The sequence below is a fragment of the Martes martes genome, assembly GCF_963455335.1.
Source record: "Martes martes genome assembly, chromosome: 10".
NCBI lineage: Eukaryota > Metazoa > Chordata > Mammalia > Carnivora > Mustelidae > Martes > Martes martes.
Window position 1 is genome coordinate 52,203,351 of NC_137898.1, and position 144,179 is coordinate 52,347,529.

Consider the following 144,179-nt stretch of genomic DNA (forward strand, 5'->3'; position numbering starts at 1 on the left):
CTTTTCCTTGTGAGACCATCTCATGTGACTCTGTGCTCTTGCTTTTACGACGCAAACTCTGATCCTGCCACTAACCTTCTAGGCTTCCAGGTTGTTCTGGGTGTTTCCAGTGCATCGGCTTTGATTTTTCCTAAAATAGGGTCTGATGTAGCTTGCCCCTGCCCTGCCTTGGATGGGAGCTCCCACATGGTACCCAGACCCCCATGTCAGCCATGTGATTGTGTTTCCTCTAGGCTAAACCTAAACAGACAATCAGGGTGGACATGTCTTTGAAGTGACTCACTAGGAGGGGAAAGAAAAGCTGGCGTTTGGGGTGCCTGAGTGGCTCAGTGGATTGGGCCTCTGCCTTCGGCTCAGGTCGTGGTCTCGGGGTCCTGGGATCGAGTCCCACATCAGGCTCTCTGCTCGGCGGGGAGTTTGCTTCCCTGCTCTCTCTGCCTGCCTGTGATCTCTCTCTCTCTCTCCCTCTCTGTCAAATAAACAAATAAATAAATAAATAAAAGCTGGCATTTGAGAACCAGCTTGAGCCAATTGACAGAGGTTGCGATTTGTAATTCATAGAAAAGGTCATCAAAGGAGTTTCCCTATCAAGTTGGAGTTTCCCTATCAAGTTTCTTATCCTTAGGGTTTTCTGATATGAGTGAAGTGAAGGAAGATTTGAGGACAGGGAATCAATTCTGAAATAGTTTCTGTGGAAAGCAGGAGACAGAGATACTAGGGACTGACAGAGGGAGGGATAGACAGTGCTGAGGGCTCAGCAGAAGGGAGCCCATAGTTCCTAAGGTTCTGGTCCTTGTGTTTGGATAACTGTCTCCAGTAGCAGTCAGCTCTCTGCATGCAGAGAAGATTAGGATAAGGAGTTGATTAACAAGGGCGGTGGGAAACCAGAGGTCTGTGGAGTTTAGTGTGTTGACAAGCCCCTGCTCTCTAGCCTAGTAAAATCCTCCACTGGGGATTCCAGAAGCCGTTGCTTTCGTTCCCATACGCGTACTGCCATCTGCTGGGAGGATGGGGGAGCAATCCAGAGGCCGCCTGGCACTAGGGCCCAAGCCAAAAATCCCTTGCTAGTCCCAGCCAGTCCGTCTTCAGCTTCCCTCCCTTCCTCCTTGCCTGCTTCCTCTGGCCTCCCAAGCCCTCTCTCACACCCCATCAGAGTACTGATCCCTCTCTGGCTTGGGGTCCTCTCCCCCAACTCTCCTCCCAAGCGTGGAGGCACAGGCACAGAGCACGGACATTGGGGCACATGGCCTCTCAGGCAAGACAAGTTTCCCTGTCCCCTCCATCATTCTGGACCAGGCCAGGCAGGAAAGAGGTGGCCATGGGGCCTGCCTTGTCACAGGTCAGGACGGGAGGCTACATGGATGTGCTCTTTCCAGTCTGCCTGAGTGTTGTCAGCCCAGAGAACCAGGCCTGTTTCAAAGCTAGCTGCACTAGAGAATGGCCCTCTTGTGATCCCTGAGAGCAAAACAGGGAAGTCAGAGCCACCTAGAGACCACCAGAAAGGGAAGACCCTCTGAGTCCTCCCATCAGAATTCCCATTTCATGGATGAGAAAATTGAGGCCCAGAAATAGTGTATCACACTGCCCCGCCTGATGGGAGGGACTATTAAAGCATATTCCTAAAGGACTCAGAGGACATCTAGTCGAATCCTCTCTCTTACAGGTGGGGGACACCAAGGTCTGGAGGGTAGCAGGAGGGGGGGTGTGGACCTGCTCCAGGCTGCGATGCTAGTTAGTATCTGCCCTGTGTTCTTTCCATGCACCAGACTGCTCCAGTTTGAAGAGGTCAGCTCCTGAAGGAGGATCTGCCTGAACACGGGAGGGCTATGAAGGGCGGTGGGGGGGGGCAGGGCAGGGAAGCCACCCAGCCTTCTGGAAGAACGCTGAGACAGCTGCCACTGGCTGCCCAGTCCTGCTGCTGTGTTCCCACCCTCTCTTTTGCTGCTCAGAGCAAGGCCAAGGTAGGAGGCTTATTTATTCCTGTGCTTTTATTTATGCATCTTTTATTCATTCACATCTTGTCAGTGTATATTGTTTACATTATAAATCATATGTATTCCCACACTCCTTCTTAAGGAAAAGGCCCAAGAATACAGATTGTTGCAAAGCTGTGAAAACGGTGGTGGGGGCGGCACCATGCCTCCACCCGCCTCAGGCTTCCTGGGGGGGGGGTTGCTGTGGAAAGCCCTCCTTCTGGCAGGCTGAGGGCTGAGACCACCCAGGGCCTCCCCCGGCCCCCACTCTGTGTGGCATGCACATCTCCCTCTCAACAGGGGCACAGGAGAAGGAGGAGGGATGAGAGAAGGTGGGGGGTTCTAGAGGGAAACCTAAGGATGGCATTTTCCCCCACACCCTTTCCTGAGCTGGCCCAGCAGAAATGGGCTGGGACACAAGCTGCCTGAAGCCATCTGAAGGGAGTAAGCCAAATCCAAGCTAGTCTGTAGGGAAAGCCTTAAGCCACCCAAGAGATGGTTGCAAGTGCCAAGACTGAAGGAAGAGAAGCAGATTTGTGAAGGAGAGTTGGAGCCAAGAACTGGTAACCGGGGAGGCATGGCATTCAAGCAGAAGCGGGTCAGGAGCAAATGCAGTAGGCTCTGGAAGGGCCTGGCAGCTAATCACGGTTTGCATCTGCAGGCTCCCCTAGGTGAGTGTGAGGGCCTGGAGATCTAGCCAGACTAGAGTTGGAAGAACTGGACTGAGCAGATGGGTCGTGCACCTGTCAGACTGAACCAATGAGCACTAGTACATAGATCTCTGTATTGTGTACCAAAACCTTGGGATGTGTCTAAAGCTATACTCAGAGGAGGAGTCATAGACTCAGATGCATTATTAGACAAGATGAGTAACCAAGAGCTAGCACAACAGGCAAAGCCCAAAAGTGTAGTGGCTTAACACAATAAAGGTTATTTCTTGTTTGTGCTACATGCCTGTTCCAATTCCTTAGGGAGACAGGCTGAGAATCTTCCATCCTGTAGCTAGACCATCTGGAACACATAGCCTACAAGACTATGGTAAAGTAGAAGGAGGAGAAGGGAGAAAATATACTGGCTCATAACTATTCCAATCCAGACAAAATATATACTATTTCTGTTCACAACCCATTGGCTAGAACTAGTTACATGACTGATCCCAAATTTTAAGAGACGCTGTGGTATGTAGGGGAGGAGCACATGTATATCTAGTGAGCACTGTCTCAGTCACACATGAAACAAGAAACAATTAAAATAAATGACTTAAGCATCCAACTCAAGAAACTAGAAAAAATAAAATCACCCTAAGAACAGTAGTAAGAAGAAATTAATAATAAAATAGAAATTCATCCATTAAGAATAACTTATTAACTTCCCAGCTGATGAAAAGACCAAAAAAGATGAATTACTACTTAATCAGATCAAAAAGGAAGCAAAGAAGCCCAAGTAGACAAAGTAGGGAAATAACCACAATATGTAGAAAATTAATTATAATTTTAAAATTTTACAACTCTATGTTAATGTACTTTAGAAATTGTGTGAAATTGTTTCTAGGAAAATGATAGTACTAGAACTGGCTGAAGATTATTAATAATCATGGAAGATATTGAGAAAAAATATTTTAATGATTTTCTCATATGTATATATGCACACACACACACACACACACATAGCTTCACAAGTGAATTCATTCAAATCTCTGAGGAACAAATAATTCTGGAGTTAAACTGTTCAGTGCATAAAAAGGAAAGGAAATCTCCAAGTTATTTGTTACAGAGCTAATAAAATATTGATAGCACAACTGGACAAGGCAAAGCAACTACCACAGATTAATCTCATTTTGATAACAAAACAAAAATCTTAAATAAAATATTAGCAAATAAAATTTAGCAGCATGTTTTTAGATAAATACATAATTACCAAGTCAAATTCAAAGCAGACACAATTATCACTGTCTACTACCTAAACTCCTAGCCAGAGGTGAAGTGGTATAGAGGCAGAGCTTAAATGGGGGTCATGAGATCATAGTAAGGAGAACCTGTGACTTTAGGATCCCTGCTGTGAGCCTTCAGGATCTCTTGAAAGCTGAAAACCTATGGAAAACAGGCACCTAGGGCAGGAGAAATAATGCTGAGAGGCTGTTTGCCATGACTTGCTTGAATCGGAGCTGTTAACTGTCTCAGCTCTCCCCTCTCCCACACTATTCTTCAACAACCCACTCAACTGTAGGATGAGATACAACCAGCTGGAAGTCATATGGAACCTTAGCAAAGGGTAGGGGGTAGGGAACATAAAAAAAAAGAACATAAACAAAAAAGCAGATGAAGAACATGCATTTCAAGAAGAACTAAGCAAAGGAAGGATTCAGACAAATAACTTTCTATAGCCTTCATTAAATTATAGATCACATGATCTCTAAAGAAAAGTACAGAGAAAAGACACAAAGGTATAGAGAAGGGTTTATAGGATAGCAAATAATAAATAATAAGGTGGCAAAAGTCAAGAGAATAAATGGAAGCAAAAGAAAATAGAGACAGTGAGGGAATATTATAGAGAGCAACCTCACATTAGAAACAACAAATAACAGTGAAAATACAGCCAGAGTCACACAAGATAAAGTGGAACAAAAATAAAAATAAAAACATGATTATGAAGAGGTTGATAGATAAGAAGGACTAAAGAAATCCAATATATATAACTGGTGTTTCTTAAGATGAAAATGTCCCCAAAGAAAATTAAAAATACTTTCTTTCCTATCTTTCACAATTTTTCTTCTCCCCTGCACTGGTCTATCTGTATTTATGCTCAGAGATTTCTGAAATAATGTTCATCAAGAGTTATAGAAGGTTCTTTCCAGGTGGTAGAGATAGGAGTGAATATTAACTTTTTTCTTTGTGTCCTCTATTATTTCTTATAGTAAACATGTGTTAGTTGCATAAAAACAAAATCATTATATTTAAAAAAGAAATCCAAACAATAAAAACAACCTACGGTTTTGAAATGTCAAGAATTAAAAGCAACCATACGTAAAAATTAACTACAAATGGGTAATGGTTCTAAATATAGAACTCACATAGAAGAGAAACATAGGAGAAATTTTTCTTGACCTTGGGTTAAGCAAAGAGTTCCTATGGATGACACCAAAAGCACAATCCAGAAAAGAAAATATTGGTAAATTGGACTTCATCAAAATTGAAACTTGTGCTCTGTAAAGCATACTGTTAAAAGAATGAAAAGATCAGCCCCAGGTTGGGAGAAAATATTTGCAAATCATATACCAGACAAATGACTTGCAACCAAAAAATTTAAAGAACTCTCAAAATTGAACAATAAGAAAGCAACTCAGTTGTTTAAATGGCAAAGGTTTGACTAGAAACTTCGACCAAGAAGACATGTTTATGACAAATAAGCACATGAAAAGATGCTCGACATCACTCATCATTAGGTAAATGTAAATGAAAACCACAATAACATACTAGTATATACAATTCAGATGACTAAAGTTAACAAATGAAAACTGACCATATCAAGTGCTGATGGGATGGGGAGCAACTGGAACTCTCTTCCATTCCTGGCATAGCCCTCTGGAAAAAGAAGTGTAGCAGTTTCTTTAAAAAGTGAAACTTGGGGCACGTGGCTGGCTCAGTCAGTGGAGCATGAAACTCTTGATCTCAGGGTTGTGAGTTTGAGCCCCATGTTGGGTGTAGAGTTTACTTTGAAAAAAATTTAAGAAATATAAATAAATAAATACAGAGTGAAACATACATTTGCCTATGTCCTGTGAATGCCATTATTTTTTTATCCTAAAGAAATGAAAACCTATGCTCACACAAAAACCTGTGCATGAAAGATTATAGGAGTATTTTGTAATCACCAAAAACCCTGAAACAAAACCCAAATGTTCTTCAATAGGTGAGTAAACTGTGCTCTATCCACACAATAGAATACCACTCAGCAATAAACTACTAATACACACAACCTCTTCAATGAATCTCAAATGCACTCTTCTAAGTGAAAGAACTCAGTCTCAAAAGATTACATACTGTATGATTCCATTATTTTGGAAAGGGCAAAAATATAGAAACAGAGACTACATCTGCAGTTGTCTGCGGTTGATACAGGGAGAGGATCTGAAGATGAAGGTGCAACACATGGGAATTCTCTGGGATGTTGGAATTGTTCTGTATCCTGTGCGAGGTGGTGGTTAAAAGGATCTGGGTATGTATAAAACTCAGGGGAAAAAGTGAATTTTACATTTGTCAATTTAAAAACTTAAAGAAGAATCCCCAGTGAACATTCCATGTTCTACATTCAAAACCTTGAGGTGTATGAACAACTGTATCGACCCATACAGAGGGGAGAGAGTATAGAATAATGCTTGGAACTACTGGTTCCCAAGACTTTATGGGATGTGAGACTGGGCTCTTGTGGTGACATGAGCTGATTCATTAACATAGCTGCATCCGTTTCATAAGAAAAACAAAATGAAACAAAAAAGTAAAAGAAGACCACCCAAAGTACTACAAATACAAAATAATGACCATTTCAAAAAAAAATACTGAAAGCAAGGGCTACTGAGGGGGAATTTCTGCTACTTATCAGTTTTGGCGCCCAGACAGTGATTTCCTTTTGTTTTGGTCACACACTATTGAGAAGATTCTGACACCTAGAAAAATGTAGTGAAAATGGCAACATATTTCGAGTTCAGCTTGCAGCCTCAAGATAATCTTCAATTAACCTCAGAAACTTGAAAGAGAAAAGAAAACTGGTGTGGTTTGTTTGTTTCTAACAGAGAATCAACAAAGGTATGTGACTGCTTGCACTCCTTATTAAACAAAGCGTTACAAATGGAGAAGCCTAAGCTTCATCATGTTTTATGGACATATTTTTTAAAAATCCAAATAAATTTATAGAAATGAAAGAAGAATCATTATTCATAGGCTCTACTTGTTAAAAAATCAGTTAACATGACAGTACAAGTTAACATATCAGGAGTTGTCAATATATTCAAATTTAATATATACTTCATTTGAGTATGTGTTACTCTAATTATAGTTAAAAACATATTTGAAAAAAAAATTAAGAACAGGGGTGCCTGGGTGGTTCAGTGGGTTAAAGTCTCTGCCTTCCCCTCAGGTCATGATCCCAGGGTTCTGGGATCGAGCCCCCACATCGGACTCTCTGCTCGGTGGGGAGCCTGCTTCCCTTCCTCTCTCTCTGCCCGCCTCTCTGCCTACTTGTGATCTCTGTCTGTCAAATAAATAAATAAAATCTTAAAAAAAAACAAACAAACATTGAAGAGAGATCTGCGGCACCTGAGTTTCTACAGAACACAATTTAAAAAGCACTCAGTGGCAGTATGATAAACACCATCTAAGCCAAACATGGGAATGTGGATGATCAGTCATTCAATGGAAACCTGTTCCTACTTCATGTACCTGATTGTGGCTTTCAGCTGCTATATAATATGCACATAACTTATTTCCAGCCAGTTTAGAAGCTTTCTCAAAGCACTTTATCTGTAGACTCAATACACTGTCATCTTCATTCATCCAATCAAAGAATATTTATTGACACTTACCATGTGCCAGACACTATTCTAGGCACTGGGGAAGCAGAAGCAAGCAAAACGGACCAAATTCCCTGCTCTGATGCCGCGTATACTCTAGAGGGGAGAGACAGAAGAGAAACCAAAGTAATAAGCTGTAGAAGATGATAAGTGTTGCTATAGACTGTATGTTTGTGTCCCTCTGAAATTCATATGTTGAAACCTAATCCCCAGGAATGGTATTTGGAGGTACAGCCTTTGGGAGGTGATTGAGTCGTGAAGGTGATGAGCCTCATGAGTGGGATTAGCACCCTTATGAAAGAGACCCCAGAGAGCTCCCTTGCTTCTTCCTCCACGAACAGGGGAAGAAGAGGGCTATCCGCGAACCAGGAAAGCAGGCTCTCATCAGACACAGAATCTGCTGGTGTCCTGCTCTCAGATCACAGCCTGAAGGGCTAAGAGAGCTAAAGTTCTGTTGTTGATAAGCCACACCGTCTATGGGACTTTGTTATAGCAGCCTGAGCTGGCTAGGACAAGTGCTGTGGGGGGAAATAAAGTAAGGCAGGTGGATAAAGAGTGCTATACCTTACAGCAGTTGGCCAGGGAAGGTCTCACTGAGAATGGTGAGAGTTGAGCAAAGACTTAAAGGAGGTGAGAGGTTGAGCCATGCAGATATCTGGGGCAGGGGCAGCCCTGGCAGAGAGCACAAGTGCAGGGACTCAGCGTGGCGCTGCCCAGGCCTGTGTGAGTGTGAGTAAGGCCAGTGTGGCTACAGATGGAAGCAGAGACATCACAGAACATGTGTTCAGAGAGGGGAGGACACTGTATTTACAGACTCTGGTTGTTTTGGAACCCTTAGACACAAAATAGTAGGAGGCGATCCTTCTCTCTGCCCCTTTCCCTTCCAGGATCACTGTCTTCCATTGCATTTGGGAGAACAGACTTTGTCCCAAGTGCTTTCTTACCAAACCTGCGGCGTCCTGACTCTCTGTTTTCACCTGGTCACCATGACCCACACCCCCAAAGCCCTCCACGCACATTTGTTTCTTGTCACCTTGGTTATTGGGATTAGCATTCTCTGCTGATTCAATGCTGCTGCCTCAGCCTTTGGAGATGAGGGAGGATCTTAGGAGACGAGAATGTCCTCGGGTCTTAAGAGGTGAGAATGCCTTGCTCCAAGCAGGGACCGATCCCCTCCCAGATTCCCGAGCACCAATGGCACATCCTGTGGTGTGTCACAGACTTTTCTAAAGGCTTGAGGAAACCATAAGAGGAATGCAGTTCAGGAGGAAAGCCTGGATATCACCTTTCTGAAACCGTAGCCCACCAAGCACCTCTCATCACAGGGAGCTCTTTCTGGCTGACTCTCTAGGAGACCTTCTGCTCCACAAACCACAGTGCTTCAAACCCTGCTGTCTCTTCCCTGCTACCTTTCTGTCAGATTCCTGTCTCTGCGACTCCAGGAGAAGTCCCAAATGTTACAACATATAACAGCCTCTCCTTGAAGGAAAACGTCACTTTAATTTATTCTGAAGAGCCCCTTGTCTTCATTGTCTTAAAGCCCAACTCTGTCTAGATGACCTTCGGGGCCTTGCCTTGCTGAGCCAGAAGATTCCCAGAGGCACTTCCCCTGTGCCAAGGTAAGGCTTCCACCATTCCCTAGAATAGAGAAACATCTGCCTGGCAACTTTTCTAAAAATGACAACATTTGGGGCGCCGGTGGCTCAGTGGGTTAAAGCCTCTGCCTTTGGCTCAGGTCATGATCCCAGGGTCCTGGGATCAAGCCCTGCATCCGGCTGTCTGCTCGGCAGGGAGCCTGCTTCCCTTCCTCTCTCTCTGCTTGTCTCTCTGCCTACTTGTGATCTCTTTCTGTCAAATAAATAAAATCTTTTTTAAAAATGACAGCATTTTACTTCTATGCACTTGATACAATTAAAAACAATTGGTGTGTCATAGAAAACACAGAGCAGGAGCCATCTTACTAAGGTGTTTTAATTTCTCTTAAAGCCAGAAGGAAGAGTGAATTTTTAGGTAGAAAATTGTCTTGATATATAATAGTAACATATTTGTCTTTATACCAATGTAGTCATGATATATAATTTTAAATATGTGTTATGGAGGAGGGGACCCATCAGAGGTAAAGCAGCAGGAGCCCATGACAGTCCTAAAGTGACCTTGCAGCCAGTCAAAGCCTGCCATGACTTGAACCTGACGGGCATTCACACTCAGCAGTTTGTCTATGCCATTCAGACTTGCTAACAAAATTATAGCAAAATGAACGTGATCCTTAGGTGAAATAGAATAATATTTATTTCAAGTTATGAAAAGAAGACAAAAGAGAGGAAATTAGATAGAATCAAACTGACTTCTTTTGTGACTCTTTTTTTTTTTTTAAGATTTTATTTGTTTATTTGAGAGTGAGGGGGAGAGAGAGAGAGCATGAGTTTGGGAGGGGCAGAGGAAGGAGACTCCCCGCTGAGCAGGCAGTCTGATTCAGGGCTCCATCACAGGACCCTGGGGTCATGACTTGAGCTGAAGGCAGATGCTTAACCGACTGAGCCACACAGGCACCCCTTGTGAGTCTTTTCTAGGCTCTAGGTCCTTGATCCATATTCCTTTCTAGAAGCAGTTCAGACATTGGATAATAATGATGTGCCCTTGATAATAGCAGTAGTAATGATGGTAGTAACACTGCATCTGAGGCAAGCTCTATTTCAAATGTTTTGTATGCAAACGCACTTATTCTTTGAGAAAGTCATGATACTTCCAGTTGCAAGAAATAGAAATCCAACTCTAGGCAGCTCTTTCTGCCCATGGGTCCTGTCCCCATGCTTTAATAAAACCCCCTTTAAAAAAAGAAAGAAAGAAAGAAAGAAAAGAAATCCAACTCTAGCAAGCAAGCTTAACACATATGAAAAAAAAGGGAGAAACGTTTTGACTCATATGGCTGGGGAGGGTTCAGAATCAAACGAGGAAGAGCAAGGAGCAAAGAGAGATTTGGGGGTGGAGCCTGGATTCAACACCAGGCTTGCCCTCCATCCACCAATTTCTCTTTCCCTCCCTCATAGTCTGAGAGTTGCTCTAGGGCTGATAGCTCTCCAGCAGGCCCAGCTTGCTCCCCAGGTTAGAGACCAGGCAGGACCCCAACTTGTATGTAGAAACTATCTGCAGGTGACCTCAAGGGTGAGCCAACAGGATCTGAATGGAGCCCGTGGAGCATTTACTCTAACACCTTACCGCACCATGGTCCTCAAAATAGGGGAGCTGCTTCTCCTCCAGCTCCAGCTCCAGCAAGCCCTGCAAGGAACCCTAATCTAGCAGGCTGGGATCAAGTTCCCACTGTGGACCAATCACAGGTCCAGGGGAACAGCAGGCTGCTCCCTAGGGAGGGCAGAAGGTTCGTCTATTGGAATAGAAAAAGTTCCACTAGTCCTTTCCTCCACTCTCTTCAGTAACTAAAACCCATATTCATTATGTAAGTGCTGAGTCCTAAGGCAAAGACTGGCTAGGCTTTGCCCAGCAACTAGGGCGCTGACGGACACAAAACTCCTGGTTCTCCAATTTTCACCGACTTGATCCCCCCACAGGAAGAAAACAGTCGTTATCAAAAAGGCAATTGTCATTCTCCCTCTTTAGAAAAATTCCCATTAAAGATAAAGCAAATTTTAATTAGATTAAGTATCCAATTACTGTAATTACATTTTTTAAAAATTCACATCATGAAGATGACCCTTTTTAAAAGGGTTACAGGAATAATTAGTGTATTCATATTAACCAAAATGTATTGGATAATATTTATACCCAGAAGACAAAGTACATTACACACATTTCACCTTTGGGGAAAGCTTGCAAATGTTTTGGCAGTGGCATGAATATTTATAGGCCAGAGTGTGCTTTAGCAAGATTATGTGAGGAAGCATTTAAATGCTCACCAATTTTTACCCAGGGGTAAAGCATACAGAAAATGCAGCGCAGAGATTATGGATATGCAAAATGTGACTTGGGCAGGGAATTTCTATCAGTTTGCTTAATTAATTGGAGCCAAAGACTATTTCTTCTCATTCGAGGCAGAAAGACACAAGGTATCCAACTGTGACTTCTCTCTGCTCGGCATCCACCGGGGGCAGGGCCCAGTGAGAAGAGGTGCTGGGAGAGTGGTAAAGACACTCTTATCCTGACCGCACACCACCCAGAAGCCTGGGTCCTCATGCCCCCAGCCTCTGCCCTCCCAGTCCCAGTCGGGGAAAGCTTTAGGGTGAGGAGTAGGGGCCTCACAGGGGCTTCCTCCCGATGGGCTTGCTCCTGAAACCGTCTCCCCTTTCTCATTCTCGTTTTCTTCCTTTTACCTGCTTTGAGCTGTAGCTATGGCTGTTGTTCTGTGGTACACCCAATTGCCTTCCAAGCTCCATCGCATTTGCTAGCTCAGGGAGGGAGGCAACACAAAATCCATTTCACAGGTGACAAAACAGGGGCTCCAGACCTTGAAGCAACTCCCAGAGCCATGCCAGAGAGCTGGCCTCTGAGGGATCTCTGCTGCCACTGCCCTGTGGCCTGTGTTGTCTCAGCTCTGCCTCTCAGGAAGCTGGGGGCTGCCACCAACTGCGGGCACATCCCATCTCTGCTGCCACCTAAGACCGCCAAAAAAGGCAGCCCCGCCATTGCTGTTTCCTCTCATAGGTTACATCCAAATGGAGGTCTGCTGCCACCTAAGACCATCAAAAAAGGTCAGGCATGGATAAGTCTGGCTGGGGAAGCTTCTAGACCTGCGCCTAGTGGAAAGGGGAAGGAGAGTTGGGTGGATTTTACATGGGCAATGTGAGTCTCTTGATGGGGATAACATCAAAGAGAGGGGATTCCAAAGATTTTGGACATCCATAGTTAACAGATATTTATTACCTTTCCTTCATCCCAGATGGAAATTCTACCCTTCTCTCAAGGCCTGGGTTCAATACACCCTCTGTGTGCATCCTACCCTATCTCCTGCTTCCTTCTTTGGCTTCTTCATTCTGGGCTTTAGAGATACAGGCCTTGCTCCCTTCTGCTCAGTGTTCTGGATATTTGGGTCACAGTTCCCTGTGGACCACCCCAATTTCCTGTCCATATTAAGGGTCCATGACTTTACTGTAGTTCCTCTGGGCCCTGCTTCAAAACTGTTTTCAGAGACCAAGGTGCATCTTTGGAATCTCCTCTGGAATGGAAAAGCCTCCCATCACAGGGAGAATTACATTTTTGGAAATAGTCAAAGTCTATTTGAGTTCTCCAGAGAAAGAAGCAATTGGATGTGTGTGTGTGATCAGGATGGGGGATGGGGATGATGGGAGAGTAAGAAAGAGAGAGAGAGCGAAAGGGAGAGATTTATCTTCAGGAATTGGCTGATGTGATTATTGAAGTTGAGCAAGTCCAAAATCTTCAGGATGGGCTGACAGACTGGAGATCCAGGAAGAGCCAATTATGCAGTTTAAGTCTGAAGACCTCCTGCTGCAGAATTGTCTCTTACTCAGGAGAGATCAGACTTTTGTTCTGTTAGAATTTCAACTGATTGGGTGAGGCTCACCCACATTGTGGTGGGCAATCAGCTTTACTCAAATTCCACAGATTTAAATTAATCTCATTAAAAAAAAAGCACTCTCACAGAAGAAAAGCACCCTCATCCAGAATAATGTATGACCACATATCTGGGCACTGGCCCAGCCAATATGACACATAAAATTAACCATCATGGTCACTAGGGGACAAATTTAGTGGATGAGGTAGAGTGAACTATGGTGGGCAAAATCAGTGACTTTTGAAATGGGACTCTTTGGGATGACCCTTTTCTTTAACCAAGTCTTTTTTTTTTTTAAGATTTTATTTATTTATTTGACAGAGAGAGACACCGCGAGAGAGGGAACACAAGCAGGGGGAGTGGGAGAGGGAGAAGCAGGCTTCCTGCTGAGCAGGGAGCCCAATGTGAGGCTCAATCCCAGGACCCTGGGATTATGACCCACGCAAAAGCCAGCCGCTTAATGACTGAGCCACCCAGGCGCCCCAACCAAGTCTTTTTTAATTGAAATATAAGTACATTGGATATTGAAATCGACATAGAACATATTAGCTTTAAAGAAGAATGTATTAGTTTCAAATGTACAACATGATTTTTTAAAAAAATATATTTTATTTGTTTATTTGACAGAGAGAGAGATCACAAGTAGGCAGAGAGGAAGGTGGAGGGAGCGGGGGGAAGCAGGCTCCTTGCTGAGCAGAGAACCCGATGAGGAACTCAATCCCAGGACCCTGAGATCATGACCTGAGCCAAAGGCAGAGGCTTAACCCACTGAGCCACCCAGGCGCCCTGTACAACATGATTTAATATTTGCATATACTGTGAAATGCTGACCAAAATAAGTCTAGCTAACATCTATCACTACACATAGTTACAGTTTTTTTTCTTATAATGAGAACTTTTAAGATCTCTCTTTGCAACTTTCAAGTATACAATACATTATTACTAACTATAGTCACCACGCTGTACATGACATTCCCAGGACTTACTTATTTTATAACTGATAGTTTATATATCTTTTGAGGTGACTCTTCAAGGAAACTCTTACTGTTGATTCCTAGAAGGATGGATAGTTGCTTGGAGCTGTGACAAAATCAGTGTGTGTGTGTGTGTGTGTGTGTGTGAAACAAGCAGCCTCATACTTCAGTAAGAACCTACTGTGAGCCAGTTCTGTGCTTGATCATGTCATGGAAAGAAGACATAACCCTATCCTCCTGGGGTTCCTGCCCAGGTGAAAAGACACAACAAACCCATGATAAACAGTGTCCACGCCAATTTAATAAAAGAAGAGTTAACATGAGCTGGAGCATCCAGGAGAGCTTTGTGGAAGGGATTCAGATTTATCTGGGCCTTCTATATTAGGCAAGGTCAACTGTGAAAGGGGTGGAGGGAAGGAAATCATTGGCAGCAGCCGCAAAAGTGGCTCCAGCTGTAGGCCTTCACGAGCCTCAAATCAGGGAGCCCTGCTGGTCATTAAAAGACAGAGTAGAAATAGATTCTAAGGAGAAGGAGACGGAGGTCTTCCCCTTCTTTGGGGGTTTAAGGCTAGAAGAGCCCTTCTCTGCTTCCTACTGCACACCAGAGAGAAAGGTAGGTTTTCTCGCCTGGGTCTTGTGATCCAGGAGCAGTTTGTTTCTGGGCTGAAATTGGATGTCAAGATAAGTGGAATAAAGGTAAATCAGAAATGTCGGGAAGGCAACTAGCATAGGGATAAGAACGCCAGGAATGAGGGAGAAAGTTTCTAGGGAGCAATTTACAAGTTCCATGGTAGTGGGAGGGCAGGCAAGAGGAAAAAAGGTTTGTTTGAGTGTAGAATGATAAAAAATACAATGAGATTAAGCACGTAATGATTAGGGTCAGGCATTTATTCAGAGTTTTGTATCATCAGTGCACATCTGTACGTAAAGGACTTAGAAGCTACAATCATTCTCAAAACCAACAAACACGAGAACCACCACTGCTTACAAGAATGTGTCTTCTGGGGGTGCCTGGCTGGCTCAGTGGGTTAAGCCTTTGCCTTTGGCTGAGGTCACGATCTTGGGGTCCTGGTACCGAGCCCCGCATCAGGCTCTCTGCTCAGCGGGGAGTCTGCTTTTCCGCCCCCCTCCACCTACCTCTGTGCCTACTTGTGGTCTGTCAAATAAGTAAATAGAATCTTTTTTAAAAAGTATGTCTTCTGGCCGATCATTATACCTTCTGTTTTTGTCACCTTCTAACTGCCCAGTTACTCCTTTTTCGAGATTTTAACACCTGGATCACTGTCTTTTTCACCCCATTTCTGTCCTCACACTTGGGAAGTTTATCATAATGGTGTAATCTAGGTTTCCTACTGTGGCCTCTCATCACTCTACATGAGCACTCTTGCTGATGTTATCTTCTCCCAGACTTCACTTACTATTGAAGCGCCATTTGCTTCCATATTTGTTCCTAGCCCAAACATTCCTTGTGAGTTTGAGACCCATGTATCCAACTGGAGAGCAGTACCTGGATATCCCATGGAACTCAAATACAACTAGTCAAAATCTGAATTCCTTATCTCACAAACATGCTTCTTCTGTTCTCAAAATGCTGTTATATGAAATCAATGCCTATCTAGTCACCCAAGCTAGAATGTTGGGGGCAGGTCATCACCATTTTCTCTGCACCTCCTAGAAGCCATATCCCATAAGGTACCACCTCCCAAGATTGCACCTGTTGTCCATGAGTACAGAGCTCCCCTGGTTCCAGAGAGTAAAACTGTTGGTTGAGGTTAAGTCCTGGAGTAAGCATGCCTGGGTTCGAATAATAGCTTTCAGGTGGTACTGTGTAGTTGTTGGGGAGCTACATAAGCTTTCTGTTTCTTGTTTTTTTTTCTCTGTAAAATGGGTATATTATATTGCTTACTTCATAAAATTGTTAGAATCAATTGTTATGTAAAATATAAGGAATACAGTAAGTACTCAATAACTTTTAGTGATGTTGATGGGATCAACAGTGATGATGCCTGAATAAAGCTGGTAGGGGCAAATCCAGCGCCAATAATTGAGGAACGAGATTCGGAGGATCTCACCTGCTTCTTAACCAGACTTTCAACTAATCCCTTATCCAGCCCAAGCCACATCTCTGCCTTTAAAGAAACTCAGTGCCTCCAATTCTTAAGCCCTCCTAGGTTCTGAGGGGCAAAATAGTTTGCCTTCTAGGAGTTTTCCCTCAGTAGGTACTTCAGTTTTTATGTTTTACACCTGCACTGCCCAATATGGTAGCCACTAGTCACATGGCTATTAAGCCATTGAAATGTGAGTTAGGAGTGCTATACACGTTGAAAGAATATTTGGGGTATATTGGGTTAAATAAAATGCATTAAATGAATTTCACCCTTTTGCTTTTTTTTTTTTAAGATTTATATTTATTTACTTGACAGAGATCACAAGTAGGCAGAGAGGCAGGCAGAGAGAGAGAGAGGGAAGCAGGCTCCCTGCTGAGCAGAGAGCCGGATGCGGGGCTCAATACTAGGACCCTGGGATCACGACCTGAGCTGAAGGCAGAGGCTTTAACCCACTGAGCCACCCAGGCGCCCCTCGCTTTTTAATTTTTTAAAAAGATTTTATGTATTTGACAGAAAGAGACACAGTGAGAGAGGGAACACAAGTAGGGGAATTGGAAGAGAGAGAAACCAGCTTCCCACCAAGCAGGGAGCTCCATGTGGGGCTCAATCCCAGGACCATGAGATCATGACCTAGAGGGGAAGGCAAACGCTTAGCAACTGGCCACCCAGGGACCTCCTCCCCCACCCCCACCGCCGGCACATTTGCTTTTTTAATGAGGCTGCTAGAAAATTTTAACTTACATATGTGACTATCATTGTATTTCTATTGGATAATGTTGCATCTTACAAAATGTTGGTGTTTTTTTTTTTTTTTTTTTGGTTTTGGGTGTTTTTTTTTGTTGTTGTTTCTTTTTTTTTTTTTTTTTTTTGCCTGTTGTCATATTTTCACTCATTTTCCTTAGTCTTGTAGTGGATACCCTTTACCTCTTTATTTTCATTTTTGTGAGGTGTCTGGAGGAGGAAAGATAAATGGGTGTGTTCCATCCGCCATGTTGAACTGGAAGTTTTATCCAGGCTTCTCACAATCTTGCTCCTGCTTATATTTGTAGCCTTATTACTTTATGTCCTGTCACCAGCCCTATGGCCCAGCCAAAATGAATCACTAGGAATCTTTGGAAGGCACACAGGCTTTCATGAACTTGCTTTCTTCGTATCCTTTGTACTCTAACTCCTCCCACCTGTCTGTCTGGTGACTTATTCTCCAAAAACTCAAATTTCACCTACTTTCAGGAGCTTTTCTTGTCCCTGTCCTTCCAGTTGAGCTGACTGTTCCGGAGCTGAGACTATTTCCTGCATTTCTTGGTTAGGTACCTATCTCCCCCGTAAGGAATCCCATCTTATTCATCAGACCCTATAGTGCCATTTCTGGATTTGGTACATTGTAGGAACTAAATGTTTATTATTTAATGTTTATAAAACAAATGAATAAAGACACGAAGGAAGGACTGGGAATACAGAGGAAGGAGAGGGCTGACTGGAGAAGTCTCACGAGGGTAGTATTTTTCATTTGTTCTTCAGAGAAGTTTCTCACCAGCGGGGATGGTGTTAGGAATTTTTCAGGCAGAGGCAACAGGACAACAAGCCAAGCTTCCCTGAAAGCAAGGAATATGCTGGGGAAAGAGCAAATGAGGTCGTTTGGATGCAGCACTGTTCAGACCAGATCATTCAGGGTCTGGCGGTCCCAGAAAGAAATCTGAGGGTTGTGCGGGGGATCAAGAGGTGTTTGTGAAAGGAGCTACACGGTGGAGCGAGATCATTAGGCGTGCGCTTTAGCATTTTCCCGTTTGACTGCGGACGGAGGCTGGCTGCGAGCGGAGGGCGCTGTTTGCGGTAAGGGGCTCGGCGGCGTGGTCGGGGCTGGCTGCGAGCAGGGCGGCCAGCGGGATATGGAGAAGGAAGGGCACGACCGCCAGCCCCCGGGCAGGGGGAGATGGGACCGCGGGGTGCGGAGAAAGATGGGTTTCCAGCTGACCCAGACCCGAGGGTGCAGGTGTGAGTACGGAGATGGGGGAGGGCCGTGCGGGGGATTGGCGCACTTGTCCCTCGCGCGTCGCCGTCCGCGCAGCTCGCGGTTCGGTCGGAGGAGGCCGCCGACGCTGCGGTTCCGGTTCCGGTTCCGGCTGGCGTCTGCACCTCTGGCGAGGGCGGCGGCCATGGCGTACTCCACCGTGCAGAGGGTGGCCCTGGCTTCGGGGCTCGTCCTGGCCGTGTCGCTGCTGCTGCCCAAGGCCTTCCTATCCCGCGGAAAGCGGCAGGAGCCGCCGCCGGTGCCGGAAGGTAAGTGGAGGCTAGCTCCCTCTGAGTGTACGGAGAACGCTGCTCCAGGGAGGGGGAGCTCGAGGTCTCCTCCGAACGGGCTAGAGAGGGCGGACCGGGCGGTGTTTGGGAGGTGCCAAGCCCTGCGGTCCCCTTAGTGTCAGCGGACAGCGGCGGGCTCCATGGGGCGCCTGGTCCCTCCCGACCTTCTGCAGCAGGAAGGGCTGGGGATGCAGGCGTGGGTGCCTGGCACCCTCCAGGTGGCCTCTCGCTCCCCGGTTGTTCGCAGTCCTTCCCCCTTCCCCTCCCTCAGTGGCTTCACTCAGCTGTCTCATCTGTCCAAGTGCTCTGAGTTCGGAGGGCTCCCGCTTGGACTCCCGTCTCGGGTTTCCGTGTGCTTTGTGTCTTGTGTCGTGCTTTTGTAAGAAGTAAAGTCAACTGACATTGCTGTTGTTAATCCGAAGTCATTGTGTACTTCCAGCGCGCCGCTTCAGGCTGTCTTTGTGCCTTTTTAAATACAATTTGAAGATTTTAATTCGAACTTCAGTTACTGAGACGAAAGAATTCCTACATTCCCCTCAAGTGTTTGCTCATTTTTTGTTATTGGTATGGTGTAGGTGGTGTTTACAAATACACCTTTTTGGTCGCGTTCAGGGGCTTTTACATAACAGGTGTAAAGGGATGGATGTCCAGGCTGAGAGAAGGAACTACAACAATTTTCTGTAGCCCCTGAAGTTCTACTGGGAACTTTCTCCTGTAGGTTATCTCTGTAATACCCTTGAGGATGGTTTTAGTCTCTAAACACTTCCACTAATGTTCAGCCTTTCGATGACTGGACAGCTCCTTTTGAACTGAAGTCCACTTCCCTGTAATCTGTGCACACTGACCGTCGTTCCACTCTTTTGCACATCATAGAAATACTGCAGATGCAAAGCACTATGCTCTAGGGGTAGAGGACAGATTGAACCGAGAATTCTTTTGAGAGAATGTGCTTGATAAACTTTATACTTGTAAAAACTATCTACCTGGAAGAGACTTCTAAAAAATCACGTTTTTTTTCTTTCTGCCTTATTACAAAATCTCAGAGGTTTTACTAATTTTGTCTAATGATACTGCCATGTCTGCCTTGAAGATTAATTCATGATGATCTTGAGCAATAAAGATTTTTCTAAAACAGTATCTTACTGAATTGAATTCCATTATGCTGAATTATGTTGAATAATTTCTATTGAGTGTGAGTGGGAGATACTCTTCTGAATGTTGTACAGAGATTAAACGGTTCTTTCCTTTGAGAACTCAAGAGCTGATTTTTGATGTTCTCATCTTAGGATCTTTGCACTTTCTGTTCTCCTTATTCCTGGAGTGTTCTTCCCTCAGCTGCCTTCTCATAACTCAAGTTTCTGCTCAAATGTAACCTCCTCAGAGACTTTCCTTGCCAACCCTAGCTAAGATAACTGGACCCCCATTCTTCCTTGTTCCTTCATGTTGTTCTACTTTCCTTCTTGAAGGAACTATTAAATAATATGAAATGTTCTTATTTAGTCTTTTTCTGTGTCTACCTTCTAGAATGTAAGTTTCATGAGGGCAGTGGCTTGGTCTCCTTTACCACTGTTTCTTTAGCACTTGCCTAAAATGGCAGTTGATAAATATTTTTAAGTGAATAATTCAAGTTTATGAAGCTAAAATAGTGTGAATTCTTTTTGCCTTAGTTACCAAAGAATATAATCTAGGGAAAAACCTATCCTGAGACAAACCATAAGAGACTCTTAATGCCACAAAACAAACTGAGGGGGGCTGAGGGGAGGGGGCTAGGGAGAGGGTGGTGGGGTTATGGACATTGGAGAGGGTATGTGCTATGGTGAGTGCTGTGAAGTGTGTAAACCTGGCGATTCACAGACCTGTACTCCTGGGGCTAATAATATATGCTTATAAAAAAATTTAAAAATTTAAAAAAAAACAAAAATACTTCTCCTGAATGATATATTTCAGTAACTGAAATTTTGCTAACTAAATTCTCTGCCCTTGGATGGACCTAGAGGGTATTATGCTGAGTGAAATAAGTCAGAAAAAGACAAATACTATGATTTCACTTATATATGGAATCTAAAAAATAAATGAACAAACAAAACCAGAAATAGACCCATAAATATAGAGAACCGATGGTTGCCAAATGGGAGGGGTGGTGGGGGAATGGAAAAATGGGTGAAGAGGAGTGGGAGATACAGGCTTCCAGTTATGAAATGAGTAAGTCACGTGGATGAAAGTACAACATAGGGAGTATAGTCAGTGGTGTTGTCATAGTATCATATTGTGATAGTTGGTAGCTATACTCATGGTGAGCACAATAATGTATAGCGCTATAGAAGGACTGTGTCGTACATTTGAAACTAAGATAACATAGTATGTCAACTATACTTCAATAAAAAATAAATTACTTAAAATCCCTGTCCCAGTGTGCTGACATTTTAAAAACAGTGATTCCTAACCATTTTGGGTTTATAAGTCCCTTTGAGAATCTGATGAAAGTTAGAGTTTCTCCCTTAAAAAAAATTCACATACTACTTACACATATATTCAGAATTTGAGTATCAAGTCTGAGAATTCAGAACCCTGAAACCCTTGTTTTAGGGAAAGAAACAACCCCAATTATTTGAAAACTCTTGAAACTTTTCTTCCTATTGGAATATGTAAAACAAGTACAGTCCCTTTTCCACATGACAGCCCTTAAGACAGTCTTTTAGTAAATACTTATGATGTACTCTTGCACATAGTGTATACACAGTATACAGATAACCATGGATTCTAAGAAAAATGAGCCAAATCTCTTCTTGAGGATTACAGTTTAGTAGAGGAAAAAAGACAAAAAATAAGTGCGTAAGTGTCAGTTGCATGTACTCAAAGTCCTTGCATGGAACAGTGAGGAGTCATGGTTAGAATGGTCAGTTTTACTGGTGTCCTAGAGCAGGAGAGTCCTTCCCCCCCCCAACAGCTTTCTTAAGATATAATTCACATACAGTTCACCCATTTAAAGTGTACAGTTCAGTGGGGTTTGTTGTATTCAGAGTTGTGCAACCATCACCACAATCAGTGTTTGAACATTTTTCTACCCCACCCCACCCCCCGCTAAAATCCCCCCATTCTTTAGCCATCACCCTCCAACACACCCCACCCCCCCTTCAGCCCTAGTTAACTACTAATCTACTTTCTATCAGTATAAATTTTCCTGTTCTTGAAATTTCATATAAATGGAATTCTACAATATGTGATCTTTTGTGACTAGCTTCTTTTGCTCAGCATGTTTTTAAGGTTCATCCATGTTATAGCATGTATACATACTGCATTATTTTTTTAAGGTTTATTTTAGAGAGAGTGAGGGGGAGGGGCAGAGGGAGAAGGAGAGAGAAACCCAAGCAGACTTCACTTTGCGTGCGGAGCCCGACGCAGGGCCTTGATCTCACGACCTAAGCCGAGGCCACCTAACAGACTGTGCCAGCCAGGCATCCCAGTACTTCATCACTTTTAAATGGCTAAATAATATTCCATTGTGTGGCTATACCACATTTTATTTATCCATTACTTTGCTGATGGGCATTTGGGTTGTGTGTGTGTGTGTGTGTGTGTATATATATATATATATATATATATATATATATATATAAAGATTTTTATTTATTTATTTGACAGAAAGAGGGGGAGAGAGCAAGCACAAGCAGGGGGAATGGCAGGTAGGGGATAAGCAGGCTCCCCGCTCAGCAAGGAGCCCGATGTGGGCTTTGATCCTGGGACCCTGAGATCATGACCTGAGCTGAAGGCAGCAGCTTAACCAACTGAGCCACCCAGGCACCCCATGTTGTTTATATTTTTCATTATAGATAATGCTGCTATTAACATTTGAATACAAACTTAGACATGTTTTTATTTTTCTTAGGGATATACATTTGGGAAATATGAGGATTTTACTGTGGCTGGAATGAAGAGTGACATTTCTGGGTCATATGATTACTCTGCTTTTAATCTTTTGAGGAACTGCTAGATTGTTTGCCGTAGTGGCTGCACCATTTAACATTTCTGCCAGCAAGGGGGAAGTATTCTAGTTTCTCCACATCTTGCCAACACTTATTGTCTGTCTTTTTTGATCATAGGCATTCTAGTCGGTGTGAAATGATATATCATTGTGCTTTTATTTGCATTTTCCTGATGACCTTTGACATTGAGCATCTTTTTGTGTGTATATTGGCTATTTGTATATCATCTTTGGAGAAATGCCTTATTCAGATCCTGTGCCCATTTTTAAATTGGGTTATTTTTATTGTTGAGTTTTAAGAGCTTTTTAGATAAAAATCTATTAGATCTATAATTTACAAATATTTTCTCCCATTCAGTGGGTTGTTTTCGCTTTCTTGCTGGTGTCCTTTGGAGAAGAAAAGTTTTTCATTTTGATGAGAGATGAGACCAGAGATGTCAGCAGGGACCAAACTGTGAGGACTTTTTTTTTTCTGTCGTACTTAAGGGGTTTGGATTTATTTCAAAGGTGGAAGAGGCCATTTTAAGTTTGTAAGTAGAAGAGAAACCTCCAGTCTGGTTTTAGAAAGGACATCCTGGCAGCGCTCTAGGAGCTGCATTGTGAGGATTTCTTTAAGGAGAAGATGGTCGCAGTACTCCAGTTGAGATCGCATGAGTATCATTAAGTCAGTGCTGTTGAGCTCATGAGTTAGGATCCTCATGACAAATGACAGAAAATTCAACTTTAACTGTCTTAAGACAAAAAGGGGCTTTATTGCTTGTGTCAGTGAAAAACGCATGTGTTAGAACTGGCCTTTAGTGTTGTTTGATCTAGAGATTCACAGTCTCATCAGGGCTCCAGCTCTAATCTTCTATGTGCATTTCACTTCTAAGTTCCTTCTCAAGTTGGCTCTGTCCTCTGCCTGCTCTCTCAGGATAGCAACAGTGGTTGCAGCAGCACCATACATCACCTCTCACCTTCCATTGTCCAGACAAGCAGCATGTCTTTTCTTTTAAACTCTTCCTTCACTCCCACCTTACTCTTATCTAAGTAGTTTTTGCTAACCTATCCATACATTTTAGTGACTTAAGTTACTTGCGGTGCTTGGGGTAGAAAGAATATGCTGATTAACTACTGATTAACCACTCTGAAGTTGAGAGAGATTCCCAAAGGGATATAAGGTACTGGAGGAATGAGGAAGTAGAGCAGGGGAGGCTGTCACCATTGGGTAAGAGGGAGAACAATTTTAAGAGCTCTTTTTATTTTTATTTTTTATGTCTCTCTTTTTGTTTTTTTTAAGATTTTATTTATTTATTTGACAGGCAGAGATCACAAGTAGGCAGAGAGGCAGGCCGAGAGAGAGAGAGAGAGAGAGAGAGAGAAGCATAGAGCCCGACGCGGGGCTCGATCCCGGGACTCTGGTATCATGACCCGAGCTGAAGGCAGAGGCTTAACCCACTGAGCCACCCAGGCACCCCCTCTCTGGTTTTTATTTTTATGTTTTATGAGTTAAAATTTATTTAATGTCAGAAATTTCAGTTCCTTTTAAGAGCCATTTTTAAAGATTTATTTGGGAGAGAGTGCATGTGCATGTGTGCGCATGAGTGGGGGGGCAGGGGCAGGAAGAGAGAGACAGTCTCAAGCAGACCCCATGCTAAGTGCAAGGCCTAACTTGGGGCTCGATCTCACGACTCTGAGATCATGACCTGAGCCATAATCAAGATTGTGACGTTTAACCGAATGAGCCACCCAGGTGCCCCTCAAGAGCCATTTTTAAGTAGAATTGAAGATGAGAGGGAGGGAGCCATTTTGGATTAATCTCAGGTTATTGGCTTAGGTGAATAGACAGATGGTGATGCCCTTCACCAAAGTAGGAATGGAAGAAAATAAATAAAAGGGAAAGATGGTGAGTTCAGGAATTTGAAGACTAGCATCATGTCTTCTTCTTCAGTCTTTTTTCCTATGTTGACATGTGTAGGAGTTCATCCATTCTTCATGTGATGTATTTCCAAGTATCTCAACAGAGCCCTCTAGGCAAATAATAGCAAGTGGAAACCTATTAACTTATGGAGGAGCAAACCTGTTGCCTTTCCCCACTCTGCTTTTAAAAACTCTGTACTTCTTTTAATGCAACCTGAGGATTGCTTTAGGTTTTTGGCATTTTACTTGCTGACCTTCTGGTATATTAGAATCCTAAGCTGCTTCCCCCCCCCCCTTTTTTCTTTTTGATTACTGCTCATCTTGGTTCTGTCCATTTTGTGCTGTTCACTTTGTTTTGGAACATAGGTGAGCGGGGTTCACAGTCAGTCTCTATTTCTGCGCTTGGTCTCTTTGTCACAGTTGCAGACACGCCAGAAGGCAGGGGCTTCTCCTTTTGTGTCAGTGAAAAGGCTTGGCTTGCTGGAATTGCAGGGGCACCGGTGTGTGGGGTTAGCTTTCACTCTCCCCAGCGCAGAATTCACTGTGGAGTGGCACTGGTCCTTGCTGGGGTTGTTTGCAGGTATGGTGGGGCTGGAACCGCTCTGGAGAGATGCCTGCCAAGGCCGTGCAAGGGAAGGTGGGGCTGCACACATGTTGCTAGCAGAATAGGTGGAAAGTGTTAGTGCTAGTTTTTGCAGGTGTCTGGCTATCTGAGCTTGGGGAGGGAAGAGAAATGGCGCCTGCCAGCACTTCTGTTGTGGGAGTCTCCTGAAGATACCTGCGCCTCCAGCACATTTTCTCAGAATAGTAAATACATCTCCTTCACTTATACCTCAGGCACTTTTCAAACTGTTGTTTCTATGCTGTGTTTAAAGTCAAGTTATTTATTATGCTTTAGGGCAAGGACTCAGTTTCCTATCTCCCTTCGGTTTCCATGTAGGTAAGCCAGCTAATTTTTAAAGTACCCAGAGTTAAACCCTGCTGATTTTAAAAGTGAAGTTAAGTTCCACTGATTTTTTTTTTTCCCCCAAAGCCAAAGTTAATGGGGATTCATCTTCCTAGTGTGGGTCTCCAAAGCCTAGTGTGGGGTCTGATCCTCTCACTTTTCCATGCTTTCCATTTGTGGTTAGTCTTACCTGGGTTTGTTTCCCAATCTCAGCTCTGCTCCTCTGCCCTTTTTTGATGTGGCCTTTGTCTTCAGTTCCCTCTAGGATTAAATGTGGAAGCACTGTTCCGCCAGTCTTTGGGTCATTTTCAGAGTTAGTAACACAGATCAGAGCGTTATCTCCCCGTGCATCCACTGGTTCAGTTCAGGATCCTCCTACTCTGCCATCTTCCTCACAATCTCCTGAAGAATCCTTTTTAGATTGTAGTCCAAGAGCTGCAGTGTGCTCACTTCTCTGTAGGTGAAAAGTGCACCATAGACCTTTTGCAAACTGAAACAGTAGTCACCTACTCCATTCTTTAAAATTACCTCTTTCTATCAACATAATTGCTTAAAATTTTCTTTTAGTTTAATGACCTTTCTTGCAGGTTTTCTAGTCTTGGTAGAAATTACTTGGTGGAAGTAATTGTAAGATGTAAGAGTAAGATGGCCTCCTCACCCATCTGGAACTTTTTGTCTTTAGGATTGCTGATTCTCTTCCATTTAATCCAAAATGTATCTCCTTTAATAGAGAATATAGAAGCAAAATAGAAGTTCAGAAGTTCTGTTTCCTTGGCATTATGTTTTATCATTAGGTAAATTGCCTTTTTTTGCTCTAAAATGTCCCTTTTGTTTTGGCTAGCCTTTTTGTAAATCTTAATTTATTTTGAACCTTGGCCTCATGTGGTTCTTCCAAGTCTTGTCACTCATTCACGTATGTGTCTTTTTGTTCATTGTTCCTCTGTTCTTTTAGAAGAACTACCTATACATCTGCTTTTTCCCCCTCTGCCTTTCTTATCTGCTTGACAATTTTTGAACTGCCCAAGCAACATTTTAAGAGCTTTCCTCTTATCTGCTTGACAATTTTTGAACTGCCCAAGCAGCATTTTAAGAGCTTTCCTCTTAGGGTCTCATGTCATAGGGTTTCAGAATTTAATTCTGCCTTCCTAGTGCCACACAACCCCTACTTTGTTGCCACAAATACTGAGTTGGCATGGTCCCTTTCTCCTACAGTTCTCTTTTCATTCACCAACCAATTTCTTCTTTGGCCAAAGTAGTTCCCCTCCTCTCAACTTCTGTACCTGTGTCACATGAAAACATCAGCCTGCGAGGTCAGGAACTTGTCAGTGGTTCCCACATTAGCATACTGAGACTTCGGACAGGTGTCAGAGTAGTTGAAGCCCTCCAAGATGACTGTATGCTGCTTCTTTGCTCAAGTCGGCTTCAGGAGAGCCCTGCTCACCACCTCCATAGTTGGATCCTGGCATACTCCCACAATAATGTCCAACCTGGCATCTCTCCTCCTGATCCTGCCTGCCCATGTTTTCCAGTGAATGACTCACTTTGAGTATTATAAGTAGGGTTCCTTACCAGTACCTCTCCGATGGCTCTATTTCTCTGAAATAGCTCAGGCTCTTAAGTCACCATGTTTTCCTCAGGTGAGTTCTGCCCACTGAGTGTTGAACTAAGATGTGGAAATATATACACATATATGTATAGTTATGTGTCCATGTATGTATATATACATGCATATATACTACATACACATATATAATTTCTTGTTATCTTAAATTAGCTCTTTGTTTTGGTATATAAGTGCTTGAGGACAAATGTATTATCGTTGTCCCTTACCTTTTCTTTTCTCCTAATGAAACCTCAAGTATCTGCTCTGAAAGAGTGTAAGAGAAGGGAGGAGACAATTTGAGAGCCTGTGAATACACGTAAATTAGTCACTTTTTCAAGTTCAGGAACTTCTAGAGGAGTAAGTGTGGAGCATAGTGGTGGGTGTGGAGCACCTTTACCAGGCACCCTGACTGCCATTTTCTATTCTCAAATCTAAAAGCCACTCAGCGTAATGAAGTAAAAAATTATTTTTAGTCCTGGGAGTAACTTTGCTGGGTCTTGAGATTCCAGTAAATGCCAGCAGGCCCAGTATAAGTCATCAAGATCAATTCAGCAAGTATATAGCATGCAAGACCCAGAGCATACCCTGTAGGGGGCCCAAGTGCAGAGAAAACACTAGACTTTTGTTCAAGAAGTTCATAGTTTGTCCTTCAGCCACAGAACACAAAGAATGCCTATAATTAAAGAAGTTGGATTTATTACTCATAGCAAGGGAGAATGCACACCATAGGGAGGCATGCAACATTGCAGTAAGATTGTTTGAAAAGCTTTATTATAGGATGTGGGCATGTGTTGAGTGATTTTGAAGAAGGTTTAAGGATGTGGGGCGTTGCTCTGGGTCCCATCAGGAAGTGAGGCAAATTCTGTGGCTGGGTATCTTAATAGAGTTATCTAAAGGGAGAACAGAATAGAGAAAGGCTGAAGCTGTAATTCATGATGAAGCAGCAGCCACTCATTATCTGGGAATGGGGGCTATTTGACATTTTTTAGCATGTTTTGTCTCTGTTCAGGCAGATTATGGATTTTTTCGTCTTGATCCATGGTGGTCACAGAATGGCTTTGTTTAATGTTGATCTGAAATTGCTCACATTTAACAGGAGAACACCAAGACCTAACTGAGTGCCAAGCCAGCTCATACCAACACCAAGGCCTAGCTGATAGTACCAGGCCAGCTCCACTTCTGGATGTCAGACGCATCTTTTCTGGGGCTCTAATAGGATTTATAGGTTTTAGTCAGTACTGAATACAATTGGGTGGAAATAGTACTTAGTGGAAGATTTTATCTATTTCTGTTTCTCAGTCCATTCAAATAAAGGCTGTAAGGCATATAAATACAACTTTTTAATAAGACCAGTTCTAATAAGTGCAATTAAAGAGGTTCAAGGGGTATATTCCAAGTACATGGGAGTGACATGAGAAAAAGCGTAGGGGGTGTGGAAAATATTTGACCTGGGCCCTGAAAGATGAGCTAGATTTAGACGTGTGGAGTTGGAGAGAAAAGCACAACCACTGGAGTTAGCAAAAAGCAAAGGCTTAGAGGTAAAAAATGACAAGGCAGGCTCAGAGCATGGCGAGAAGTCTAGTTAGGCTGAATCAGGAGTATGTAATGTAAAAGAAATATGAAGAGGTACTTTTGGACCAGATTATAGAATTTAGTTGTTTAGAAATTTAGTTTATCAGGAAGGCAAAACCAGAATTTGTTAAATACCCACTGTGCATGCAGGGTGCATTGTATATGATATATAATCTGTAATCCTTTTTGGTAAAGGTTTTATTTACTTGACAGAGAAAGAGAGAGGGGCAGTGCACTTGCACACACGCACAAACACTAGCAGGCAGAGTGGCAGGCAGAGGGAGAAGTAGGCTCCTCGCTGAGCAGAGACCCTGACATGCAGCTCAGTTCAGGACCCTGGGATCGGGACCTCAGCCAAAGGCAGACATTTAACAGACTCAGCCATCCAGGGTCCCCTAGTCTGTAATCCTTCTGATAACCCTTGACAATCCTTGTTAACAACCCCAGTTACATCCATTTTACAGATGATGCAGATGAGCTCTAGAAAGGCTCATGTAGGGGCATCTGGGTGGATCTGTCCATTAAGTATCTGTCTTCAGCTCAGATCATGATCCCAGAGTCCTGGGATCGAGCCTGCACTGGGCTCCCTGCTCAGGGGAGAGTCTGCTTCTCCCTCTGCCCCTCCTCCTGCTCATTCTCTCTCTCTCTCTCTCTCTCTTAAATAAATAAAATTAAAAAAAAAAAAAAGGTTCATTTAACCTCCACTTAGATAGTTGGAGTCCCAGCCAGTATCCTAACTAATAACTCTGAGAAGATAGCACTGATTTTACTCACTTCACTGCCTCCTATGTAACAGTCTCTTGTTCTCAGTGGGAACCATTGAAAGCTTTTGATCAGAGAAATGGCAAGACCCACTAGAATTATGCTTTAGGAAGGTGACTCCTAACAAAACAGTAATAATTAACCTGCGTAAGGTATATGGACTAAGCCCTGTGCTAAACAACTTAGACACACAAGTATCTAACAGTATGTAGCTTGATTTGGGAGTAGGGAGGTTGGTAAAAGAGGAAGAAAAGTTCTGGTTAAGCTAGCAGAAAATATCAAAGCTGTGGTGGGCAGAGCACAGCTTGAGGTAGAAGGAGAATGTAACAAGATGAGGGGCCCCTGGAGGAGACTGATGCAGTCAGCTGTGGTCCCAGGCTCCACTTTAAGTAATGCTGAATTAAATTTGGTCTCTAGAATTTCCTCAGTATTGGGGCACCTGGGTGGCTCAGTGGGTTAAGCCTTTGCCTTTGGCTCAGGTCATGATCTCAGGGTCCTGAGATGGAGCCCTGTGTCGGGCTGTCAGCTCTGCGGGGAGCTTGCTTCCCCCCTCTCTCTCTGCCTTCCTCTGCCTACTTGTGATCTCTCTGTTAAATAAATAAATAAAATTAAAAAAAAAAAAGAATTTCCACAGTATTTAGGGAGAAGCTTACATATCTTAAGGAATTGGCCCATAAGGATCTTTCTTAAACTGTGATAATCAAACATAAACACATCCAGGTCTTTATTGATTTGTCTTAAGAATGAAATGTTGCAGATGGCTTAATGCTGCTTTCAGATAGCTCTTTTGTTAACAGTTTTAGAGTTTTTGTTTTTAGCAATAAGGATGGTTGTTAACAAGGGAAAGTAGAGCTTCACTCTTTAAAATCCATTAAGTTTGTAGTCAAGCTTAAATGATATGCTAGGTGAAATTTTAATAATTAAATAAACCTAAATATGGGGAAAACGTTCAATAAATAATTAGGGTTTAGTCAAGTCCCATTTTAGAGAATACTTAAGTGCATATGCAGATAGTGAACGCAGCTGTTTTCTATTTTGAAAAGTGCAGTTTTAATGTTCTAATATCTTTTAATATTCTGATCTCTTGAGCTGGTTGGTTTTGTTTTTGTCTTTTTTTTTTTTTTAAATGTATTTGAGAGAGAGAGAGGGAGGGGTAGGGTGGGGGAGAAGCAGAGGGAGAGGTAGAAGCAGATTTCCCTGCTGAGCAGAGAGCCTGACATAGGGCTTGACCCCAGGATTCCAGGATCATGACTTGAGTGGAAGGCAGATGCTTCATTGACTGAGCCTCCCAGGTGCCCCTCTTGAGCTGTTTTTTTAAACAATTTTTTTAAAAGCCACAAATCTTCTTTGTAATGTAGATATAAAGTAGAACATTTATAATAGTGAAAAATAGAAAACAACCTAAATATTCATCAGCTTGGGATGAGGTGAATAAACTGTAATAATGAACATACTAGGAGATGCTATATGACAGTTTGAGTGAATGAACTGTGGAGCTGCACAAATCAACATGCTGCATTTCTGGGCCACGTACTAATCCCCACCCAGAAAAATGGCAGAAAAGGAAGTTGCAGAAGAATGAGTATAGTATGATATAATATAAAGGTCTTTTTAAAAAATTGTGATATGTAAAATATACATAATATAAATTTATAATTTTAACCATTAGGTTTATAGTTCAGCGACATTCAGTATGTTCATAATGCTATACAACTGTCACTACTGTCCATTCATAATATAAAGTTTTAAAACTCAGGACATGTAGTGTGAATACATACTTAACATAGTAAAGTATAAAGTTGATGTTCTGAGAGTACACGTCTTGCAGTTACATCTCTGTGGTAGGCAGGTGTACAAGTGCTCATCCATTATCATTTGTACTTTTTTGTACACTTGGAATATTTCACTTGAGTTGTCAAGTTAAAAATTTCTTTTTAAAAAAATTATTTCCAAATGTTTTATAGCCATTGAATTTCTAAACTTTCTGGGTTCACTTCTAAGAAATGTGGTACTAAGATCCAAGAGGTGAAATTATTCCCTGCTGAGGGCAGTTAACTTTACAGGAAAAAAAAAATCTCTTCCAAATTGAGCATTCTGACCCTAGCCTACCATCCCAAGAATTTCCTTGGTCACAGGTGGCAGAGGATAGGTCTTAAGCCTAAAGGTCTGAGAGAATGACTCTATTAAAAAAAAAAAAATAGCCAACCAACCAACCAACCAACCAACCAAAAACACCACACAAAACCACAGGAGGAAAGCAGATTTAGAAGATGAAATGAGTTTCATTTTTAGGTTTGACATGTTAGTCCAACAAAAGGATGTATATATGAATGGAATTTAGAGATAAGAGACAGAAACTTGAGGGGAAAAAGAGCTAGAGCTGTACGTTTTGGAACTTAAAATGGATCCATGAGAATGAATGAATTCGTCAAAGGAAAAAGGATGAAGAAAAAACATGTTGAGACAGGGGCGCCTGGGTGGCTCAGTGGGTTAAAGCCTCTGCCTTCGGCTCAGGTCATGATCCCAGGGCTCTCTGCTCAGCGGGGAGCCTACTTCCCCCTCTTTCTCTGCCTGCCTCTGCCTACTTGTAATCTCTGTCAAATAAATAAATGAAATCTTTGAAAACATGTTGAGACAAAGATCTCAGGGAGAAGATTAAAGAAGAACCTGTGCATGAGACTGAAAGAATAGGTTGGAAGACCAGTCAGTTAGAAAAGAAGAGCCCAGGAGTGTGGTGTGCCATTGAGATTAAGGCAGGAGACTTTGACAAGGATTTATTCAGATTAATCCCATTTTTATTGAATGAGTAGTATGTGATAATCACTTTCTTGTATTACAGTTAAGTCTTAAGAATGAGACCTGAGGGGAAGAACTATTGGATTTGATGGTTAAGGCGCAGTTGCCTCGTTGCTGGAACTATATTGCTCATCTGTAAACCCTTTAATTTAAAGATAGGGGCTCTGTTTTATCATTTTTAAAAAAGATTTGTTTATTTTAGGGAAGGGGGAGAGAGCGTGTGCCCACAACTGGGAGAGGCAGAGGGAGAAGGAAAGAGAATCTCAAGCAGACTTCGAGCTGGGCACAGAGCAGGATGTGGGTGGGGCTCGATCCCACGACCCTGAGATCATGACTGAGCCAAAACCAAGAGTTGGACCCTTAAATGACTGCACCACCCAGGTGCCTCTGTTTTATTTATCACTTTAATCTCTGTGACTGGCACACTAATTGTTCAGTAGTGAATTCTGTGAAATATTACACGAAATACAAAATGCTGAGATTTCTCCTGTGATATAAAACCTATTTTTACCACCTAGCCTATCTGTTCCATTGCTCTTCAGTTCCTTCTCTAATCTTTGAAAATAGTATTCCTCCACTTTTCGGCTCCTCTTTGATTCCAGTCTACAAGCTCTTTCATTAGTCGTTTCCCTACTTCTTGCCACATCACATTCAGTGTTGCTGTTGGAAACCCTACATTTTATTTCCTTTCTTCTTCCCATTACTCACTCATTAACTCAATATAAAGAATACTATTCAAACAGAGCTGTTCAGAGGTGGCGTGAGCTTCCTGGGGGCACTACTGAATTTCCTGTTTGATGGTATTCAGAAAAGTCAGGACGTCCACTTACGGAAGGTGAGGGTATTGAACTCAGGTGGTTAGACTAGGTAATTTTTTTTTAAAAACTTTGAGATATAATTCACATACCAGGCAGTTTATCTATTTAAAGTGTACAGTCAGTGGTTTTTAATATAATCTGAGTTCTGCAGCTGTCACCACAATCAATTTTAGGACATTTTTATCACCCATCCTACATACACACAAAGAACTCCATACCCATTAGCGGTCACTCTTCCCGCCCCCCCCACCTCAGCCCAAGCAACCACTTTCTGTCTCCATAGATTTACCTGTACCGGACATTTCATATTCATGGACTCATGTAACATATGGTCTTGCATGACTGGCTCTTTCTTTTTTTTCTTACTTAGCATATTGTTCGCAAAGTTCATCCATATTGTAGCATTTATGGTACTTCATTCTTTTTATAGCCAAGTAATATTCCATTGCATGGATATACCACCTTGTACTTACCCATTTATTGTCAGTTGATGGACTTTTTGATAAGTATGAATAACGCTGCTATAAACATTTTTGTACAAGTTTTTGTGTGAGCATATTCTTCTCGGGTATATACCTAAGAGTAGAATTGTTGGGTCATATGGAAACTTTGTTTACCCTCTTGAAGAACTGCCAGGCTGTTTTTCAAAGTGAATACACTATTGTACATTCCCACCAGCAGAGTATGAGAGTTCCATTTTCTTGACATCCTTGCCAATACTTTATTATCTTTTCTTAATTGCATGCTAGTGGGTGTAATACAGTGTATCTCATTGTGGGGTTAACTTGCATTTCGTTGATGACTGTTGTGTTGTACATCTTTTCATGTGTTTATTGGCCATTTGTATATCATCTTTGGAGAAATGTCTATTAAGAACCTTTGATTTTTTTTATTTTTGTTTTGTTTTGTTTTTAATTTCTTTTGAGTGTAACAGAATTCATTGTTTTTGCACCACACCCAGTGCTCCATGCAATACATGCCCTCCTTAATACCCACCACCTGGCTCCCCCAACCTCCCACCCCCCCACCCCTTCAAAACCCTCAGATTGTTTTTCAGAGTCCATAATCTCTCATGGTTCACCTCCCCTTCCAATTTCCCTCAACTCCCTTCTCCTCTCCATCTCCCTATGTCCTCCATGTTATTTGTTATGCTCCACAAATAAGTGAAATCATATGATACTTGACTCTCTCTGCTTGACTTATTTCACTCAGCATAATCTCTTCCAGTCCTGTCCATGTTGCTACAAAAGTTGGGTATTCATCCTTTCTGATGGAGGCATAATACTCCATAGTGTATATGGACCACATCTTCCTTATCCATTCGTCCGTTGAAGGGCATCTTGGTTCTTTCCACAGTTTGGCGACCGTGGCCATTGCTGCTATAAACATTGGGGTAGAGATGGCCCTTCTTTTCACTACATCTGTATCTTTGGGGTAAATACGAAGTAGTGCAATTGCAGGGTCATAGGGAAGCTCTATTTTTAATTTCTTGAGGAATCTCCACACTGTTCTCCAAAGTGGCCACACCAACTTGCATTCCCACCAACAGTGTAAGAGGTTCCCCTTTCTCCACATCCTCTCCAACACACGTTGTTTCCTGTCTTGCTAATTTTGGCCTTTCTAACTGGTGTAAGGTGGTATCTCAACGTGGTTTTAATTTGAATCTCCCTGATGGCTAGTGATGATGAACATTTTTTCATGTGTCTGATAGCCATTTGTATGTCTTCATTGGAGAAGTGTCTGTTCATATCTTCTGCCCATTTTTGATATGATTCTCTGTTTTGTGTGTTTTGAGTTTGAGGAGTTCTTTATAGATCCTGGATATCAACCTTTTGTCTGTACTGTCATTTGCAAATATCTTCTCCCATTCCGTGGGTTGCCTCTTTGTTTTGTTGACTGTTTCCTTGGTTGTGCAGAAGCTTTTGATCTTGATGAAGTCCCAAAAGTTCATTTTCGCTTTTGTTTCCTTTGCCTTTGGAGACATATCTTGAAAGAAGTTGCTGTGGCTGATATCGAAGAGGTTACTGCCTATGTTCTCCTCTAGGATTCTGATGGATTTCTGTCTCATGTTGAGGTCTTTTATCCATTTTGAGTTTATCTTTGTGTATGGTGTAAGAGAATGGTCGAGTTTCATTCGTCTACATTTAGCTGTCCAATTTTCCCAGCACTACTTATTGAAGAGACTGTCTTTTTTCCTGCTTTGTCGAAGATTATTTGACCATAGAGTTGAGGGTCCATATCTGGGCTCTCTACTCTGTTCCACTCGTCTATGTGTCTGTTTTTATGCCAGTACCATGCTGTCTTGGTGATCACAGCTTTGTAGTAAAGCTTGAAATCAGGTAACATGATGCCGCCAGTTTTATTTTTGTTTTTCAACATTTCTTTAGCGATTCGGGGTCTCTTCTGATTCCATACAAATTTTAGGATTATTTGCTCCAGCTCTTTGAAAAATACTGGTGGAATTTTGATCGGAATGGCATTAAAAGTACAGATTGTTCTAGGCAGTATAAACATTTTAACAATGTTTATTCTTCTGATCCAAGAGCATGGAATGGTCTTCCATCTTTTTGTGTCTTCTTCAATTTCTTTCATGAGTGTTCTGTAGTTCCTTGAGTACAGATCCTTTACCTCTTTGGTTAGGTTTATTCCCAGGTATCTTATGGTTCTTGGTACTATAGTAAATGGAATCGATTCTCTAATTTCCCTTTCTGTATTTTCATTGTTAGTGTATAAGAAAGCCACTGATTTCTGTACATTGACTTTGTATCCTGCCACGTTACTGAATTGCTGTATGAGTTCTAGTAGTTTGGGGGTGGAGTCTTTTGGGTTTTCCATATAAAGTATCATGTCATCTGTGAAGAGAGAGAGTTTGACTTCTTCATTGCCAATTTGGATACCTTTTATTTCTCTTTGTTGTCTGATTGCTAGGACTTCTAATACTAGGACTTCTAATACTATGCTATATTGAACAAGAGTGGTGAGAGTGGGCATCCTTGTGTTCCTGATCTCAACGGGAAGGCTGTGAGCTTTTTCCCATTGAGGATGATATTTGCTGTGGATCCTTCATAGATAGATTTTATGAAGTTCAGGAATGTTTCCTCTATCCCTATACTTTGAAGCGTTTTAATCAGGAACGGATGCTGGATTTTGTCAAATGCTTTTTCTGCATCAATTGAGAGGACCATGTGGTTCTTCTCTCTTCTCTTATTGATTTGTTCTATCACCTTGATTGATTTGCGAATGTTGAACCATCCTTGTAACCCAGGGATGAATCCCACCTGTTCGTAGTGGATAATCCTTTTAATGTGCTGTTGGATCCTGTTTGCTAGGATCTTGTTGAGAATCTTAGCATCCATATTCATCAGTGATATTGGTCTGAAATTCTTTTGGTGTGGTCTTTGCCTGGTTTGGGGATCAGGGTAATGCTGGCTTCATAAAAAGAGTCTGGAAGTTTTCCTTCTGCTTCAATTTTTTTGAAACAGCTTCAGGAGAATAGGTGTTATTTCTTCTTTGAAAGTTTGGTAGAATTCCCCAGGAAATCCGTCAGGTCCTGGGCTCTTGTTTTTTGGGAAGTTTTTGATCACTGCTTCAATCTCGTTACTAGATATTGGTCTATTCAGGTTGTCAATTTCTTCCTGGTTCAATTTTGGGAGTTTATAGTTTTCCAGGAATGCATCCATTTCATCTAGGTTGCTTAACTTACTGGCATGTAACTGTTGATAATAACTTCTGATGATTGTTTCTACTTCCTTGGTGATCTTTTTTTATTTTTTTTTATTTTTATTTTTTATTTATTTATTTGACAGACAAAGATCACAAGTAGGCAGAGAGGCAGGCAGAGAGAGAGGAAGGGAAGCAGGCTCCCTGCTGAGCAGAGAGCCCAATTCGGGGCTCAATCCCAGGACCCTGGGATCGTGACCTGAGTTGAAGGCAGAGGCTTTAACCCACTGAGCCACCCAGGCATCCCCACCAACACTTTTAATATGGGAATAGTTCACTCATTTTATTTTTTTAATTAACTTTTCACTTAGGTTTTCTTCTCAAGCCTAACTGTAGCCTAATAAAAAGTTCTTCTGAATGCGCCACCAACACTTGGAACTTAGCATGTGAAAAATGTGTATTCAGTCTTCCCCTTGTCATAAGCCCACCCAGTTTTTCCATTATCTTCTCTTAGTATATTAAACTCCTAACCTTGGGGTTTTCTGACCCTTTCCCTCATTAGCTCTGTATTCTATTCAATATTCAATGCTGCTGATCATTCCATGCTCAGAGACCTTGGACCTGTTGCTTCCTCTTTATAGCCATAGCCAGCACCTCAGGCCCTTAACATCTCAGAGCTTAATTACTGCCTTGTTGCTTTCTCAAACCCCTTTCTCTCTGCATTAGGCCTTGTACTCAAATGCTAGCTTTAATCCCTTTCTACCAGTACCCTAAGATCATTTCCCTGATCTTAGACCCTAGTATCAAATTTATCCACCACACATTAGCATTTAAACCCTCCACCTCCACTTCCCTCTCCTTATCTCTTCCCCAGATGGAACCAAACTAATTTGGTAGTTAGCCTTCTTTATTCTTTGTTCTTATTTCTTTGTTCTCATCCCTTTCCTGTTGCAGAGTTCTTTCCTCCTGGCATGCTTTTGCTTCTTTATTCTGTGTCTCATTCCCTTTAGTGACTGATTCCATTTGACTTCTCTTTCTTTTCTCTTTGCATTCTTCGAATGCTTAGACATTTGGTTTATCTAGTAATAAGGTCCATGATACCCTGTCTGTTTTTGTTCATGTTTGTTTTGAATATACTATTTTTTAAAAAGCATGGTTCAGTGTGGGAACTATTGTTTCTATTTTATTTGTGACTCACTCCAACCTATGCATAGAGACCTAAATATAATAGCTGTCCTGTAGGGGCGCCTGGGTGGCTCAGTCAGTTGAGCCGCTGCCTTCGGCTCGGGTCGTGATCCCAGTGTCCTGGGATCGAGTCCTGTGTCAGGCTCTTTGCTTGGTGGGAAGCCTGCTTCTCTCTCTGCCTCTGCCTGCCTCTCTGCCTGCTGTGCTCTCTGTCTCTCTCTCTCTCTGACAAATAAATAAATAAATAAAATCTTTAAAAAAAAAATAGGTGTCCTGTAAATCTTCCTGGCTGACAGTCTATAAAAGTTTTGAGGAGAGATGGGTAGTGTTTAGAATTGTCATCATTTTTTTTCATTTTTTAATTTTAGAAATGCAAAAAAATACTTTTTGTGCCATTACCAAACTTTTATTTCTAATTTTTTTGTTTTATACCAAGTTTTGGAGACTCTGTTCTCAGTACAATATAATGAAGTTCAATAACATATAATGAAGTTATATGAAGTTCAATGACAATTTAATAGCTACATAGTCACCAGCACCCAGAATGAGGAGTGTTGACCTGGTTTCCTTCTACGTCTGAAGCTCTGCTTTTGTTGCTGTCCTCTTAAAAAGCACTTCTTCCTGTAATTTTCATGTCCTCCAAAGTCAGTATTGGGAGGGAAAGGAGGATTATTGGAGTGGAGTTGGCTGAGAGAGAGAAACAAGGTGGAAGGCAGCTTCTAAACCTAGTAGTGGCTAGCTGTCTTACCTCCCTACCTGCCCACCCACTTTCTTTCTTACTTCAGAAACAGAGTTGACTTAAAGGTAGTCATCAATTTCTAGCCCCTTGTTAACATCACGAGTGCAAGTTTTCTTTCTTGTTCTTTTCTTTTTAACCCTTTACCTTCAATCCACATGCCCATTCTCTTTCCCATTCATATGTACCTACTCTGTGTTTATGTCCCCATAACCTACATATTTGCTTGAACAGTATATTGTATAATTATGATGTCTTCAGCTTACATAATGGTATTTGCTTTTTACTCATGTCACGCTTTTTAAGATGTATTCATGTTGCTGTAGGTACATCTAAAGTGTGATTTCTAAAAGCTATATAGAATTCCATATTTTCCATTATTCCAGTTATTGAAATCAAAGTTACTTCAAGTTCCCTGCTATATTACTGTCACAGCAAACATTCTTACATGGGTCTATAAAGTCTGTAATTTGCACATAGACCATCCTATTTGAGAATTTCTCTGAAATTGGTCCACCAGAGTGGAATCACTGGATCACCTAGGACACAGACGTACTTGATGTCAGTAAGATATCCTAGCAGAATGGCTGTATCTGTTTACCGTCTTCCCAACATCTTTGCCAGCCTTTGCTATTGTCCACCCTTCTAATTTTTGCCCTTCAGATCGGTATGAGCAATGCTATCTGATTAGTTCAATTTATATTTTACTCATTGCTTTTATTTTTAATTTGATCGTCTCTTCATTTACTTGCTAATCATTTCAGCTTCTTTTTCTGTAGGTTCCCTACCCATAACTTCTGACCATTTTTCTGTTGGTTTCTTGTGACTTTTATATCAAATTTTAGAAATTCCTAGTCTATTCTTGTCAATTGTCGATTCACGTCAATCCTTATCTCTTGTCAATTTTGGATGTTGCAGGAGCTTCTCCTTGTCTGTCATCTATTTTAGCTCTGTTTGTGGTATTCTTCTTTTTTTTATTAACATATAATGTATTATTTGTTTCAGGGATACAAGTCTGTGATTCATAAGTCTTACACAATTCACAGTACTCAGCATAGCACATACCCTCCCCAGTGTCCGTTACCCAGCTACTTTTCCCATCCCCCTCCCCTCAAACAACCTTCAGTTTGTTTCCTGAGATTAAGAGTCTCTTATGGGGTGGGAGGTTGGGTGAGCCTGGTGGTGGGTATTATGGAGGGCACGTATTACATGGAGCACTGGGTGTAGTGCATAAACAATGAATTCTGGAACACTGAAAAGAAATTAAAAAAATAAAATTTTTTTAACAAAAGAGTCTCTTATAGGGGCGCCTGGGTGGCTCAGTGGGTTAAAGCCTCTGCCTTTGGCCTCGGGTCATGATCCCAGAGTCCTGGGATCAAGCCCCGCATTGGGCTCTCTGCTCAGCAGGGAGCCTGCTTCCTCCTCTCTCTCTCTGCCTGCCTCTCTGCCTACTTGTAATCTCTGCCTGTCAAATAAATAAATACAATCTTTAAAAAAAAAAAAGTCTCTAATTGTTTGTCTCCCTCTCTGGTTTCATCTTCTTTCATTTTTCCCACCTTTCCCCCATGATCCTTTGTCTTGTTTCTCCAATTCCTCATATCAGTGAGATGATATGATAATTGTCTTTCTCTGGTTGGCTTATTTCACTTAGCATAATACCCTCTAGTTCCATCCACGTCATTGCAAATGGCAAGGTTTTGGGTTTCTTGATGGCTGCATAGTATTCCATTGTATATATAGCACATCTTCTATATCCATTCATCTGTTGATGGACATCTAGGTTCTTTCCATAGTTTGCCTGTTGTGGACATCGATGCTATAAACATTCGGGTGTATGTGCCCCTTTGGATCACTACATTTGTATCTTTGGGGTAAATACCCAGCAGTGCAATTGCTGGGTCATAGGGTAGCTCTATTTTCAACTTTTCGAAGTACCTCCATACTGTTTTCCAGAGTGGCTGCATGAGCTTGCATTCACACAAACAATGTAGAAGGGTTCCCCTTTCTCCACATTCTCACCAACACCTGTCATTTTCTGACTTGTTAATTTTAGCCATTCTGTCAGGTGCGAGGTGGTATCACACTGTGGTTTTGATTTGTATTTCCCTGATGCCGAGTGATGTTGAGCACTTTTTCATGTGTCTGTTGGCCATTTGGATGTCTTCTTTGCAGAAATGTCTGTTCATGTCCTCTGCCCATTCTTGATTGGATTATTTGTTCTTTGGGTGTTGAGTTTGCTAAGTTCTTTATAGTTTTTGGATACTAGCCCTTTATCTGATATATCACTTGCAAATATCTTCTCCCATTCTGTCAGTTGTCTTTTGGTTTTGTTGACTGTTTTCTTTGCTGTGCAAATGCTTTTGATCATGATGAACTCCTAATAGTGCATTTTCGCCCTTGCTTCCCTTGCCTTTGGCGATGTGTCTAGGAAGAAGTTGCTGTGACTGAAATCGAAGAGGTTGCTGCTTGTGTTCTCCTCGGGAACTTTGATGGATTCGGCTCTCACATTGAGGTTTCTCATCCATTTTGAGTCTGTTTTTGTGTGTGGTGTAAGGAAATGGTCCAGTTTCATTCTTCTGCATGTGGCTGTCCAATTTTCCCAATACCATTTGTTGAAGAGACTTTTTTCCACTGCACATTCTTTACTGCTTTGTCAAAGATTAGTTGACCATAGAGTTGAGGGTCCATTTCTGGGCTCTCTATTCTGTTCCATTGATCTGTGTGTCAATTTTTGTGCCAGTACCATATTGTCTTGATGATGACAGCTTTGTAATAGAGCTTAAAGTCTGGAATTGTGATGCCACCAGCTTTGGTTTTCTTTTTCAACATTCCTCTGGCTATTTGGGGCCTTTTATGGTTCCATATAGATTTTAGGATTATTTGTCCCATTTCTTTGAAAAAAGTTGATGGTATTTTGATCAGGATTGCATTAAATGTGTAGACTGCTCTTCGTAGCATAGACATTTTCACAATATTTGTTCTTCCAATCCATGAACATGGAATGTTTTTCCATTTCTTTATGTCTTCCTCAGTTTCTTTCATGAGTACGTTAGAGTTTCTGAGTACAGATTCTTGCCTCTTTGGTTAGATTTATTCCTAGGTATTACAGTTTTGGGTGTAATTGTAAGTGGGATTGACTCCTTAATTTCTCTTTTTTCTGTCTTGCTGTTGGTGTATAGAAATGCAACTGATTTTTGTGTACTGATTTTATATCCTGACACTTTACTGAATTCCTGTATGAGTTCTAGCATTTTGGAGTGGAGTCCTGAGGGTTTTCCACATAAAGTATCATATCTGCAAAGAGTGAAAGTTTGACTTCTTCTTTGCCAATTCGGATGCCTCTTATTTCTTTTTGTTGTCTGATTGCCGAGACTAGGACTTTTAGTACTATGTTGAATAGCAGTGGTGATGGTGGACATCCCTGCTGTGTTCCTGACCTTAGGAGAAAAGCTCTCAGTTTTTCCCCATTGAGAATGATAGTTGCCGTGGGTTTTTCATAGATGGCTTTTGTGATACCGAGGTATGTACCCTCTATCCCTACACTGTGAAGAGTTTTGATCAAGAAAGGATGCTGTACTTTGTCAAATGCTTTTTCTTCGTCTATTGAGAGTATCATATGGATCTTTTTCTTTCACTAATGTATTGCATCACATTGATTGATTTGCTGATGTTGAACCAAACTTGCAGCCCAGGAATAAATCCCACTTGGTCATAGTGAATAGTCCTTTTAATGCACAGTTGGATCCTATTGGCTAGTATTTTGGTGGGAATTTTTGATTCCACGCTCATCAGGGATATTGGTCTGTAATTCTCCTTTTTTTTTTTCTTTACCTCATATCACAAAGAGAATAAATTTTATTCACTTTTTTTATTTTTTTATTTTAATAAACATATAATGTATTTTTATCCCCAGGGGTACAGGTCTGTGAATTGCCAGGTTTACACATTTCACAGCACTCATCATAGCACATACCCTCCCCAATGTCCATTTCCCCACCACCCTCTCCCGTCCCCCCTCCCCCCAGCAATACTCAGTCTGTTTTTGGAGATTGAGTCTTTTATGGTTTGTCTCCCTCCCAATCCCATCTTTTCATTTTTTCTTTTCCTACCTCCCCCAAACCCCCCCGCCTTGCATCTCCACTTCCTCATATCAAAGAGATCATATGATAGTTGTCTTTCTCCGATTGACTTATTTCGCTAAGCATGATACCCTCTAGTTCCATCCACTTGTTGCAAATGGCAAGATTTCATGTCTTTTGATGGCTGCATAGTATTCCATTGTGTATATATACCACATCTTCTTTATCCATTCATCTGTTGATGGACATCTAGGTTCTTTCCACAGTTTGGCTATTGTGGACGTTGCTGCTATCAACATTCGGGTGCACGTGCCCCTTCGGAGCACCACGTTTGTATCTTTAGGATATATACCCAGTAGTGCAGTTGCTGGGTCATAGGGTAGCTCTATTTTCAGTTTTTTGAGGAACCTCCACACTGTTTTCCAGAGTGGTTGCACCAGCTTGCATTCCCACCAGCAGTGTAGGAGGGTTCCCCTCTCTCCGCATCCTCGCCAGCATCTGTCATTTCTTGACTTGTTAATTTTAGCCATTCTGACTGGTGTGAGGTGGTATCTCATTGTGGTTTTGATTTGTATTTCCCTGATGCCGAGCGATGTGGAGCATTTTTTCATGTGTCTGTTGGCCATCTGGATGTCTTCTTTGCAGAAATGTCTGTTCATGTCCTCTGCCCATTTCTTGACTGGATTATTTGTTCTTTGGGTATTGAGTTTGATAAACTCTTTATAGATTTTGGATTTTAGCCCTTTATCTGATATGTCGTTTGCAAATATCTTCTCCCATTCTGTCAGTTGTCTTTTGGTTTTGTTAACTGTTTCCTTTGCTGTGCAAAAGCTTTTGATCTTGATGAAATCCCAATAGTTCATTTTTGCCCTTGCTTCTGTTGCCTTTGGTGATGTTCCTAGGAAGAAGTTGTTGCGGTTGAGATCAAAGAGGTTGCTGCCTGCGTTCTCCTCAAGGATTTTGATAGATTCCTTTCTCACATTGAGGTCCTTCATCCATTTTGAGTCTATTTTCGTGTGTGGTGTAAGGAAATAGTCCAATTTCATTTTTCTGCATGTGGCTGTCCAATTTTCCCAGCACCATTTGTTGAAGAGGCTGTCTTTTTTCCATTGGATATTCTTTCCTGCTTTGTCGAAGATTAGTTGACCATAGAGTTGAGGGTCTATTTCTGGGCTCTCTATTCTGTTCCATTGGTCTATATGTCTGTTTTTGTGCCAGTACCATACTGTCTTGATGATGACAGCTTTGTAATAGAGCTTGAAGTCTGGAATTGTGATGCCACCGACTTTGGCTTTCTTTTTCAATATTCCTTTGGCTATTCGAGGTCTTTTCTGGTTCCATATAAATTTTAGGATTATTTGTCCTATTTCTTTAAAAAAAAATGGATGGGATTTTGATAGGGATTGCATTAAATGTGTAGATTGCTTTAGGTAGAATAGACATTTTCACAATATTTGTTCTTCCAATCCATGAGCATGGAATATTTTTCCATTTCTTTGTGTCTTCCTCAATTTCTTTCATGAGTACTTTATAGTTTTCTGAGTATAGATTCTTTGCCTCTTTGGTTAGATTTATTCCTAGGTATCTTATGGTTTTGGGTGCGATTGTAAATGGGACCGACTCCTCAATTTCTCTTTCTTCTGTCTTGTTGTTAGTGTAAAGAAATGCGACTGATTTCTGTGCATTGACTTTATATCCTGACACTTTACTGAATTCCTGTATAAGTTCTAGCAGTTTTGGAGTAGAGCCTTTTGGATTTTCCACATGTAGTATCATATCATCTGCAAAGAGTGATAGTTTGACTTCTTCTTTGCCAATTTGGATGCCTTTAATTTCTTCTTGTTGTCTGATTGCTGAGGCTAGGACTTCTAGTACTATGTTGAACAGCAGTGGTGATAACGGACATCCCTGCCATGTTCCTGACCTTAGTGGAAAAGCTTTCAGTTTTTCTCCATTGAGAATGATATTTGCGGTGGGTTTTTCATAGATGGCTTTGATAATGTTGAGGTATGTGCCTTCTATCCCTACACTTTGAAGAGTTTTTTTTTTTTTTTTTTTTACTTTGAAGAGTTTTAATCAGGAAGGGATGCTGCACTTTGTCAAATGCTTTTTCAGCATCTATTGAGAGTATCATATGGTTCTTACTCTTTCTTTTATTAATGTATTGTATCACATTGATGGATTTGCGGATGTTGAACCAACCTTGTAGCCCTGGAATAAATCCCACTTGGTCGTGGTGAATAATCCTTTTAATGTACTGTTAGATCCTATTGGCCAGTATTTTGGTGAGAATTTTCGCATCTGTGTTCATCAAAGATATTGGTCTGTAATTCTCTTTTTTGGTGGGATCCTTCTCTGGTTTTGGGATCAAGGTGATGCTGGCCTCATAGAATGAGTTTGGAAGTTTTCCTTCCATTTCTATTTTTTGGGACAGTTTCAGGAGAATAGGAATTAATTCTTCTTTAAATGTTTGGTAGAATTCCCCTGGGAAGCTGTCTGGTCCTGGACTTTTGTTTGGAGATTTTTGATGACTGTTTCAATCTCCTTACTGGTTATGCGTCTGTTCAGGTTATCTATTTCTTCCTGGTTCAGTTGTGGTAGTTTATATGTCTCTAGAAATGTATCCATTTCTTCCAGATTGTCAAATTTGTTGGCGTAGAGTTGCTCGTAGTATGTTCTTATAATTTTTTGTATTTCTTTGGTGTTGGTTGTGATCTCTCCTCTTTCATTCATGATTTTATTTATTTGCATCCTTTCTCTTTTCTTTTTGATAAGTCTGGCCAGGGGTTTGTCAATCTTATTAATTCTTTCAAAGAACCAGCTCCTAGTTTTGTTGATTTGTTCTCTTGTTTTTTTAGTTTCTATTTCATTGATTTCTATTCTGATCCTTATGATTTCTCTTCTCCTGCTGGGTTTAGGCTTGCTTTGTTGTTCTCTCTCCAGCTCCTTTAGGTGTAGGGTTAGGTTGTGTATTTGAGACCTTTCTTGTTTTTTGAGAAAGGCTTGCACCGCTATATATTTTCCTCTCAGGACTTCCTTTGTTGTGTCCCACAGATTTTGAACCGTTGTGTTTTCATTATCATTTGTTTCCATGAATTTTTTCAATTCTTCTTTAATTTCCTGGTTGACCCATTCATTTTTAAGAAGGATGCTGTTTAGTCTCCATGTATTTGCGTTCTTTCCAAATTTCCTCTTGTGATTGAGTTGTAGCTTCAGAGCATTGTGGTCTGAAAATATTCAGGGAATGATCTCAATCTTTTGGTACTGATTGAGACCTGATTTATGACCCAGGATGTGGTCTATTCTGGAGAATGTTCCATGTGCACTAGAGAAGAATGTATATTCTGTTGCTTTGGGATGGAATGTTCTGAATATATCTGTGATGTCCATCTGGTCCATTGTGTCATTTAAGGCCTTTATTTCCTTGTTGATCTTTTGCTTAGATGATCTGTCCATTTCAGTGAGGGGGGTGTTAAAGTCCCCTGCTATTATTGTATTACTGTCGATGTATTTCTTTGATTTTGTTATTAATTGGTTTATATAGTTGGCTGCTCCCATGTTAGGGGCATAGATATTTAAGATTGTTAGGTCTTCTTGTTGGACAGACCCTTTGAGTATGATATAGTGTCCTTCCTCATGTCTTATTATAGTCTTTGGCTTAAAATCTAATTGATCTGATATAAGGATTGCCACCCCAGCTTTCTTCTGATGTCCATTAGCATGGTACATTGTTTTCCACCCCCTCACTTTAAATCTGGGGGGTCTTCGGGTCTAAAATGAGTTTCTTGTAGGCAGCATATTGATGGGTTTTGTTTTTTTATCCATTCTGATCCCCTGTGTCTTTTGATTGGGGCATTTAGCCCATTAACATTCAGGGTAGCTATTGAGAGATATGAATTTATTGCCATTTATTGCCTGTAAGGTGACTGTTACTGTATATTGTCTCTGTTTCTTTCTGATCTACTACTTTTAAGCTCTCTCTTTGCTTAGAGGACCCCTTTCAATATTTCCTGTAGAACTGGTTTGGTGTTTGCAAATTCTTTCAGCTTTTGTTTGTCCTGGAAGCTCTTTATCTCTCCTTCTATTTTCAATGACAGCCTAGCCAGATATAGTATTCTTGGCTGCATGTTTTTCTCGTTTAGTGCTCTGAATATATCATGCCAGTTCTTTCTGGCCTGCCAGGTCTCTGTGGATAGGCCCGCTGCCAATCTAATGTTTTTACCCTTGTATGTTACAGACTTCTTTTCCCAGGCTGCTTTCAGGATTTTCTCTTTGTCACTAAGACTTGTAAATTTTACTCTCAGGTGACGAGGTGTGGACCTATTTTTATTGATTTTGAGGGGCGTTCTTAGCATCTCCTGGATTTTGATGTTTGTTCCCTTTGCCGTATTAGGGAAATTCTCTCCAATAATTGTCTCCAATATACCTTCTGCTCCCCTCTCTCTTTCTTCTTCTTCTGGAATCCCAATTATTCTAATGTTGTGTCGTCTTATGGTGTCGCTTATCTCTCGAATTCTCTCCTCATGGTCCAGTATTTGTTTGTCTCTCTTTTGCTCAGCTTCTTTATTCTCTGTCATTTGGTCTTCTATGTCACTAATTCTTTCTTCTGCCGCATTTATCCTAGCAGTGAGAGCTTCCATTTTTGATTGCACCTCATTAATAGCTTTTTTTATTTCAACTTGGTTAGATTTTAGTTCTTTTATTTCTCCAGAAAGGGCTTTTATCTCTCCGGAGAGGGTTTCTCTAATATCTTCTATGCCTTTTTCAAGCCCGGCTAGAACCTTGAGAATTGTCATTCTGAACTCTAGATCTGTCATGTTACCAATGTCCGTATTGATTAGGTCTCCAGCCTTCGGTATGGCCTCTTGTTCTTTTTTTTGAGGTGAGTTTTTCTGCCTTGTCATTTTGTCCAGATAAATTTGCTTTCTCTTGCTGTGGAATTCAGCTGTTCTTGGTGAGTGAAGTTGGTTTTGAATGGGTTTCTTGTTGATCTTCTGGGGGAGGGGCCTGTTGTAGTGATTCTCAAGTGTCTTTGCCACAGGCGGAATTGCACCGCCCTTGCCAGGGGCTGGGCTAAGTAATCCGCTCGGGTTTGCTTTCAGGATCTTTTGTTCCCTGAACGTTTTCCGTAGAGTTCCAGAGGACAGGAATGAAGATGGCGGCCTCCCGATCTCTCGGCCGGGAGGAGCCGAGAGCTTGGGGTTCCGCTCCTCAGTGCGCCCTCAGAGAGAAGCACCCAACCGCCCCGCCTCCCTGGCCTGCTTGAGGAAAGCAGTCAATTGCTGGAACCTGGAGTAAAGCACCCAGTCGCTTCCGTCTCCGTGGCCTCCGGCCGCGCTCCGAACCCACCCAGCCTGCGACCGGCACAAGGTAACCCTGGGCTGAGAGCTCAGTCCTTGGCTCTGTCGCTGTAGCCGGCTTCCCCGCTCTAATACCTGCGAGCTCCGCGGCCCTCAGACACCCCCGGTCCTTCCGTGACCCCGCGGGATCTGGTGTTATGCTGACCCCGCCTGGGTTTCCCCCCGGTTTAGCCCCTGGAACGATGTCTTCCAGTGGAGCAGACTTTTAAAAGTCCCGATTTTGTGCTCCGTTGCTCCGCCACTTGCCGGGAGCCGGCCCCTCCCCCCGGGGTCTATCTTCCCGTCGCTTTAGATTCACTTCTCCACAGGTCCTACCTTTCAGAAAGTGATCGATTTTCTGTTTCTAGAATTGTTGCTCTTCTTCTCTTAGATTTCCCGTTGGATTTGTAGGTGTTCACAATGGTTAGATAAGCTATCTAGCTAATCTCCTGCTACCCGATGTCGTCTCAGCCTGCTACTTCTCCGCCATCTTGGCTCCTCCCCCTGTAATTCTCCTTTTTGATGGAGTCTTTGGTTTTAGGATCAAGGTGATGCTGGCCTCATAAAATGAGTTTGGAAGTTTTCTTTCCATTTCTATTTTTTTGGAACAGTTTCAGGAGAATAGGTATTAATTTTTCTTTAAATGTTTGGTAGAATTCCCCTGGGAAGCTGTCTGGCCCAGGGCTCTTGTTGGGAGATTTTTGATGACTGCTTCAATCTCCTTACTGGTTATGAGTCTGTTCAGGTTTTCTATTTCTTCCTGGTTCGGTTTTGGTAGTTTATATGTCTCTAAGAATGCACCTGTTTCTTCCAGACTGTCAGATTTGCTGGTGTATAGTTGCTCATAATATGTTCTTATAATTGTTTGTATTTCTTTGATGTTGGTTGTGAGCTCTCCTCTTTCATTCATGATTTTATTAATTTAGGTCCTTTCTCTTTTCTTTTTGATAAGTCTGGCTAGGGGTTTATCAATCTTATTAATTCTCTCAAATAACCAGCTCCTAGTTTCATTGATCTGTTCTATGGTTCTTTTGGTTTCTCTTTCATTGATTTCTACTCAGATCTTTATTATCTCTCTTCTCCTGCTGGGTTTAGGCTTTCTTTGCTGTTCTTTCTCCAGTTCCTTTAGGTGTAGGGTTAGATTGTGTATTTGAGACCTTTCTTGTTTCTTGAGAAAGGCTTTTATTGCTATATACTTAATTCTCAGGACCGCCTTTGCTATATCCCAAAAATTTTGAACAGTTGTGTTTTCATTTTCATTTGTTTCCATGAATTTTTTCAATTCTTCTTTAATTTTCTGGTTGAACCATTCATTCTTTAGTAGGATATTCTTTAGCCTCCATGTATTGGAGTTCTTTCCAACTTTCCTCTTATGGTTGGGTTCTAGTTTCAAATCATTGTGACCTGAAAATATGCAGGGAATGATCCCAGTCTTTTGGTACCAGTTGAGACCTGATTTGTGACCCAGGATGTGATCTGTTCTGGAGAATGTTCCATGTGGATTGGAGAAGAATGTATATTCTGTTGCTTTGGGATGGAATGTTTTGAACATATCTGTGATGTCCGTCTGATCCAATGTGTCATTTAAGACCTTTATTTCCTTGTTGATCTTTTGCTTAGATGATCTGTCCATTTCAGTTAAAGTCCCCTACTATTATTGTATTATTGTTGGTGTGTTTCTTTGATTTTATTAATTGGTTTATATAATTGGCTGCTCTCATGTTAGGAGCATAGATATTTAAAATTGTTAGATCTTTTTGTCGGACAGACCGTTTAAGTATAATATAGTGTCCTTCCTCGTCTCTTATTATAATCTTTGGCTTAAAATCTGATTTATCTGATATAAGGATTGCCACCCCAGCTTTCTGTTGATGTCCCTTAGCATGTAAATTGTTTTCCACCCCCTCACTTTAAATCTGGAGGTGTCTTTGGGTCTAAAATGAGTCTCTTGTAGACAGCATATCAGTGGGTCTTGTTTCTGTTTTTGTTTTTGTTTTATCCATTCTGATATCCTGTGTCTTTTGATTGGGGCATTTAGCCCATTTACATTCAGGGTGACTATTGAAACATATGAATTTAGTGCCATTGTATTGCCTGTAAGGTGACTGTATATTGTCTCTGTTCTTTTCTGATCTATGTTACTTTTAGGCTCTCTCTTTACTTAGAGGACCCCTTTCAATATTTCCTGTAGGGCTGGTTTTGGTGTTTGAAAATTCTTTTAGTTTTTGTTTGTCCTGGTAGCTTTTTATTTCTCCTTCTATTTTCAATGAAAGTCTAGCTGGATATAGTATTTCTTGGCTGTGTATTTTTCTCATTTAGTGCTTTGAATATATCAGAATAGTCCTTTCTGGCCTGCTAGGTTTGCTGCCAATCTAATATTTCTACTGTTATAGGTTACAGACCTCTCGTCCCAAGCTGCTTTCAGGATTTTTCTCTTTGTCTTTGAAGCTTTTAAGTTTTACTATTAGATGATGGAGTTTTGACCTATTTTTGTTGATTTTTGAGGGGAGTTCTCTCTGCCTCCTAGATTTTGATGCCTGTTTCCTTCCCCAAATTAAGGAAGTTCTCCACTATAATTTGCTCCAGTATACCTTCTGCCCCCCTCTCTTTCTTCTTCTTCTGGGGTCCCAATTATTCTAATATTGTTTCATCTTATGGTATCACTTACCTCATGAATTCTCCCCTTGTGATCCAGTGGCTTATCTCTCTTTTTCTCAGCTTCTTTATTCTCCATCATTTGGTCTTCTATATCACGAATACTCTCTTATGCCTCATTTATCCTAGCAGTAGGAGCCTCCATTTTTTATTGCACCTCATTAATAGCTTTTTTTTATTTCAACTTGATTAGATTTTAGTTGTTTTATTTCTCCAGAAAGGGATTCTCTAGTATCTTCTGTGCTTTTTTACAAGCCCAGCGAGGATTTTTATAACTGTCATTCTGAACTCTAGTTCCAGTATCTTTCTGATGTCCATATTGATTAGGTCCCTAGCAGTCAGTACTGCTTCTTATTCTTCTGAGGTGAGTTTTTCTGCGTTGTCATTTTGTCCAGAGAAGAATAGATGAATGAGAGAACAAAATGCTAAAAGGGTTACAACGACCTCAGAAAAATATACACTAAACAAATCAGAAGAGACCCGACCCGCAACTGGGGGTAAAAGAAAAGGAAAAAATATGTATATATCATCAGGCTGGTGAACAGAATAGAGCCACACACTTGATTTTGGGTGTATTTTGGCTGTTAGAAGAAACTCCCTCCCAAAATTTTAAAGAAAGAAAAACATATTCAAAAATAAGGGTAAGTACAATAGAAGGATGGAATATGACTATAAAGGTGAAAATTTTAAAAGATTTTTAAAAAGGAATTGATTAGATAAGTTGGTTGAAAAAAAACTTAAAAACAGGAGGGAGACTAGAACAAAGCCATACACTAGATTTAGGATATATTTTGGTCTCTTAGAAGAAACTGTATCCCAAAATTTTAAAGACAGAAAAACATACATGTATACAAAAAATAAGGTTAAATACAAAGAAGGGATAGAATATGACTATAAAAATGAAAAAAGTTTTTTAAAAAGGTATTGATAAGATGTTGGTTAAAATAGGAAAGAGGAAAAATTAAAAAACACAAAAGAAAAAAATAAAATTAAAAAAATTAAACTTTGAAAGATTAAAGAATCATTGGGAAAAAGCCATGAATTCTGTGTGTGTATTCCCCTAGCTCTGGAGTTTTGCAGTTCTCATTGATTTGTAAAGTTGATCTTGGCTGGTAGCTGGTGATCTTCTGGGTGAGGGGCCTGTTGCAGTGATTCTTAAATGTCTTTGCCTGAGGTGGGATTGCACCACCCTTGCCAGGGGCCAGGCTAAGCAATCTGCTTGGATTTGCTCTCGGTAGCTTTTGCTCCCCGAAAGCTTTCCATATAGCTTTGGAGGACGAGAATAAAAATGGTGCCTTCCCAATCTCCGGTCCCAGAGGAGCCGAGAGCTCGGGGTCACCCTCTTCAGGGAGTCCTCAGAGAAAGGCAGTCAATCCCTTCTGTCTCCCTGGTCTCCAGCCACATTCCAAGCTCACTCGGCCTGTGCCTGAGTGTTTCTGCCTCTGGCACACAGCCCCGTTTGGAGTCTCCAAACCCAGCAGATTCCTGCAGCGTGCTCCCGCACTGCTCCTCCCCATGGAGGAATGAGGGGATCTCCCTGGATCTGCCACTTGTGGGGTCCCTGCTCGAAAAGCAGTGGCCCAGCTGTAACTCAGATCATGGTTTATGGCACCCCAAGCTGAGAACCCACACCTTGACTTTGTCTTTGCAGCTGGCTTCCCCACTCCAATACCTGGGAGCTCTGCAACACTCAGACACCCCCAGTCTTTCTGTGACCCCGAGGGTCCTGAGACCACACTATCCCAGCAAGGATTCCACCCCATGCTTAGCCACTGGAGCAATGTCCCTCAGCAGAGCAGACTTCTAAAATCTCTGATTTTGTGCTCAGTTGCTCTTTTACTTGCCGGGAACCGAGGCATGGAGCCCCCCCAGTCTTCTCGTATGTCATCTCGGATTCACTTACCCACACATCCTACCTTCCAGAAAGTGGTCGCTTTTCTGTTCATAGAATTGCTGCTCATTTCTTCGCTCTCCTTTTGAGTTAGTAGTTGTTCAGAATGGTTTGATAACTACCTAGCTGAATTCCTGGGACCAGAAGAAATTTAGGTCTCCTACTCCTCTGCCATCTCGCTCTTTCCCCATTTGTGGCACAACAAACAAGGTTTGTTTGTTGTAGTAGTGTGTGGTAGTATAGTTGTTATGGTAGATTGAAGAGAGATCTAATTTTGTTGAAGTCAAATCTAACAGTGTTTCTCTATATAGTTTGTATTTTTGGAGTCTGATTTATGAAATCTGTCTTCTCTCTCCTGTTTTCTGCTCTATAGTGTTAGCTCCCAGTGATTCCCCCCCGCCCCCCACAAACCTGTTTACATGGCCTTTTGAAGAGAGTCTTTCCTTTCTCACCTATGGCTCTCAGGAGGCTTGGTAGTTGGTGTTAATGTTCGACTGCCCCAATGGAGGAAAAATGAAAGAAAATTGATGCACACTTCTTTCTCTAAGCCCTGTGCTTCCACTTAAAGAACCCTGTGACCCTGTTTGTGTTACATGACTCCTCTCTCCCCAGTAATAGCTGACTGGAAAGGAATGCATACCTCCCCAGGCAGAGTAATCAAAATCTTCCTCCAAGGAACTTGGAGTCTTGAAGGACATGTAAACTGAAGGGTTTTGAGGTGCCCATCTTCCTCCATGTTCACAAAGAAGCTGGAGAAATTGTCTGCCAGAAGGAAGAATAAAGAAGATCTGCACAGGAAAAAGCCTATGGCCCCATGGAGAGGGAGATGGCAGTAGATTGTGAGAGTAGCTGTCCTAGATCCTGATGGCTTCCCAATTTTGGTTCTTTTCTCTTTTGAGACCAGATTGCACTTCCTTTTCTGTAGTAGTTAGGGGTGGCTAACTGCTATAACAGACTCCAAAGTGTATAATGGCCCTAACACAATAAAGGTTTATTTATCACTCACATGACCAGATCCAGATGGTTCTAAGTTGGGTGGCAGCATTGGAGGGCTCTTGCCACACAGTTATTCAGTAACCTAGATTGATGGAGGCCCTGCCATTTCATCACATGACTTCAGAGGTCTCCCTAGATCAGCATGAAGCCTGCAGATGGCAAATGAATGTGGAGTTTAATACATGGGAAGTTTTATAGGCCAGGCCTTGCATCAGCACATATCACTCCCATTCCTCTGGCTGGCACTCCGTTGCGTGACTACATTTAACTGCATAGGAAGCTGAAAAATGTTATCAATCTATGGACCTAAAAGGAAGAGAAAATGGGTTTGGCAAACAGCTAGAGATTGCCACATCATATTTGTTATCTGTGTGATACCTCTGTATCCTTAGAATCAAGTTCCTGTTTTTTCTTAACTTGTTTGAGTTGGCTTCTGTTGTTTATGCCTCAGTGCATGAAGTGTTTTCATAAGAGCTATATTTGAAATAGTAGAGGGGCGCCTGGGTGGCTCAGTGGGTTAAAGCCTCTGCCTTTGGCTTGGGTCATGATCCCAGAGTCCTGGGATGAAGCCCCGCATCGGGCTCCCTGCTCAGTGGGGGGCCAGCTTCCTCCTCTCTCTCTCTGCTTGCCTCTCTGTCTACTTGTGATCTCTGTCTGTCAAATAAATAAATAAAATGTTTTAAAAATAAAAATTAAAAAAATAATAAAAGAAATAAATATTGATTATTTTTCTCAGGAAAGTTGGGTCGATTTCCACCTATGATGCATCATCACCAGCCACCCACAGATGGCCAGACTCCTGGTGTTCGTTTCCAGAGGTCTCACCTTGCAGAGGCATTTGCAAAGGCCAAAGGATCAGGTGGAGGCACTGGAGGAGGAGGAAGCGGAAGAGGCCTGATGGGACAGATTATTCCAATCTATGGTTTTGGGATTTTTTTATACATACTGTATATTCTATTTAAGGTAAGTGGAATTATCTTGATCATATTATATCAATAAAAAATCTAGTGTCATAATAAAAATCATTATTGGCATTAAAACTCTTTATAGTTCATAACCTTTATTCAAATCATCTTTAAACCTTGCCTCGTCTTTATGAGATACTTAGGATAACTGTTCTCTGTTTTATAGAAGAGAAGATCTTCGGTCAGAGCTTAAAGGGTTTGCCCAAGAATTCACAGCTAGAAATGCAGAATCAGGACTTGTGCCTGGGTCAATAAATAGCAATAAAGGTCAAAGCTCCCTCTCACCCCAGTTTTTTGGTGGGCTTTTTTGTTTGTTTGTTTTGTTTTTACTGGATGTCTTTGCAAGCTGAAAAGGCACAAAGATATTTTAAGGAGAACTTTAGGTTTGGCACAGTGATTTCCAAGTAGCCACTGTGAGGCCACATAATGACCATTACCAACACCACTTTGTCCTCCTTTCCCACTCCAGGAGTGTGAGGTGCTGTTTTTAATATCCACTGTAATAATTTTGAAACAAAACTGCCAGTCCTGAAACTAAGCCTGATGTCTCCCAGCTTTGGGGAGATATGCACTGGGTCCTTTAAAAGCTGACTCCCAATTAAGTTCCATCTCCAGGCAGATTTCAGCAAGCTATGGGCATAGACACCATGAAGTAGAGCAGAACTCACGTTGTGCATCCATTTTGGAAATCTTAAATATTCAGTGCCCTTTTAACAGAATAAGAAGCAAGTCCTTCTTGCCCAGGAACTCTGCAGGGGGCCTGAGTTGCCTCTGTAAGAACGCCCTTAGGGGTTGCACATCCCCTTTTTTAGATGAGTGTAGGCAAGGCAGATGACCTGGAAAGAGATTGATTGATTGATTGATTGATTTTTGTTCTTGTGCCTTGATGGTTTTTCACTTCTTGGGAACTTTCTTTTCTTTCTTTCTTTCTTTCTTTTTTTTTTTTTTTAATTTGAAGGAGAAGAGAGCAGGAGTGGAGGGAGGGGCAGAGAGAGAGGGAGAAGGAGACTCCCTGCTGAGCAGTGAGCCAGATGCGGGGCTCCATCCCAGGACCCTGAGATCATGACCTGAGCTGAAGGCAGACACTTAACTAACTGAGCCACCCAAGCGCCCTCCTGGGAACCTTCTATTGGTTCTTTCTCACCTCTTTTTTTTTTTTCTTTTTTTGAAATGTTTCTCTGATATTGATACTTGATTTAATTTCTGACTTAATTTTTGTCTCCCAACCTTTTTTTTCTTTTTTCATTTAATATGAGGGGTTCCATGACTTTGAGGTTCTGAGCTGCTGTTGATGTGCTATACCTCCTTCAATTCCCAGCTTTCAAAGGGGAAATCTACTGCAGAGGATCGGAAATGCTCTACTGCCGCAGCTGGAAACACCCACAGGACAATTAGTAAGTGCTCCTTCTCAGTATATGCACAAGTCTTATTGAGTTGCACCACCATCATACAGTCAGAGGGACAGTATGGATATGTCTTAAAAAGCACATCTCAGAAATTGCTCCAAATTAATCTGATGCCATTTTTACCTAAGTTCTGGGAATTCTCAAGTTTCCAAACTGGTGTTAGCTTTTAAGAGAAAGAGAGTTACAAAAAGTACAAAACGGTCTGTTTACTTTTTTATATGTTAGCAAATTAATATTTCACATTTGGAGTTATTTCTCATTTCCAGACTTTAGAATATTTGTAGCAGATACCTTTATTTCACAAGAAAACTAAAGGGAGAGAGATCAAGTCCTTGCCAAAACCAGTTACTAGATCTAGGGACTGGGTTTAATACTTCTGACTTATGAATCAGAGAAAGACTACTATCATAGGATCTCCCTGATATGAGGAAGTGGAGATCCAACGTCGGGGGCTGGGGGGGTTGGAAAAGAATAAATGAAATGAGATGGGATTGGGAGGGAGACAAACCATAAGAGACTGTTAATCTCACAAAACAAACTGAGGGTTGCTGAGGGGAGCAGAGGAGGGAGAGGGTGGGGGATTATGGACATTAGGGAGGATATGTGCTATGGTGAGTGCTGTGAAGTGTGTAAACCTGGCGATTCACAGACCTGTACCCCTGGGACTAATAATACATTATATGTTTATAAAATTTTTTTTTAATTATTAAAAAAATAATAATACTTCTGACTCATAAAACATGTTCATCAAATATTTACTGGCCAAGTAGAATATTCTGTGCTCTCTGGGGGAAATGAAATGTATATGGCATGGCTCTTCCCCCTAAGAATTCATAGTCTGGGATGAAAAATGACTTGTGCAAAGTTTACTATCTAAAAGGGGACTTGGGAAATAATCCAGTCAAGAAATAGGCAGAGGACATGAACAGACATTTCTGCAAAGAAGACATCCAGATGGCCAACAGACACATGAAAAAATGCTCCACATCACTCGGCATCAGGGAAATACAAATCAAAACCACAATGAGATACCACCTCACACCAGTCAGAATGGCTAAAATTAACAAGTCAAGAAATGACAGATGCTGGCGAGGATGCGGAGAGAGGGGAACCCTCCTACACTGCTGGTGGGAATGTAAGCTGGTGCAACCACTCTGGAAAACAGTGTGGAGGTTCCTCAAAAAACTGAAAATAGAGCTACCCTATGACCCAGCAACTGCACTACTGGGTATATATCCTAAAGATACAAACGTGGTGCTCCGAAGGGGCACGTGCACCCGAATGTTGATAGCAGCAACGTCCACAATAGCCAAACTGTGGAAAGAACCTAGATGTCCATCAACAGATGAATGGATAAAGAAGATGTGGTATATATACACAATGGAATACTATGCAGCCATCAAAAGACATGAAATCTTGCCATTTGCGACGACGTGGATGGAACTAAAGGGTATCATGCTTAGCGAAATAAGTCAATCGGAGAAAGGCAACTATCATATGATCTCTTTGATATGAGGAAGTGGAGATGCAAGGCGGGGGGGTTGGGGGGAGGTAGGAAAAGAAAAAATGAAAAGATGGGATTGGGAGGGAGACAAACCATAAAAGACTCAATCTCCAAAAACAGACTGAGGGTTGCTGGGGGGAGGGGGGATGGGAGAGGGTGGTGGGGAAATGGGGGACGGGAGAGGGTGGTGGGGAAATGGACGTTGGGGAGGGTATGTGCTATGATGAGTGCTGTGAAATGTGTAAACCTGGCAATTCACAGACCTCTACCCCTGGGGATAAAAATACATTATATGTTTATTAAAATAAAAAAAATGTAAAAAAAAATAAAAATAAAAATATTTATCTTAAAAAAATAATAAAATAAAAAAAATAAAATAAAAGGGGACTTGGGGAAAGCCTTATGGGAAGCGACCTGGAGCTGGGTCCTGTCCGATAGACGGGATGGCTTGAGGAAGACACAGCCTGACATAGGACAGCTGTGGTAAAGAAGGCCTTGAGGAGTAGGTAGGTTAAGCCATGTTGTTGAAGGCCTTGGAGGCCAAATCGCCTTATCCTGTGGATAATGAAGCCTCTTCAGAAGTTTTTAAAAGAGAGACAGCAGCAAAATGAAGTGAAGCTGAGCCGCTGAAGAATCTGCCCTCGGCCGTAACTGCTTTTTGGATTTACTCCAGATTCTCTGTGGAAGCAGATACCCCAGTCACAGTCTGCATCCTTTTTAGAAATCCTACGAAATATTCAAGAAATCCTTTAAGAAAGTTCTTGTGTTCTTGAGATAACATCAAACCAACATCAAACCATGGTAAATGCATTGGTAAAATAATTACAAAGAGATTTTTGGACTCTGTCAAAGAATAGCAAATTCTGGGGATGCCTGGGTGGCTCAGTGGGTTGAGCCTCTGCCTTTGGCTCAGGTCCTGATCTCAGGGTCCTGGGATAGAACCCTAAATCAGGTTCTCCGCTCAGCAGGGAGCGTGCTTCCCCCTCTCTCTCTGCCTGCCTCTCTATCTACTTGTGATTTCTCTCTGTCAAATAAATAAAATCTTAAAAATCTTAAAAAATCTTTAAAAAAAAGAAGAGCAAATTCTGTATCCGGTCACATAATGCATTGGAAACAGAATTAAAAATTCCTAAGAACAACTGTTTTATGATGTAGCAGTTATATCTGCTTATCCTTCTGTTTTGAATCATGCAGAAAATAAAAATAACCTAAGCATTTATGTGGCATAGTCCTCTAAACACTTTGCAGATGTTAACTGCATGCATAAGAATTTGTTCTAGAACTATTAAAAGACAATACAATATTTTAATACAATATTTTACAGTGAAGAAAAACTGGATTATCTGCGTAATAAATAGCATTTTGTTTTCCTGCTGCCTTAAAGTTCATTTCATGTACTAATTGATCTTTTTTTTTTTCTGCTCTACTTTTAGGGTCTTAGTGTTAATGTGTTAGTGTTAATGTCAGTAGATCAATGTGATCTCTGTTGATCTTTCTTGAGAATCTGGGGGCCAGGGTTACACCACTTCACCCCAAATGACAAGGGTGGGAAACCTTGGGCAGGGAGGCTTCAGCCCTAGTTCAGGATTTGTCCCCTATTGAAGAAGTACAACATTGAGACTGTGATCTGTTTTCAAACACAGGTGAACGAATGCTCGTCTCAGGGTCTTAACTCCTTTTCTAAAGTACCTTGCAGGTTTGGTACTTTTACCCTCAAGCATCATTTGTATTGGAAAGGATAGGTCTATCTTCTTCTTTTCCTCTTGGGTGACCATGTTGAGGTTTGTTTTGTTTTGTTTTTCTCATGTATTTTCTTTAGCTGATCCTGCTGTATTTCTATGTGTAAGAGGAGTGATTTGTTCATTATTCCCTACACCTGTATCCTTAAGATCTCAGTGCTCACACCTTGGTACCCTTTGTGTCCTGATTGGATGAGCTGGAGAGATATGGAGTCTCTTCTCTGAATCTCTGAACCAGCTGGAATTATCACAGGGCGTCCCAGCCAGCCAGTTTCAGAAAAGAGCTTTGGGAGGTGTGTATGATTGTTCTTAGACTGATACTTGTTTTTCAGCCAATTTTGAGCTTGTTCACCTGCAAGAAAAACTGAAGGAGACAGAGGAAGCCATGGAAAAATTAATCAACAGAGTGGGACCTAATGGTGAAAGGTAGGTTTTCATATAACCAGACTCAAGACTATTACCCATTTAGAGAATCCATTAAAAGTTTTGCTTTTCTTTGATTTCTGAAGCACTTACTTCCATTTTATAGAATTGTCAACTTACTTGTCATTTACATATTATTTCTCACTAAGCATTTCCATTTTCATACCATATGCTTTCAAGAGTCTCAGCTTTCAAGAGTCTTTGTTCAGTGTTTTGCATATCACTGTGAGGAGAGGTTTATGAGCAGTTCTGCAGGGTGAAATAACCAGGTTCTAATGAAGATGATTTCATAGCTGTCTAATAATCTGGTTTTACCTAAAATTATGCCTTTTTAAATCTGCTTGAGACAAAAAGAAGAGGGCAAGTATGATCAGATTAGGCATTTGTATTTTGTGTTGACTATGCCAGAATTGGATTAGACATGTCAGGTAGGTGTCAGGAGTCCAACTGGCCCTTTAGGATGCCCCACATGGGAGACAGCCCTCCTGTGACAGGGCTGGGTGAGGATCTGAAAAGGTGGCTTCAGGAAGTTGATGAAAGTAGGCAAAAAGGAAGAAAATATGGATGTGGCAAGGCCAGGGAAGAAAAGCCAGAATGTGAGATTGAGAACAAAGAGGGATTTAGTCTCCACTAGGCCTCTGACAAGGATGGAGGAAGAGCTGGGAGGTGAGTGGCAAAATCTTATGTGCTAAAAGTTTCCTCCTGCGGCTCTGTGGGCTCATGGTGGAGTCTTCGCCCCAGAAAACTGCTCTACCATGGCCTCTTCTGTTTGCCATCTTGGTGGTACTGTGCCCTGTATCCTTTTCTCAGCTCCTTGGCCCCAGCCTTGTGCATCTTTGGCTAGATAAGGCAAGAGTGAACATCTTCAGGTTGCAGCTCCCTGACTTGGGCTTTTTCTACAATGTCTGTCTACAATGCTGCTGAAATGATATTTATGCGGCTAAACCTTGCCTATCTGCACCCAAGAGCCTTGACCACCTTTTGGTCCAGAAAGCAGAGTGACTGTGCAGACTGTTTGCCAGAGTGGTAGAGAAATGTGTACATAGGTACACACGAGTATACCTCAGTGAGTGTGTAGTAAAATTTGATACTTGCTGAGCATTTACTAAGAACCCAGCTCAGAGTGAAGCACTTCATGTATATTATCTAATGTCAGAGTATTTGTAGGAGTGACTAAACCAATTTGCGCAACAATACTTTTCTGATCTTTTCTGCCCTTACCCTGTACTACTCAAGTCTGGGTGGAGAACTACCAGCCTTTTATGGACCCTTGCCCCTCAAAAAAGTATCTCTACCCTTGCTCTGTTTCATTTGAAGACACATGCCACACCTAAGGGTCATGAAAACCATAGATGAAAACCTGTGGGCAGGGCCTCCCATGTGGGAGACTGAACAACTGGGTCTTGGAGTAAGAAGCCAGAGGAAGATATTTTCTCACTATTACTGCTGTTCACAGTCCCTTAGCTCAAATCACATAGCTCAACCTTACCACCTGTATATACCATCTGTGCATTGCCCAAGCCAGCAATATGGTACCGTGACCCTGACTACTTTATGCTTTGTGCTAGGGTTACCTCTCTGTAAGGCAGAGGAGTTGTCCCCACCCTGAAGCTGGAGTTGTGCCATCTCATTATTTTTCAGGCCACAGGTCCTAGCTCAGAACGTTTACTCCTGGTGGGATGCTAAGGTGTAGACTCCTTGAGAACTTATCAATTCCAGCCTGCCACATGGCAATGATTGTGTAAAACATTTTCCGCCGTACTTCTCAGGAGCTAGGGATCAGCTCTCCCTCCACTGCAGAGAGCATAGCTTGTGGCTCCCTTTCCCAAATCTGTAATCTTCCAATCTTAAAAACGTGACTTTCTCCCTGTCACTCCTAATCCAACACCTTGTATCCTTACAGGTAGGCCCTATGAGACTTCACCTCCAAGCTGAAAGGTCCTGGTAGCCCCATGTTTTACGTTGTTTTCCTTTTTATATTTCTATCCTTTAACCTTAGTGTTGTGGCATTTGTTCTTCTACAAGTCTGTGTTTTTATGATTATTAGAAGAGCCCCAAATACCCCAGTATTTTTCCATCAGATCAAAATTGAACACATTTCTAAGCTCTAGGAGTCTAGGAGAGGATTTAAGACACAGAAGTCATGTTCATTTATGACTTTGAACTCCTTTTATAGAATGTCAATTCCATAATTGTAAGATTTTCTTAAAATTCCAGAAATACAGTTTCTGAAACTTCATCTCAGTGCTTATGTATGAATCAAAATATGGGGAAGGTTTTTAATATTATCTAATAAAACTTTTAGACAACTTTTACCTGTGAGCGATATGTCTGTGCATGTTTTTAAGCCTTGTGGAAGGTTTGTGTTGTATCATGTTATGCCTGATACTAAGCACAGTATACATCCCAAGGACATAAAGACTAAGGAAAGGATCAGAATCAAGGTGTCTTTAGGATCAGCAACATTTCCTTTCTGGAGCAGCATGTCTGGTTGTAATCCTTCACCTCCTGGAAGCATGGTGTGGCCTGAGGGAGCAGTGAGGGTAAAGCCTGGGGCAGAAGACAGCCATAGCAGGCACACTGAGGACGTGTGTAGTGCTGTAGATTTAGGGCATGGACTGCTGGGATGTAAACTTACGGAGGACAGACTTAATCTGTTTCGTTCATTGTGTTCACATAGTAGATACTAAGGAAATCCTAATTGTTGAAAAAGGATAGATACTCACTTTTGAAATAAGCATTTGAACATGTATTATAGTAGAAGACGTAATCATGGCATTCTTTGCTAAGATCGTCTCTTCATTTCCTGACTTCTGTACTCAGGGTCCTACTGAACATGTCTCATAGATGATCTGTCCTTCAGTTAATAAACGTTTTTTGAATGAATGAATGTATAAAATGAGAATCCTCATCTATCCCCAGCTGACTCTACTCCACCTTTAATATTCTTCATCTCTGAAAATGGCTCCACCATCTACTTAATCGTCCAGAGCAGAAATCAGTATTATCCTTGATTTACCTTTTCCTTCACTTTCTATATCTCTTCAGTCATCCTGTCTTGTCATTTCTTTAAAATTAATAAGTCTGTCTCCCTGCAAAAGACTCTAAGTTCTGCTAAGGCAGAGATTATCTGTTAGTCCCAGAGCCTAGCACAGGTCAACAGTAGGCTCTAAAAAAGTGTTAGTTGAAATGGAAGAATGAGCGAGAGAGTGAATGAATGCTTTTTTTTTTTTTCTTAAAATATAGTTGACATACAGTGTTCTGTTAGTTTGTACATTACATAGCGCTCACCATAATAAGTGTAGTTACCATCTGTCACCATACGTTATTACAGTATCATGGACTATATTCTTTATGTGGTACTTTCCATCTATATGACTTATTATTTTATACCTGAAATTCATACCTCTTAATAGTGTCCTTTACCTACTTCACCCGTTCCCCCCCACCAACAATCACCGGTTTGTTCTCTGTATTTGAGTCTATTTCTGTGGGGTTTGTTTGTTTTTGATTTCCACATGTAAGTGATAAGGTATTTTGATATTTGTCTTTCTCTGTCTTTCTGTCTGAATTCTCTTTCTCTGTCTGACTTATTTCACTTAGCATAATATCCTCTGGGTCCATCCATGTTGTGAATGACAAGATCTCATTCTTTTTTTATGGGTTAGTAATAGCATTCCATTGTGTGTATTTATGTATATATGTGTGTGTGTTATATATATTATATATTATATATGTGTGTGTTATATTGTATGTATTATGTAATAATTATATAATATTATATATTATATATTAATATATATTATATAACTATTATATAATTAATGTATTATATATAATATATTATATAATAATTATATAATTGATAATTATATTAATATTAATATATTAACATAATATATTAATTATATTAATATACATGTATTAATCACTATATAAATTATATAATTAATAATTATATGATTAATGTATTATATACAATTAATATATTATATATATAATTATATATAAAATCTGTATGGAACCACAGAACACCCTGAAAAACCAAAGCAATCTTGAGAAGGAGGAATTTTATATATATATATATATAAAATATATAGAGTATATATTATATATATAATTAATATATAATTATATAGTATATATTATATATTATTATATATAATATATAACACACACATATTATATATATAATTATATATATTTATAGTATGAGTATATTTATGTATATATATATACTCACATCTTTTTTATCCATTAATCCCACTGATGGACACTTGGGTTGCTTCCATGTCTTGGCTATTGTAAATAATGCTGCGATAAACACAGGGGTGCATAATTTCTGAATTAGTGTTGCTGTTTTCTTTGGGTAAATGCCTGTAGTGGAATTACTGGATAATATAGTATTTCTATTTTTAGTTTTTTGAGGAACCTCCATAATGTGTTACACAGTGGCTGCAACAATTTACATTCCCACCAACAGCATACAAGGAAGAGTTCCTTTTTCTCTGTATCCTCACCAACACTTGTTATTTCTTATCTTTTTGATTTGATTTTGATTCTAGCCATTCTGACAAGTGTGAGGTGATATTTTACGGTTTTGGTTTGTATTTCCCCAATTAGTGATGTTGAGCATCTTTTCATACATCTGTTGGCCATCTGTATGTCTTCTTTGGAAAAATATCTGTTTAGGTCCTCTGCCTATTTTTAACTGGATTATTGGTTGGGGGGTACAGTTTGGTGTTGAGTTGTAAAAGTTCTTTATATATTTTGGATATTAACCCCTTATCAGAAATGTCATTTGTAAATAACTTCTCCCATTCAGTAGGTTGCCTTTTAGTTTCGTTGATGATTTCCTTCACTGTGCAAAAACTCTTCTTTCAGTGCAGTCCCAATAATTTGTTTTTACTTTTGTTTTCCTTGCCTAAGGAGACATATCTAGAAAAATGTCACTAAGACTGATATCAAAGCAATTATTTCCTATGTTTTCCTTTTTTTTTTAAAAGATTTTATTTATTTATTTATTTGTCAGAGAGAGAGAGAGAGAGAGAGAGAGCGAGCAAACGCAGACAGAGGCAGAGAGAGAAGCAGGCTCCCCGCCGAGCAAGGAGCCCGATGAGGGACTCGATCCCTGGACTCTGGGATCATGACCCAAGCCGAAGGCAGTAGCTTAACTGACTGAGCCACTCTCCTATGTTTTCTTCTAGGAGTTTACAGTTTTAGGTATCACATTTAGGTCTTTAATCCATTTTGAGTTTATTTTTGTGTATGTTGTAAGAAAGTGGTTCAGTTGTATTCTTTTGCATGTAGCTGTCCAGTTTTCCCAGTACCATTTATTGAGAAGACCGTCTTTTCTCTGTTGTATATTCTTGCCTCCTTTGTTGTAGGTGTGGGTTTATTTCTGGGCTCTCTATCCTAGTCCATTGATCTCCATCTATTTTTGTGCCAGTACCTTACTGTACCAAAGTGATAACTACAACTTTGTAGTTTATCTCGAAATCTGGGATTGTGATACCTCCAGCTTTGTTCTTCCTTCTCAAGATTGCTTTGGTTTTTCAGGGTGTTCTGTGGTTCCATACAGATTTTAGTATTTGTTGTAGTTCTGTGAAAAAAGCTGTTGGTGTCTTGATGGACATTGCATTGAATCTATAGACAGCTTTGGGTAGTATAGAGGAACACCTAGCTGAGTTTGAGGTTATTCTTCCATCCGTAAATGTAGTATATCTTTCCATTTGTTTGTGTTGTCTTCAATTTCTTTCACTGATGTCTTAGTTTTCAGAGTATAGGTCTTTAACCTTGTTCTATGGAAGGGAGGCATATGCAAAATGATCTCCAAAGGCCTAAGGAGCCATAAGATGGAAGAAAAAAGCTGAAGAATCCAGTTTGATAACAAATGGGCTTATTAAAGGGAGTTATGGGCAGAAGTGTGTTGTGGGTGGCTGCAAGACCAGTAGATCTCCACAGTCCCACCTACCATAAGCCCTGCTTTTATAGCCTTAGAGATTGGGGAGTATATGCTGGGAAACCTGGGAGGAAATGTTTTAGGATCACAGTTGTATCTCCAGAGAATATCAAGGACCTTATACCTCAAGGGTGTACCTAAGGGTGTGGTCAAATAAAGAGTATGTGTTGGGGGGCAGTGCTATACCAAAAAAGGCCTCAGGTCACAGAGTGGTCATCATGGTGGATTTGTGCAAGATGGTATTAGTCTTGTTCACACGCACTTCTTTGGTTACATTTATTCTTAAGTATTCTTTTTGGTGCAGTTGTAAATGGGATTGTTTTAATTTTTCTTTCTGCTACTTCATTATTAGTATATAAAATGCAGGTTTCTATAAAATAGATTTCTGTATAATAGTTTTGTATCCTGCGGCTTTACTGAATTCATTTATTAGGTGGAATAGTTTTTTGGTAGAGTCTCTAGGGTTTTCCATCTATAGTATCATGTCATCTGCAAATAGGAACAGTTTTACTTGTTCCTTACCAGTCTGGATACCTTTTATTTATTTTTTATCTGATTGCTGAGATTAAGACTTCCAGTACTATGTTGAACAAACAGGCAAGAGTGACCATTCTTATCTTATTCCTGATCTTAGAGGAAAAGCTTCCAGCTTGATGTTTGCTGTGGGTTCATCTTATAGCCTTTATTATATTGAGGTATGTTCCCTCTAAGCTCACTGTTGAGACTTTATCATGAATAGATGTTGAATTTTCTCAAATGTTTTTTTGCATCTATTGAGATGATCAGATTAATTTTATTCTTTGTTTTGATAAGGTGATTTATCATGTTTTTGTGGCTATTGAGCCATCCTTGCATCCTGGAATAAATCCCGCTTGATCATAGTGAATGATCCTTTTAGCATATGGTTGGATTCAATTTGCTATATTTTGTTGAGGAATTTTGCATCTTTGTTCATCAAGGATATTGCCCTGAGGCCTTTACTTTTGACATAGGACAAGCCTGTATCATGTGGTAGCTCATGTGGTTTTCTTTTCTCTAATTTTGCTTCTCTTCAATTCACTTTCTCTTCCAAACAAATGGATTATGTTTTTTTTGTTTTAACCCTTTAACAGGTCCCTGTAGCTCTTAGTAAAGAATAGAATCTTTAACTTGGCTTAAATGGTCTTGGGTGACATGGCCCTACATTGGCCATATCATCCTAGATGGCCCTATACCCATGGCCCTTTGTTGCTTTATCTTCCTCTATCATTCTCTCTGTGCTCCAGCCACACTGACTACTTGCTTTCCTCTAAAATACCCATCTTCTTTTTCTTCCAGGACTTTGCAGATACTTTTTTCCTTTTTTGACTGTTTTTCTGACTCCCATCCCACATGCCCTTATTTTAACTCTTTCTTATAAATCTCAACTTAGACATCATTTTCTTGAGCATCCTATCCTGAACCTCAAACTCAGCTAGGTGTTCCTCTGATGTGCTTCCATGCCACCTAAGCTGGCTGAATATTGTAAGCATCCTATTACTTTCTGATCTTCTGTTAACTTTTCTGTGTTCCCTAGTGCCCTGTAATCTTCTTGAAGATAGGAAATTTTCATTGTTCAAACTTGTATTCCTGGTGCTGGTGCACTGTGTCAGAACATGTTGAAAGAATGAACGAGGTAGGATATTAGCTGTAGGATTTTTTTTTTTTTAAGATTTTATTTATTCATCAGAGAGAGAGAGCGCATGCACAAGCAGGCAGAGGCAGAGAGAGAACCAGGCTCCTTGCAGAGCAAGGACCCAGTGTGGGACTCGATCCTAGGACCCTGGCATTATGGCCTGAGCCGAAGGCAGGGACTTAACCAACTGAGCCACCTGGGCGTCCTATAACTGTAGGATTTTTGTAGATGTCCTTTATCAAGTTGAGTAAGCTCCTTTTTATTTTTTGTTTTCTAAGCATTTTTATTACAAATTTTGTGTGTTATTTTGAAATTTTTTTCTGATTTAATTGAGATGATTATAAAATTATTTAGTCTGTTAAAGAATGAATGAGGTAAATCTGAAGAAAGTACTTCAAGTAAAGCAGACTGTCTCTGCAATAATATCTTCTCTGGCACCTAGTTTGATTTACTCTTTGCAGCCCTCTGTGGTTGTCAATGGCAGGTATTATTTTCTCTGTAAGGAGCTGTATGTCAGAGTGAGTGTACTCCAGGGATGGCATTAGTTTTCTGTGGCCGCCGTAACAAATGACCATGAACCTAATGCTTTAAAACAACACCGTTTTCATTTCACAGATCTGTTAGATGTCCTACACTGGGCTAAAATCAAGGTGGCAGGACGGCATTTCCTTCTGGAGGCTCCAGGGGAAAATCCATTTCCTTGCCTTTTTCAGGTTTTAGAAGCTGCCCACATTCCTTGGCTCAGTGGACCCTTTGCTCCATCTTCAAGGCCTGCAGCAGTGGGTTGCAACCTTCTTACATCTGTTACTTTGACCTTTTCTGCCTCTGTCTTCCATCTTTAAGGACCCTTATAATTACATGTGCTCTCACAGATGATCTAGGATAATGTCTATTTTAGGGCCAGCTGATCTGCAACCTTAAATCTACCTATAGCTGTAAGTCCCCTTTTATATAAAGTAACATCATTATAGGTTCCAAGGATTAGGATGTGGATGTTCTTGGGGAGTCGGGAAGGGAACATGATTCTGTCTACCACAGAAGCTCTGTGGAAAAGGAGGAATTTGGATAAGCCTTGCAGGATGAAGTGATCTCCTCAGGCAAAGTTTGGGGTGGGGGGACATTTCAGAGGAGAGGGTAGTAGCACAAACAGCAAACAAGATGAAAAGTCAAGACCTGTTTTTGGAACAGTATGTAGTCCTGAGTAACTGGAGTAGAGCATATCAGAGCTGGAGTAAATGGGTAGGAGATAAGTAAGGGGAGAAAAAGCTAGAAAAGTAAACTGGACCCAGACTGGAAGGCCCTGGATGGTAGGCTGAGAAGTTTGAAATTCATTGTCTTTATAGTGGAATGCCTATAAAGGCTTTTGAGGAGAAATGTGATCTGCTGTACTTTAGAAAAGTAACTCTTCTAGTGATAGGGAGAGCAGCTATATGCTAGAAGGTATGGAAAAAGCTCCAGCAAATCAGGGGGACTTGACAAAAGGGAGGGAAAAAAAATCGCAGACTGTTGGGTGCCTGAGTAGCTCAGTCAGTGAGGCATCTGCCTTTGGCTCAGATCGTGATTCCAGGTCCTGGGATTGAGTCCTGCATCAGGCTCCCTGCTCAGCAGGAAGTCTGCTTCTCTCTCTCTTTCTGCCCTTCCCGCCCACTTGTTCTCTCCCTCTCTCTCTCTTTTTCACGCTCTCTCTTAAATAAATAAAATCTTAAAAAAAAAAAAAAATTCAGGCTGAGGGCCCCTGGCTGGCTCAGTCAGAAGAACATGTAACTCTTGATCTCGGGGTTTTGAGTTTGAGCCCCATATCAGGTGTAGAGATTACTTAGATAAATGAATAAATAGTTTTTTAAAAAATTACAGGCTGTTTTCAGGAATCCTTGGTAGCAAATAGCCAACTCTGGGTAGCAAAAATTTGGAGAAGATGACAGAATTTATTGGAAAAGTACGGCTTAGCTCACAATATCAAAGGAATAGCTGAAAATCCAGGTTTCAGAAAGAGGGGGAACCAGAGAAGCTCTGGGGAGTTAGAGGACAGAAACAAATGGACAGGTTCTTCAAGGTCTGCTGTCAGAATGAATTAACATGAAAAGTTTTCAGATCTGGCTTCATTGCATTTAACACTCAGTTTTAGGAGAAAGTACAACTGGTCCAACTTGGGTCTTGTGTGTATCACTGAATCAGTCACTGCAGCAAGGGATTGAGTGTAATGATTGGCTGTGGGCCACGTGGCCACTGTTGAAGGAGAGGTAAGGGAATGGATAACTTCACTCTAACCTTTGCAGTATGAGCAAAAGAGAGGTTGGTTCCCCAAAAGGAAAACTAGGTAATAGCAATGAAAGAGAAGAAAGAGATAAAGAGGAGTTAGAGAGTTGTGGTCCAAATGACCAGGAAAATGATATCAACCAACATAAAAACATAGAAGAGGAGAAAGAAAACAGGACTTTGGTATAGGGATCGGCTTTGAGTTCAGCTTTGAATATGGTTGAGGTGCGATCAGAACATCTGTGTATGTTGTAGAACAACAATAGGAAGTTTGGATATTGAGGTCAGGACCAGGGACACAAGTTTGGAAGTCATTTGGCTGGAGTTAAGTAAGGGCCATGGGGAGAGATGAGATCAAATTCTTGAGGTACATCATACTGTGTGGCAGTTGCTTGCAATCTTTTGCTGGTCTGAATTCTGTTCTAATCATGAATGGTGTTGTAAGAAACTGTTTCATTCTCTGCTTTACTTTTAGATTCAGAACTTGATGATTCCGCTGGGTTTATAATATTCAAAGTCTGATCAAGTATCTTCTAACTTGACCTTCTGTTTTTCTAGCATCTTGAAATCTGCTCTATCCAGCCTCTCCAAACCCAGCTGCTCATGCAGCTGTTCCTCATCCTGGGCCAACTAAGCCCTGGTTTTGAAGAGTGAATTTAAGATTAACTTCATTAGTAGCAAGGATTCTAAGTGGAAAAGCCTAGATCACTGGAGTTTTGAGACTGGTTTTCGTGTAATAAGTCAGGATTAGAGGTAGAGTGTGGGTTTCATCTATGTAGAGGCATTGGTTTAATTTGTGATACTGGGTCTGCTTCCTGAGGGCATGACTGTAAGAATGGACAAGTGAGAGCCCAAGGTTTGAGCCTTCAGAAAATCCATGTATTTAGGAGGTGAATGGGGGTAAGTGAGCCAGGATCAGAGGTCCAAGGAATAGTTAAAGTCGGAGGAATACAGAGGTCTCAATAGCCAAGGGAAGATAACATTTCAAGGAGAGGATGGCCTACAGTACAGAGAAGTCAAGAAGAATAAAATGTAAAAAAAAAAAAAAAAAAAAAAATTATTCTTGGACTTGAGAGTAAAGTGTTATTGATGATTGTCACAAATTTTGGTATAATGATGGAGTAGAAACCAGATTTCAGGGAGGTGGGAGAAAACAGGTGGTAAGGAAATGGGGACCAATTAAACTGACACATATTTATTGAGTGCTTGCATTGTTCATGGCACAGTGCCTGTACTGTCCTGAACTTACCAGTGTCCTCCAGGACTATCAGATGAAACTGAGACAATGAGGAATCTGTGAAAACAGTCATTATATAAATTCAGAAGCTGTGAGGCAGACCATGATTAATTGCCTAATGTATGATACGGACAGTAGGAATATGCTTGTTCAGAGGTAAAAGACGATGCTTTTATTTAGAATTTTCTGAGAAAGCTTCACTTGCCTGTTTCTGCTTCTCCTAGCCAACCTCTTTTAAGAACTCTTAGGAGTTCTGGTTTTCCATGAGTTAGGAAACAGAGTCAAGACTCTTTCATTCAGTAAAAATGAAAATGCACTGAGTACAGTCCAGAGAAGTAATATGTGCATCCCAGGGCCAGAGCTCTGTGATAAGCACATAGGCTCTTTTTTTTCCCTTCCAAGTTTTTATTTAAATTCCAGTTAATTTACAGTGTAAAATTAGTTTCAGGTGTAGGATTTGGTGATTTATCACTTACATATAACACCTAGTGCTCAACACAATAAGTGCCCTCCTTAATCCCCATCACTCATTTAACCCATCCCCCTACCCATCTCCCCTCCAGTAACCTTCAGTTGGTTCTCCATAGTTGAGTCTGTTTCTTAGTTTGCCTCTTTTTCCCTCCTATGTTCATCTGTTTTCTTTCTTAAATTCCACATATGAGTGAAATCATATGGTATTTGTCTGACTTATTTCCTTTAGCATAGTACTGTCTAGCTCCATCCATGTCATTATAAATGGCAAGATTACATTCTTGTATGGCTGAGTAATATTCCACTGTATATGTATAGCACATCTTTATCCATTCATGAGTCAGTGGACATTTGGACTCTTGCCATAGTGTGGCTGTTGTTGATGATGCTGCCATAAACATCGGGATGCATGTATCCCTTTGAATCAGTATTTTTGTATCCTTTGGATAAATACCCAGTAGTGCAATTGTTGGATCATAGGTAGCTCTATTTTTAACTTTTTGAGAAACCTCCATACTGTTTGTTGGAGTGGCTGCACCAGCTTGCCTTCCCACCGCCGTGTAAGAGGGTTCCCCTTTTTCCACATCCTTGCGAACACCTGTTGTTTCTTGTGTTCTTGATTAAGCTATTCTGACAGGTGTGAGGTGATATCTCATTGTGGGTTTGATTTGTATTTTTTTGTAATGGTGATGTTGGAGCATTTTTTCATGTGCCTGTTGGTCATCAGTACACTGTCTTGGGAAAAATGTCTCTGGATGTCTTCTGTCCATATTTTGACTGGGTTATTTGTTTTTTGGGTGTTGAGTTTTATAAGTTCTTTCTATATTTTAGATTCTAACAAATAGGCTCTTTTAGCTGAGTCAGAAGCTCCCCACAAAGTGAATTGTAATAAGAATTAGTTCTACAGAGCAGATGAGCAGTTATGACAAGTCAGGACTCCTGTACAGATAGGAAGAATAGAACTGCAAGAGGCCTGCTACAGGTAAGATTTTAGCTGAATGTGGGACAGACAGGCTTCTTCAGCTTCATGGCTGTGAGGCCCTTTAGTGTGGAAGAAATGGAGCTCATGGTGTTTCTGTTTTCTCCCCACTGGTAGGGCTGTGGAAAAGTTGCACCTTCATTTTCCTCAGTTACCATCCTAACACTGGTGGAAGGAACACTTTTTTCCTATTAGTCATTAAGGCTAAAGTTTGTTAGGCTAAGCATAAACAGGAACACAAACTGGAGACTGGCTGATTAGAAAAAATTGAAGGCACCTCTTGGAGGCAGGTATTAAAGGTCATTTTTCCTTCATGAATTTATATTGCCATGGAATGATTTGTATTTTTAAGAGGAGAATAAATAGTCTCTGTTAAATCCTGCCACTAAATAAAACTGGTCCCAAACCAGTTCTCAGTCTTCTGAGTAGGACTTTGTCTGCCTATGAGTGTGATGCAGAGCTTCCATCTCAAAGAAAATCATCCTGCCATTAATCTTGAGCCTCATTTTTGTACACATTTGCCCAGAGTTATTCAGCTAAATTGGGACTCAAACCCAGGTTTTCTAAACTGGAACTTGAGCATTGTGCTTTAAGAATTGCATAGAATGTTATCAGAAGCCAGGAGACTTTAGTTGTAGTTCAAGTGATGACATGAATTAGCAATAGGAATAAATTTAGAATTTCCCCTCTGTGGACCTCAGTTTCTCTGGTCTAGATTGTTAGGGCCCGTGATCAAAGGAACAAGACCAACACAAAGTGAAAGTCAAGCAAAGCTTTATTTCGCGCCAAGCACCGAAAATCAAACCGAACGGTCAAGGCCATCTCTTACGAAGAGGCGATGACGACGAGGACGCCACTCCCGATGAGGCCGCTCCCCGGATGAGGCCGCTCCCGACGATGAAGAGGCAATGATGACGAGGACAACAACCCCGACGACACAGACTCTGCTCCCCATGACGCTGCTCCCCGACGGACGAGGCTGCTTCTCGACAGCACTGCTCCCAAGGACTACCCCAACGACTACTACTCCAACTACTACTCCCCCCACCCAGCCTCACAGACTAACCTTTATAGAGGTGGTTGAGCCTACCCCATACACAGGTGGCCAGTGAGATTGCAACACACAGGGAAAATTGCACAGTCATGCTCAGTCAGCAATATGGGTGACCAATTGAATTTCAATTCACCACAGTCAATATATGCACGCCCCACTGATTGGATGTTTCCATCCGGCCTGGCCCGCCCCCATATCCGGGGCCTGAAAGCAAGTTCCTCTGGGAGGGGCGGGGTCAAACTAAGTTTACAACCAAACGGCTCCCTCTGGCTAACCAGGCCCCTACATTCCCCCCTTTTCTTTGGAAATTAGTCAAATCCTTGATTTTTCAGTCAGTTCTATGTTCTCCTGTTGTAAGGGGTTATATTGAGCATGTAAGACTAACATTTTTATCGCTCTAATTTTCCAGGTTTCATTTCTGTAAAATCTATTTCCCAATAAATTCCTGGTTCCTTACCTCTTTCTCTTTTCCCTCTTCCCATTCTAGTTCCTCCCACATTAACTGCCTGGCATTGAGCACATCTGTCAACTACATCCTGAACCATATGCCCTAATTTAGAAACCTGGAACTGCTTGCCTATAAGCTCCTTGAGTTTGTGTGTCCCCAAATGAGTACCCTGATGTATCTGGTCTACTAATTTCTTACCTAGTCTTTGAGGAAGAATTATTTTTCCTGCTTTAGTCTTAGCCCAGTCCCCTTCATAGTCCAATTTAACGCATTTTTGTAAATACTTTAAATCTTCTTATGAATAGTAAGGTTTTTCTGGTAGGGCTGGAGCCGGGAGTGTAACCAGCTCTTGCACTGTTTCTCGGGCTGCTTGCTTTGCAGCTTGATCTGCTAATTGGTTTCCTTTTGAAATCAGATCAGTCCCCTTTTGGTGTCCCAGGCAATGCATAATGGCTACCTCTTTTGGGTCCCAAATAGCCTGGAGGAGAGCCAATATTTCTCCTCTGTTCTTAATTTCTTTTCCTTCTGCTGTTAATAGGCCCCCTTTCTTTATAAATAGTTCCATGTATGTGGAGAGTAGCAAAGCCGTACCTGCTGTCCGTATAGATGTTGACGGTTTTACCTTTGGCCATCTGTAGTGCATTGGTGAGTGTAATCAGCTCCACTTTTTATGCTGAGGTTCCATGTGTCAGGGCTGCCATCCAGAGTTTCTGCTCAGGGGAAACCACCACAGCCCCCACATACCTCTTTTCATCGACCATGGAGCTACTCCCTTCTGTGAACAGAGTCATCTTCACATCTGGGAGGGGAGTGTCTCTGAGATCTGGCCTTATTCCTGCGACTTGGGTTAGGACCTCCCCGCAGTTGTGTGGGTGGTCAGCCAGCTACTCTGGCAGCAGCGTGGCTGGGTTTAGCACTGCCGGGGGCTGGAAGGTCACTCTTGGTTCGTTGAGGAGGAGGGCCTGATACCCCGTCACTCGGGCGTTCATCATCCTTTGGTCTGGTGGAGTCCAGAGAAGGCCCTCGATAGCGTGTGTGGTGGTTATGATGAGATTTTGACCCAAAGTCAATTTACTTGCATCTTTGACCAAGAGGGCCGTGGCAGCAGTTATGCGGAGGCAAGGGAGGAACCCAGCTGCTACTGGATCTAGTTTCTTGCTAAGATAGGCTACTGACCTTTGCCAAGGCCCCAGAGTCTGAGTTAAAACTCCTTTGGCCACCCCTGCCTTTTCATCCACATACAAGTGGAAGGGCTTGGTAACATCTGGGATGGCCAATACTGGGGCACTCAGTAAGGCTGTTTGTAATTCCTGAAATGTTCCTTCGGCTTCAGCTGTCCACTCTTATCATAGTGAGCCCCCCTTTTGCCAGTTCGTAGAGAGGTTGGGCAATCTCTGCAAACTGTGGTATCCACAGCCTGCAGTAGCCCACCGTCCCAAGAAACTCCCTCACTTGTCGGAACATGGTGGGGCAGAGGTATCGGGTGATCACCTGTTTCCTGGACTCAGACAGTGAACGCACTCCCTCATGGAGATCAAAGCCTAGATAAGTGGCATGGCTCTGACAGAGCTGTGCTTTCTTTGCTGACACCCGATACCCTTTTTCCTGCAGAGTCTGTAAGAGAGTTCTTGCCCCCACCCCACAAATATGACTCATAGTCCTCAACGGCTCTTAGCAAGTCATCAACATACTGTAACAGAGTGACTCCCGGGTTGGAGGTTCTGTACTCACGCAAATCCTTGTGTAGGGCCTCGTCGAAAATGGTGGGTGAATTCTTGGATCCTTGGGGAAGTCTTGTCCAGGTGAGCTGGCCTTGGAACCCTTCCTGTGGGTCGGACCACTCAAAAGCAAAAAGAGGCTGAGATTCCCTTGCTAAAGATATGCAGAAAAATGCATCCTTGAGATCTAAGACAGTATACACAGTTCTTTTGGGACGCAAGAGAGAGTAGGGTATAGGGGTTAGGCACCATCGGGTGGAGATCTTCAACCCGTTTATTAACTTCCCGCAAGTCCTGAATGGGTCGGTACTCCCCAGTCTCGGCCTTTTTGACAGGCAGCAAAGGTGTGTTCTATGGAGACTTGCAAGGAACTAGGATCCTGTCTCCTCGGAGGCAGTTAATGTGTTTTCTGATCCCTTCCTTTGCTTCCTGGGGGAGGGGGTACTGCCAGACGCAAACAGCCGTAGCCATTGCCTTTAATTGTACCACCACTGGAGGTTGTCCCCTGGCCAAGCCAGGGGGCTTCCCTTCTGCCCAGACCTCAGGAAACTCGACCTGTAGGATTTGGAGAAGGCTCCCCCACTTTGTCTCCTCTGGTTTTGAGATTGGCTCGTAACGGAGGTATTCATCTACTGCTGCCATAAGCACCTGTACAGTGGGTTGTCTCAAGGTTACAGTCATGTCTCCTTCCGAGAACTGAATGCCAGCTCGTAGCTTGTGGAGGAGATCTCTTCTCATCAAGTTATATGGGGCATTAGGGAGGACAAAAATCGATGTTTAACTACTCCTGAGGCCAAATTTAAAGTCCTTTCTGTTGTCCATTATGTCTCTCTGTGCCATTTGCTCCTTGTACCCAGACTTCCTCTCCAGATAGTTTTCCCATAGGTTTAAGTAATGATGAAAATTGGGCTCCCCTGTCTACCAAAAAAATCAACTGATTTCCCCTCCACTTCAATTTTTACTCTGGTGGCCAGCATTGCCGTCTTCCTTTTGGGGCATTCCCTGGCCCAGTGTCCTTTTTCCTTACAGTAAGCACACTGATCTGAATCTAAGTCTTCCCGCCTGCCTTCTCTGTGCTTAGGCTTTTCCTTCCATTTATCATCCCCTCCCTGCCTCATGTAATGCCAAAACCTTAACCAGCTTTTTGTCTGTTTTTCATCCTCCTGTGCATCCCTGTTGTTAAACACCTTTTCTGCTATTCCCACTAACTCAGATTCTTCCCTTCAAATCCTTCAACTTTCTGAAGTTTCCTCCCTGTATCTGGGGCTGACTGACTGGCAAAAGCAAGATTCACTGCCCTCTGATTTTCGGGTACCTCAGGCTTGATCAGGCTATACATTTTATAGGCTTCAATAAGCCTTTCTAGGAAAGCTACTGGAGACTCATTCTTACCTTGAGTCATCGTACTAATTCTGGTTTAGTCCGAGTGCAGCTTTTACTTCTGGAAATTCTTGCCCATTTCAGTTCCAGGATTTCAACATATCAAAGACCTGTATTTCTTCTGAAAGTCTCCCATATGAATTTCCTTTAAGGCGGAATTCATCTTACAAGAGAATTAAAACAATTACAAATGACAAAAACTCAGAATAGATATGGTTAAATATCAAATGATGACCCTTATCAAAACATTAAAACTTTAGGAAATGTATAGAACCTCTGGAGTAGTTACAGCATTTACCCAAATGTAACCCAAGGTTTATCATTGATTTAGCAGTACTTCCTGAGTAACTTAGCATATCAAGGAAAAGCCTTATGAGTCAAAGAGATCTCATTTACAATTCTGGGCGGCCAAAGAGAAAGCCATTTACATTTTCTTAGAAACATCTCAATCTCTAGTGAAGACTAAATATTAACCAATTGTGAACTGTTGCAACAGCAGTTAAGCACAAAACATGTTTACCAACAGATTTCAAAAGCACAAACCCAGTTCCAGCAACCAGTGCCCTAGCACTTCATCCCATTTGTCATCCAAGCAAAACTTCAAAGCTTCAGGTTACCAAAGACTCCGAAAGCTACTTTAACAATTACCCATTAAAACCCTGAGACAGACAATTAACCATCAGCCCAGCCATCCCTCCGCCAACATACCTCACATTCCACCTGGGCCCATTCCACTTCAGATGCTATGTTTTCCCCGCCAGCAAGGGGGAGGGGCTAGGCAGTCCACTTCAGGCCAGAGAAGGAAAGGAATTCCCCAAAACAAAGGGAGTTTCGGCAGCTGCTTGGGAATATTCCTTAAAGTCTCTGTCTCGAGTTCGATTCATCCCGTAGCGCCAGTTCTGCTTACCAAAAGTGGCCCACTAGGCACTCATATTCCATGCCCGGCTCCAATGAGCATCAGCAATGGGCACCTTAACCTGGCATTAGACTAACCCCAGTTGGCTCCAGTTATAGTCCTTAACACATGAAATGAGTGAGGGAGAAGCCCCACGTCTATTATGAGGAATGGAGAGATGAAAGAGTCCCCTTACTCTCTGCTTGCCCCATTCCTTCAATCACACAACAACACAACAGACAACACAAAGACAACCGCAGACCCAGCTGTCCTTGCCCAGAACCTGCCACCGGTGGGGATTTTCTTGGTCCCCGGTGACCACCTAGGGGGACTCGAACCCCCCGGCCACTACCCAGTGGGACTCGAACCCCTGGAAACCGCCTAGGGGGACTAGAACCCCCCCCCAGCAGGCCCCTGACTGCCCAGGGGGACTTGAACCCCCTGGTGATCCCCTGACCACCCAGGGGGACTTGAACCCCCCAGCGATCCCCTGACCATCTAGGGGGACTCGAACCCCCTGACCGCCCAGAAGGACTTGAACCCCCCGGTGATCCCCTGACCGCCCAAGGGGACTCGAACCCCCTGGTGATCTACCAGTGGAGGGAAGGGGCGTTCCCGCATCCACGCCAGCCCTGGGGAGCATGGCTGTGTCCACCTTCTCCCCGGTGGGCCATACCCTGGAGCTCCACAACCAGACAGACAGACAAGATCCCAACACCTCCAGAGGCTTTTCCCAGAAATTCCGATGCTGGCTCAGTTCTCGTCGTTTGATCCTGGACAAGCCTCCAGTGTTAGGGTCTATGATCAAAGGAACGAGACGGACACAAAGTGAAAGTCAAGCAAAGCTTTATTTCACGCCAAGCACTGAAAATCAAACCGACCAGTCGGGGCCATTTTTTACGAAGAGGCGACGATGACGAGGACACTGCTTCCGATGAGGGCGCTCCCCGGACGAGGCCTCTCCCAACAACGAAGAGGCGATGACGAGGATGACAACCCCGACAACACAGACTCTGCTCCCCATGATGCCGCTCCCCGGACGACGCCCCTCCGGCAAGGCTGCTCCCGGACAACTACGCTTCCCGACCGTGCTGCTCCTGAGAACTACCCCAGTGACTACTACTCCAACTACTACTCCCCCCACCCAGCCTCACAGACTAACCTTTATAGAGGTGGTTAAGCCTGGCCCATACACAGGTGGCCAATGAGATTGCAACACACAGGAAAAACTGCACAGTCATGCTTGGTTGACAATATGGGTGACCAATTGAATTTCAATTCACCACAGTCAATATATGCACGCCCCACTGATTGGATGTTTCCATCCGGCCTGGCCCGCCCCCATATCCGGGGCCTGAAAGCAAGTTCCTCTGGGAGGGGCGGGGTCAAACTAAGTTTACAACCAAACGGCTCCCTCTGGCTAACCAGGACCCTACAAGATGACTGATTTGTCAGAATGACACAGCTCTGAAATGTACAGGGGTATCTTTATTTCTACACAAGTAGATGCAGCCTAGTGATTCCTGTGCTGGGCTAGGATATTTTTCCATAGTTAAGTCTAATGACTCAGTACATTTTCTTTTGATGGCCTTGCTTCATAAAAAAGTGGTTTATAGTAAATGGGTAATAAGAGTAACAGTGGGGGCGCCTGGGTGGCTCAGTGGGTTAAAGCCTCTGCCTTTGGCTCAGGTCATGATCCTGGGGTCCCGGGATCGAGCCCTGCATTGGGCTCTCTGCTCAGTGGGGAGCCTGCTTCCTCCTCTTTCTCTCTGCCTGCCTCTCTGCCTACTTGTGATCTGTCAAATAAATAAATAAACTCTTTAAAAAAAAAAGTAACAGTGAAATTTCTTGGAGATTAGAGAATCAGGGCAGTGAGGTATACTGAAAGAACACTGAACTGAAAGCTGAAACATCTAGGTACTGGTGCCATTATTGACCTTAATTCATTGTGGGACCTTGGGCAATCATTTGATCTTTTCTGGGCCTTAGTTTCTGCATTTATAAAATCAGAACATTGACCTAACATACCTAGTTTTCAGCTGTGCATTTCTAGGACCAATTTCTAGAATTACCTCCTGCTCTTGGACATCCTATTCTAGGATCCAGAAAGGTCATAATGATGCCTATGTTCATTGTCCAGGAGTTCATTTACCATTAAATGGCTGGGTTGTCTAATATCTCTAAGCAGAGCACAGACTGTGACTTCTGACCAAGAAAAACGGTTGCTGCATCAGCTACGAGAAATCACCAGGGTCATAAAAGAAGGAAAATTCACTGACAGACCCACTCCAGAGAAAGAAGCTGAAGAGGCCCCTTACATGGAAGACTGGGAAGGTAAACAGTGTCTTGTCATTTCTTGGTTAGCTGTCAGGCCAGAAAAGAGATTTTTTTTTTTTTTTTAAGATTTTATTTATTTATTTGACAGAGAGAGATCTCAAGTAGGCAGAGAGAGGAGAAAACAGGCTCCCTGCTGAGTAGAGAGCCCGATGCGGAGCTCGATCCCAAGACCCTGAGATCATGACCTGAGCCGAAGGCAGAGACTCTAACCCACAGAGCCACCCAGGTGCCCCCCAGAAAAGAGATCTTAAAAATGTTTTTAAATATAATGTATATATAATAAAATTCACCAGTTTTAAGTGTCTGGTTGAGTAAGTTTTGACAGATGTGTAGAGTGGTATAACTATGCCACAATCATGATCTAGGATGCTTCCTTCCTCTCAGGAAATTCCCTTCCCCTTTGGAGGGAATCCCTTCAACTGTCCTGGCAACAATATAACCACTTTCTGTCCCTATAATTTTACCATAAATGGGTCATATTGCAGATGCTCTTTTGTTTCTGGCTTCTTTAATTTAGCATAATGCTTTTGAGAGCATGCATTAAATGTATCAGTATTTTTTTTAATCGCTTAGTAGTATTCTGTTACATGGATATACTGTTTGTTTTTCTATTCACTAGTTTAAGAACATTTGGGTTGTCTCCAGCTTTGAGCTATTATGAATCAAGCTGCTATGAACTTGTGCATACACATCTGTTTGAACATATATTTTTATGTCTTTGGGGTATATCCTAGGAATGAGATTTATTTCTGAGCTTTTATGTTGTTTTATGTTAAGTGTATGTTCAACATTTTTAGAAACTGTCAACCTGTTTTCCAAAGTGGCTTTGCCATTTTGCCTTCTGCCAGCAATGTATGAGTCTTAGAGATACTCTGCATCCTTGGTAACACTTGGTATTGTCAGTCTTTTTACTTTTAGCCATTCTAGTGAATGTAGTGGTATCTCAATTGTAACTTTAATGTGCATTTCCCCAATGACTAATAATGATGAACATTTTTTAATGTATTCATTTGCCATCTGTGTATCTTTAGTAAAGTGTTCACATTGTTGGTCAGTTTTTTAATTGGGTTGATTTGTTTTTATTTTTTATTTATTTTTTTAAAGATTTTATTTATTTATTTGACAGATAGAGATCACAAGTAGGCAGAGAGACAGGCAGAGAGAAAGGAGGAAGCAGGCTGCCCGCCGAGCAGAGAGCCCGACATGGGGCTCGATCCCAGGACCCTGGGATCATGACCTGAGCCGAAGGCAGAGGCTTTAACCCACTGAGCCACCCAGGCGCCCCAGTTTGTTTTTATTGATTTACAGAAGTTCTTATATTCTGGATATAAGTTTATTATCAGTTATATGTGTTACAAATATTTTCTCCTAAACTATGGCTTTCCCTTTTATTTTCTTAGTGGCATTGTTCAAAGAGCAGAATTTTTATTATAATGAAGTTCAGTTTATCATTTTTCTCTTTTATGATCTTTACCTAACTTGTTTGCCTACCTCCTATATTTTCTTCTTCTAGAAGTGTTATAGTTTTAACTTATATTTATGCCTAGGAGCCATTTTGAGCTAGTTTTTATATATGGTGTGAGGTATTAGGACTGAGATTGTTTTTGCCACGTTGATATCCAATTATTCCTATTTATTTTGGAACATTTAATTACTTTGGCATGTTGTTTGAAAATCAGTTGACAATGTATTGGTGGGTCTTTTCTGGATTCTCTCTTTTTAAAATTTTTTTATTCAAGTATAATTAACATACAGTGTTATTAGTTTCAGGTGTTCGGTATGATTCACCAATTCTATACATTACTCAGTGTTCATCGTGATAACTGACGACCCTTAATCCCCTTCACCTATTTCATCTATCCCCCACTCACCCTTCTGGCAACCACCAATTTGTTTCCTATATTTAAGAGTCTGGGGTTTTTTGTTTTTTTTTTTCCTTTTCTTTTTTTTTCTTTTTTTTTTTTTTTTAAGTTTATTATGTATTTGAGGGAGAGAGAATGAGACCATGAGCAGGGGAGGGGAAAGGGAGAGGGAGAAGCAGAGTCCCTACTGATCAGGGAGCCTGATGTGGGGCTTGATCCCAGGACCCCAAGATCATGACCTGAGCCAAAGGCAGATGTTTAACCAGCTGAGCCACCCAGGTACCCCTGTTTCTCTTTTTTATTTGTTTTGTTTCTTAAATTTCACATATGAGTGAAATCATGTCTATACTTATAACAATATCACAATGTCTTTATCACTGTGTCTCTATATTAAGTCTTGAAATCAGGTAGCACAAATTCAGCTTGGGTTTTTTTCCCCCTTTTATTTCAAAATTATTTTGGTGATTCTAGGCCCTTCATATTCTCACATAAATGTAGAATCAGTATGTCAGTTTCTATGAAAAAGTCCAGTGAGATTCTTATCGGCATCATATTGAATCTTTAGATCAATTTGGAAGAATTAACATTATAGCAATATTGAATCTTTCAGTACATGAACATTTTACATCTCACCATTTAGATCTTTAATTTTTCAGCAGAGTTCATAGTTTTCAATGTATACATCTTATACATGTTTTATAAACTTGTGCTTAAGTAGTTCATATTTTTGAAGATACTGTGTTTATTTTAAAATTTCTAATTGCTTGTCACTATATAGAAATACAATTATTTTTTTATTCTGACCTTGTTTCCTATCACCTTTCTAAACACACTTAGTTCTAGTAGCTTTTTTTTCTTTAGGTCTTTTAAGATTAAATTTCATAGAATTTTCTACATAGAGAATCAAATTGTGATAGGCAGTTTTACCTCTAACTTTCCAATCAATATGTCTTTTATTTTTCTTGCCTTATTGCACTTGTCAGAAACTGTCACACAATACTGAATAGAAGTGGTGAGGCCAGACATCCTTGCTTTCCTGATATTAGGGGGAAGCCCTCACACATCATTATTAGTGTGATGTGAGCTGTTGGCTTTTCATGGATGCTCCTTTTCAGATTGAGGAACCTTCCTCCCAGTGTTACTTTGCTGAGAGTTTTTAATCACAAATGGGTATTTAATTTCGCGGAATGCTTTTTGTTAACTGAGATCATGTTTTTCTGTTTTCATCTATTAATCCAGTGAATTACATTGATTTTTTCTTTTTGAATGTTTAAACAACTTTACATTCCTGGGATAAAATCTATTTTGTTATGATGTTCTATATGGCTAGGTTCAATTTGCTAAGGACTATTTTTTTTTAATCTTTTTTATTTTTTTTTTAAGATTTTATTTATTTGACAGAGAAAGAGAGATCACAAGTAGGCAGAAAGGCAGGCAGAGAGAGGGGGACGCAGGCTCCCCACTGAGCAGAGAGACCGACGCGGGCCTCTATCCCAGGACCCTGAGACCATGACCCGAGCCGAAGGCAGGGGCCTAACCCACTGAGCCACCCAGGTGCCCTGCTAAGGACTTTTTAATTTTGTGTTTATAAGGGATATTTGTTTGTGCTTTTGCTTTCTTGTCATCTTTTTGGTTTTGATTGCATGGTAATGCATTGTAATGTGTTCCTTATATTTTCTGAAGCGTTTGTATAGAATTGCTATTTCCTTTCTTAAATATGGAATTTTCCAGTGATACCATCAGGGCCTAGAGTTTTCTTATTGGTAAGACTTACATAACTACAAATTGAATTTCTTTAACACATATACTGCTACACAGATTATTTCTTCTTGAATGAGCTTTCATAGCTTCTTTCAAGGAATTTATGTATTTCATCTAAATGGTCAAACGTATTATTAGAATAAAGTTGTTTATATTCATTTAATGTATGTAATATATAGGGATGTTCTCTGTTCTGTTCCTGATACTGGTAATTTGTTCTTTCTCTAAATTTTTTCCTGATCAGACTGGCCAGAGGTTTATATCTTTTCAAAGAACTGTACTTTGGTTTCTGTTTCCTATTTCCTTGATTTCTCTGCTTTATTGTTTTCTTCCTTCTGCTCACTTTGGTTTAATTTGCAGTTTCTTTTTCTAATTTCTAAAGGTGGCAGCCTCGATCCTTGATTGATCCCCCCCTCAACCACTTTGGCCATTATTTTATTAATAATCTCTCTCTTTCTCTTTCTGTCTTCCTCCTCACCATTTCTGATTCTTCAGTTGCACATTTGTTTAGATTTTTGAAATTGCCCTATGGGTTGTGTATAGTCTGTTCTCTAATACATACCATGCTTAATTTTGGATAATTCTTCTTGATGTGCCTTTAGTTTGTTAATCTTTTCTTTAGTAGTATGTGATCTCCTCTTAGTCTCATTTAATGTATTTTTAATTCAGATATTATAATTTCCAGACATTCTGTTTGGATCTTTTTACGTCTTTCATTTCTTAAATATTTCATTTCTCATATAGTCTTGTACCTTCTTTAAAATATAAGGCATATTTGTAATAGCTTCTTTAACAGTCTTAGCTGCTAATCTTATCATCTGGGTCTATTTCTAGTGACTAATTTTTCTCCTTGCTGTGGGGCCTAATTTCATGCCCTTTTTGCATGCCTAGTAAATTTTGACTGGATGATGGATATTGCAGATTTTACATTATTGGACTCTGGATTTTGTTTTAGTACTTTAAATAGTTGTTGGACTTCTTCTTAACCCACAGTTAAGTTACCTAAATCAGGTGGATTCCTTTAAGGCTTGTTTTTAAGATTTGTGAGAATGGGTCCAGAGCAGCCTTTACTCTGTCTAATTTAGCCCCACTAATAAGGCAGTACCCTTCTTAGGATCCTGTCTGATGGATCTACAATGTTTTTCTACTGCAGCTAGTAGGAACATGAACTATTCCCAGCTATGTATGAGTGCCAAGAATTTTTGGGCCTAATGCTGTCAGTAGTTCTTCTCCTGGCCTTGGGTAGTTCTTTCACATGTATGCACAGAGCAGAAATCAGCTTAAAAACATGAAGAATTCTCTCTGAAGACTACAATCACAATGAAATAACCACTACACATCTGTCAGAATGGCTAAAATAAAAAACAGTAACAACACCAAATGCTGGCAAGGACACAGAGAAACTAGGTCCACTCATACGTTGCTGGCGGGGATGTACACTTAACTCTGCAAAACATTTTGGCAGTTACACAAACCTTCAACTACTATACAGCCTGACAGTTGCACTCCTGGGCATGTATCCCAGAACTTAAGATTTAAATTCACATAAAAGTTATATATGAATATTTATGGCAGCTTTATTTATATTCACCCCAAACTGCTAACAACCCAAACATCCTTTAGTAGGTGAATGGTTACAAACTGTGGTGTGCTGATACTTTGGTATACTACTCAGCAATGAAAAGAAATTTATACATGCAACAATGTGGATGAATTTCCAGATAATTATACTGAGTGAAAAAGTCTAATTCCAAAAGGTTTCATATTGTGCAATTATATAACATTCTTTAAATGGTAAAATCATAGAAATGGAGAACAGACTGGTAGTTGCCAGAAGTTAAAGAGGAAATAGGGGGCAAGAGGGAATAGGTGTGGCAATAAAAGGGCATAAGGGATCCTTGTGGTAGAAATGTTCTGTATAGAACATCCCCAAGGATCCCTTATGCCCTTTTGACTCTATCAATAATAATATCCTGGTTGTATACTGTTATATAGCTTAGCAAGATATTACATTGGGAGAAACTGGGTAAAGGGTACATGGGATTTCTATATATATATTTTTTACAACTACATGTGAAACTGCAATTAAATTTTTTAAAAATGATGAAAAAATTTTAAGGGAAAGGATAATGTAGCCTAAATATGTAAAACCTTTACTTTCTGTAGATTAGAGAATACCACACAACTTAAACCCAACACTAAACTAGAAAAAGTATCTGTAACAAACAACTGAAAAGAAGTCGATACCCTTAATATATAAAGCACTCTATAATTTATAAAACGCTGTATCCTCCCGTGTAAGCAGTACACAAAAGAAGAAAATGCACCTTGCTACAAAACATTAAAAAGTATTTCAATCTCTCTAGTAATCAAAGAAATGGAAAATTGGAATTCATTTTCTCTTCTAAATTGCAAATCATCTTACATAATCTTGTTCCCAAATAAGGTAAAATCTTTATCAGGTTTATTTTCTGTCTTTCTCTTAGGTGATATTGAAAGTATATAGAATTTTAGCTCCCAAGTGGTATTAACTTTCAAATATATTAGCCTATTTTAAGTATTTCAACAATTTCTAACCATTAAATGGCATTAGCTTCTAACCACATTATCAAAATTAATTTACATTGATCATTCTTATTAATGTATTGTTTACCACTTTTTCATATACAGTATGTTCTCAAAATTTTTAATTTTTGTGTGTGTGTTTGTCAGCATTCTTAAGTACCTTCACCCCCTACCCTCTCATCCCCTTATAGATTGGTGTACTTTCTGAGTACTTAGATATCTACACATACCATTTTTCACCTTTATACAAATAATTATTTGATCATACCATTTTTCTTTGTAAGTCTGAAAACATTGCTGTATTATCTTTCATTTGATGTTGGAAATGAGAAATCTTATCACAGCCTGATTCTTTTTCTCAATAGGCATTCTGTTTTAAGTTAGTTTTCTGGCTGGAAACATGATCTTTTAATACTTAAACATCTGCATTTGGGCAGGTTCACTGGCATATATCTGAGTGTGTGTATGTGGATTTTTCATAGTATTTTTGCCTAGCATTTAGTGACTCTTTTCCATCTGAAGACTTCTTTCTTCAGCTACATATTTTCTTTTGTAACTTTTTTTTTTTTAATTGTTTCCATTTAACCTACTCTGCCCTCATCCTGGAATTCCAGCAATTTGGAGATTGGATGTCCTGGATCAGTTTTCAGTGTAGTCTGTGGGTTTTTTTTTTCCCCTCACAATTTCCATTACTTTGTCATTTTTACTTTTGTCTTAGAATTCCTATACATTTACTTCTGGTATTACTCATTTGGCTTTTAGACCTGTCCATTTTATTTTATTTTCTTCCTTTTTCAAGTTTAAATGTTTTCTGTTTCTAACAGCTCTTATTTCCTGTTTGCTTCCCTTTTTATACTGAAGTCTGGTTGGGTTTTACCAGTGCAGTACTTTTTTGAATATTACTGGGAGTATCAGTTACAAGGTGATAACTCCTGTTTCCAGCATTGACTGTTGTTCTTTTTAGGGGCTGTTTACACAATTTTTGGTTCCCCTGCTGACTTCATAGGATCAATGAGTTTTATAGCTTGCTCATATTTTTAATGAAGTTCTTAAATAACCAGTGATGTTGGCTGATAATGAGGAACCTCAGCAGCCCATTTGAGTCACTATTTGTTTTCCTTAGCAGGCCTTCCCCTATTAAACCAAAGCAGATAGCCATGGAACTCCAAAGGTAAGCTTAGTCCTTGGTGTGGAGAATAAAGTGGACTTCTCTTAAGTATTCATGGCTGGGAGCTAACTAGCAAGTAAGCTGCTCCAGCCCCTGCCCTTGACCAAGTAGGCTGTGAGGGCCGTGGGTAGCTAAGCTCTGTTTTACCTAGCATTCTGTTCGCAGTTAAGCCAGCGGACTGACACTGCCTCGGCAAGATTCTTCACATGCCACTGGCAGTGATGATGAGGATGTGATCAGATGGACAATTTTTTACATCACTGGTAGGACAGAAAATGTACATTCTTCTGGAAAGCAATTTGGTGGAGTGTAAAAACAGGCTTTGAAAATGTCTAGTCCCTTTAGTTCTCTCATTTCTAGTGGTCTGTCTTAAAGAAATAGGGAAGTGGACATGGATTTATATTCAGAGATCTTAACTGCCATGTTACTTATAATAAAGGGAAATTGGAAAGGGAAAAATGAAGGGGGGGAAATCGGCGTGGGCGATGAACCATAAGAGACTGTGGACTTGGGAAACAGAGGGTTTTGGTGGCAGGCGGGTGGGGGGATGGTTAAGCCTGGTGTTGGGTATTAAAGAGGGCACGGATTGAATAGAGCACTGGGTGTTACAGGCAAACAATGAATCTTAGAACACTACATCAGAAATTAATGATGTACTGTATGGTGACGAACATAGCATCATTTAAAAAAAAATTGGAAAGACTACATGTCTTACAGAAGAGACACGGCCAGTCGTGTCTGTTATGTAGCTGTATGATGGGATATTTTGCAGCTCATGATAGAATGCTGAATTTTAAAAATCAGAGTGTAACATTTTACACACAGTATGTTTATATATGATAAAAAGACCAGAAGTAACACAACAAATTATTATCAGTGCTGGGATTCTGGGTGACTTGTGTTTTCTTTTTAAAACTTGTCTGTGTTTTTAAAAATTTTCTGTAATGAGTTTGTATAACTTTTATAATCGGAAAAAAAAAACAGTAAATGTTGTTAAAATGTCTCTCCACACGCCACTGCATCAAAAACCCCTGCTTTTCAGACTTTGCAGGTGAAAAGTGGTTGGCATTCAGGTCGAACCTGCCAATTATCATAGTGTGCCAATGGATTGTGCGTTCTCCGGCTTCCCACATTGTGCCCGACCCCCGGCTGCTAGGCCAGCGCCAGTGTGTGAGTCCCAGCAAGGCCCATCTGCCGCTTTCCACGCAGCTTGACTGACACAGATTTGTTTCATTTCACTCTTTAATTTGGCAACATCTCGTCTTTTCTCATTATCCTAGCTAGGATTCAGTACCAGTATTACTCATTTTGTTTACCGGTTTGTTGTCTTCTCTTGTTCCATTTTATGGGGACGAAGAAGCCAATAATGGGAATTGTGTCTTGTGAAAACGCAGTGCTTGTCCTTTGGGATCTTGGGCACATCTTGCTGAAGTGTGCTCTCTCTTTCTGACACTTGCAAGCCATTTCACTTGTTTCCATTAGAGCCCTCGTGGTATTTTTTTTTTCCCCCAAAGCCTTAGTCTTCCTTTTCTCTGCCCACTAACCACCCCCCCCCCCCCCCCCCCGCCGAATGCCACCACCAGCCCTAGGAAGATTTAGAAATGGATCCAAATAGAAATTATAAACATTAACCTTGAGCTATGCTCTCTCCATCTGGTGTTTGGTACTTTTTTTTTTTAATTGAAGGCTCCCGTTGTTTAATCTTTGTCACTACTGCAGAAGCCAGAGGGGCGAGACTTCTACCCTGCCCTAACCACCCTGGACTTGAGAAAGGATTTTCTTCTTAGCGATCTGGCGGACTATCCCAGTGTTTTTTGAAATGAGTTAGTTTGCATTTCAAAAAACACTGAATAGTCCGCCAGATTGCTAAGAATTTATTCAAGTAAAACTTTAGAACTGTTAGTCACCTTAGAGATTTCTTGAACGGACTTGCTGGGCTAGGATGGCTGCTGCCTGAGAAGACTCTTTGAGCCTGATACTTTCTGTTGAAGAGACATTCTTTGTAAGACTTTGTGCTACTTTTTTCTCTAGGTTACCCTGAAGAGACTTACCCAATTTATGACCTTTCAGATTGTATCAAGCATAGGCAAGAAACAATCCTGGTGGATTACCCAGACCCCAAGGAGCCCTCTGCTGAAGAACTAGCTGAAAGAATCGGAGTGCTAGAAGGTGAAGAATCAGACCATTTGGGTTGGGAAATGCCCACTGACCCCAGAGCCCAGGAAGAGAATTCTGTTACCTCATGTGACCCAAAGCCACAAACCTGCTCCTGCTGCTTTCATGAAGAAGAGGATCCTGCGGTCTTGGCAGAGAATGCTGGATTCAGTGCGGACATTTACACTGAGCAAGAGGAAACCACCAAAGAAGTATGGCCTCAAGACTTCAGAGATGAAGGCCTGGGCATCAGCCCTGATAAAGTGCATACAGGTGGCACACTGAGGAAGCGGAACCCCCAGAATTTTGAGTTGAAAACAGCTGATTTGGGGAAGTATCCATTACTCTAGTGCCAAGGTGACCTTTCTATCCTGTCTGTTTTCATCCTTGGCCCTGTGCCCTAAACTTCATTCTGTATTTAAATATCCTAGCTAATCAGGCCACTACCATGGATATCATGTATCCTTCCTGGTGCTCACACACCTGTCACCTTGTAAAACACCACAGCAATTAGTAGGAACACAGTACAGCTTCACTCTTTCCCTCCATGCCTCTCCACCAGAGAGCTGATCCACTGAGTAACTGTTTGATCTGTTGTGCACTCAGGGGCAGAGGTCTGACTCTTCCAGCTGGGAGTACCAGATGGTGTACCTATGAACAGACATCAGTTTACACATGATGAGGACCTAAAGCTGCAGAAGTGAGGATTAGAGAGTCCAGGATGCCTTACTCTGTGGGCCTTGAGCAGGTTCGTGGTCCTCTGGGTTCAAGAAGAGAACATTTTCTTAGTGGGTATGATGGGGCCAGAGCAGGGGAAGACTGCTGTGTGAACTGAAGTCCCTTCCTCACAGTGGGGGCCTTTTTAGGAGCACTGTTGCTGCCTCAGATGCCTGCTTTTCCTCCAGAGTAGCAGAAGGCTCCCAGTGCCCTGTGAATGAGTGCAGGGATCAGCTGAGGGACTGTTACTCTGCTATTGCTGGGTCTCTAACTTCCTTTATCCCTGATCTGTTTCACAGAACTGCCAGCCCAGAAGCATCTTTGTACCTCTGGCCTTCAGTGGCCAGAGGAAGCTTTAAATAGAGACTTTAGTCCCCGTCCTGCAGAGCCAAGGTTGGAGGCTGGTGAGGCTACACGAAAACCTGTGTAAGGGCAGTGGTCCTCCTCGAGATGCCCAGGCTGGAGAGCCAAGGGTAGAGAGTGAACCCGTGTACTTAAGGACAGTCCCTGTCTAGAAGCTATTTCTAAATGTTGTGCCCTCTGGGAAATTTGTTCTTACCAAGGACTGAACTTATAGACAAAATGCCAACCTGAAGTCTGCTGCAGAGAATGTATAGCAGTGCCCAGGGGAAGAGACTATTTTATATTCAGGTATCTGGGTCTTTTGAGAAAGCTGGGAAAAGGAGGAGGTAGGTCAAGACTGGGAGGATTTTGACAAAACTAAAGACCTAATCTCTAAGGTGCACTTGTCACATGTCTTGAGGTAAGATGGCCCCCATGCATCCTGTCTAGTAAGGATGAGTGATTTCAGTTTAGATGTAGGACCTGAGAGTTTAAAGAGGACACATTCCTGAGAACATTCCTTGGCATGGAATGTGGAAGACTTGAAAACTAAGAAATGATGTAAAGGTTGAAAGGGCTTTTGGAGTTCCATTGTTCCTGGTCAACTAAAATGCCAGAAAAAAGTTGAAATCAAACATATAAGCATATAGACTGCTGTCAGAAAGTTATGGGGTATTTAGATAATATGTCAGCTACGACTAGGCATTTCTTATTAATGAAATTAACATTTCTTGTTACAGAGAAGTCATTGAAGATTGAGTCTGTAGGGAAGTATACTGCATCCATCTGTGTGTGGAACCTTTGATTCATTTTCAAGAGTGTAGTTTAAAATGTACTAGAAGTGATCTAGATGTAATGTAATGCTCACGGTAAACAAAAGAACGTACATGCTCTTTACTGTTTCGATAAATCATTTTCCCTGTTATTTCCCCTTTTCACCATGAGCAGTTGACTTATAAAGAGTCCTGGGTCCCTGGTTCCTTTTTTTTGGTCTCCATATATATGGTTCCCTTATTAGAGATGTTTGTTTCTTTCCAGCTTATTCATTCATTTATTCATTTAGCAGATACTGCCCAGAGCTGGGCAGGAGGAACAGAGCCTCAGTTCCTACCTTTGAGAAACAAAGTTTAGAATGGGAACCTTGTCCAGTTTTTAAAAATGAATGATTAACAATAAAAGGGCTCAAGATTATGAATTCTGCAGGCAGAGAAATATTGGTCATGATTCCATCCCTGCTTATTCTATCTGAGTCTTGGCTTTCTCCTGACACAGGGGCGTCAAAGTCCAGCTCTCCCAGCATGAGTAGGGGAATTACATGTGAATCATCAGTACATTTAAAACCGCACTGGCCCTCCCATCTTCTCCATGCTAACCACTCACTAGGTGGTAGCTAAGTTAGCTACCTAAGTTAGCTACTTTTATTGTATAAGGTTTTATGCTGTAATTGAGACATGGACCCAAATCTACAGGAACACAGAGATCATTTTTGCCAAAGTACTTCCAAGAAGCTTTACTGCAGACCTGGATCTTCAGGCATGCTAAGACTTCTCCAGGGACCAGCGAAGAGAACGGTCATTCTTGGCAGAAAGAGTGGTGTTGGACAAAACAGTGACAATTGCAGAAGTATGTGGATGTTCAGGTATTTTTATGAGGCTGGTATGTAAGTTGTCGTGTAACCAATTCTATATTTTGAATGTTAATCTTTGGGGGAAATTGGCTTATGGAACCATCTCCTGCCAGAAATACTAAGAGCTCATGGAAGTTCCCGCTGCCCACAACTCTTGGTTGGCTTATACAGCAGGGATATACTAACATACTTATGTTTCAGAAATTTTGACTTATTTGGTCATTCACATTAGTACTTTTTGGATTTTCCAGAATTATTTTATCCTTCATGGATGACAATTATGTGTATATACAACCCAGGATGACCAAAATCATAGGACTGGCTTTTATTGTCATATGTGCTCTTTCCTTATGATCTTCACTTCTCAGAACTGGCCTGGGCTGTGAACTTGATCAGCCCCGAGTTACTAGGTCCTCAGTGCCCTTAGAGCACTGTGGCACAGAGCATGAAGTCCTAGCTCTGGGGATGGATAAATGGCCTAGGAAACAAGGGCATCACCTGGGACCATGCTAGGCTAAGTCAGGTGGGTGAGCCAGTCAGGAGACCACCCTTCCTGGTCCTAAGAGGAGCACAAGGAAAGTGCCTTGTGAGTTCCAGGACTAGCGGTGCACATGCTCTAAAAAAATACTAGGCCCAGGAAGGAAAGCATGTTGAAGTATGGAGGCATACTTGACCTTAAGAAGAGATGGCTTATGAGAACCACTCTCTCTGTGTCTTCTATGGCTTGGGTGATCAGATAACTCATGGTCCAAACTAAGTCACCCTGAGAAAAGGGAGCTTGAATTAGAATGATGCCAGGACAATAGGTATAAACTGGGACTGCCCTGGACCTATGGTCACCTTGACTGTGGCTGTTTAAAAGATTTGTCTTTCATCTGACCACTAACCAATAAAAACCTCTGGTCAGAACCTGCATCTGCTGTTTCCCACGGAGCCAAGGAGCTGGGCTGTGGTTTTGTCAATGTCCTGGCCACCTAAAAACTCCAAATCTATGGTAAAAAAATAAACCAGCTCTATTTACTTTTGTCCTAAGAACCAGGCCCGTAGGGGCATACTGAGGAACTAAACCATACCTGCTCACAGAGAACTACTCTAACCAAAGTCTCTTCTATCCAGCCCTTCCCAGCCTTAAATATGACGAACTCAACCACAGGGAGGACAGCGGTAGTTTTTCCAAACCAGCTGTGAGCCCTTCCTACCCACCCCCCACCCCCAGGCTCTCAGGACAGATGGAACAAATGGTATAGGAAAACACTTGTAGGTAAGAAATGTTTTTTCCCCTTTTATAGGAAAAAAGTACACAGTAGTGTTGAAACAGTTCAAGTTTAATTTGTTGCTATATGGTCTATACTTAGACAAACACTAAGTTCTACAACATATATAATGTCAACATGGGAAAATACCAACTTTGTCATTGCACATACCAGTAAATAAATGTTTGCTCAAGAATACCAAAGAGTTTATTCAAAAAGTCACTTAATAAAAGCACAGTTTTGCAAGTTTGTCTAAAACTCCAGATAATTTGGAACAAAAATAAAAATGACCACTCCAGAATAGGAAAAGACAATCCTGTGCAAATGGACATACACATTCTAGGTGTTAAGAAAACTGACTAAATGGATGCTCCCAGCAAGAGAAGTGCCACCCATCCTGACCAAGGGCCCTTTGAAACTCTGCAGGATTAAAGAGGCCAGAGTCAGGCTTCCCTCTGTAAGCCACTCAAAATCACACTCTAGGAAACTCTGGATCTTGGCCTAAATGTGCAGCTCCGCCTGGACCCTGATGGGGGAAGGGAGAGGGGCAGTTGAACAGAAGAGAGGAATGGGTGTGACATGTTTCTGAGGAAAGAAAAAAGGCACAGTGATGAGCCAGAAAAGGTAGTGATGAAAGCGAGGATCATTTTTCATTCACCCTGATTCTTACTGAAAGCTTTGACAGCCCAACTCCTCGGTGTGTAGATGAGAAAACAACCTAGGAAAATCATGTGGTTTGCTCAGAATCACTTAGCTAAGTGCAATAGTGCTCTCTGTAAGACCAAAGACCAACTTGCCTCTCAACTTGGTCAGAAAATTAAACTAAATCTAGACCCATGCTTCTGCTATGCCTCTCCCCCCATATCCTGAGATGACAAGATTGCAAACTGGAGGTACAGAAAGACAGGGAACCAGTACAAACAAGAGCCCTTCCCTTGGGCCCACTACCGTTCAGTGCTGGGCCCACCAACATAGGAGACTCCTTCAGCTCTCTGGAAAAGTGTGCTCTGAGGGCCACCTGGTATCCTGAGGTCACAGGTAGAGCTCAGCCGGGGCAAAGAGTTCTGGAGAGGGGAAGGCCAGTGTTACTGCAGAAAGGGAACACCAGGGACTCCGGCTAGGAGATAGAATCTGTGCTTGCATAACAGGGCCATGGCCAGCCCAGCATCTCCCCTCACAGTGAGGAAAGCATGTCTTCTTTAGGTTTGAGATCATCACCACTCCTTATTAAATTTAGAATTTCCTCTAACTGTACACTTAGAGGTAAATGTTCTTTCCAGACTAAAGACAATTTTGTTGCCCTTTTTGTCACTGAAGGACACAGACGCCAAATTTTCACACTTGCTGGCTTCTTCCACTGGTCTTCAGCATGTGTCTGGACCTTAACGGCTCCTTCTGAACTAGTGTAGTGATTTTTAAGGCACATTCACTAGAATATGTTCAAATTCATCCAAAAGCATGCATGTAACATACCAATTTCATCATGTACCGCAAAAAGGAACTGAAAACTAAAATTTCTTGGACAGTATCCTCCTATTCTTTCTCCCAAGAAAGAGCTGGTACTTTCCTAGGTTTACTTTCTGACCAAAGAGCATGAAATGAATGAACAAAATCCACAGGTGATCAAATACCCTTTTTCCTTTCCCACTCATCCTTAGAAATATGATCGTAGTAAGAAACCTCAGTTGGTGATTTGCAGATTGCCCTTTTCCCCAAATACACACAGACATAGAGACACACAGACAGACACAGAGCACCTTGGAGCCAGAAGGAAAGAAAAGCTAGAATCGGAGAAGAGTGGGGAGTGAACACCACAGCTCTACAGAAGAGCTGTTTGGGGGAAGAGGGTGTGGCCCCAGGAGCAGTGACAGAGGGGCTGCCTGAGGTCCCAACTGCCCCCCACCCTTAGGGCTTACTCGTGCCATCATCCAGTCCCCGGCCCACTCAAGGGTACCGTCTGGATAGAAGGTATAAAGGACAAGACCTCTTACCCTGGGAGATGCTGAGCCCAGGTGGTGTCCAGGGGCCCTGGCAGCTTTTTGAGTCTTTGGGCCCATGGCTAGGAGGCCAGTGGTCAGGGAAAACCAGCATCACCAGGAATGGGGTCTTAAGAACAGACCTTGTGAAGCTGGGTCTCGAGCAGGTGACTCAACTGCTCTTGTCATTCAGTGCCCAACAGAGTTTTGCTGCTGCGCTACCTTCCCCAGTCCAGGCCGGGAAGCTCAAGCCATGTTCCTGACACAGCCTTCCCTCTAACCCCATGTATTCAATGGAACGCAGGGTACAAGAGTTTGTTCTTGTGCTTCTGCCTCTTCCACACTTCTGCCAGGCTTCCCTCCCTTTCTCTAGGCTCAGAAATCAGCCTGTTCTACTTTAAAATCCCAGACCCAGAGATCTAGCTTCCAGCATCCCAAATGTCAGCCCGTCTCTTCCCAGTCAGGGGAGTATGAGCCCAACTAGGACTGGAAAAGTGGATCAGCCTCAGTGCCTTCAGAATGACCCCAAAAGTGGTCCAGAAACTAGGCCCATAGAGGGGCCTCCCACAGATCCCCGCTACGACAGCTGCACCGTGCTTTCAGCACTCCACACAGGAAATCTTAGCATCTAAGGAAATGAGAACACACTACTACCACCACTTAGGTCAAAACAACTCCCCTCACTATGGGAGGAGCCTCAACCCAATGTTTTAAGTAGTACTTACTTAAAACAAAAATTTCTGTGCACCCTTTCCAAGTGCATCTACTCTGAAGGGAGGAACAACTCCTGCTTGCTTCCCCCGGATTTCTAACTTCCACCTGGGCAAGTAGCCTCTGTGGGGGTCAGAGACGAGCAAAGCCTTAGCGTTCCCAAGTGTTCAGCGTAGAGGGTACCAGCCAAGGAAGAGGAAATCAGACCCAACCCTGGAACATTCACATCTCACCCATCACCCAAAAAGAGAAAGGCACAATGGCCTTGGTAAGGCCTGCCCTCGGGGAGAAGCCAGACACAGGGCAGTCATGATCAGACTGATGTTCAAAAGGCCAGCTTTCAGCAGGGAACTGAACGGTTTCAATTTCAGACATCAACTCCGACACTTCTAAGTCTCTGTAATCAGGCAGAAGGGTGAGGGCATGCAGACCAGAGTCCCAGGAAGGCTAGAGAACCAGAGAGCAGTTTCTTAGGGGATGGTAGGAACAAAGAAATCAAAGGAGCAGAAGTTCTGAACTCTGCCACTCACCAGCTAGATGACCCGGTGCAAGTCCATCTTCTAAATGTGATTCATCTAAAGTGACACATTGTACTAGTTCATCTCTAAAGCTCCTGCCACCTCTCCTCTCTTGTGGTTCTAATGTATTCCCTGCTTTTCTTCCCCCGTCCCATTCCCACCCCAAAAGAACCACACGCAAGCATCCTTAGCAGCCACAACCTAGGCTGAGCACAGGGGGTGCAAGGCACAGGCCAGAGCACCTGGAGCTAGACCTTCTTCCTGGAACATGCCATGGCTTAGGACTGGTGCTCTGCCGGCTGTAGGCCAAGGCATGCCTACCTGGCTGCACTATGGGCTGAGGCCTGGGGCCCTGGGCAGGAGCTACTCCACAGAAAGCTCCTCTGGATGCTGCCAGGACTCCCAACGTAGCCCTGGTCCAGGGGCCTGTGCCATGTACCTCCTGCTGCCTCTATGCACACAGAGAAAACCTAGAGAAATCAAATGAGCAGGAACCCCAGGCCACCAGCCAGTTCCCACAGCTGAAGCCAGGCCCTCGCAATCCTGACAAGGTCTTGCCACTCACCTTTCCCAAACCCCTGTAACTTCTCCTAGGCTGGCTGAGGCCTTCTGAAGTCAGAGGACTTTTTGGAGTTAACCAAGGGCCTGGAAGCCGATCCTAGCCCTACTATGTATGTAAAATGGGTGTACCCAATACACACGTACACACTCACACTGTGCCCTTCACTGCTGGGAACCCATGGTCACCTGACTCCCAGACTGAGTGGGTGGCAGGACCACCCTGCATTGTGCTTCCTCTCCCTCTGTTTCTTCCTATCTTCCCAGCCAAAGAGGCTGCCCAGCTGGGCAAACACACCTACAGCAGAATACAAACTCAAGAGCAGGGGTGTGTGTCTGGACCTTGGGTCCCTGCACGCACACACGTCCCCAGCCCAGTCCTCTGTCTCTGCAGTGGAGACAGAGGAGCCAGGTCTGAGCCAGCTTGGCCAGGGAGCCACTGAGAGCTGACAGTTCATCTGGCAGCAGGCCTATGTACAGAGAGAGGGGAGGCAGGGCTGTCTCCGTAGGCAGGCAGCTCCACTCCAGGCTGGGCAACCCCAAAGGGCACGAGAAGACTCTCTACTCGCAGGCCAGCTTGCTGTCAAAGCTGGACAGGGCGATGGCAAAGGCCTGCAGCGCGCACAGTGGGTAGTTGTAATCCATGGTGAACACATCCTCTGCCACACGGCCAAACTGCATCACGATGTAGTCCGCTGTGGCCAGGCGCATGGAACAGAGCAGGGGCGGGCAGGGCAAGAGAGACAGACACATCACAATGGGCGGAAAGGCCCAGAGGATGTACAATTGGGAAACATGGTGGGAAAGAGGGAGGAGATGACAGAGGAGAAGGAGAGGCACACAAATACCAGGAGACAGAGAAGAGAAGAAAAAGTCTATTCAGACGGTGTTCTCACACCTGAGACTCTGCTAAGTGCACAGAATCTGGGGTTAGGGCTCCAAAGGAGGTTCTTCTAAGAGCCTCCCAGTCCTAGGGTCAGAGAATTTTTGACCTCTGATCGAAGCCATATAACCCACATCCTTAAGCTCTGGCCTGTGAAGCCGGGACTGGACGAGCTGAACCCTGAGCCAAAGGGACAGTCCTGAGGAAGGGCAGAAACACTCACGGTCATTGCCATGGATGATCTGGAAGTTCTTCACGGAGGCCTGTGTGACGCGCCCATGGAAGTTGAGTACGTAGGACTGCGTGTCATCGTTCCAAACAGGGGTCTTGTTTTGAAGCTCAATGATACTCTCCGTGTTCTTGTTCTGCCAGCGGGCGAGCAGCGTCTCATGCTCCTGGAAGGCAGCCTCACCTGAGTCAGGCCCAGCCCAAGCCTTGACCCACAACCACCCTAAAAAGTGATTTGCCCTAGGGGCGGAGTCCTTAGATCTCCCTAGACCTCCACCTAGAGCCCTGGGGCTTCTTACACCATTCCTCCCCCACCCCACACACACACACACGCCCCCGCAGCTGCAGTTCTGCTCTCAGAAGGGCACACGTACACTGGGGTGACAGGGTGGCGAGTGACTCACGTTTCGCGGCCGGATGGAGACTCTCTCGTGAACCATGTTCATGCCTGGGACAATCACACTCATCTTCCGAGGCCCCTTGAAACCTAAGACGTTTGTCTCCTGGGAAAGAGAGAAGGAAGACTCAATACTGGCCCTCTGAGGACTCTACTTACCTAATGGAGAGACCTGAATGTCTACCTGAATGTCTAATAGGCATCTCTACACCGTCTGCACCTGAATGTCTAATAGGCATCTCTACACTGAACCCATCTAGAACTGAGCTCCTGAATCTCCACTCTGCCCAAACCACCTCCTCCCTATGGTCCTCACTTCAGTTAACGACTCCGTTCTTCCATTTGCTCAGGCAACCTACTTTGAGTCATTCTTGATTCCTCTCTTTCGCTCTCAACCCACTTCTAATCCATCATCAGATGATGTCACCTCTACCTTCAAATTCCATCGGAACTCAACCACTTTTTTACCAGCGCTGTCTGTCCCCGAGGTCACAGTACTAGCCTTTATTGGGATTCCTGGTTTCTGACCTTGCCCTGCCCCTCTGGTCTGTTCACACAGCAGCAGTTGTCCTGTTAAGTCATATCCTTTGCCTCCACTGTTCATGCAGATTAAAGCTGAAGGTCTTACCTTGACTTCGAGGCCTCCTCACATGGTATGGCCCCACTATGTTCCTCTCCCGCCCACCTACTCACCTCTGCACTGGCTCTGCCCCCCCACCCCTTGCTATTCCCCACACATGCCAGTCATGCAGGACATTAGCACTGGCTGTGTGTTCCACTACACCCACGTGGCTGGCTCTCCCTTCCTCCCGGGCTTTACCCAAGTGCTACCTCAGGGAGACCCTCCCTGCCATCCTTACTAAAAGCTAATACACATCTGAACATTTAATTTCCCTGCTTTTTTGTTTCCTCTTCACATCTATTTATTTTGCTTATTAATCTGTTTTACAGCTTGTCTCCCCACTAGGGGTTTAAGTCCCCTAAGGGTATATAAATTTATGTCTCTTGTTCGCTACTGTATCCTCAGTGCCTCAATCGGTATTAGCTGTGGCTTAAAAAGCATTTGACGAGATCTGGGCTGCCTTCCCAAAGATGACCAGCAGGTGGCACCATAAGCTCATAGAGAACACTTACGGCTTTCCCAACTGGCCTCCAAGTACCTAGGCCCGGATTAATGGGGGTATCAATCCCTCATTTTAAAATAAGGTAGAGAAATTCCCTGTATTTACATTCCAGTTTGGTCACTTACGCGCTGTAGGAATTGGCAAGTGACAGCCTCTGAGCTTCAGTCTCCTCATCTATACAGTAAATGAAACAGGACTGAGCTCTTAGGTAATGCATTCCGTGAGATGACTATGCAAAGGGACTTATAGTCCATGCAGGGCCCAGGTACTGGAGGGAGAGGTAGAGCGATGCACCGACAAGAACTCAGGCCTCCAGCCGCCTCCTTTCCGGGAGATTCCCAGGCTGGGCTGCATAGAGCTCAGCCCAGTTCCCAGATCTCCCCAGGCAGATGGCTATCTGTGGTCTGAGCTCTGAGGACAGACGAGCCACTCCAACAGAGGGCAGTTCAACTGTGTACAATCTTGTCTACTCACAAGACAGATGGGACAGCCCACAGACTGGACAGCAAGTGCTCAGTGTCCTGTCTAACCTGGAGACCAGAGACCCAGGAACGCACGACTCACATAGCACACCGCTGCCAACTCCTGACGCAAGGCTCCACTTTCCAAAGTAGAGGATGATGCCTTCTGAGGGTTGACTCCATTGTCATAAACGGTGAACTTCGTGCCCATGAGGTTGGACCTGAAGGATGGGTAATCAATAAAGGATCATGCACCCTCGCCATAGGGCAGGGAACAGCTCAGTCCGTCCAATGAGCCTGCAGGGCACTCTGGGTTGGGCCGGGAGCAACCCGGGAGCACACTGCACACCGAATCCCCATCTCTGAAGGTCCTTCATGGGGCAGAAGGCCTGCACTTGCTCTGAACAGAATCAAAGGGCATCTTATTCAGTCAGGGAAATTCTAGGAGTTAAGTCCGGGTTCCACAGGTTTCCCTGGAGGAACAGGACTGCTGCCCTCATGAGAGGGGAGCAAGCAGATGGCAGAGGGCATCTGGCAAGATGGCAAAAGGCGCTCAACATCTCATGGAGAGTGGATGAGACGACCTTCCCTCCTGTGCAGCCTGTGTTAGTCTAGCCCCATCTCCAGCATTAGCTCTTTACCCCTAAGCTTGACTCATGCTCCCCAAATATGGCACTCTGTTCCCTGGCATATACTCCCCGAGGCCTCCCCATAGGCCTCAAAGCCTCCCCCCATCCCCAGATTGCGCTTTCTTCCCTCAAGGGCTCACTCCCTGCCCTCTGGCACTGACCATGGAGCCAAGGCAGTTCTTCCACAGTGGTCTATGTCTTCAGTGACTTCCTGAGGTTTGATCTGTCCCTCCTGGTTGGCCTATGCACCCCCTACCCGGGAGCAGCTTAGGGTAGGGTATGTGAGCTCCATCTCTGAGTCTGGCTCTAGGCTGACACAGACCCAGGCCTACAGGCCTGTGGTTGGAGCTGAGAGACAAAGAGGATTCTGAGAGGATCTGACCCCTGATCTCGATCTCCCTCAGGGACAAGACCTGCCCTCTCCAGAGCCTTGCCCTGCCCCTCCCACCCACCCCCCAACCTGCTTCCTTAGGGGAGTGCTAGTACCGCAGTTTCCCGATGTAGCTGTCCCCTCCTCGAGACAAGTCTGTTGGGTCCACAGAGATGAGGTAATTAGAAGTTTTACTCTTCTTTCTCTTCCTTCCCGCCAAGAGGAATACCTTGGGGAATGGAACAAGGTCACATTCCAGGCCCAGCCTCTGGTCACACACACACCCAGGGGTGCCACACACACGACACTCTCTGGGTTCAGCTCCTGAACATAAGTATGTGTGCACGCACAGACAGACACACACACACACACACACACACACACACACACACACCAGCAAACAAAAATGTATGCACTGACCAGGCACAGAGGCTTCTGTCCCTTTGGGGAACTGAAAGGTCAGTGTTGGACCCAAGGCTTCCAGTACATTCCAGCCCACAGGACCTCAAGCCTGCGTCAGTGAAACTGCAGGTTCAGGCCAACCTCACCTTCTTCCCATCCTCACGGTCCAGGTGCAAAAAGTAGGTGGGGTACATGCCCCGGTCCATCCCCTTCTTGTCCCGCGTGATGCGGCACTTGATGGTGATACCCTGGGGGGCCGGCCTCAGTGCAAACTCCTCAAGATCCTGGACCTCAACATCCGCCGAGGGTTCTGGGGCTGTCGGGCTGGGGGCTGAGGCTGCCTCCTACACGGGAGAGAGTAGAAGCCCGAGCCCGAGACCCTGAGCAGCTACAGCTGGTGGTCTGGGACCCAAAGCTGCCCCATGGTGTGGTGGTGGTGGTGGTGGTGGTGGTGATGGGAGGTGGGACAGGGTCCTTGGGATAAGCTTGGCCCTGGGGTCAGCAGCTGGCTCCTCAGCCCTTTTCCCACCTCCGCTGTCCCTGGGGGGCGGAGATGGAGATGTGGGCAGGTTCTCGGGGCCATCCTGTCCAACTCAAGCCCCCTACTTCTGGCCTGGCTGAAGAGGAGGCAGGAGAGGAGGGATACAAGAGCCCCAGCCAGAAAAGCTTCTGATCGGTTTCGAGGCCCAGAAAGAATCGATTTCTTTCCCAAGAAAGCCAACTCTCTACTCCTTCACACCTGTTCCCCCTCCAACCTGGACACTCAGACCTCTGATGGCTGTCTACCCTCCCTCGGGGCAGCAAAGCACCTCACCCTGACGGACTTCCGGCTGGTAGCGGAGCTGGGCCTGGTGTTGCTGTTTAGCTGGGAGGAGCTGGAGCTATTTTCATCCTCATCCTCCTCTTCCTCTTCAAAGCTCATGCTGCTGGAGACCCCTGGGCGGGGCAGAGGAACGGGACGGGACGAGTGGTCACATACACACACCCGGACACCTGCTCTGAAGCATAGAGTCACCCGTACACACAAAGAGCCATATGTACACACATGCATACACACACACACACGTCCAAATACATACAAGGACACACACTCTCCAGTGCACGCATGAGCTGGGGCTGGTCACCATCCTCAGGGTGTAAACCCCCCTCCCCAGCTTTCAGCTCAGTCCTCCCATGAGACCACCCACCCCCAGCAGTCAGTGCCCGTCTCCTGGGTGGCAAGGCCTGAGTGGAGCTGACCCTGTGCTGGGAGCCTTCGTGTCTACTGGAGGTCTCAGCCGTCACAGGCCGTAGAGTCTGTTTGGGAGAGGCCCAGCTCCCTCCTCCCCCAGCCTGATGCACATGGCCCACTGCCTCCTCCCACAGCCTGCCCATGGCCTTCTGTCTACACATTTCTCCCCACCTGGAATGCTATCCCCAGCCTCCTCCTGCCCCGACAGCCCCTTCTCCAGGAAGCCTGTCCTGATCTCATTTCTTAGAACATGTGTCCCTGCTGGGCTTCCCTTTGCCACCCAGTGCCAGGGATTCCCTGGAGGAGGGCTCCTGGTAGAGAGACTCTCTGGGCAGCAGGTTTCCTGGGAGGATCTGCCCTCCCTCCTGGCTTTCTGGCCCTGCTCCCTGAGCTCGGGAGATGTAGGGGAAACACTTTCAAAAGGACCTTTCTCAAAAGAACCAAAGGGAAAGGAAATCTGTCTCCAAACCTGGGCCTCCCTGGAGACAGAAGATGGAGGTAGAAAGGGGGATGGGCTGTGGGACGGGTCGCTTTCCCTAGCTGACACTGACTTCCCTGAACTTGGCCTTGCCAGGGGTCCCTACATTCAAGTTTCTCATTGGTCTCACACTGTGCCCCCTACCAGGGCCATGTTCCCCAAAAGGGTGCATCTGAGAACCTGGGACTGAGCTTTGGGGGTGTCACTGAACCCCCACAGGGCTCACCCTTCCTCTGCATCGTGGCACGGAGGTCCTGCCCGCTGGGCTGTGTGCCCCCGCCGGCTGCCGTCTCCCCCGCGTCCTGATCGTGGTCTGACTGGCCCACAGTCAGGATCCGCACCGGGTCTTGGGCCTCAGACTTGTCTTCTGCCAGTGCTGCTGGCCCGCTGGTGCCTGCAGGCCACGGATACTCCTGAGTCCCATGGGGGGTGGGGGAGAGAGCCTGGATTCTCAGACGTCCTTGAAGTGGGTGAGGGATGAGTGGGGGGAACCCTCTGCAAAACTGATTTTTGAAAACACTAATGACTGCTGCCAGCATCTTACTGATTAACAAGCTACAAAGGGACAAGGGCTTCGTTTCTTCTGCTGTTCCCCCAAATTAGTTGCCGAGGGTTGGTTTGAAATGCCTCATATCCCTAGGCAGAAGACAGCCATCTACAAAACCAACTGCACAGTGAAAAAGACAAGATGGAGAACAAGAATCGATCATGACCATGGCCAAGGCCACCACTTGTTCACAGACACAGCCAACATCCAGTTATCAGTGCTGATCTTCTCTCTCACACACACAAATACACACCTCATAACTCACAGACGTCACTCAAAACACAGGGGGTCCATTGAAAAAGATGGAGGTTGGCATACACTCCCCTTCCCAAATGGAAGATCACCCATCCCACGTCACCCTGCCCAAGGTGCCCAAGTAACAGAAGGCCTGGCCCACACAGGTAGCAGTTGCCTTGCTGGCTGGGCTATGCCCCCCAACTCTGCAGTCAGCTCTGGAAGCCTATGAACCCTGACATGCCACTGTCCAACCACATCCCAGACACCTGGAAATCAGTGCCCATGCACACAGGTTGGGCACACAGGGGGTGTCTAGCCAGCAGAGACAGGACTCGTGGCAGAAGGCACCACAATGGTCCTTGATCTCTGAGGATCTCTCCTGGAGAGAGAGGAACGGAGAGAACAGAATGGTCTGTGGGCCCAGATGTTGGAGTGAGGACTAGAGCAGAGTCGAGAAAGCCCACAAAACTGTGAGTACGGCACAAGGATGGGGCAGACTGCCAGGGGCAGGACAGCAATGGAGGGGGCTCAAACCAGGCGGGGGAGGGACACGGCGAGGTGCATTTCACTTCCTGGCAGTGTGGGGAGCCTGCGCATGCCCACAGGCCAGCCCAGGAACCCCATCAGCTAGAGGAAGCCTGTGAGCCTGCTGGGCGGGGCCTTGAGTATCCTTCTGTGCCTTCATGGAGGCCTCCCACCCTGTCCCTTACCTCCCAAACCTGGAGGAGAAACCTCCCCCAACCCTCCAGTGGGAGCCAGACCTCCTGAGGAGGGCCGTGGTGGAAGAAAGCCAACCTTTGTGCTTCCCCTTCTTCTCCTTCCTAGAGGCCCCGCCCTGGCCCCCTGCTGCAGCGGATGCCTTGGTTCTCTTGGCTGAGGCTGGTGCTGTTGGGCGGGCAGCTCCCAGCTGCGCACTGGTGAGTGAGTCGGCCTCTTGAACTGCTCAGGAGAGAGTCCAGAGAGAGAGAGAAAGAGAGAGAGAAACATGGGCCCTAGGTGAGACCAGAGCTGCAAGTGGAACTCACTTCTTAGCACATTTCCCAGGGCCCCACCACCACTCAGCCGTACCAGGGCCTCTGTACCACCCACCTCTACAAGACAGAGGGGCTAGGGCAGGAAGAGCGAGAACGGGGTGGTGCCCCCAGCCCCGTGTGATAGAGTCAACAGGCTGGCCCACAGCATGACCAACCAAGAAGCACCACAATCAAAGCTCTGGGCCAGGAAACCGTGTGAGTCTGGGCAGGGGGAGGGGGAGCATCTGGGAGAATGTGGGTCACTCTAGGTGCCAAAGATAGAAAAGGCTGCATCTCCTAGAAGAGCCCAGAACTCAGGAGAGGAAGCACTGCAGGGAGCCTGTACCGGCCCACCCAGAACGAGCCCATGGGAGCCTGGCATGTCAGTGTACCCCGAGCAGGAGAGTAACTCTGGGCTACCAGGAGCTGTACCAACCAACAGAGAGGTGGCCTCCACAGTCTCACGCATCAGAACCCCAACCTCCTCAAAGTCTTTGAATGATTTCTCATTGCTCATAAGATGAAGATCAACATTCTCCCCTCCAGCTCTGTTCCACTTGGCCTTGGCTTTCCTGGCACACCCCTTATCTCCCAGGCACCCCACATCCCAGCCCCACCAGGCCCTCTCAGGGCCTTGTGCACAGTGTCCTCCCTCTTGCCAGAGGGGCTTGGCGCTACTGTCACACTGTCTGCACTGTCCTCACTGTGGACGTCGGCCCCCTGACTCCAACTCAACTCCCACTCAACCTGCAGTTTCCGGCTCAGGTGTCACCTCCTCGGAGAGGCCTTCCCTGGCCCTCGTATGGGAGCAGTCTCTCTGCCATTCACTCACACAGTCTGGCTTCTCTCCACCAAGCACACCAATGGACTCTCTCCCCCTTCCTGGATCTCCAGGTCCATGAACAAAGAGAGAGCACACCTGTTCTGTGCTTCCCCAGGACCTTCAGCCTCTAATCCAGAGCCTGACACACAGTAGGCCCTCAACAAATATTTAAAGAAATGAGTATACAACATGAATGCGCACGGTCAGTGAAAAACTTCGCTAGGAGAAACAGTTCTCACTGCCCTCAAACTCTCCTCTCAGCTTCTGAAGATGATGGCCTTGTATTTTACACCGAGAGCCAGCAGAGGGCAGAGCAGGAGGCAGCTGAAGCGGCACGGGGGTATGGGAGGTGCCCCTGGAACCCCAGATTCCAGGTCAGCCAGCCCCTGGAGCAGCAGCCTCCTCAGGACTCCGAGCTGGGCAAAGTAGATCCCCCCACCCCCACCCCGGAGCAGCAGCGTGCACCCAGCCTGGTCTGCAGCCTCGGCAGGAGAAGCATTCAGCTGACGGGACCGTGTGACACGCCACGGCCACTTGTTTTCAAAGCCCCCAGACACAGAATGTTCCTCAATGTTCGAGGGGAGAAGATAGGCCCAGAGAGGATATGTGACTTGCTCAGAATCAAAAGTGAGCAGAAACTGTCTTCTGATGGGGCTGGGACCCATCAGAGGGGCTGCAGACAGGCCTGCCCCTGGCCTGGGGCGCAGTCGGTGCTCAAGGAACACCTGCCAAGGCCACCGAAGCCTGGGGATGCCAGAGCACATGCAGGGGCCCTGGGCTGCAGGTCCCGACTCCCTCCGCCTGGGATGGAGCTTGGAGTCGTCTGGCTGGAGGCCCGTGGGCACCCCCTACTCCGGAAGCAGTTGGGGGGGCTTGGGGTGTGGTCATAGCACAGGGAACTCCCCAGGCCAACCCCAAGGCAGGCTCTACCTTGGTAGCTGGTGCTGCCACTGCTGCTGAGGTAGGACTCCACCAGGGGCGCCTGCTCCTCCGACTGCCGGGCCCGCCGGCTCCGGGGCCGCCCATCCGCGTTGGCCTGCACCATCAGAGGCTCCTGACGTTTCTTCTTCTGCTTCTGCTCCAGCAGGGCCCGCTGTGGAGGCACCGGATGGGCACACAAGTTGGCAGGCCCTGACAGCACAGCCCGTCCCTCCCACCCAGAGGGCAGGCTCCTGACTGGAACCAGAGAAGGCCCCGATCACTCAGCTCGGTTCTCAGGGTGACGAGGGTGTCCACAGCCCACTTTGGGCCACGACTCTGTGCCCTTGGCACCTCGATGCTCAGGGTCCAGGAAAAGGAGGCACAAGTCAGCCCCAGGTAGACGGCCCAGCAGGACTGTGGCACGGATGTCCAGTGCTTCAACTACAGGCACCAGCTGCCCACCCGGAAAAGCCCTGGGCTCTGGGGCTGTGCTGATGCTGAGCAGTCTAGACATGGCTTGACTCTCTTCTGTGAGGGCCTCCTCCCAGCCAGCCAGGGTCACCCCAGGAAGCGAGACAATGCCCCCCACCATGGTAAATGCCGACTGCCCGTCCACCCAGCCCCGGCTGTACTCACCTGCCGGTCTAGCTTCTGCTGCCTCAGGTTGCTGCCCTCATCATCTAAGACACTGCAGAGGGAGACAGGGGCACTCAGGGCCTGCCTGGCGGCTGCCGGCCACAAACACAGAACCCAGAGCCCACCCCCGCCCTGCACATCAGGGTTCTTTAAACCCCTCCCATAATGACTCCTGGGGACACAGGAGAAGGAGACAGGAAAGGTGGAGCTACCACCTGGAAGCCAGCTCCGGACGGAAAGGTGGAAGCCATATTTTTGACAATGCAGGAGCTTTCTCCTGCTGGGGTCCCTGCTGACCCAAGGACTTCCTAGTCAGCCTGACCCAAAAAGTACAGGAGGAGACTCTCTCTTTGGGGCCATGAGCTGGGACATGCCTAAGATGCAGGGGAATCTGCCCAGAGGCATCAGGTACAAGCCAGGCCCAAGGCTGGGCTTCAGACTCAGGCACCTGTCAGCTCCAGGCCCCTCTCGGATCTCACCAGTTCCTCCCCGGTCCTCCCGTCCTTCCTAGAGGAGGCTGGATCCTTTGAGGAAGACTCTTTCCTCTTCTAGTCAAACTCCTGGCTCTCCAGGTGGCAGAATGAGAGATGCCAACACTGTCCACCCCCTTTAAAGAAGGCTGAGGGTTCCCTCATCTGGGAGAGAGAAACTAGAAGACCAACCAGTCCCTGAGGGCAGGGCTGGGCTGGCTGGACATATGTGTAGGCAGACACAGCCCATCCATGCACAGCCCAGTGACCAGCCAACAGGCGGCACCGGGGCATCAAATCCTTGAGTCTCTAAGGTCTTGGAACAGGCAGTGTGTCATCTCACATAGACTGGACCTGCCTCCCAGGAAGGCAAGTGAAATTAGGGAGCCCCAACCACTTAGCATTCCTTCTAGGCCAAGATACATCCATAAGCCATAGCCCCAAATTCTGTAAAAGCCAGGGTTGGGGGCAGGGCTGGAGCCTGAGGATCTGAGCCCTGGGAACCCCCAGACTACCCTGGCCCAGTGATGCTAGAGCCTGCCCCTGAACCAGACCATGAGCGGGAACCTGCACAGGCATGCCTGAGGGCATCAGGTTTGTCATGCGTGTGCACATGCCAGAAGGTGTCCAAACATGAGCACATGTACACATGTGAGTGAGCACACACCTGCGTATCTATACAGATGAACTTGTGTGCAGGTGAGTGCGCGTGTGAGGAGTGCAGACAAGGACAAGTCACCCTGAAGACAGCTCAGCCGCTGTCACCCCCTCCCGATAAAAGGAGCTCTTTCTAGCCAGAACAATCATTGACCTGCAATGTCCCCTCAGCTCATCCAGACGACCTGTGTGTCGGTGTGCTGGGGAGCCACCCAAGGGTGGCAGGACGTCCACGGAGTCCACAGCCCGCTGCCCACCTCCCTGGCCACAACCTAAGATGACTGCCTGTTTTCAACCACTGGCACTGTCCTCCTTACTTGAAGGCCTTGCCTGACACCCATGGGCTGGTCCTCACTCCAGAGGAGCCCCAACCATGAGCCTCGTCGGTTCGCAGCCTTATTCTCCAAAAGTCTTGGCTGCCAGAACACAAGCGAAGACACTGCTAAACATATGTGCTTCTGAGCCAAGGCCTTAGCCCAGGGGGGACTCCGTGAGGGCGCTGCCAGGACCAGACGACAGTGACCGGCTCCTAAAACTTCCAGCTGGCCAGGATGGGGAGTGCCCTGTCAGAGAAAGCAGGCACCCCAGGCCAGAGGGTGGCAGCCAGAGTTCTGAAGGGAAGAGGAGTTCATTAGGGAGGGTAAGATGCCTGGGGGCCCCGCCAGGGCTGAGAAGCTACAAGTCTGCCACTGGTCTGTGCACCCTAAGTCAGTGGCCTCACTGAACAACGCCAAGGCCGAGCATCCGCTCCCACAGACTTCCAGGGCTCAGGCTACCAACACCACCATCCCCCAGGGTCAGCGGCACAAGCAATGTGGATTCCTTTAAAACGCAGAAACTGGACAGAAACGGCACTCTGGACTCCATGTGGCCCTGGCAGACGGCAACGCCGGGGCCTGATTCCAGCTGTGCTCTGCCTGCCCGGCTCTGTGCCTGGGTCCACACTGGGCAGCCGGCAGCACAGTCACATGCTAGCGGCCTGGCCACAGGAGCCCAAGCGGCCTCCGCGAGACTGCCGGCTCCGCTTCCTGCAGACAGGGGCAGCTTTGTGGCTGGCATGACGCCTGTCCCCTGTGCTTTCCTTGGGCAGGGACAGGGAGGGCAGCCAGGTAATCCCGGGACGGAGCCTGGTGAGCAGGGCAGAGAAGACGCCCTCTGTGGGCTGTGGTGCTGACGCAAACATCTCGGTTCATTCAGAAAAGGGGACATCCGCCTGCGAGCTAAGCTGACATGAGCAAAGCCACTTCCAGAACTGCCGGGTCACCACGACAACTCGATGGACAAAGGCGAATCTGATAGTGTCCCTATGTGTGCAGGGGCAGAGGGGGGGCTGCATTTCTAGCCCAGGCTACTGTCCCACTGCCGTGGACTCTCCACATGTCACGCGCGGGCAAGGAGGCTGCTTTCCTCTGCTGCCAGCCCCACCTCCATTCCCCGAGCAGGAGCCGCTGGCGTTGTTAGTAAGGCTGCTCACCTGGAAGGATCATAGGTGGAATGGACTTGACCTCCGGCCCTCACAGAAAGATGGATGAGCAAGGGATAAGCTTCTAAAGAGATTCCAGAAACTCAGACAGCCTGGAAGTGCCTGGGGAGCCAGCCCCTACCTCCCAAGGGGCACACTGCAGCAGCAGGGTGGGGGGGGGATGCTGGGAAAAGCATCGAGCCCCAGGGAGGAAGAACATGCCTGGCCGAGCAGGACCCCCCAGGAGGGCCGGCAGTCCACGCACTTCCAAGCAGTGGCTCTGAGGGTGGGCTACAGCATGTCCACGAAGCAGCTTTCTGCTGCAGCCCTGTTTCTAGGAAACCCCCAGAGGTGGGAGGCCAGCCTCCATTCCTGGCAGAGACAGGCCCGGACTGCCTAACAGCACTGTGTCTGAGGCACACATCTGTCCCTGACCGAGAACAAATCCTCACAAGTCTTAGCGGCTGCGGAGAACCACAGCGACAAGGTGGCTGTCCTAGGCAGGCCCTGGGCCCCACCCCTGTGGGCGGCCCTGCCCCTCAAGCTCCCACCATGGCACCTTCCTTCCCTTCTCACCAACACCACCCGGGCTGCCTCCACCCAATGGGCACTGTTCTCGACAGCACTAAATGATAACCACAGAGGAGACAGTAATGGCTTTTTAACAACTCGGGCTCCAATTATGGAATCACTGCCAAGGCCAGGCTGCCAGCTGCGGCCCCGCCAGGAGACTCGGACAGGAGACGGCACTGATGGATGGGTCCTCCAGCTGACCCCGGCGGCTCCTTCATCTCCGTCGCCTCCTGCTGGGGACTGGACCAGGGAGATCCAGTAACGCACTGGCCACGGGCTCCTGAGGGTAGGAGAAACCTGATCTGCAGTGTCCATCAATCCCCCGACTCTGCCCAGGGCCAATGAGGGGGCCCTTTGCCTCCCAGGGAGACAGCCCCTCCATATTCTCCTGCTTCTCACAAGCCACCCAACAGATAACGGGAGAGAAAACCATGCTTGATAACAAGGGAGAGCAGGGGCACTTCTCCCATGGGATGGAAAAGCCAGCCATGGATAACACATTCAGGAAGCCGTGTCCCTGCCTCTCTCTAGACTCCACTGTGCATGCTCAGCTAACCCACCAGAGCTGACCAGAGGCGTGGGGGCCAGGCTACCTAGGAACAGGCTCATACTCCACGCCCAATTCACCTTCTGCTTTTGTGCCCTCATTCCTTCCACTCAGTCACAAAGGAAGCTGCCCCCACTGGACCCAGGGAGTCAGTGGAGGAAAGGCCAGCCACGGGGTCAGGCTGCAAGCCCTGTACGGAAGCCAGACTACCCCACCCCCACCCCAGAATGCCCAGATCTGTCTCTAGTGGCTGCCTGGAAACCAGGGAAACACAGAACAGGTGGGAACAGGGGCAGCCCCAGAAGGGAGAAGCCCACAGGGCTCACAGGAGTCCAGCCAGTAATTAAAACTGCTATGTGCACTTGGCCCTGACTCAGTGATTCAGAACTGCTGGGGAAGTTACCTCAGAATCAATCCCTCGCCTCATTTTCTCCTTTAAAGCAAGAAACATAGGTGATTTTAATGCTCAGTCATGCAAATGAGGACTAGAAGCCACAGCTGGTGATCTCTAGAGAACAAAAAAGAAATCAGAGAGTTGCTGAAAGTATGCAAATACAGCCTTCTGTTCAGATGGGGGAAGCAATCCGTCTGTACATCCATCAGTCTTACACAGGCCCCAGATCATGGCACAGATTCAGTCAAGAGCTAGAAGACCCAGTGACTGAGCAGGCACAAGCCCAGTCCACAAGCAAGTCAGGCCGTACACCCCCAGACCTATCCTGGAAAACGGGAGGGCAGCATAGCCAGGGTTCCCCATGGAATCGCGAGGACCAGTGACAGTCACTTGTGGGCAAAATAAAGCAATGTGAGTGGCATGGTGCTCCAAGGAGACAGACCCTCAAAGGTTTTTGCAACATGCCATAATCAGAGAAGGTTTCCAGCGTCCTGCTTCCCTTGCTAAGTGTGTTTACTGATGACCTAAAGACAAAGCGGGCCTCTCAGCAGACTTCTAGGTGACAAAAAGCCCAAGTGATATTAAACTGTTCATTAGGACAGTATGACTTCAGAAGACACTGGAGAGCTAGCAGAGTCTAACCGATGCCTAACAGGAGAAGGTCACATCTTACATGTGGGTCCCCAAACCCAGGCCTGCCCCACATAGGCAGAATGGGGTACACAGGGCTTGACATCAGCTCGATGAGACTTCGGGGTTCTATTTACAGAGGCCTCAAGGTGACAAGTTGGTGAGCCAAAGCTGTCCCCAATTATAGGGAGCATCCAAGGTCAACAACGGGAGCAGGGCCCCCAGCAAGGAAGTAAGAGCCTCCCTCTGCTCGGTGTGGGAAGGAGGAAGCTGCAGGGGCTCCAGGCCCGGTGCTGGAGGGGGCAGAGACATGCTTCCTGCTCCTGCAGTCCTCTCGACCACCCATGTTCCTGCTGCCTCTACCCGAAGCAGCAGCGGGGAGACTTCCCCAGCACGCCGGGCTCCCTGTCCCTGCTGAAGGAGGTGAAGCAGCAGCCGGAGCCCCCACGGCACCCCAAGGCTTCCCACACAGGCAGAGCCAACAGAACCAGGCCTTGCTTGGGTAGCAGTCCTTGCACTCCCCAGAAAGTGGTGGGAGGACCTTCACAAGAGCCAGGAGGAGGGAAAACTCAGAGGCACGCTGAGGTTCACCCCAAGGAGAGCCTTCTAGCAGTCACAGCCACGTGAGGGAAGGGAGCACTCAGAGGACCGGACAGCCTGTGAGGGCCCTTCCAGGAGCGGTGCTCATTTTCTGACCCAGGGCCTCGCTCTTCCAGCACTAGTGCCCTTCCTGAGGGGAGACTACTACGTCCCCTGTGCTGAGAAGCCAGGTGTGCAGCCAGGAAAGCCAGAAAGTCCACAAAGCTGCCTGGGGATGCCTCTTTGACTGAAAGTAGTGTGCATCTTGTCTGGGTTGGACCGCGCCGGGCACACAGCCCAGGACCAGATGGGGTCCCTGCTCTCCAGGAGTTCGCGGCTGGGTTGGGGGGACGCAGTGCAGAGAGAGCACTGAGGACGTGGCCTGCCATCCCTCCCTCGCTCTTAATGCTCCACCTGCAATTCATACGCGTTGTGAAGCTGGGAAGGAGGAGCATTTACTACTCAAAAAGAACAGATGAAGAGAAAATGGCAAAAGTGAAAATTATCAGTACTAGTAAGAATAGACAAACATCAAAACGCAAAACATTATTCCAATTGTTCAACTTTATAAACTAAACAACTCCCTTCTGAGTCAGAGTGTGAGATTACTCCATGATCATTATAAACTGAGCCACAATTACCCTTAAGACGATTATCACCAACCGGCAGTTACTTCAAAGAAAATGAGCCAGGCCTAGGGAACGCAGGTGCAGCCATCACAGAGGGAGGAAAACCCCTACCAGGAGAGCTAACAAGAAATCGACCGACCGCTCTCCCCCCAACCAAAGGACGCATTCCGGTTCTGACATGCTGTGACACTGGGGAAACCGCATACCGAAGCACGAAGCACGTGCACGCATGCCCATCCCTTCATCTGCAAGGAAGCGGCCTCCCCTGTCTTCTGCCCCAGTTTTCTGCGATCACGATCACGCAGGCATGTGGCTTTAACTGCAATCAGCAGCCCAGTTAATGGGAGAAGCAATTTGCATCTCCTCTTCTCCGCCTGGGTCTCCCCATTCTGGAAGTCTACACCCAAGGTCCGGTGCTTTCCCAGGCTCAGAGCACGCTCAGAAAGACCCCAGCAAGGCAGGAGAGATTCTGGCAACTTTAGAATATAGCCCGCCCCCAGCTCAAGAACCCCCCTCCATGCCACACAGCAAGGCAGGGATGACGGGCAACTGCAAGCTGGAAGAGCCACAAGGGTGCCAAGCTGCCCTTCAGGGATAGGATTCTGTGCTCCAGGTGGCGTGTGCAGGCCCAAGAAAGGAATGGGGGAATAGGGTGGTTGAGCCTAGGCTGGGGCAAGTGCCAAATCACCCCCTGAAGCATGCCAGTGCCCTGAGCACCACTGGAGGACAAGGCCATTTCTCAAAGACAAGCCCACCTCCCAAGGGACCCCCTTCCTAGAGGCAGGCTTTCTCTGAGACTCGTGCACTTACTCTACACCCTGTTCCGGTCTTTGGCTTCTGGGAGAGGCTCCCTTGAACCATGATCTGGCCTGGCCCCCAGTCCGCCAGATCCTAAACACCCCATCATATCTACAGCCACAAGCACTGTCCCTTCCCACCCTCCTAAGTCAGTCTGGCCACCACCCTGCCAAGTGTTCCCCCCTACTCTTACTTCTACAGCATTAGAGGGGAGACCCCCTGGCCTGCAGGTGCTACCCAGGCACCGCTGCTGGGTGGCTAGAAAAGGTTGATGGTACTCCGTAGGGCTGCACAGTCTTCTAGAGGGTCCTTGGCACAGACATGTCAAGTCATGGTATTCCAGAAACTATTTGTACCCCCAGCCTGGACACCCAGTGGAGGGTAACAGCTCTTGAGTCAGCAAAGCCCCAGTTTCCCGATGGGGGTATCTCCCTGATCTATGGCAGACTCTGAGGTGCGACTGTGTTATGCCTGCAGGAAACCCTATGGGTGACTCGTGTGTGTGTGCACGTGTGTATGCTGGTGGGAGGGGCACCCGCAAATTCTCACTTGGGAAGCTCTAAAGCCCCCAAAGGAGCTTAGAGACAACAGTTCTCAAAGAGAAAGCCTGGATCCCCAGGTCAGTGACAGGTGCTTGCTTGCAGAAGGATCTGCTTTTAACAAGCCTCAGGCGGTTTCAGCTGGTTTCCATTTTGGATGCTGTCTGGACAGACTCCTAAAAGAGCTCTGTCAGAAGTATTTTCTATGGGTGACTGGAATCAGGTCCCTTCCCAAGAGCTGGCTGTGTTACAAGGCAGGTCCTGAGGGTCTGCTCCTCCAACCCACTGGCATGGGCACCCAGGCAGGCAATAACATAGTGGCCCCTGGCAGTCCAACACCCATCTTACACACATGCCTCTCAGGGAAGCCCAGAGACAGCCCCGTAGCCCATGGCAACCAGGAGCCAATAGGTAGCCAAGGATCCGGCGCTGCCATGACAATGAGCTCTATTCCAGGGGTAATGGAGAGAATGAAGAGTGGATGGGGGAAAGGCCTGCACCTGGGTGAGAACCCCCGAACGCCCCTCCCCCACCCCGACCACCACTCAACTGGCAAAGCCCATCCATCCTTGGGACAGACCACAGACTCTGGGAACACAGGGTAGGCAGCCCTGCTGTCCTGAGTGCTCTTACGCATGTAAAGGCAGTCTATGTATTGTGAGTTGGTGTGTGTCCAGGTATAGAGCTGTTCAAGTGGATTTCTGAGTCCCTGATAGATAGGAGTCGTACCTGTGAGGGGGTTGCGGGTGTCAGGTATTGTCCAAATACAGGATGTGTATGGACGCAGGGAGTAGGAGTACACCTGCGTGAGACTAAGAATCAGCGCGTGTGGAGACATGCGGGGTGCATGTGTCTATGAGCGGCCTGTGCTCTTGGTTCAGAATAACTGCCTCCAGGAATTCATACTCTGCGTGTGTGAACAGACCGGCAGGAGCCTCTCTGGCCCGATGCACCCACGAGGGGTGCATGCCTGCAGCTGCACGAGTGTCTGTCCACAGCTATACCAGCATGTGACCCGGTGTGCGGGGCCAAGGAGGGGGCTCAGAGCAGTGCGCTCCCTCCCCGCGCGGCCACATGGCCCTGCCCGACCTAACACGGCCCACACAGGCCCAGAGCACTGGCCCCTTCCAGCAACCACGGTGGAGGAGTGATGGGGCAGGGCAGGCCGGGTCAGTCCGCCCGGGGCCCAAAGTTGGGGTAGAAAGGCCCTGCGTCTCCAGCCCGCGCCCGCAGTATGGGATGGGATGAGTACAGGGGCCCTGCGCCCCGGGTCGGGGTGGGGGGCACCGCTCGCCCCGAGCGCTGGAGGGGCGTGGGCCGAGCCCACGCCCCCAAGCTGAAGGGGAGGTGGGACGGGCGCCCGCGTACCTGTAGGGAATCCAGTCGGAATGCGGCTTGGAAGTCATGTCTCCCGGGGGCGGGGCGGCGGCTGCGGCTCTGGAAGCCCGGGCCCGCGGGGGACGGCGCGGGGGCCCTGCTCAGCTCCCGGGCCGCCCCGGGCCGCATCCTCCCGGGCCGGGGCGCTGGGCCCCGCCGAGGCCCGCGCTGCACGCCAGGGCCCCGGCCGCGGGCTCGGCAAGCGGCTGTGTGCGCGGCGCGATGGGCGAAGCGGCGGAGTGCGCGGGGCCGCGGCGGGCGTGCGCGCGCGTGGAAGCAGGAGAGGCCGGCCCGCACCGCCGGGCGCCACTGGGGGGGCTCGGTCCCGCGCCGAGGGGCCCGAGCGCTGCGTGGCAGCGGCCCGCCCCCGCCCCCTCGCCCCGCCCCTGGCAGAGACCCCACCCCCGGCCGGCGCCGGCGTTCTGAACGCCCCGGCCCCCGCTCCTTCCCCGAAGCCCCGGGGGCTCCCGCGCCGCACACGTGACCGCGCCCGCGCCCACCCCGGGCTAAGGCCGCTGCGGCGGGGCGGATCCCCAGAACCCTAAGCCTCAGTTTCCTCTTCTGTGAAGCGGGGATATTTCCAACTCCTACCTGTCTGCCTGGCTTACCTATCTCCACTAAGAGATGGGAACCACCGCTTAGATGGGGGGAGGGGGAGGAGCAGTGGGTGAGGAGGGGATCCTTCCGGGGCGGGAAGGGGCTGAGGCCAGAAAAGAGGTCTCAGGGAACCTGCAGGTCCGATGCCTGGAGGCTGGCCTTCCTTTCTCTGCCCCTTCCAGTCCCCCACCCCCATCCTCACAGGCCCCAGGGGAACCTTTGTTTTTTTAGCAAGGGAGCTGCTTTCTCAAAGCCGTTGGTCTTTCTGCTCTAAGCTGTAGCAGTCAAGAGAAGAACAACGTATGCTATTGCATTCCCAGCCCCTATAGATTTATATTATTTAAGCTCCACAACAGCCTTGAGAGGCAAGTATTTTATTCCTATTTCCAGAGAATAAAGCATCCGTAATGCTAAAATGGCCAAGGATACTAAGCTACAAAGCGACGGAGCTGAAATGGAACCAGGGCCTCAGTCCTCCAAAGCTCTTCTAGGGGCCACACTTAAAAGGAGGCAGAAATTTTCAAAAAAGGTCATCTTAAAGTCTCTGAGTGCCGAGGAGGTCTTGGCTGTGATTCACACCAACTCTAAAGCAAGCCATGCAAGATGAGGTGAAGGACAATGAATCCCCAGCAGGGGAGGAGGGAACTAGGGCCGGGGTCTGCTGAGGGGCTCAGGCTCCACACTCCCCGTGGGTATCCTCACGAGCACCCTGGAGTCAGCAGCATAGAGACCCTGCAACCATGCAGGTCCATGTAGGGATCCTCTGGTGCAAAACAGGCCATCAGGACAGCATGACTGGGTGGGAGAGAGTGTGAGAAGAACCAGCTGGCTGAGAGAGGGCCCCATCCTGCTGCCCTAGGTCCACAGCCAGGACTCCCCACCCCAGGACTGTCCCAGCCTTTCTGCCTGGCTTGGCCTTCCCCATTAACTACGAAAACAATAACCGGAATGTCCAGAGCATTTGCTGGGCTCCAGGTGCTCTCTACACCGTAACTCCTTTCATCCTCACAACTACCCTAGCAGGTGGAGGCTCTCATCATACTCATTTCACAGCAGAAAAAAACTGGGACACAGAAAAGGCGGAGATCTTGCCTGAAGTCCGAGATGTTCAGTGGTGAAGCTAAGATTCACACAAAGCAGTCTGGGCCCACAGCCCTTGCCGTTATCCTCCTTCCTGCCTAGCTCGGTTCATGCAGTGCACATGCCACACACTGGGTCTCTTTCTTCAGGTTTCTGGAGTACAGGACAGAACAGCTCCATCTCTATCTGGCATAGCATCGATACTCTCTGAAGGCCATTACCTCTGGTTATTTACCAACCTCCAAGAGCTATCCACTGTCCCAGTGGACAGAGAGTGGACAAAAGGAATCACCCCTGAGTGGGGTGTGGGGGGTGAAAGCAGGGCTGTTTCCTTGTCTGCTGGGACACTTGGCATGGGCCTCAGTTCCATTAAGGGTTCCCAGGAAGGTTAGCAGAAAGGAACTGGCCCCTGCTTTGGAGGTCAAAGCACTACCCTGAGGGCCTCTGTCCTTTAGGACCGGAGGACAGAACCTTACCTAGCAACATGAGGCTGGTCCCATCCTCCAGGCCACATTTCCCCAAACTACAGTCAACAGCTACCACTTCAGTGAGGACTAGAGCCTAGAAGACTTCCCTTTCAAGAATGTGAATGCTTTCCCCATTTATTCCCAAATCATCTGACACCTTAAAGCAATCAGAATCAAGTTGGAAGGTCTCAGGAGCCTAAAGTAATTGAATCTATTAAATAGATACTTCAGGTTCTGTCCTAAGAGAGCAAAATCTGGAGGCAGAGTGAGGTGCAGAAATAAGACAGCTCCCCATGTCTCTTCCTGTAGAGGCTGTGCACATACCAATGGGATGTGTGGGAGCCAGTGGGACTGAGTGCCATGTACCCATGAGTGTGCGTGCGTGTGTGTGTGTGTGTGTGTGTGTGTGTGTGTGGTGTGCCTGCTGCTGAATGGGTCTGCACAAGAACATTTGTTGGATGGCGTGCTGGTGGGCATGGGCATGGGGAGGATCTCAGTATGTGCCTCTGTGAGTTCTAAAGGGTATGTAAGTCTTCACACTCAACTCAGACCTGGCAATGGCTTTTCCTGCTCAAAGAACTTCCCTGGTTGACATTTTAAGGGCAATGCCCTAGGCTTCTATCAGAAAGCCACATGAGGTAGATTGCACTGGGCCATGGTTAGACTACAACTGTGCTATAGGGTGACCCTTGAGAAAGGGCCTAAGCTTTTTAAATTTAGCCTGCAGAACCAAGTGATCTCCACCAAAATCCTGCCACATAGCAAACCCAACGCCTGCCTCACCACCTGCCCAAACCCTGCAAGGGTGGACTGAAATTCTCCTTGTTGCCTTTTAGGTATTTTCTTTCCTTTTTTTTTTTTTTTTTTAAGATTTTAGGGGCGCCTGGGTGGCTCAGTCATTAAGCGTCTGTCTTCAGCTCAGTTCATGATCCTGGGTTCCTGGGATCCAGTCCTGCTTCAGGCTCCCTGCTCAGCAGGGAGCCTGCTTCTCCCTCTCCCACTCCCCCTCCTTGTGTTCCCTCTCTTGCTGTGTCTGTCAAATAAAAAAAATAGAAAAAAATTTTTTTAAGTTTACTTGTCAGAGAGAGACAGCAAGTGCACAAAGAGAAGCGGGCTTCCTGCCAAGCAAGGAGCCCGATGGAAGGACTTGATCCCAGGATCCTGGGATCATGACCTGAGCCGAGGGCAGATGCTTAACTGACTGAGCCACCCAGACGTCCCACCTTTTAGACATTTTCAAACAGGGCCACAGTTTGTGAGGGGAGTGCAAGAGTTTAGGCCAAAGGAGACCCTCCCATCTGCTGCCCCAGCTGGAAGACCCAGTGCAAGCTCCTCCAGGCAAGACTAGTTCACCCAACGAAGAAGGTACACACCTTCTTTCGCACCTTGCCACTTCCATGTGCAGGTTTAAATTTTCTATTTCTAATTTAACAGTTGTATTGAGTGTGGCCCACCTCTAATCAATTTTGGATGCAACAGGATATGAACAATAATTGAGTATCTACCCAGATCGGGCAGCCAGTCCCAGGGTGCCCCGCCTTGGAGCTTGGAGCTCTTTGTTGCATCCCTGCAGGCTGAGGAAGGCGATGGGCTCGACAAGCCCGGGCTCGCAGGTCCATGCAGGGCTCTGGCCGGCTTCAGGCCCGGTTCTGCTCTCAGGGAGCTTTCAGTCTGACAGGAGAGACGCCAAGCCCCCAGGTGCTCGGGGTACAACACATGTATACAAAATGGTGGGGGCACAGAGGAGGGGCTGCCAGTGGTAGCGGGGGGAGGGAGTCAGGGTAGGACAAATCTGCCCTGAGAGGGAAAAAGATGGCATTTAAATTGGTCCTTGAAGGATGAGTAGGATTTTGATAGACTGATAAGAAAGGAAAGGAGATGCTTACCAGTTACTGAGAATCTACAACTGGCCCAGCGGCGAGCGGGGTTCTTTTACCAAAGGGCATTCTAGACATAGAAGATGACATGACCAAAGCTACGAGGATATGAGAACATGTGACCAGTGCAGCTGATAACCAAAATGCAAACCCACAGGGTAGCACAGAAGTGAGTGGTTCCATGTGGCAGGAGAAGGGCCTAGAAAGTTAAGGTAGGGCCAGATCACATGGCACCCTGAACGCCAGGCTGAAGAGTTTGAACTTTATCCTACAGCCAACAGGAAACCACTAAAGGGTTTTAAGTCAAGAATGACCTGCCCAAATGTACTTTCAGCAAAATCTCATCGGGAGCAAATGGAGGACAGAGGGAGACAAGGCCAGATATATCGACAACGGCTAGCTGGGTAATGGGAAAGTCCAGGACAGAGATGAACAGGCCTGAAACCAGAGCTCTGTGCCTTTTCAAAGCTGTTGAGCTGACATGATGGCAAATGGCAGCCTATGTGTGGCGGCCTGATAGTGCCCTCCAAAATCCTCATTTAAATAACTGTGGACTATATGAAGTCCCCTTTCCCACTGCCCCATTTCTACGTGGCTCAAGGGAGATGAACAGGCTTACTGATGTATTTGAGAGGACGTAAGGTAAGCACTCACAGAACTAAAAGCAATAGGCCTATTTTCCAAATAACTGCAGGAGATAATAGTAAATTCAAATCTCCACCTCCACCACCATCATCACCACCACAAGCAGAGTCGGAAGAAAACGTAACCTTGGGATAGAGCCAAATGTAAGAGTGATGGAGTGAGTATAAGTGGGGGGCCTGTGAGTGGGATCACACACGACCATCACTGGTTGAGTGCACGCTCTGGGCCAGGCACCCCTCCCCAGGTTTCACAGGAAGCAAATATGGGCAAGAGGCTGACAAAATGCAATTCTCTGGTCGAGGTGCAGAGTGAAGAGATAATGCATTGTCAAGTGCGGTGGGACAGCCCTGACCAAACAGGACTTGGAAGCCAGATGGTGGAAACCTGCGTCTGTGCCATTAGCCAACGTCTACCTCTAAATTGTTAGAGGCTTAGGGAGAGTTTTAGAGAGAGTCTCCAGGTCCAATGGACCCTCCGTGGAAGCAGGGAAGGCTACATGGCCTTTGCCTCAAATCCAGAGAGGGGGGCTTGAAGGAGACCCCCCAGGATGGTCCTGAGGTCCTGGGGCACAGGCAGTGGGTCCAGGCCTGCAAACCCAAAGAGCAGGGGGCGAGTGGCTGCCTGAGGGCTGAGCGGCTGCTGCTGCTTCAAGGTCAGGTCTGTGGACTCAAGGAATGTGAGCTTTTTCCTGTGGACCAGTGTGGGTCCCAGTATGAGAGTCAGATGTAGTTATCTTAGATCTCAGCTGAGAGGGCCCTGTTGTGGAAGGAGGTTGACAGTGGGGAGAGGGGATGAGTCCAGGCTTCCCAGGGCCTGAGAAAGGAACCATAGTGTCCTGTGGAGCTATGGGAAGTGAGGGTCACCTCCATCAAGGGAGCTGAGCTTATGGGGACACCCAAGCAATGGAGTGGTGTCCAAAGCACCCCGATTGGGGTTGGGGGAGAATTTTCCTGCTCCTCGCCTCTCTTCTTCCCTCCCTCCCATCACGCTGGACCCTGAAAAGGGTCAGAACGGCAAGCCAGACCCCCTCCCACAGGCAGCTGGCTCGCAGCACAATGTTACAGGCAAGAAGAGTTGGTGTAAATCTGAAATTGAAGGATTTTTTTTTTATTACAATAGACAGGACATATTAATTACTGACAGGACAAACTTCGGTTACCTGGAAATGACCAGAGAAGTCATGGGACTTATCCTCAATTTCATCTAGTTTTGGGGGGACTGGGTAGCAGCCGCAGAGAATAAAATTAGAGAGACCACGGGAGACAAAAATAAAGTTTGCTTTATGATAACATCTCATGAGTCATGCCTATTCAACCTAACTGATACACATGGCTCGGTTCACTGAATCCTCACAACACCACTATGGGGTAAGTACTATTATTATCCCCATTTTACAGGTGAACAAATGGGAGGTTACATAACCTGCTCGAAGTCACACAGATAATAAGTGGGAGAGTTCACATTCAAACTCAGGCACCAGAGAGTTCTAGAGCCACAGGCTTAACCACAATCCTCAATCCTCGAGAGAAAACTAGATGACGAGAGCCTTAGGCTTTTGACTCATCCATTCCCATTCTAGAAGCCTGACCCAAGGAGACCTGCACCGGAGTCCAAAGTTTACCAACAGAGATCATCAGCACCCCTTTTTTCCTAACGGGAGAAATCGGCAGGAGTAGGGGGTATAAAACATCTGTCTATTGGTCGGGACTTGGTTTTAAGTAAAGCATTCTGTATTCGCAGACGGATCATTAGGCATCCTTTACAGAGGGGGTTAATGACAGGGGAGCAGGCTTACGAGATGGGGTCTGATACTGCCGGAAGTAATGTGCTCCAAGAAGCCCCACGTGCTGGCAGGTGCATGCATGGGCTCATGAAAAGGGGCCCCAGGGGAGGGAGACACAGCCGAGTGCCATCAGCTAGGCCCCCCGAGGACCCCATCCTCTCTGCAGCTGGGTCTTCTTCCAGGTGCTGGCTTCCTCTCATCTCTGGTTTTCCACTCCTGTGAGGGCCTAGTAACCCCAAGAGAACCCAAATGACACCCCTGGCCCCCAGTTTTGGGGGAGGGGAAGAGAGGGACAGTAAATACTGTCGGTGCACAGTGGATTTTGTAAGTAAGTAAATAAATAAATATTTTGAAATCTGTGCAGTTGAAATCTCCCTAGTCACCTAGTAGAGCAGGATCTGTCACCAGGACGACTCCCACGGGGCTGCACAGTGACGTGTGCCGGCACTGGAAATGCCCGGGATCAGGTCATTCATCTTGGAGGGGCACAGGGGATACAGGGAAGGATGCTGAATCTTAACAGCTCCCCCATGCCCCCTCGCCGGCTCCACTCTGACAATCTACTCACTTTTGTGCTCTGAGGGCCCAGTCTAGGGGTGGGGAGGCTGGGCGCTCCGTGGCCCAGTCCTGGACTGGCTGTCCCTCCCAGACAAGTCCCCCCACCCCCATTTCCTGACAGGGCTTCTAGGCCCTGCTCTCCAGGGAGCAGGGGCCAAGGTTATAAACACAAAAAGGCCTCTGAGAAGGAGCAGCCAGGCACTGTGCTCAGCCTGCGGGAGGGGTCTGTTTTCCCAGCATTATTGGATTTGCAGATAAGCAACAAGGAATTAAGCTGATCAGGAAGAGAGGGGCAGAGCTCTCATTTGTTCATAATGCAGGATTTATCTAGCAGAGCCCTCTCCTTTGTCAAACAGAGAGCCAGTGCCTTCATATCCTCCAGCAAAGAACATTTTATTTTGTAACCTTTCAGAAAAGCCTCTGAGTGTGCGGTTTTTGACCTGTTATTCTTCTTCACCTAAGAAAACCTTGGTTATTTAAAATGAGAAATGCATTTTAAACAATCCTACTCTGAATTTACAACCCAATCTCTCTAGCAAGAGGAATCAGACCCTGAAATGCAATTTGAACTATTTGCCAAGTTTATTACTCCCAATATACCAATATTTCGCTCCATGGCCTTCTCTCTTGCTGAGGATGGTTCATAACTATCAGACTAGCCCCACCAGGTCATTGAGGACGCAGTGTCCTAAAAGGCAGTGCCATGGGACTGGAGTCAATAGTTTTGCCTCTCTGGCTCAATGTTCCTATCGCTGAAATGGATATAAAAGTTCAAACACCTGTAACAGTAGTGAATATAGCAGAAAGAAGATGAGACCCAAGTTCCAGTGCTGGCTCTGCCACTAATATGCTGTGTGACCTTGAGTGAGTATGTAGCCTCTCTGTGCCTCATGAAGATCAGGGGGTGGAACCATTTTGAAGGCTACCTCGCAGCGCTAAATTTCTCTATTTTGACTTTACAGCAGGGCTGTCGGCAGACAAAAGACAGTTATGTTTGCCCAACTCTGAAGGAAGGATAAAAGTCTTGTATTTTATAGAAGAAATGCACAAGAGTGAAAACATGCTAGATATAGGAGAGGAACTCTTGTCTTCCCTGCGCTGCCAACTCACTGGGTGGCAGAAGACCACCCGCCCAGACTTGCCTCAGTTTCCTTATCTGTGAAATGGGGACAATGCACGTCTTGCCTACTGCACAGGGTGTGAGCAGCTGAACTGAGAGGAATGTGACTGCCGGGTGGGAAGTCAAAAGCACTGTGGCAAGGTGACAAGGATTAGCAATGAGAGCTTCCATCTAGCGAGCCCGCACCCCGGTGGCACTGTGCTAAGCAGTGCTGCATTATCTCACTGATGGCTCAGGGCATCCCGAGGAGCCAGCATGTGGAGGGAGGCAGAAGCATTCTGGCTCTCACAGTGCTCGCCAAAGACTTGCCTCAGAGCCCCCGCCTCGGCAAGGATGAGGACAGAAGTCCCAGGGGTGGTTGCCCTGCCTGGTCTCTAGGAGGGAGGAGAGGGCCGCCTACTCCTTCATGTTGTCACCCAGCTCTGGTACAGGGAGGAGGCCCTGGGGAGCCCCTTCCAGGCTTCCTTGGGTGAGGGAAGGGCCACACAGCTGGCAGGCCTGGGCTGGGTAGCATCTGCTTCTGCTTTTTCCAATTCCAGGCTGCTTTGGACCTCTCTGCCTCTCTCCCTGATTTCCGGTCCCCCTCACAGCAGGCGCCACCCATCCTGCGGCCACATAGCCTGGGCCTTCCTGACTCTGCCACCTTCAGGCTGGTGGAGAGAGGTGCTTTGGGGACAGGGGTTCCGCTCAGCAGGGCAAGGCCCTGGATTGTAGTCCAGCTGGCCCTTTCCTGGCCCTCACACTCATCAGGATTTCTGGGGTCTCCCTGGAGTTGGCCAAGCTGGGCCTGCCCTTCGAATAGACTTCAGAGGTCTCCATTCTGCAGGAGTCGAGACTCTGGAAGGCGCTAGTCACTCACCCCCTCTGACCCAGCCACCTGACCACCTGCTCCCAAATTCCCCAGGTCTCTGCAATGTGTCCCACCCTTCATCCTCACAACGCAGCCCATCTGGTTTTCCGGAGTTATGCCTACCCATTCCCCTGGCTCCACCAACTTGTTCTCAGCTTTCCTCCACCCCACCTCTCGGCTTGACATGCTGTGGGACCCTCCCCCAGGCCCCCCAACCGGGACAGGCAACCAGACACTTGCGGACATTGCTGCCGTGCCCTCCCTTGCATGGAAGATGCCACGAATGTCTGGATGTCGGGAAGCCTGAGATCCAGGTGTTAGTCCCTGGCCTCCCATGTGACAGCACACGAGTCCCGTCCCAGTTTTCTTGGTCTCGACGTATCAGTATATAAGATGAGGGGTGGATTGGTGCCTAGGGCCCCCAAGATCACTAGAGTTCCATTATCTAGAGCCCCATCAGATAATTTATAGGAAAAGGACATCATTTCTCCCTTCCTATCCCAACTGGCCTTGGAGAGCAGAGCAGAGCACACTCAGATCAGGCTCACCTTGCTCTCATACCCCACCCCCCCAACCAAAAGGTACGATGAGCAGAGAGACCTATCCCTTACCCTGTCACACACCTGGAAGACAGACAGGAGGTACAGAATGCACCCCAGCAAAGGAGTCTGAATTCCCTCCCTCTCCCCACGAAAAAGAGTAGGTGTGATGTGCACCTACGAACAACCCAATGGAAAGGTGAACAGACAAGTCCCAGAGAAACTCCAAACGGCCACAGACATGTGGGAAAACGGGTTCCTTGATATCCACCCCCATCCTGGAATTCAATCCCTCGCCAGGTCCTGTTGATACTAAACACTAAGAATCTCTTTTAATTGGTCCCCTTCTCCCCACCTCCAAGTCCTCCTCCAAGGCCACCACCATGGCCCCAGCGGCTCCACCTGTGGCGTGGGACAGCCTGTGGTGCTTCAGAGCAGACTGGAGCCAGAGCTGCCGGTTCCAGACCAGGCTCTGCCACGAAACCACCTGTGTGCCCGGGCACTTGAGAGTTAATGTACACGAGTCACTGCAAGCATCACCTGGGACACAGGGAGATGTGTGACTTAGCTGTTACATAATGGTGCGCACCCCCTTTCCCTCTGGCCGCCCTGCAGTCTCTTCTCACATGGCAGCAAGAGTGATCTTTTCACCGTGCAAACCTGTCACTGCACCTGCTGCTTCCAGTCCTTGCCTGACTCCCTTGCTCACGGACCAAACATTTTAAAGCGTCTGTGAAATGGATCACGTTGCTGTTCTCCATACCAGTCTGCTTTCAGACAAGCCCTGCTCACTCCCTCTCTGGCTCTGCAGGAGATGTCGCCTTGGTCTGGAATGTACCAATCCCAGTCCCAAACCCTGTTGCCCAGCCCAAGGCTGTGGTTCTGAGGGGATGGAATGGGCCCAACTACCTGTATTTTTTAAAAGCTCCTGAGCGCAACACTGATGAATAGTCATTAGTCTACTGTATTAGAAAGGAGTCATAATTTATATTATTGTAAGTGATACAACATACGGGGGATCCTGAGAAGACATAAGGGAACAACGAGAATCAGAAATTTCAATAAAGTTGCCAGATAAAAAGATAAAAAGAAAATAGCCAACAACATTTCTGTTATTATTGCAAAATAATAATGTTTCACAGAATGAAAATGAAGATATTTCATTTACAATGACAAGACTATGTGAAGTGTCTTAAAAAATTATACTAATGAGGCGTATATGTGATTCATACAAAGGAGATGTAAAATACTTGAGATTTAGAGAAATAACTTGAATAAGCGGGGACTCTTCGTATATTCACATAGGAATGTGATAAGACTATTTTAAAGACATTAAGTCTTCTGAAATTAGATTTCACTTAGTTCAAAGCAAAATACCATGGGATTCTGAAGCTTGATAAAGTGCAGGGATTTCGTAAGATTCCCTCAGATGATGATCTAAAGAAAGGGGGTGAGCAAGCCAATTGTGAACACGGGCTTCGTGAGACGAATGCTGCAGGAGCCACCCTGACTTGCTCACGTCAGCCACCAGTATTCCTGAATTCTGTCTCACAGAGCAGTTGGGTCAGTGATATAATTAGACATAATGTCTACTCTGGACCTCGACTGAGCGGTGTTTTTTTTGTTGGTTTTTTTTTAAAGATTTTATTTATTCATTTAACAGAGAGGGAGAGCACAAGCAGGGAGAGCAGCAGGCAGAATGGGAGGAAGAAGCAGGCTCTCTGCTGAGCCAGGAGCCGGATGTGGGACTCCATCCCAGGACCTTGGGATCACGAGCTGGGCCAAAGGCAGCCGCTTAATGAACTGAGCCACCCAGGCGTCCCTTAACTGAGTGTTTTTGTTTGTTTGTTTTTTAAAGATTTTATTTATTTGATAGAGAAATAGAGAGTACACAAGTAGGCAGAGCAGCAGGCAGAGGGAGAGGAAGAAGCAGGCTCTCTGCCGAACAGGGAGCCCGATGTGGGGCTCGATCCCAGGACCTTGGGATCATGACCTGAGCTGAAGGCAGCTGCTTAACTGACTGAGCCACCCAGGTGCCCCTTAACTGAGTGTTTTTAAGGAGCAAATAGGCTAAGAGGAGGTAAGGTTTTGTTTTTTTTTTAAGATTTTATTTATTTATTAGCGCGAGAGAGAGAGAACGTGCACAAGCAGGGGGAGCCACAGGCAGAAGGATAAGGAGAAGCAGACTCCCCGCTGAGCAGGGAGCCCGATGTGGAGCTCAATCCCAGGACCCTGAGGTCATGACCTGAGCCAAAGGCAGACACTTAACCAACTGAGCCACCCAAGTGCCCAGAGATAAGGTATTTATGAGGTGACAACCCTCTGGGAGAGTGGACAGTGACAGGCAGACTCTTGCACCAAAGCAAAAAGATATAGCGGTGGGATGGACTCCTCAGGGAGCCTGGGTCCTTGCCGGCAGATGGGAAGGCAGCGGGGCACAGCTGTGCCCACTCAGAGCACACGTAAGCAGGGCCTGCTCCCCAGACTGCCCCCCACCACCCAAAGGTCCTAGTCTTAGGGAAAGCCATAGTCCTACAACAACAGAACTGGGGACAGCTTTGAGGGAGTGGGGAGTCCCGGAGTTGGTAACACTGCTTCCTTATTTGCTCCCTCCCCATCAATTGGCCTCTGTCAATACCCATGATTTGGGCAGCCTGGATAAACTATTCACTGCCCTTAATTCCTCTAGATAACCCAGGTAAAAATATTCTGGAAGCCAAAAACAAAAGTAGGTAAGAAAACAAAGAAAAATCTGAGAATGTTGGTTAATGAGAGGAGGACCAGTCCTACCAGATAGTAAATATATTATAAAGCTACCACAACTAAAACTGTGGTGATGGCCATGAATCACACAGGGGAAACATCAAGGGAAGAACATAAGCGACCCAGAAATACACCCCATTCTCCACAAGAACCAAATTTAATGTCAATTACCAAAAAAGAATGCAAAATTGTGATCACAAAGGTATAGCAGGCGCAGGTGGTGTACCGGAAAGGAGGAGGCCACGGCAGAGCCAAGAGCCCGAGGGCTGATTTGCAGTAACCGTTACCCCAGCAGGCAGCCTATGGAGACAAAGTGCAAAGAAGAGAGAGAGCCATTCAGCCCTGGGCAAGGACTCTGGGCACAAGGCTGGGGGCTGAATTCTAGTCACAGCCTCCTCCCCTCTCCCAGGCCTGGGCTTCCCCCAGTCAGGGCCTCAGGCCAACATTACAAAGAGAAAGGATTGACACAGATGACCTCCACTGGCCCTTCTGGCTCAGCCGATCTGGGATATGACCATGTGGGAATCATCCCCCATTCTTGGCTTCTGCAGCAGGACTAGATGGGAGAACAGAGACCTTCCGCCCTTCCCTGCCCCAAATCTGCAGGTGGCACCTCAGGCCGGCTCTGATCATGTCAGTGTTGAGGCTCGCTCTGCACTCAGCCTGGTAGTCACTGGGGCCCAGAGATGAGTAAGGCATGGTGCCAGCCTGTGAAGACCGCAGGGCCATGGAGGACATGGCGTGGGTGGTCGCAGAGGCAACAAAGGGTAATCCCAGGTAGAGGGAAGTGGAGGGTCTAGAAGGTCCAGAGCTGTGCGGGCACAGGGGAGAGGGCGGTGGAGTCTGGCCGGGAAGCAGGGCTGAGGGGGGCGGGGCACGGGGGTCAGGCAGGGCTCTGCGACCGAGGTGGCCTTCAAGGCCAGACTGAAGCTTGTAAAGGTAGTGAGGAGACACAGGAGACTGGAGTGTGTCGAGGTGGCTGGTGTGACTGGGCCCTGTGAGCAGGAATTGAGTGGGCAGGAGAGAGGGAGGTTATTGGTGCCTGGCTGAGTGTCTGGCCTTGAATCTCTTAGCAACGAGAAGTCCCGGGGGTTGCTGGCATTGGGGACAGGACATGACGCCATCCGCCCCGTGAGGGAGAAGTTCGCAGGCAGCCCTTGGAGCAGGGATGTGGTGTGCGGGCTCTTCAGTAGCCCAGGCCAGAGTGGCCCAGCCAGTGGCAGAGAAGAGGGTGGCAGGAGGGGTCCAGGCAAGCCCATAGGACCCAAGGCAGGGTCGTACAGGGGTCGGAAAAGCCCGCCTTTGGAGGCAGCTTCTGAGGCCGGGCTGCCCGGGCTTCTCAGCCTGGCCCAGCCCTTTACCAGCAGCAGGGCCTTGGGCTGTGTATTTAACCAGCCCGGCCTCAGTTTTCTCCTCTGCAAATAATGGGAACTCTTTCTTAGGCATGTCGAGAGAGGAAATGACTTAATCCATGAAAGTCTTCAAAACGGTGCCTGACGGGTGCCTGACAGGGCCAGTGCTCAGTAGGTGGTGACAAAGATGGCAATGGTGAGGCCACTGCACAGGTGAGGTGGGGCTGAGGGGCCCTGGGACCTTCTCTGGGAAAGCAGAGGGGGAGCAGCCTTGAATCTGGGGCTCAGAGGTGTGCTAGGCTCCAGCACCCGGAGGACACAGCACACCAGGTGGGCGCAGCAGGCACACAGAGCTCGGTGAGAGGAGGGGTCCGGAGACAGAAACGGGGGTCCTGCAGGGAAGATGCAGACTGGGAGGAGGGGAAGGCTCAAGGCAGAAGCTCCAGCTTGTAGCTGTGGAAACAAGAATCTGAACTCCCTGAGGGCAGGTGTTTCCCTGTTTTGCTCCCTGCTGTGTCCCCCTGGACCTGGGAGAGCACCTAAAACAAGGCAGAAGATTGATACAAATTTGCTGAGTGAACAGATGAACAAAATTCTCTCAGCCCTCTACCCTGAATGCAAGGCACAAGGTGATACCAGAAGCTAGCAGGCATTAAACACCTGCTGTGTGCTAGAAGCTGCACATGCAAGGTCTCATTTAATCTTTAGGGCAGCCCTATAGGGAAGGTTCCCATTTTACAGATCAGAAAACAAACAAGTTCCAGAAGGTGACGCAACTCTCCCGAGTTCTAGCACGGCTAGTAAGGAGCAGAGCTGGGGGCCGAACTCAGGGCTGTGTGATCCCCGGCGGTGCTCTCCTGCTAGCTCCCCAGTGCTCAGTAAAGGGTGAATGTAAGGAATCTTATTGGTAGAAGAGCCAGAGAAGCAGGACCTAGTCAGGGTCAGACTTAGTGAGGTCGTTGACAGACCAGGGGCTTGTGAGGCCAGCTGCTGGACGAGTGGGGAGAAGAGGAGAAAGCAGGAGAAAAGACTGTAGGGGTTCAAGGTTCAGAAGGGACATCAGCAACATAGCGAGAGCAAGGAGGCTCACCCTCACATAGCGATGGCAGAGTGTAGGTGTGTGTGGGCAGGACCGGTGTGCCGCAAGCTGGGGAGAAGAAGGGGGCTGCCCAGGGGATCCAGCCAGTGCAGACAGATCATGGGTGGTCCCCGGCCATTGGCAGGTACAGGACTGTATGGCCCGCAGGGGCCCAGCTTGTGCAGGCCACTTTATGCCCCCTCAGAACTGGAACCCGGCCCAAGTCCCCAGACACCACCAGCATTACTGATGTAACAAGTAGTCTGCTCCTAGGCCACAGGCGCCAAGGGACCAGGCCTAACTCTGCCCCCTGCTGCATGCCTAGCACAAGCACCGTGCCTGACACCTGAGGGCCGTTTTCAGAAAGGGACTCAGTCGGACAGGCTGGAGCGCGCCAGGTCTCCAGCTTGCAGGGGACAGAATGGGACTCAGAACCCGAGAATCCTCTTGCCCCCCAGCTGTGGTGCCCAGAGCGGGTGGCCCCCCGGGGGGGGGGGATGGAGCAGCCACGGCCCAGCTCTGCTCCAGTGTCTGCTCCCTTTGCATGGCCCTCCTGCCCCCAGAGAGGAATAAGGTCCAACCCCTGTGCACAGTGAGGGACAAGGCCGGGGAGCAGGGTCAGGGCACAGGCAGCTGGCCTGTCCATGGACCGAGCCCAGGGCCAGCTTCCCCAGGACCGCAGGGAGTTGCCTATTCCCCCGATCCTCACCCACTCCTGCCCCGGACTCGGTGCCCCCTGGACCTCTCATCTCCGTGCTGTCAGCCTCCGGTAACAGCTCCTGCAGGGACAAGGCTGTCCTGCCAGATGCCAGATGAGACCTCAGCCTGGTGCCTGAGCACGCTGGCTGCCACTTGCCCCTGTCAGAACCCCCCTGTGTGAGAGAAGAAACTGCTGAGCATCCCCTGCATACCCACAGGGCCCGGGGACCTCGGGACAGCTTCCCACAGGGCCCTCCCTCCTCTGCCAATGCCAGGATGACACGGTCAGTCAGGCATGGATGGAACCAGCCAGAGCACTAACCACAGCGTACGCCCTGATCCGTGTCTCTCAAACCCCAAGCTGGACTCTGGGGTTCCAGAGAGCAACTCCCAATGTCGGCACAATTCTGAGGTCAACAGAGGTGTCACCAGTCACAGAAAACACTTGACTCGACTCTAGGCACTTGCGGAGGCAGAAGGAAGGACACTGCTGAGCACTTTCACTTATTCTTTTCAGCCACACTGTACTGAGTATCTCCATCTTCCAGAACGGGAGACTGAGGCTCAGCAATGTTAAACTGAGGTCACAGGGTAGCACCGGCGTCGGACCAGGTTGTGCAAAGGTCAAGTCCATACTTCTGCTGCACCCAGCCATGTCTCAACTCTGTCTGGCCCGCAGACAGAGTTGGTTCTGGGGTACCGACCATGTCTCCTCTGTCCATGGCCACCTGCCCCAGCCACACCCAAGCTGGCCCCATGAACAGCGGGGCAGGAATGAAAGGAAAAGGGGACCTGCTGCCTGCCCCAAGCCTAGAGGACCTAGGTGGACCCAGGAGAGCTCCCTGCTACCCAATGGCAGGCATGCTTCACCTTCAACCTGATGCCCTCCATGTGGGCTTGCCCTCTGCACACAGGAGCCCGGGGCCAATGCAGCTATTGGGCTGGAATGTGGATTCCCTGCCCAGCTTCTGCCAATTCCCCTCTAAGAGGCTGGGCACCCCATCTATACCACATACTGAGTCTGTGTCCTACCCTCCCCCAGCATCCTGCTTCTGCATGGAGAGGCCCGTGGTACAGAAGCTCTAAGATCCCCTTGGTTTTACAGACTGCCCCTCCTGCTCCAACTTGCCCAGAATACCCTTGAAGGTCTATATCTGTCTCTTTGTTCTCAAGTTTTCCGAGTCCGTTGACACTGTGACGTCAGCCTGCTCTGTTAGTTCCCACTGCCCACCAGCCACATCTGCTTGGACCCTCCGCCCTCATCTGGCCTGTCTGTTCTGAGATCAGAGTGTACCTTGTAGCCCTGCCTGCGGTAGCCGTGGCATCCAGATTTTAGCCCTGGGCATCGTGCTTCCAAACCTCACTACCTCTGTCTTGAGGCCTGGATTGCACTGACCTCCCTCCCTGCATTATCTGCAGGCCCCGGTCTCGGTCCCTGACTCGAGGCAATGTTCCCTAAGGCCCTTCTTGCTACAAACTCCCCATGCTTGGACTCAGCCAAGACACAAAGGCCCAGACCTCAATAAACATTCCTGGTCTTGTCCAGCTGGCTGTTGGTCAAACCCTGGTGTGACAGACAGGCAGTGGGCAAACTCTTGGTGCAGCTCCCCTCGGGATCTTCAGGATCGAGACAACAGCTAAGTATATGACAAAGCCTCAAATCTGGTTTCTCCCCATGCCCACAGGCACACTGAACGCCAGCCACGCACAACATGGTCATCTGTGCACCTGGAAGGCCACAGCTGAGCAGGTGGCTGGGTCGTTCCCGAGCAGTGTGCCAGGCTGGGGACCAGCATGGGGCCAACAGAGTTCTCTCGCCCCTTCGTTTCAGCCTTCTCCCCAGCTCAAGTGCTTCTGCTTGCAAAGCACACTCAGGATCAGAGCATTTGGGACAGTGGCCCCCCCAGCTCAAGTGCTTCTGCTTGCAAAGCACACTCAGGATCAGAGCATTTGGGACAGTGGCCCTGGGGCGCATGCTGGCCGACTGGGGGCTGGGGACTAAGCCTGGAGAACCACAACTCTCTGTTTCCTGGCCCTGGTCCAGGCTTTGACTCAGAGCTGGCCCCGTAATCCCTGCGGGGTCAATGATGCCCATTGGGTTCTCAGGGTCCTTCAGACCATGCCTGGGATTACCAGTCATTACATTCATACATGCTGAAAACAACTGGAAAGCGCCAGTACCAGTTACTCTGGACCAGTACAGTAACGGGAAAAATCCAAACCCAACAATGCAGCTCCAACTAAAGACACACAATGAACCTTAATATTGGAGGGCTGGAGGACAGCCATACATCATTGGTGTCATGGTAAACAGGTTCAAGATTTCTGAAGAACTCTCCAGTAATATGTGGCAAGAGTTACAAAATTGCTCATGCCCTTTGACTTTGTAATTCCACTTGGGGGAACGCTTCCCAGCCAAACACTAAGAAAGTAATTTGTACAGAGATATTCATAGCAGTGATATTTATAATAGCAAGGAATTGGAAAGAGCCCAAAGGTTCAGCACTTGGGGACTGATGCAGCGAACTGGGTCAAGCGAACACCTCAGCCGCTCCACAGCCGGGAGGCGGGGAGGGGCGCCCCGCCGGATGGGACAGGAACCTGCTCGGCCCAACTCAAGACACCAGCAAAGGGGGTCACTTCCTGCCGATTCAATGCTCAGGAGCCTTCCTGTTAATGATGAGGGCTTTCAGGGTCATTTTAAATTAAGTGGATTCTTTTTTTTTTTTAATACATTAAAAATGTTAAAAAGCAACTCCATCAACAAAACTTAACAACTCTCCTTGGCACGCCTGCCTTTCAAGAAGTCCGCTGTCTGACCCCTATTCTCCTTCCCCACAATGTCTGTCCAGCCTGAGCCTGCCTCCCCTGTGGGGCTGGGTGGGGCGGTGCGGGGGCAGGGTGGCCCCAGGGGCCTCGCACGCTGAGCGCAGATGCTGGGATGCAAGGACCCTTCCTCCTGAGGCTCCTGTGCCTGCATCCCTCGCCTTCCTAAGTCTTTCTCCGTCCTGGGCCCAGCCGGTTCACCATTCTTTCTCTTCTTGTGCCCCAGGAAGAGGTTACTAAACAGCACGTTGGGTCTTCGCCTTGTGTGAGATTCTGGGCGGTCAGAACATCTATTGGGGGCAAAGCAGGAGGGCCCAATGGTGGCATGGCAGGCAGAGGCCTGGCCTTCCACATGCCTACGATAAGACTGGCCCAGGATAGCGGTCCCCCCTCCGGCAATGGTTTCCTCACCCAGCTACAGCTGGCTACTAAAACCACCAGGCGGCTTTAAAAACAGAGATTCCTGGGTCCCATCCCAGACTCTTTAGTGGGAGGACCTGAGAGGTTGTCAGAGGTTCATATGAGGCAAATCACTTTCCTAGAGACTTTGATACCTACGAAAGAAGACATGGGCCTGCATTCCTGGACTCCTGAGTTCAGAGGATTCTTAATTTGAGCCAATGAAGTCAGTAGTCATGGCAGAGACCACAGCCCCTCATTGTGCGAACACACACACACACACACACAGACACGATGCTCAAGGGAACACCCCAGCCCAGTGGCCTTGAACATTGGGGAGGGTCCTCCACAGGCCCCTAAGAGCACTGAGGCTCCTTTGTTCCCCAGAGGCCCAAAGCCAGCCTCCATCTTGGCCCAAGCACTTGTGTTTCCCTGATACCAGTCGCCTCCCAGTTCTCCGGGGTCCCCCACTGCCTGCTGCAGGGTCGCCTGCTACAGGTGCTCCTGGTCCATGCCCGCATCCCGGGGTGGGAGGGCAGTGGGGGCCAGCGGCCCTGCCTGCCCGGGGCCATACTTACGGAGTCATTTTATAAAGCTGCGTCCTCCTCTCAAACAGCGACCCTCCCCAGGCCCAGGGCCACACCCCGGCCACGGGCATGGCCTGGGCAGACTCCGTCTCACCGCCCCCTGTGTCCACGACACTCTTCAGCTTCACATTGGTGCTTGAGTCCCCCAGCCTGTTGTCAGGAAACACCGAGAGTCGTCACCCCTGCCCCCACACAACCATCCTGCCAAGTGAGAGCTGGTCCAAGGGGCCTCTGTGGTCCTAGGGAACCCGGAGAACAAGGGGAGGAACAGGGAGGGCCTCTAGGGAGGGGCTGAAGGGGGCTCCTCTCAGGACCTCAGAGAAACCTTCTAAGCCCATCTGGGATACTGAGGAGAGAACCGTGAGGAGGCCACTTCTGCTGACATTTCCCTCTAAACTATTCCTAAGGTAACAAGAGACCCCACGTGCCCTTTATCCCTTAGTGACTAAGGGTCAGGGGCTGAACAGCCTTCCCAGTGGTGGGACAGTCTATGTGCTGGGACATGAGCTTGGGCTGAAGGTGCGTGGGGATCTGGGGCCCCTCGTTCACAGCAGAGCACCAGAGCTGGCTGCCCCTCCGCAGCTCAGAGGCCCTGCCCTGAGGGAGCAGAGCCAGGCACGGGCTCCCCGGGGATGTGATGTCGCACAGGCCTAAAGGGCCTCGTTTCCCTCCCTCTGCTCCCACTCCCGGTTTCCCCTCTGGGGGCCGTCCCACACCCCACTTGGACCCAGCCTTGCCTCCAGTTTGCCGACAGTGCCTGGCTGTCACGGATATCTGGGGGGAGCTGGGTGGGGCCAGAGGGCAGCCAAGGCCCTACCCTGCTGAGGCCTCCAGCACACAGTGGGCGCCATCATGGAGGTCAAGCTTGGGGAAGAACCCAAGAGTTTCGTGTCCTGGTCTGAGAACCTGAGCTCTCTGGAGAGACAACGGACAGAGAAGAGCAAGGGACAAGGGGGCTGACTGGCTCCTCACAGTCAGCCTCATGCTGCCTTCGGTCTGAGAGCAGCAGCAAAGGGCCCACCTCACACGGACCCCACCAGAGACACACTGATGGCGGAGGCTGGTGACCCGCCAGCCAGGAGAAGGAAGCAAACTGAGCTGCACCCATAACTGCCGTCACCTATGCGCAGGCAGAGCTGGGGCCTGTGACTGAGGGCACGACCATGACTCTGCTACATGGGCAATGGGCACTGAGGCCCACTCAGTGTTTGTGAGAGGATACTTGGTTTCTTGCTGAGCTTTATGACTCTTCTGTCCCTATCAGTGTCTATGTTGACAATGGTTCCCAGACTCGGGATCCACTGACTCAGTGGTTTTCAGCCAGAAGCCAACACAGAAAACAAAAAAGCAACCAGCTCTGGAGGAAGCTGGGGGGCCTGGAGTACCATGCTCTCAGCCACTCTCCTTTCCCCCCGTCCTTCCCTGGGGATGCTTCTGGGTGACCCTGGGGCTCCAAATGTCATTTGAAAGTCACTGGTGGGTCTAAGCTTCTCTTTTGCAGATGAAGAAGCTGGGGCGAGCAGTGATTTGCCAAAGGTCACACAGCAAGTTGGTAGCAGAGCCAGGACTGGAGCCAGAAACAGGGCCCGTGACTCCTAACCATCGTGGCTCCCTGCTATTCACTGAAGGCAGCCAGCTGCCCGCCCATGGTTCTGAACTCCTCTAACCCTTTCCAGCCCACTCTCCGGCTCTCCTGCATGGAGGGACCTGGCAACTGGGCCACCCCTTCCAGAAACGAGACCAAGACAGACACCTGAATTCCTGACCCCTTGGGACCAAATCTGGACAGCTATTTGAGACTCTCATTCTGTGTTTTCCTGGGTGACCTGTCCACTCCGATAGCTGCACCACCTATCTGCTGGGGCTCCCAAATCTACTTCCTGGGGGCTCCCCTGAGTTCCTTATGCCTCTGGGCTCCTTCAGAATCACGGCTCAAGTCTCCAGGTCCAAACCCGAATATCTCTCCCTCCAGATCTGCTCTTCTTCCTGTTTCTGGCAACATCACGGGCCCCGTCATGCACTTGGTCACCAGCCCAGAAGCCCAGATCCACCCTATCCCCTTCCTTCTAGCCCAGTTTATGAACCTGTGGCCTCCTCTGTGGAGCCCTCCCCACTGTCCCCACCTTTGTCTGGGTTTAGCCCTCTCCCCCAGTGTCTCCAGCCTCTTCTAGGCTCCCTACGTGCAGTTCTGCCACCTCCAAGAGCACACACCTTCCAAAGTCAATCTGAGCCTATCACCTGCCTGTCTGCTGACAAGGATCCTTCAAGGGCCCCTCATTCCACAGGACAGAAGCCAACCCCCTTCACGAGGCCTGCGAGGCTGTGTGAGCTGCTGCCTCTGCCACCTGCTCCTCTCTGCTCCCCCCACCCCCAAGGCTGGCCCGACTCTGCTTTGCTCCAGCCATCCTGACCTCCCAATGTACCCTCATCTTTCTCCTCTGGCTGGAACAATGTTTCTCCAAGTGTGGCCTGAGGGCCCCATGCTTCCCCATCCCCCAGCATGTTGCAGGGCAACCAACCTGCCCAGACCTGCCAAGAGAGAGTGTCTGTATTTTTAACAGAGATCACGTGGGGGCCACACACTTACTGCCGAGGACCACTCCTCCAGATGGAACATCCCTGTTCTCCCTGCCCCAGCACCCCCTCCTTCTCCAGCTCGGCAAGGCATCACCTGCCTGCTCCTCATTCTCCAGGGAGTAACCGGCTGTGACTGGGTGTCTCCTCCTCTGGGCCGTGAGCTCCATGCAGGCAGTGAGCCGTCTTCCCCTACGTGAATCCCCAGCACCAGGCACAGAGAAGGAGCTTAGGTAGCGAGAACAGAATGAACGCATGCCTGGTGAGCTCTGACCACCTGGCCCAGGACCATGAGGGAGTCAGAGCTGAGCTGGGGACAAGCCACAGCTCTTCTGGAAATCCGAGAAGCTGCTCCTGTCCGTGCCCCTGAAAGTCGCACCTGCCCTCCTTCCCCTCACCTCCTATAGGACAAAAGAAGCCTGTGAGGGCCTCGTGAGAGATTGGAACAGTGATGTTTAACACCCGACTCTCCAAAAAATGTTTGCAGGCATATCTACGTAAGTTTATTATAAGTTTTACTGATGTGAAGGATGTGTGGCACACAATTTACAAATAAAAATTCCATATAGCCAGTCAACTGTCCCAGAAATCAATGTGTTCATTGATTTTTGCCTCACTGTTTATCTGGAGCCCACCTGCCGTTGCAATGACAAATGAGGGTCGATCCAACTCGAATGCTTGCTGATATTTTCTTTTAACAAATAAAGTGAAAGTGAAAAAAGAAAAAGATGGCAGAACTTCAGTCATTCATCAGGGACCTGAGTGACTTGTTTGCTGACTTGGGCAATCATTTTTGAATACTGAGAGAACATTTCTTCAGTATTTTGTGCTAGATAGCCACCCTGAATACAAGTAACTACCACGCAGGAGCCACAGAGAGGACAAGTTTGAAGTTTATCTGCATGAGTCTTGTCTAAGCAATCAAGTCTTCATTAGAATTAATGATTTGTTTCATTAAAACAAATCAAGTCTTCATTAGTATTTCCTGACTAGGGCAGAATAAATACACCCTCTCGGGCCAGTGTTGCAACACGATGCCCAGGGAGCTGGGAAGAGTATTTCTACCACACAGATACGACAGATATGAATTACCTCAAGGGCACAAGCGTAGTCAAATGTAGTTTTAAAAAAAAGTGGTGAGTTTTGCGTATTTATCATTTTTGTTTTAAATTTAATTTATTTAAGTTTATAGAGTCCAATTCTTAAGAGCAGCCATGTTTAACAACTGACTTGCAATGGCTTTCCTTTACGGCCTCTGAGGCCATGCAGACCAGCTTCAGTCCAGTCAGTCACCCAGCAGAACTGAACATGCCTCGCCATAACCCACCGGGCCACCAGAAGGCCAGTCCTGGCCCCTGCCCTCTAGAGTCTAGGTCATGGGCTGCCAGAGATGGGATCCTCTGTGAGCCTCAGATTCATCTTTTCAGGGGAAAATCATGGCCACCAATCTCTCAAGGTGTAGGGAGGATTATAGGCCCCTGTATCCCTTCTCCAACATGCTCTGCACACTCACATGCTAGTTCACAAGCATCACCTCTCTCAAATATCCACAGCATCTCATACATACCACACACATATTCTTTTTTTTTTTTTTTAAGATTTTATTTATTTGATATAGAGAGAGAGATCACAAGTAGGCAGAGAGGCAGGCAGAGAGAGAGGGGGAAGCAGGCTCCCTGCTGAGCGGAGAGCCCGATGCGGGGCTCGATTCCAGAACCCTGAGATCATGACCTGAGCCGAAGGCAGAGGCTTTAACCCACTGAGCCACCCAGGCACCCCCCACGCACATATTCTAAACCCACACACTGCCCCCCCTTCCAAGCCACACCACACACACCAACACATCGGCCCCTCCTCCACCACAACACACGGACAAGTTCGCATGTCCACAGCTGCCTCCCATGTATTACCTCAGACCCTCCATGTACGCATTTGTGTCCAGCTGTGTTTCACACACGCACCCATTACCCATCTATCCAAACCACCACACAATACTCACACACACATACGGATGTGAAATCTCTTCACACACTTCAAACGTGCACACCCCCGCCAAGTACCTACTGCCCCCCAACTCAAGGCATTTCACGCAGCAGTAGATACCTTCCCTCCCTACCACATGGCCCACGTCATTCCCAATGCTCCGCACACAGTTCCTGCCCTCCGCAAAACACACACGCCATGCAGGCATACGGGCCATGGCCTCTCTCTTTCTCTCCACACTCGTGTATCACGGGTGCCAATGCAGGCCACCCCATCCACGGAGCTATCACACTCAACACGTTCCCGTATCATCCCCATGTTCCAAGACAGAAGACCCCTCTGCCAGCCCCTAAGCCCACCCCCGGCTCCAGGAGCATGAGGGGGATCCAGGCAGCAGTGTGTGGGAGAGCTGGAGTGAGCTTCCCTGGAGTGACAGCTTGCATCCCTGGAGGTCAGGCTCTGGCCGGAGACGCAGGCGGAAATAAGACAACTGGGTGGGGGTGGGCAGGGATGGGACAAGAACTGCGGCTGAACAACCTGGTTTCCCTTAGGCCCAGCCTCAGGCACCATGGGGGGCTCCAGCAGCCCACATTTTTGCTGCTCTCCCCAAGATTTCAACCTCCAAAGAAGCCCCAGCTGCTTCCGGAAGCTCCTCCCACACCCAGTCATAGCAGGGCTCTTTGTGGGTACGTGGGCCTTGTTCAGGGTGCAGTGAATGCTGAGCTCAGGCTCCTTTGGCCTCGTGGAAGGGACCAAAAGGCAAGAGGCACAGGATCCTGGTGGGGAGCAGCTGGTAGGAAAGTAAACAGCGAAGTCAGGGCTCCCAACTACAAACCCCGCGGATACCCTCAGAACCCCAGGGCATGTCCCCTTCCTGCATCTTGCCAGACTGCAGCTGGGGCAGAGGCACATCCTGTCCCTGGCTGTCTCAACTCCCAGCTCCATCCGAGGGTCAGGGCCTGTCCAGTCCCTCTGACCATCACCCTGAACTTCTGCACTGTCCTTTCCTCCTGGCCCACCAACTACAGAGGGGAGTCCTGGGGTGAGGGGTCTGTGTCTGCCCCCGGCACCTCAGTGTCAGTGTGGTCTGGGTGGGGGCCTCCCTTTTGGACCACCTCATCACCTGAGGGAGGAAGAGCCAGCATCCAGCATCCAGCAGCTGCCAGCAGGGCTCCCAGGCCCACGACAGGCAGAGGCCAGCACCCCTGCTCAGCACTTCCAACTCAGTGTGAGGGCGGCTTCAGCCTGGGCCCTGAGAGACACACAAAAACCATCTCAGTGGCACATTGCCCCTTCTGACAGCACCACCCAGCAAGGATCCAGAGTGACGGACCAGACCTAAAAGGATGCTAGTGGGGTGGGCACCTCCCTCTTTAGAAAGTGTATTCTTGTTCTCGTTCTTGTGCAGGCTCTCTCTCTCTCTCTCTCTCTCTCTCACACACACACACACACATGCATACACACACAGAGACACATGCACACTTGCGCCCAGAGAAAGGCCATCCTGGCCTGGCCCCACCCTAGTGCAGCCTGTTCTCTCTGGACTCTGCATCCTGGTCCTCCTGGAAGACGCTGCTTTCAGGTTTCCATGGCAACAGCAGTTGGGTAACTGATTGATGAGTTACAACAGGTCCTTCCCACTGTCTAGCCTGGGGAGTTTCCAGGGCTCACTGGCTGGGTATCTAGGCCTGGGCTCCAGATTTGGCTTGGGCGTGACTCCTCTCTGGTGTGGGACAAGTCCCTAAACCTCTGGTGTCTGTGTCCCCAGTGTTCAAGGAGGGCGAGGCTACACTCTGACCCTTTGACTCTAAATAATTCTACATATCAGAAACATCTAGTAAAAAAGATAACATTAAGAGATCCTACTTATAAAAGCAATAGAAGAAATAACAGATCCTGGGAAACTTCCTAAGAAGCATCCCAGACATACACAAAAACACTAATAAAACAAACTTGAAATCTTACCTATCCAAACATCAATGATAAAAAGAGACGCCCCCTCTGTTCCTGTATACTCCTGTAATTTTGTCAAATCAATTTATAGATTCGATGCCATTCTATTCACAAGTATGGTAGGATTTCTGTTTTTTTTTTTTTTTAAATATTTATTTATTTATTTATTTGACAGAGAAAGAGATCACAAGTAGGCGGAGAGGCAGGCAGAGAGAGAGAGGAGGAAGCAGGCTCCCCGCTGAGCAGAGAGCCTGATGCGGGGCTCGATCCCAGGACCCTGGGATCATGACCTGAGCCGAAGGCAGAGGCTTAACCCACTGAGCCACCCAGGCGCCCTAGGATTTCTGTTTTTAACGGGACAGATTTATTCTGAAATTCATCTGGAAAAATAAGTCAATTTTCCAAGATAACCAAGAAAAGGTGCCACACCAGCTATGAAACTGTACCAGGAATCTGAAATAAAACAGCAGCACTGGCTTGGGAATGAGCAACGGGCGAATGCAATGTGGAAACAGACCTACATCTGCAGAGGAAACTGGGTTATTATAAAGACGGCCTCACAAACTGCTGACTGAATGCTGTACTATTTAGTCAATGGTTTCCAGATCAACTTGCTATCCACCTGGGGGTACAAAAGTCCTCCCTCCTTCACATCACACACAAGAACACATAACAGATGGATTAAGGATGTATTGTAAAAAAAACAAAAGAAGACAAGAAGACTACAAGTAGAAAGTGTTGGAGAATATTTTTCCAATCATGTGTAGGAGCTTTTCTAAGTATGTTCCTGAATCCATATGGATTTTATTAGGTTAAAGACAACAGTTTCCTGTATGGCAAGAGATACTGTGTAGGGAACTGAATATAAAGCTGGCAAACGGAGGTGCTGGGTGACTCAGTTGTTAAATGTCTGCGTCTGCCTTCGGCTCAGGTAATGATCCCAGAGTCCTGGGTTCAAGCCCCACATCGATTCCCTGCTCAGCGGGAAGTCTGCCTCTCCCTCTCCCACTCCCCCTGCTTGTGTTCCCTCTCTTGCTGTGTCTCTGTCAGATAAATAAATAAAATCTTTAAAAAAAAAATTAAGCTGGAAAACAGCACATGTCCTCATGGGTAGTCTTTCTGGAAGGAAATGTGATCCTATGAATGCACCAAAGACTTTTATTGAATATATATGAATATCCCTGAGGCAGTCATTCTTTTTGAGGTAGGAATTTCACTTCCCTGAAGCTATTCTAAGAAAGTTATCAAGTGATCATGGAAATTTACATACAAAGATGATCATCATGGAGGATTCTGAAATTCTTGAAATGATCTAAATAGGTAAATGTTCAAATAAATTTCAAGAAGTCCATACAAAGAACCATGATATAGCCATTAAAACAAAATTCATCTGATGTTTAATGATATGAAAAAACATGTTACATGAAAAATTTAGAGAATAAAACAGCTACACGACTTCAAGATATGCACACACAAACATATGTAACTGCCACAAGTGAACAAACTTATACTGTATTTTTCAGATAACACCCAAAAAGATTTTTTTTTCCAAAATAGTACCCTAAGAGAATATAAAATCTTTTTTTTTTTTTTTTTAAGTAGACTCCACACCCAGCATGGAGCCCAACGCAGAGCTCAAACTCCTGAACTGAGATCAAGACCTGAGATGAGATCAAGAGCCGGATGCTTAACCAAGTGAACTACCCAGAAGCCCCTGAAACTCATTTTCTTAAACGAACAATTTTCTGAAGTAAACACAACCCAAAACAACCTTACTTTTGGCATCTATTCTGCAAAGCTCACAACTCCACTCACTCTGCCCAGCTCCATACTGTTCCCAGCATAGCACCAGGGAGTAGCTCTGGGCACCTGCTACCTGAGGCTTCCTTCCTGACCCTGACTTGAAGCTTTTCCTCTGTGACAGCAACTCTTCTTTGAAGACTATTCTTGCAAAGTTCATAAAAACGCGACCTCCCCCAAAATACCAATGCTACTGACAGAACAAGTAAAAATTAAATGGTAGAGAAAAGCATAAGAAGAAAGAGCTAAGAGAAAGAAGAGCAGCACAGCAGATGTTCTAAGCCTAAGATAGGCAGAACGTACTTTTAAGACGACACACTTCACTGAAAGGGAAAATAACGTATGACTTTACCTGGGCATTTCTGCTTTACGGTTTACCTTACTCATTTTCTTTCTTTTTTTTTTTCCCCCTCTCTTAATGAACTGAGGCTTCACGGGGTGGACACGTAAATAAAAGATTAAAAAGTAATGCATTCAGGCACCTGGGTGGCTCAGTCAGTTAAGCATCTGCCTTCGGTTCAGTTCATGATCCCAGGGTCCGAGGCTCAAGTTCCACGTGGGGCTCCTTGCTCAGCAAGGAATCTGCTTCTCCCTCTACCCTTTCCCCCTACT

At 45.8% G+C, this 144,179-nt stretch overlaps 2 protein-coding genes across 5 annotated transcripts; one reads left to right on the forward strand and one right to left on the reverse strand.

Annotated features, from left to right (window-relative positions):
* Nucleotides 1–18,280: 18,280 nt before the first annotated feature.
* On the forward strand, nt 18,281–95,697 carry RIC3 (RIC3 acetylcholine receptor chaperone). Of its 4 annotated transcripts, none has more exons than XM_080814902.1 (6): nt 18,281–18,422; nt 54,099–54,325; nt 55,646–55,721; nt 59,309–59,402; nt 79,642–79,787; nt 89,178–95,697. In XM_080814902.1, the coding sequence occupies exons 1-6, from the start codon at nt 18,299–18,301 to the stop codon at nt 89,648–89,650; spliced, it is 1,140 nt and encodes a 379-aa protein (XP_080671028.1). In that variant the 5' UTR covers nt 18,281–18,298; the 3' UTR covers nt 89,651–95,697. The 4 variants fall into 4 exon arrangements, with proteins under 4 accessions (XP_080671028.1, XP_080671029.1, XP_080671031.1 ...); XM_080814903.1 differs by having other exon boundaries at nt 89,217–95,697; XM_080814905.1 differs by lacking the exon at nt 89,178–95,697 and adding an exon at nt 79,879–80,851.
* A 1,866-nt stretch (nt 95,698–97,563) lies between these two features.
* Nucleotides 97,564–116,066, reverse strand: TUB (TUB bipartite transcription factor; the record flags this gene model as incomplete). Its single annotated transcript, XM_080817561.1, has 12 exons — nt 97,564–97,697; nt 98,109–98,280; nt 98,518–98,616; nt 100,199–100,316; nt 101,211–101,323; nt 101,643–101,840; nt 102,311–102,432; nt 103,432–103,599; nt 104,785–104,928; nt 106,756–106,918; nt 107,383–107,434; nt 116,029–116,066. 12 exons carry the CDS (start codon nt 116,064–116,066, stop codon nt 97,564–97,566), a joined length of 1,521 nt encoding a protein of 506 aa, XP_080673687.1.
* Nucleotides 116,067–144,179: the final 28,113 nt, after the last annotated feature.

What these genes read in the sequence shown, in the direction of transcription:
- RIC3 (XM_080814902.1), top strand. Translation starts at nt 18,299, where the DNA reads ATGGCGTACTCCACCGTGCAGAGGGTGGCCCTGGCTTCGGGGCTCGTC. An exon ending in AAACACCCACAGGACAATTA is followed by an intron (nt 55,722 to 59,308) that starts GTAAGTGCTCCT and finishes CTTGTTTTTCAG; the next exon opens with CCAATTTTGAGCTTGTTCAC. An exon ending in GTGGGACCTAATGGTGAAAG is followed by an intron (nt 59,403 to 79,641) that starts GTAGGTTTTCAT and finishes ATCTCTAAGCAG; the next exon opens with AGCACAGACTGTGACTTCTG.